Source organism: Nannobrachium achirus, assembly GCF_963921795.1.
Source record: "Nannobrachium achirus genome assembly, chromosome: 7".
Taxonomy (NCBI): domain Eukaryota; kingdom Metazoa; phylum Chordata; class Actinopteri; order Myctophiformes; family Myctophidae; genus Nannobrachium; species Nannobrachium achirus.
In genome coordinates, this window is record NC_137816.1 from 27,044,609 (window position 1) to 27,147,023 (window position 102,415).

The following is a 102,415-nucleotide window of genomic DNA, read 5'->3' on the forward strand; positions in this document are numbered from 1 at the left end:
CAGTCCAAAGTAGCCTTAGAGGTAGGCTATACGAATACCAGAGAGTCGCCGGAAAACACACTCAACCTGGGCTGATGGTTTATGCCGTTTGATTGATTGATTGAGGTATTTATTAGAAGTTTTGGATAGGACAAGGTAGAGTTTCATGACAGTACAGTTCACAATACACCTTACTAAAGGAAACTCGGGTAAGGCAAGGCTTATTTGTTGTTTTCCATTGAGATCCTTAAATTAATATCCATACCTCTGTAAACTATGCCTAAACTGTTAAACCTAACTTTATTCCTAACCTTAACCTCAGTAAAACGGTGCCAAAACCTAACCCTATTCCTATAACCTCAGAAAGATATGCTTAATCCTAAAGTCTCGTGAGTCTCGTGAGTATCTTTTCCGGCGACTCTGGTATACTGGTAGGCTGTACCCCATAAACACTGCTGTACAACATGTCTAAACTCCACAACACATTGTTTAGTTACATTGAAAAACATTTACAAAAACAATTACATTGGATACTGGAGTCTGTGTAATCTCCAATATAGCACAATAAGCAAGTGACAGTGAGTGACATTCAAGACGATGAATCAAGTGACAGATTAAAGCATCCTGTGATAGGCTATTATGCCACAGTATACTGCAGGAAAAACGTGTGATCATGAACATATTGGTTCAAAGAGAAATCGTGATGATGACATTGCAGGTGTGATCAGGAAGAACACATTTCCAAGCTGGATGCTATCCTGGCATAACCTCTGAGAGCAGAGAATCCTTCTGGCGCTTTTCACAGATTCTACAGGCTACTGCAACCTGTCCCGAACTGACCCGAGCAAATACAACATGGGTCCTCTTCAGCTTCATGACTACTGCTCGCCTACGGTTGTACTTCACTCTATTACTATCAATATATTACACATATTCTTGGTTTCTTCACCACTTAAACCCTACTAACAGAAGCACTGTGAAGAAAGAAATTTCTTTTTTCTAAGTGTTTCAAGGGAGTGGTCTTTTAGGCTAAAACGTGTTTTGAGATCATTAGCAGTTCACTTAAGTGCGAGTGGTGGAAGGGGTACACTCCACACTGTGTCCATTCAGCTGGTGTGGTGAGGAGGGCTACACACCCTTAACTAGACCACAAGACCAGATCTGTTCCCCCTCGGCGCTGTTAGGAGCTCTGACGTCATAATATACAACCTATGTAAATGCTACAGTGTATTCCATGGGAGGTACCGTTAACAACACTGCTCACATTCAAGCACAATCATTTAGTTAAGTTAAAGTTGAATGTGCAGGGAGTCTAGGCTATGGGGACCACAACTGAGCTATATATGTACAATATAATATAACAGCAAAGCCATTTAGAAATGATATCAACTTTGAAAACTAGATCTATTGTTTATTAGCAACATCAGAAGAATGTAAATACTGTACTATGAAAGAAACTGTAGATAGGCTATATAATCAAGTCTCCTAAACCTGAAAAGGTTCACCCACATGTTGCTACATCAACACCTTTTAAATGCAGAAATACTGTATAATGGTGTGACATTACTTTCAGAAAAATACTAGATATAAAGAAAACAGAATATCTTTCATGTTTGTTTTCCATTAAAAAAAAAGTTCATTGGGCTATATACCCTGCAAACTATTAGGACTACCTGTGTAGTGAAATACATAACTGGCATATAAAAACATATTTCTGCAGGACTACCTATCCATACAGGAGGTATCTCTTATTCTTGAATTGTGTTTTCTCAAAGAACATCTGTGGATAAAACCCCGGAACCAAACAATAAAATCATGACCCACCTGTTGCAGAGATATCACCACCGGGAAAATAAATAAATAAATAGAATTGTTTTAGTTTGAAGGCGATGTGCCGAAGAGGCCTGATGTTGTCCCGTGTGATGAGGTTAAATCCCAGTCAGAAGCACAGGTATAGAAGGGAGAGAGTCCTTTTTCAAGAGGGGAACAAAATAGTGTAGCTGTCAAATGTCCAGAGAGAGAGAGGGAGTGAGGGAGGGAGGGAGGGAGGAAGGGTGGAGGTTGCGACACAGTGACGGAGAGATGGAGTAAAACAGTCAGCCTACATGCCATGAGGTAATGTTCCCAATTGGTGGGAACTCTCTCAATTTATAGCTGCTCTATAGTACATTGCTAGCTTATAGATCTGTTCTTTTTGACAAGTGACACCCTTTGACACGATGATGAAGTCACACCGAAAGAAAGGTCACCGTAGGCCTTCACGTCAAGTTTATTTACCTTCTTGACATTTTGGTCTGATTCATTTATCATTTAAAATGTGTATCGTCTTTGTCAGGTGGAAACCTCATATGTCCTTATGTTACTACTAAAAAATATCAAAAGTAGGAGATCTACAAGCTGAAAACATGGTGATTCGTGACACATTTCGAGCTTGCAGATCTGCTACCTTTGATACTTTTGCGTGACGCTGTATTATGATAAAGTAGGGCGTTAATTTACGAAAAAATACAAAAAGTTAATTAGAATATGGAGATAAGAGGTTTCTGATGGCCAGAATTAATGAGAATACTGATTTTCCAGGATAAAAGGGAGGCTACAAGCATTATTGGCTACTTGACTTTCCTCTGCCCCCTTGCTCTCTGTGTAGTGTGTATAGACAATGCTGCTCTTTCAGCTTGCAGACTCTCAGGACAGGAAATAATAACATGGCAAATTACACAGGAATCACACTAAACGGTCTAAATGAAAAGACTCACTTCATTGGAAATGAAGTTCATTGGGAATCAAGTGAGTGAGACTTATTTAAAGTTGACTTTAAATCAGTTTTACAAGTTTTATTTATTTTTGTATTAATACGATAACATTCAATATCTAAAACTCCCAGGACATGACATCATTCAGTCTCCTGCAAAAAAAAAAAAAAATGAAAGAAGGAAAACATAAATACAAATGTGCCTTCAGAGACGTTTCATCTGATTTTCCATAATGTCAACATACCCTGGTGGTCCACAGGGGTTTTGCCTGTGATGTACACTGTATACACTGTGACATCAGGGCTCCCCATGATCATGACGTCTCCATGGATGCTGTGACCTTCCAGGAATGGAGAGAATGTTACATTTGAGAGGTTTGTGGTTGGGCATGTTGGTGCAGCCAGCCAGGTGTTTGATTTAAATGTGAATAGTGTAATTGAACTACATGGACTGAAGTTCAGAGGCAACACTTTGGCCATGCATGAACTTATCCACAAAGCAAACTGGTGGCAGAAAAACACTGTAAAAAAAAAAGATCCTCTCCTCTGTGGAAATTTAACTCAGAGAGAGTGTACTAATGTGTCTAGAAAGGGGCACACCACGGTGACGGCACACATATCACCACCAGGCCGGGTGGCCTACACAGGGGCTGTGTAAAGGGGGCTACATATCAGCATCCACGGTGATCAGACGGAAATTTTGTCCGTTTGGGTACACAATGAGGTCACTGGGCAGCGGCGATGAGCGGTGAGGCGGTCATCTCATCTTTTTACTCTCCACCCACCCACCGCTGTTGCCAGATTTTGTGATCTACAAGCTCACAACACGTATCGATGCAACATGTTGTGAGCTTGTAGATCTGATATTTTCAAAAGAAAATATTGAAATGAAATGAAACATTTTAACAACACAAATCTGGAATGAGGGTCCCTGGCACAACATATTTGGGGGTGGGGAGCGGTAGACAAAATGCATATTACTTTAGGGGTCCTTGACATGGAAATGTTTGACAACCACACTCGTTTAAATGACATTAGGAAACAAGCCCCAAAAACCACAACCCGCAACTACCAATAATTTACAAGCGACTTTACATAAATACAAGCCTAAAGTTGCCTACAACAAGCAGATATGGCAACACTGCCATCCACCATCCACTGGCGTGTTGGCCACAAGAGGAACATCAAAAGAGTAGGATGGTGTCTCATCAATAAGGAACTTTAAGGTGGATATTTGGGTGGATGGATTAATTAGAAGCATGTAGCTGCCTGATGCAGAATGTGTCGACTTATGGAGTGGCAGAATTAATAAAGTATTTGTTGTTGCAGCATTAGATGGCATAAATTAGAATACAATGTCTCATAACGTTCTTCTTCACAGCATGATCAATTACCAGGTGGCACGCCACAAACGTACACTGTCTGATGCAATCAAACTACTTCTCTCTCCCTCTTCGTCTCTCTCTGCGACCCATGTATGTGTCACATAACTCAACTAGAGGTGTACCTATACAATTTCTTTCTTCCCGTCCCGATACGGATAACTTGTATCTGGTGTCTATATGTAGACTTATCCCAACAAACGATGTGTCTTTCACATTTGTGGCACAACTTGGAGGCCCCTCTCGTTATGGTTCAAATTTTGGGTCCATTGGACGATGCGTTCATGATGTTTGATTTTCTTTTCTTTTTTTGTCAAACAGGCTCCTCCCACAATTGTGGGAAAACCTATAGCTCCTTATTGTTTAACAATTGTGTGTGTGATTTGGACAAATTCTATTGGAGTATAGTAGTATAAGTCATGCTGTATGAAGGGAGATACACATACTCGTTTAATTAACTCTGTGTGTACACTTTCAGAATTATAACAGTTTCTTTTGTACATGGTGGAGTTATACTGTACTACTAGGTGAACGGCACCTACTGTAACTCCACCATGTACAAAAGAAACTGCATTTCAAGCTGAAGCAATTGTTACACTCAAAGCAACCACTTGTTTCCCACTATCTTAAGTATCCGACTTGACATAGTTATTGACATCCAGCACTGATGTGTAGATGTCAGGGTTTCAGTTTGATCTCGGGGGATTAGTAGACATTTAACTGTATTCATAAGCTCTTTGCACAACAAAGACCACATTCAGTTCACATACTGGGCAGCGTTTGAACTTTGAAGTCTGTGCAATACGGTGAATCCTTCCCTTGTGCTGGCAGCTCTCCCTCTCTTTCTCTCTCGTTCTCTCTCTGTCTCTCTCTGTCTCTCTCTCTCTCTCTCTCTCTCTCTCTCTCTCTCTCTCTCTCTCTCTCTCTCTCTCTCTCTGGGGAGGGGCCCACTTTACAAAAAATATAATGAATGCAGCATCTGATCTACCCCAAATTTTAATCACACATTAGAGGGCCTCTAAACAAAACAGAGCCAAAGGCGATTTCACGTACAGTACACTCAACACTCATGGGGGTGCCACAAATGCTACAAAATGTGTATTAGGTACAAATGATCTCCTGAGTCATGTGACATTGACAGGCAAACAGAAACAGGGATTAGATATTACATATTGTTTGCCTGTTTGGTTTAATATATAGTGGGCAGGGTCTTGTGGGTGGAAGGTGGGTGGATGTTGGGTCATCGGACATCTCATATGTGACATGCACATACGTTAGGGTTATATGGAGATTTTCAGCATGCGAAGCAGCATGAAAATGTCCATGGTCGGTGTGATGTAGATATGAGGGCTGTGTAGCGAGCAAATCTCTAGATGCAACGGGTCATGTTGCAGCCCGAACCTCTAGTATCTTCCAATCCAATTCTGCCCAAATTGGAATCGCACATGGATGGGCCTCTATAGAGTGTTTAGTGCAAAAGTGCCTTCTCTTCTGCCCATAGGGAGTGCCCCCCCGTGTGCGCAGCTTCCTTCTGTCCTGCCGGCTGCAACCCATGACTGACACATCCCTGGGTAGGCCACCCAACCCGATGAAGACCTGCGCTCCGATGAGCACCCTTTTTCAGTTTCAAGTTCAGCTGGTACGGCACTTTGAGGGGTATTGTGAGGCCTGAGGAGGTGTGTTGGTTCCACATTTGCATGTGTAGTGGGGAAGCAGCTGTGTGGCCCTTTTTCTATTGTTAAGGTTAAGGTTAAAGTTTAAGTGCTTTCACAGCTCTCCTTTTCACACCACGGGGTTACTCTGAGTTAAAGGCAAGTCTATTATCCTGGTGGCTCTGATGTCCAAGTATTATAGTATCCAGTGTTAAAGGGCTAGATATGTAACTACAATCTCTATATTGTTCAGGTTTTGGATTGTGAGCTAGGCCTACCTCATAATAACTTATAGTACCTATTCCCAGCAGTGGTGCTTTGGGATTTTCTTTTCCGGGCGGACGGTCATTTATTTATGCACGCGTTTACACGCTCGTGCACCGTTCGGTGCCGTCCGTGCGTCCGTGTGGGAATTTTCCGACCACACGGCGTCCGGTCGCGTCCGGCCTCCAAAGCGCTACTGATTCCCAGGTGTAAACCCTGCGTCCCAGTGAACAGTCCTTGAGTTAGTTCCTGTGTGGATCTGTGAGTCAGGATATCCTTTCAGGTCATTTATCCAACTTCTAGTTTTGGATGTGGTGCAAATATTTAAGTTGATATAATTCTCTTTAAGTATTTGAAGAAATATCACTTTTTGCGTTTATTATAAATTACTACCCTACCGCGTCACACGAAAGCATAAAAAGTAGCAGATCTGCATGCGCGAAACGCGGTGCAAAGTGGCGCGTTTCGAGCATGTCGATCTGCTATATACTTTTGCTGTTTTTGAATTTGGGGGGTTAAGTACCCGTCCACCACTGTGGAGTGGTTCATTCGGTTTGGCGAGCATCTATACAAACACAAGGGAGTGCCAGAGGGAAGCCGGGCAGGGAGGGTAATCGTTGTTGCTGCACATACTCCTGGACTAGGGCGGAGCCTGTCAGCTGGGAATGTTGAGCGGGAGGAGTAGGACAAAGGCGCTATGTCGTCCCAGTTGGGGCTCCTCGCTGGCGGGGGAGCCAGTAGGATACGGCGGCGGCAACACAGACGTGTGGCATAATGACTAAGAAAAGAAAACTGATGAATAAATAAATAATTGCACTCCCTCACTCTTTGTCTCAAGTTGAATGTTTGCTTGGCTGTCTGAACAGCAATGTTGAACTTGTCACATAAACTCGCCTGAAAATATTATGGAATTATGCTAACAAGGAGAGTAATGGTAACATCATAACAGGAACACTGTTAAATGGCTGACACTTGTTCATTTTCTCTTTCACCTTGTGACACCATGTTCTGTTGCTGCAGTCCCAGCTTGGAATTAGTGATATATTTTCATCCATAAACCAAAGAGTTGGAAATAAAGGTGCATGTTCTGCTATAAGCTTACTTCTCGCTCTAAAAATAAATGCGTCAGAGTAGCTCCTACAACTTACCTCATATTTATTTTGGAAAAGAGAATTCCACGCAAACTTGCAGGCGTCATGGATTTAAGCGGATCAGGGCTAACAGGAAAAACAAATAGTTGCATAAAGTGACGCTTTGAGAGTGTTTAGCCTACTTTATATTCAAGCAAACAACATTATAAACTAGGCTTCTATCTTGGCCAATATTTACGAGAGCTTGCCGGAAAGGCATGTTTTGCAGGAACACAGCAAACATTACATAATAATAAAGGCATATGATTGGTTGATGAATATAGCACAAGGTCCATGCTAAATTGCGGGAAAAATAACATACAGCATATCGTCACTGTCGGGCAGAAACCTCGTATCTCCAAGTTTCAATGTGTATGTTTTTTCGTAAAGTAAAGTCCTGCTTCATTATACAAGGCCGTCGCACAAAAGTAGTGAAAACAGCAGATCTACAAGCACACAACGCCTCGCGGTGCGAGGCGTTGTGTGCTTGTAGATCGGCTGTTTTCACTAGTTTAGTTCATTTTTAAAATGATAAATACAAAATGAACGGTTTTGGACATACAAGGTTTCCACCCGACAACGACGATATGTTGTAACTGGACAGAACATAGTTAAAGTGGGTGTAAAGGGGGTCTCCAGCTCTTTAGTGATTGGAAAATGCATTTTCAGGTCAGGATCAGGATTTTCTCTTCGGAGATGAGTAAGCCTGGCTACGCGAGGCTAGGTCAGGATAGGATACCAGTTTCATCCAATCAGGAGAGAGAACCCCACAGATTATTTATCAGCTTCAGTTTTATAGTGTTCCAGGTCCAATTTTGTCTGCACATTTTGTTCAATTTCTATCTATTACACTTGTTTATTCTGTATACTGTATGAGTTCTCTCTGTCCTGATTGGATAAAATCAGAATCCTGAAATCCTATTTTTATTTACTAAAGAGCTAGAGACAGTGGGAGACCCCTGTTGCTGAACAAACATTCAATAGCAATCATTACAAAATATAGAGCTATTTAACATGACACAAGTATCACTACATCCTCTTTGAAGGTAGCATTTAGGCTGTCTATAGAGTACATACGATAATACTGCTATCCACCACATGCCCACATGTGTGGGATTGTCCATGCGTGCTACTTTTGTATGTGAACATGAACTGAATAAATGTTTATATGACTGAGCATGTTTCAGGTTGTGTTTCTGAAGGAACACTGTTTCCTTATATGTCAGAGCACAGAACAGACTTTCTTCTACTTCAGCAGAGCTGCAGCTGATAAAAGACCCACGTCTGCTAACCACCAACCAGACAACTGCCAGCCTACCTTTACTAGAGCAGTGAAATTTAGCGCTGCATGCATTTCGGGCATAACTCTAGATGGTGTGGTGTGGCATGGCACACAGACATTCACCCCTCTGAAAGAAGTCTTGTACGAATGTTTTAGCCTACGTATATTGCCTTTCTGGACCGCACTTTAGCCACTTACCATAACATGAACCGTAGGGACCGTAGCGTCCCTATTCTGGGGTGGGGGTGGGGGAAACATTTTTGCCGAAGATATTTAGTATAGTGCGAAAACAGGTGGGGGCCTATTATAGAGCTCTAGGGGACTCCAGTCAACTATGAATATAGAGTTTAAGTGGTTAAGCCCTATTTACTTCTAGCCTCGCATAGCCAGACAATATCACTGCGTGGATATTAGTTATTCTTTTCCCAAGGGGCGGTTACAAAAAGATTACAAACAGACTCACTGACTCTATTGGTTTGACCTACAACCAATCAACATAGCACAAAGGTGATACACCCGCCCTACATTTGAATACTGGGCCCTGATTGGTGTCAGTTTACTATCAGAACACCTGACACTGTGGTTCCCCTGGCACATCACTGTGACATCACAGGTGACATCACAGTGATGTCAGATACTCAGAGCAGGGATCTCCATATATGGGCATAAACAGGTGACATCACAGTGTGGCTGGTTCAGACAGGGATCTCCATGTTTGGGCATAAAATGGATTGTATGTTGTGATGTCATGTGAACCACTCTAACAGAATCCCTTTTATGCCCATATATGGAGATCCCTGATGTCATCCATGTATGGGCATAAAAGGGATACTATGTATGATGTCAGATGTGATAGACATCATAGGATTTTCACATAACGAATAACTGAGTAATGTGTAATGTTGGAGTCTCACAGCATATCTCCATATATGGGTAACTGGTCCGATATACATCTCTGGACAGACGGCCAAGACATGGCGCGACCTCGCTTGTCGCCCTGAGGCGTCTTACTAGTATATTAGGCAGAGAACAGATGGTGTGTGTGTGTGTGTGTGTGTGTGTGTGTGTGTGTGTGTGTGTGTGTGTGTGTGTGTGTGTGTGTGTGTGTGTGTGTGTGTGTGTGTGCGTGCACATTTGAATAAATAAGCCATGTAGTAACTTTTAAAACATAAAATCTGTTTATAAATGTAGCTGTAACGGTGGCTTACTGTACTGTAAGTGATTGATGGATGATAAAGCACACAGTCAAATCAGGAGTGTTAGTCTAAACATAAGGATGCAAGTGCAAGTGTTTGCATTTTGACAATGAGTTCAAGTATGCATCAGATGGGCTTTGTGGCAGCAGGATCAGTACATACACTGCTCTGTGTGTGTGTGTGTGTGTGTGTGTGTGTGTGTGTGTGTGTGTGTGTGTGTGTGTGTGTGTGTGTGTGTGTGTGTGTGTGTGTGTGTGCGCACGCGCGTGTGCGTGTGTGTCTACCTGTCCGTTTCCATCAGCTGGACAGTTTGACATTTCGGTGGGAAGTGGAACAAACTCTGGGAACTTTTCTCTCAACATCATTCAATATTTAACATTAGTAGCCACTTCCAGCCAATGGAATTCTTAGACAGCCAGTATACTGGGACAACTTCAAGACGGCGTTGCACAGGAAACACTGAACCAATCATTGCACCAGGTACCAGGGATCAGAACAGCCAATCAGGGACTATGGTTGGCAGGGGTTACGGAGATGGGGAAATCCATATTATGTATAATGAGGCTCCTTGTCCTGGCCTGACCACTGCTGTATGTTCCAGAGTGTTGTAGCACTCCTGCATGTGGCAAATGGAAGCCATATGTGAGCTGTTGAGGGTTGCTCCTCAGCACTTATAGAGGGCCTTTGTGAACTCAAGTTGTTAAGAGGTGAGAGAGAGAAGATATGAATCAGAATAACTTTGGGGTAAAATAGACTCACTCAAAGTGGCTGCTACTTCAGGCTCATTCCAGGGGGAAATAATAGCCTACTATTCTGGACCAAATACACATGTCTGTCTGACACTATGAAGCACTTAAGTTAAGTAAGTCACGTCACCTAGATTAATGTAACTTTCCTCTTCTACCCTGGATTTGAACCCGGTTCCTACGAAAGACAAGTGCTAACATTTCTACCATTGTTGAGCTAATAGAGCCAGCCTGCTTGCTCAGGGGATACATTGAATCTTGACCATCAGGTCAAAATTCGTGTCAGATCCTGTGTCTATAGGTGAGTCATGACCTTTGAGACAATCTAATTTTGTCTCAGTAGAAGAGCTGGGAGACAAAATACAACCATACCAAGTAGAGCACCAGCAGGAACAAATTAACCCCCGCGAGGGCCCTGGGGACGATAATTTTTTAGAGGAACACATTTACACATATCAAGAAATGACACTCATTGAAAGTCATACTCAAGTGTAAACTTTACATCAGGATAAACACCATTTGAATGACTCAAAGTCCACTAATTCATCAGTTTTTCCCTGGAAAAGGCAAAATACTCATAATCCAAATACGTGTACCATTTGAGGATTTTTTCACAAAAGGGATTGTTCTCAGGATTGAAAACAAAGTTGTACTCAAAAAAGCCCATATAGAGATTGGCATAATCTGGAGCAAATGGAGCCCTAGATGTGCCCTTTTTCTGTAAATAGAAATCCACAATAAATGAAAAATAATTGAGTTTAAGGACTAGAGGGGCTAATTCACAGATAAATGCACTTGGGGGGAGGTCAGTGCGATCCTTAGCATCCAGGCCTCGTTCATGGGATATATTTGTATTAGAGGTTTTCTACATCTAAGGTAACCAATATTGTATCTCCAGGTAAATCTTTAAACTCTGATATTTTATTAATTACATCAGTGGAGTCCTGGACATAAGATGAAATAATCAATAACATTTGACAGAGGTTCCAAAAGGGAATCATTACAAGCTACATGGCCTTAGGTTCAATCAGACTTTTATATGAGAGATGGAAGTCATCTTCATCTTTGGATATCCAGTTCAAAGCTAATGCTCCGTCTGTGACATCCAAAAATCTTTTGCAGTAGGATTAACCATAAGTTTCCTGTAGAATTGTTCATCATTGAGCTGGCGGTAGGCCTCTTCTTTTTAATAATCAGCCATGTTCTGTACAACAATCGCACCTCCCTTGTCGGCAGGGAAGCGCTGATGAATATTAAAACACGAAAGACTCAAGGTGCTCTTATTGGGCCCCCCATTGATTACGGAATCCTCGTTTGGTATCGTGATGCCCCAATTGCCTTAAAGTTAAAGCTCTAAACAGCCCAGAACAAATTGAGGGTCGTGCTTGGTCTTCCCATACCTCCTCGGGCCCAGGGCTGTATTAACCATTGGGCCAGTGGGGCCGTTGCCAGGGGCCCTTGGCTCTTAGGGGCCCTTGGGGGAACTGGGCCACGTGGTCATTAACAATTTACTAAAGTTAAATGTATAGGTTAATTAAAAATCAAATGTGTGGGCCCCTCCTCTGTTGTCTACAGGTGCTGGGTACATGGGCCTGGTGTACAAGATACACTACACCTTCAAGATACCCATGTACCTGACAAACTACTTCCTAAAGGTCAAGGATGTCCACAATCACAACACCAGAGGCAGCTCCAGCTGCTCCACTAATCATGTTCAACGTAGATTTAACACTAAACAAGGCTCTAATTCGTTCTCCAACTATACCACCAACATGTGGAACGCCCTACCGCAGGCCTTAAAGGAGTGCAAATCCCTAGCCTCCTTCAAAATTGGACTGAAAAGTCACCTTCAGACGGCTGCTACTCGTGACTTGTAAAATGACTAAGCCCCCGTCTGTTATTTTTATTCTTTTTCTTTTCTGCTTTTGTAATTGATGTTATCCTATGTAAAGTACTATGTTCTATCCATCTGTCTTTCAATGTTATATGAGATACCTGTGTAAATAAGCTGTAAAGCTTACTAGGATCTCCTTTTAGTTGACCTGGTACCAGTGATTTTGCTGTCATGAAACTGTACTTTTTTCTATTGCAAACTGCTAATAAATTCTTCAATCCATCAATCAATCAATCAATCAATGATGTAGTTGTCTTTAGAGAGTTCTTGTATGCATGGCTAATCTTTAATTATTGTTCATATTTGAATGAGAGAAATTAGTTTTTTGTGTATCAAGGATTATTTATTATTAAACCACTCTATACAGAGGTTTTTTTTATTTTTACAAAATAGACTTTTACAAAAATATTTATATAAATGATTTAAGCTTAGAATCAAGCATTCAAGGGTCCTGGTGAATCATGACCATACAACCTTTGATTCTGTGGGGGGGGGGGGGGGGGGGGGGGGGACCATTGGAATATTTAATTATGATATAGGCCTATAAATACCCTTTGTTTAGCGTTTTCTTTTCACAGAATGAAACTGTCATGATTCACTTGCCTGGCGTTGCCAGCCTCTTTCACACACTTCGGGTGGAGTTGAGGGCTGGAACCCAGGCTATGGCTTGATTCTAGGGTTAAAATAATTGATATCAATTTTTGTGTAAAAGTCTATGGGGAAAATGAATGGGAGATTTTTACCAGTAAACCACGCCCTTGTTGCTGTTGTTTTCTGTTATAGCAGTAGTATTGGTTGTAGTAATATAGGCCTATATAACTTAAATTATAACTGGTAAAACAATTATATTATATCATGATCAAAATCTTATCCTAATAGTAGACAAAAAGTTCCTCAGACAGTTGTTGATTATAATTTTGTTTAAAGGTGTTGTAGGCCTACTTTACAATACAAACCCCCAAATCAATCTTCCAGTTCTAGGCAACACAGAAGGGGGGGAACTTTTTTTCTATTTCCACACAACTCCTCTAAGTTATATTAACTAGACCTTACCCGTTCGAATATATGTGCTGCAAAATATGTGCAGAGTGTGGGTTATGGGGAAAGTAACTGTAACTGCATGGTGCGTGCGTGAGAATATGTGGGAGCATCATAATGTAAGGAGCAGCCCATGGAGGAGTGTATATTTATGATGGATACAAATAATTTAACAGCTAAATTAGGTGAATAGAAGTATGAGGATGTATTTGCTCCACATAAGGTTTCTATACCCGTTGGAAGATGAGACACACATCACCCGTTGCATGCGTGACCCATGCAGAGAGAGAGAGAGAGAGAGAGAGAGAGAGAGAGAGAGACTGCAAGTTTGTTTTTATCCTCTCCTTTCTTTTCTTTTTGTTGTGGAATGATTCCGCCCTCTACTGGGCTGTATTGGTCACTGCAGTATAATGCATTTTGTGACCTACTGACTGACTGACTGACTGACTGACTGACCTCTCTCTCTAATTATGTTAGATGACATAGTTCAATATTGAAAATGGGTGGTCTTCCCCTTTAAGTCCATGGTGTTGGCATGCCTGATTCTGAACGGAAGAGGGCGCCAAAGATCTTCTTTTACTTGTGGCCGCTTGTGGCGGGCTGTTCTTGTGGAGACATCTATGATCTAGACATCGTTACCTATTGGCTTAAACCGTCTGTGGTCACGCCTTCTTCAACAAGTTGGTCATTTTCAATTGGCTGGATTCCACGTTGATCTTTTCTGGGATAAAAAAAAAGAAAAAAGAAAAAGTAGGTTGGTTTCACAGCAGAGCAGAGCAAGCTGTCAAGAGGAAAGAGGGGAGAGCGAACCGATGTCAACACAACAAACCAGCCGGCTCTCGTAAGTAACTGTGATTTACATATAATTACCATTTTAGTGCGTTTGTCAGTCAGTCAGACGATACCAATGACATTCCGTCTGTCTGAGAAAACATTTGCACATCTCCATAAAGTTAGAATGAGCTTCAAATGCACATAATATAAAATGGCACTGACTGGAAGACTTGTTTACACAGTCGAGCCAGGTCGACTCAATGCTAGGCTAACTTAAGCTAATTTGGCATTTTTTTCATCCTGTGTAAACTTTTATGTAATATATACACTTACATTTTTTTTCACACGCACATAAGGCCTCTTTATATATAGGCTCGATATTATATATACCAACATTGTCTTTTTCATGGTTGGAAAATACATCTTCAAATTCATCTTTTTTTTTTCTTTCTCCTTTTTTTGTTGTTGTTTGTTAATCTAATGTTGTCTACAGTTCTGTTGTACCGTCGTTAATTAGGCCTATAGAATCTCTAATCTAGACTATCTGTCTTTAATAATCTTAACACCACCATGCATCTTTCTCACTGCACTGGAAGACAAAAAACAGGTGCAGAACTGCATGCATCCTTTGACCAAGCACTAATTCCAAGCGTTTTAAAAGTACCGAATGCTTGAACTGTCTGCAGTGACAGTCGGTTTAATGGCTCATAAACAGAAGGTCACGCTTTGCTCAGAGTGCCTTGCTAGACGTTGCTACCCATAGTAAACAGGTGTAATAGAGGAGGGTAAGCCTCTGCTGCAAAGCTGCCCAGTAATCCACTTAAGCATGGAAACAGTTTTACTTAAAATAAAGTCTGCGCCAAGATGCACATAGAGAGATACAGATGTGCCATTTAAAAACTTCACATATCATGCCATTGGCAGGACAGTAGATTTTCAGGGGATTTGCAGAACATTGAGCTTGTAGATCAGCTGTTTTTTTTTTCTTCTAATTGTATGACCATCTCTACTTATCTGTCCACTTATGAAGGTGGATTCTACTTCAATGGGAATGGAGTGGTCTCTCGCCATTTGCGAGTTTCTGCAAAAATACGCTCCATTCTCCATAAAAATGAGAAAGTAACAGGGAAAGAAACCTAGCTGTGAAAAAATGCGTTTGCAGGACATTTTAGCACATCTGTAGATGGAGAGATAGAGAGTGAGGGAGAGAGATAGAGAGAATAAGAGATTTCCCTGCAAAGATTGAATATTCCATAATGTATTGTATTACCATTTCAATGAGTGATTGATTGGCATTGTCTAACCCCATTTTGGCTACACTAGGATTGTGAGTCTGTCAGTATTTGTTTCTGTGGAAGGACTGTCGACATGAAATGCTTCTGTCGACAACTCAACATGAAATGCTTAGGATACTACAGTTGAATTTGTGCTGCATAGCTGTGGCTTGCATTACATGGTAATATACAGTGTAATAAGAATAAGACTGCTATTACCATTTCCTGAGTTGTTTGATATAGACAAAAATGTTATTGCAAAATGATAATAATCGTAGGCTTTCTTAACTTTCTTATTTTATTCTTTAGCTATTAAAAAAATAGCAGCCAGATACATGGCGTGTCACTGTCCGCACTAAGAGCTATGAGGTTCAAATGAAGAGAGTCTTCAGATAAGCAGAGCTCTATGTTTAGGAAGCTGTCTGAAACATTGTTTTCCACATTGTGACCTTTTGAAGCTGTTTGTAGTGGTGTTATATTCCCCAATACTATTGCCACTCCATGGAGTGTTTTGTTCAGCTGTTATTTGACCCGTCGCAGAGTACAACCATCTCTGTATTCATAGTGTCGCTCAATGTTTAGCTAGTTTTATTTAATTTTTTAATTAAAAGTCGCAATTGTAATGCGACTTTAATATAACCTACATTGGACCAATCGGGTGTGACATCACTCTTTAAGGTGACAGGTGACAATTAATTTCCATATTAATAATCATGAGGGTATGTACAATAATAAGGCAAAACATTATGTTTCAGCACGTTGTCGTGTCCTTGTCTGGTCTTCTCTTCCGCATGCGTTACGAACTCGTGGTCAATCTCCTCACTGTCATGTGCATGTTTGTATCGGATAGGAGGAGACGTGTGGTTGTCTACTCCACTGTAGCGGTAGCTGGGAATATGCACGCTAAATTGGGAGAAAGGGGGATAAAAAGAAGGAACAAAAATACAGTGAAGCAGAATAAACACACAGTGGCAATGGTTGACAGAATAAAACAAGACAATGAGGCTATTTATCTAGCAAGGGTCATCGAAACAAAGAACCAGTGAAAATGAAACATTATTACATAATGTTTATCTGATGTTTGTTTCTTTTTTAGGACTGCTGTCATCAGATAGTTGGAGTCATACCTCTAGCTGCTTCTGAAAGATGCTTGAGTAACCCAAGCCCGTAATATAAGATGGAACGCTGCCTGACGACGAATGAGACACCGTAGGAGCCACAGCACCCCAGAGGCCCCATTATCGACACCATCACTGCCCTCTCATCTCCTGTGAGGTTTAACATCTAACCCAATTGAATCCCCGTCAGCCTCTGTAAGCACCTTCCTCCCCTTTATCGTTTCCCCTCTGCTACTGGCCAACATCCACCTCCTCAGATTTATACCTATCCCCCACCCCTCTAACCCCGGGCGTCGCGCCCTTCCATCGGGCGTCCCGCCCCCGGCGGTGTGTTGGCGACGTGCGATGGAGCGGTGGGATCCTGAAGGCCGCTGTCGGGGACTGTGATGTCAGAGGCCGACGGGCCGGGCGAGAGCCAGCGTGGCGCTCCCAGATTCTTCGTGGGCTGCGAGGACGATGAGAGCGAGGGCCTGGAGGACAGTATGAGGACAGACATGGAGCTGTACGAGGAGGACGACACAGACTCGGTAGGAGGCCTCTGTCTGTCAAGAGAAACGCCTTTTTCTTGTTGTTGCTATATATCGCTGTTGTCGGGCAGAAACCTCTTTAGTAAGGAAATATCTTAAAAAGTCCTGGAATAAATTCCTTAAATGTCTTTCCAAAAAATGTCTTCACCAATGTGTTTGTAAAGGCGTCTAGTAACATATCCCACAAAGATTGAAATTCAGTTTCCCTAGGAGAATCCGTTACAGATGCTGAAAGTTGGGGTCCCATTAACTTAACTATACAGGATAAAACACCAAAATAAATATGCTTTAAGTAGCATGTGAGGGGTCAAACTAGGGGTTTGTCATGATTCTGAATCCATTGCAAGCATTTGTTTTGCACAAAAAACATTCCTTGGGGTAAAAGCGGCTCCCACAAAACTGTGAAAAGTGATGACTCATCACTAAACCATAGTTTTGTCAGGCCGTTTTATTTCTGAAGATATTCCCTTCCTACTTGTCTCCAACTCTCCATGAATATTCTAACTTTTTGTTAGAATTAATGCCGTACTTGTTCATACCACAGCATCACACAAAAGCAATCAAAAGTAGCAGACATAATCCTGAAAACAATAAAGGTGCGCTACATAGAGCGCACATCTCTGCCATCCATTGCCTTTAAAACATAGTTGTAAATTAACTTTGTTCTTACTGGATTCAGTACTTGAACTTGCTCTTGGAATGATCAGCATCTATAGCATGGCATTCTCTTTTAGTATACTGAGCAGCTGTAGATGTCAATTTTGCTGAGATTGCATTAGCTCTCTCTTTTTCTCTTCTCTCTCTCTCTCTCTCTCTCTAATAAGAGAGAGAGAGATAAGCGCATACTGTAGCTTGTAATAACTCTAAATGAAATATAATTGTCGATGACAACACATCACCACTCGCATACACATACTGTACACATGGACCTGTATTTGTTCAGCCGATAGAAGCTGCACAAATATAATAACAAATGTATACTATTAATCATAGTAGTCATTGACGGTTTGGGGAAATATTCTGGCTGATTGGTCTTGCACAGGGGTCTTCAACGTTTTCAGGCGAAGGACCCCTTAGTTGAGAGAGAGAGAGATGAAGCAGGGACCCCCACAACCTGTGCATAGATTCTATAGTTTCATCTTTCGACAGCACAATCATCAGTGTATTTTGGATTCATGTCAATTCGTTTTTTTTCAGATATTTAATTACTTGAGCCGTCATTACCTAATAACTTGACCTTTCACTCTATACTTAGTCTGCTCTTTTTCCCCTCTACACCAAAACTCTTTGCTGAAAATAGCTGATCTACAAGCTCACAGCGCCTCGCAGCTTGTAGATCTGCTATTTTTGGCTAAGGTTCTCCGAATATGGACGCTGGGGTTCAGGTGGTTAAAATATAAAAGGAGGAAGAAAGTCACACAAAGATTTGGAGGACCCCCTAGGGGTCCCGGACCCCCTGTTGAAGACCCCTGGTCTAGCGGTTTGCAAGAGTAGCTCTGGCCTACAAACATACTCTCACCCCACCTTCTGCTGGCAGAGATAATAATTAGGGAAGGGAATTGATAAGATTGTATTGATAAAAGTGTCATGGCGTTCATGGCGGTGTCTCTCCTCCTCCATCCCCCCCAGCCCCCAGAGCGGCAGATCGTGATGGGGATCTGCTGCATGATGAAGAAGTCCAAGTCCAAGCCGATGACCCAGATCCTGGAGAGGCTGTGCAGGTTTGAGTACATCACTGTGGTCATCTTCCCAGAGGATGTCATCCTCAACGAGCCTGTGGACAAATGGCCTCTGTGTGACTGCCTCATCTCCTTCCACTCCAAAGGTGACGCACGCACACGCTCACACACAAACACTCATTACATAATCACAACACAGACAATTTATAACTAGGCCTTTAAGGCCTGTCATGTCACAATTATTACATAATCGCCTAATCGCAATTATTTGAAATAATCTTCATAATCGTTCCCACGCATCAAAAGCAGAAATAGCTGATCTACAAGCTTACACCACCTCACAAAGTACCGGCCTGCTTTTTATTAAATACTTAAAATGGTTAAATATGCCAGAAATGTCTTTATATATGTAATTTATGTAATTTATTTGTCATGCCCTGTGCAATTTGTTTACAAAGCCTAAAAGGCGAACAGATTATTATTATTTTTTTAATTCAAAATGTTTCAATATTCAATGCCAAGAACGCAATTAAATTGACAATTAATCGTCAACTTAAGTTTTGTAACCGTGACAGCCCTACTTTGTGCTCTGATTGAGGCCAGCTGAACTGACATTGTCACAGTGTATACTAACACCAAGAATGTGTCTCGTAGATAGTATTCAATTCATAAACAATTGCCTGGTCATGCATGCATATATACACACAATGTAGTGCCTGTCTGATAACGGTCTCATTCTGTCTAACTACATAATGCCTCTCTGTTTGCTTCAGGCCTTTTTTACTTTTAGTGTATGTGCTAAAAGGATGAACTTTCTCACCCCTGCTGTCGTTGAGATCTAATTAAAAGTTGATCCCCCTCTTTTGGCTATTTGTTGAGGCTTAATGCTAAAAAAGAGAAGAAAAACAAACAGTATGAAATGGCATATTTTAGTATTTAATACGGATATCTGTCAGGATGGATTAGTTCTGACAGAAGTGTTTTTTTTACTAAAACACTTGAATTGTTCTGCTGCATTGTATTAGGATTCCCGCTGGATAAGGCTGTGAGTTATGCCAAACTCCGAAACCCTCTACTCATCAATGACCTAAATACGCAGTATTTCATACAGGACAGGTATGACATATACCATAACTATATATTTGCAATTTGGGTATTTCTTTTCTCTTGTTGTTCTTTGACCTTAATTGAACCTAGCTGTACCTAATGTATTGAACCTAATTCAACAGGAGAAACTTTGCTGTACATCAACATAGCGAAAATAGCACAGCGGGTGCGCTGAACGTTCGCACAATCGCAAGCATCACCGTGTGACTCTTATTATTTCAGGAGGGAAGTGTATCGTATCCTGCAAGAAGAGGGGATTGATCTTCCGCGCTACGCTGTGTTGAACCGTGACCCAGATAACCCAGACGGTCAGTCAATAATATGTCATTGTTTACCAGGCATGCTATTGTTTCGGCCTTTTGCACATTCTCGCTCACTCAGCCATTTTGTACGGGGCGCTCTTTGCCAACCTATGACTGGTGCTGGGTTGCTAGGAGATGGATGGATACAACCGGAAATGACGTCATCCCAAAGGTTTTCACCCCTTTCACTTCCACATTATTGGATTTATCACAGATTTCTTTGGTCAAAACAAGCTTTTTTCTACGGACCCTAATTAAGAAACGCATCATCACGGATACATGTATTTATTTTTGTATTTCTGTATTTCATTTATTTAAAAAAAAAGAAAAAACAAAGAGAGAAAAAGGAAACACTGAAAAACCGTGGCAGAGGCTAATTAATTAATTATTACTTAATTAATACATACATGCCTGGCAGTGGTATGGTATGTCAACAGTGTTTGGAAGTGGACTCAACCAGTAAGACTGTCGTGTTCTCCAGATAAACACCAAGTCTGCAGAGAAAACCAGCTTGTGCCACAGGTGTAAATGTTCGTTGACTGCCTTTTTTCATGGACAAAGACTAAATAAAAACTAAGCTATGAGACTAAAACTAAGACTAAATATGTTGACACAAACAAATAAAAAGACTGAAATAGGGAGGGAGTAGTGGAGAAGAGATCCAGTAGAGCGAAAAGTCATTTTATGTTTGGTTGTGCTTGCGTGTTCTGAAGTTAGCAGATCTACAGATCTCACTACACGTTGCAATGTTGTGAGCTTGTAGATCGTCTATTTTCAGTATGCAATGCAACCAAGCGTAAAATCTGCCAGTACGACGACATCAAGGCCTGCCAAAATAAAATGTTGGCGACAAAATCAACTGTAGATTTATTCGACTTAATTCTTATTTTATTTAGCCGACTAAAACAAGACTACAACTAAAACATTTCTGATGACTAAAATACGACAAAAACAAAATTAAAATCTATCCAAAAGACTATGACTGAAACTATTAAATAAAGATTTGCTGTCAAAATTAACACTGCCAGCCTTTGTCCATGCAACATCCTCCTCGTGTCCTGAAGCTATCATTTTAACCCATTTAGGCCTAGCGCTGCGAGCTTGTAGATCTGCTATTTTTGAAAAAGTCGTGAAAATGTGTGCAAATCTTTGAATATATGTATTTTCAAAGCGAACGTTTGTAACTAAAATTTTGCTTCTGGGTGGTCCCTTGAAATGGGGTCCGTGGCCAAATAAATATCATTTTGGGGGTCCTTCACATGAAAAGGTTTGAGCACCACTGACTTAAGCCCCTTTTTGACTGCAGCTTTAGCACCACACCACACTACACTACACCACACCACACCGCACCACATAAAAATATCTACATTTTCCATTACACAAAAGTACCCCTATCCGTAAGAAACAAATTGACCCTTTTAACTGAGATTATAATACAATATAATTACAACTATCCTAAATTATAATACACTATAATGGATTTATAACTGTGATTATAACACACTATAAAGTATTAATGTATTACTATGATAACTATATTACACTATAATAGATTATAATTGGTTATTATAACACAATAGAATCTATTATCATGTATTACAACTATATCCTGGTGGTCTAAATGAAAAGTCAGTGAGTGATCTGATCAGTCATTATGAAGTGTTTGGCCCTGTTTGGCCTAGCTCAGACCTACTCTAGATTGGATACTTTTTAGTACCACGTTTAGTACCACTTTCACACCACTATACCCAGGTCCTTGTAGTGGAAAACCTGGCACAAGTGGGCGGTGTGGTGTGGAGTGGTGTGGTGTGGTGTGGTGTTGGGCCAGTGGAAAAGGGGCTATAGTAGTCTCTCAAGAACAGACTAAAGAGCCTCACACACTAAACGCGATGTTGGGTAGGATCAGATGTCGTGCCCGGGGGTTTATCGGTGTTCATTTCAAACGACAGCGATCCTCTGTCTTGCGATCGGGCCCGGTATATCCCGCTGTGCCAAGTGAAATATCTCAGACCATTACAAATGAGACCGACGTCTCGCGATTCTAGCCACCCACGATCTCGGGGGGGGGGGGGGGGGGGGGTGGTGCCATGAGAGACGCGACTAGATGAAAATTCCGCCCCCTCAAGAGGGATAAAATCAAGAGTGTTTTTCTCTCTCTCTCTTTCTTCACTCACTTTTATTTTTTCTGGCAGTTGATTGAATAAAGAAACAAGGCTCCAGCCTCCACGGATTGAGAAAGTGGCAGCGGTTCTCAAACTATGTGTCCCGACCCAACGTGGGGTCGCGGATGGTGCCATGGGCTCGCACATTGCCGACCAATAGAATAAAAAATAAAGAATGAATAGGTCTATAACCAAGAAACGCTAAAAGTGAAGTCGTTGCGACCAGCGTGAAGCCAACGGACACGTTACCAGCCTACATATAGACCTACTGTGTAGGCTATAACGTGTATTTGCCCCTTTGCTTTTTTTTCCTTTTCTTTGTTTGCGCAGCCTCTTAAAGAGTTTTTTTTTTATATTTAATGGGCCCAACCACCCTATTCTACCACCCTATTCTATCACCTCTCAAAAAAGCCTTTCCCCACACGTGGGGATATATAATATCGTTATTATATTTATATAAGATAGGCTAATATATTTGGCTTGGTCGGAGTCACAACGGTGAGGTTTGGTCTGACATTTAATTACCTTGAGTGCTGCATCTGTGATGTGATGTAGTCCACATTTTGAAGAATTAATCCGGTTTTAGGTGATATGCAATACCCTGACAGTGTAATGGAACTAAATGAACCATACATGTCCATTTTCCTTTTTGGACAGTTGGTTGAAGGCTTGGATGAGGCGGTGGACCGACAGAGTTCAAGTTTATTAATCTCTCTCTCTTTTTTTTTTTTACTTGGCCTTTGAGCACGGAGAAAGGCTCACCTGAAAGCATTCTCACTGATTAGGCCTACTTTTACCATCACTGCTCAAATTAACTGTTAATCAGCGTGAATACTTTCAGGTGTGTATCTGATCAATAGGAAATTGCGCATTACATTCTGCATGACATCAAAGCGACATGTTGCGTGAGAGTTTGAACTTGAACATGAACGACGCGTCCTCTCCCTTTCCACACACACACACACACACACACACAGACACACACACAGACACACACACACACACACACACACACACACACACACACACACACACACACACACACACATCTAGGTCTGTAGTCAACGAGCCAACGACCCAATTAGCGCAGAAGTCCTGCAGCTGCGGTGTTCTGACTCGCTGACATGACCACTCCACTATCCATTCCTGACATTAAACCATTATAGTATTGAGCCTTCTACATTCCCCTTGCACCTCAAAATAATGGATTACTTCTTCAAAATGCGGACTGGATAAAAAGAGGCAGCAACAGGTAATGAGTTATTCTGATCCAGCAGTGGCAGAGAGCAGCAGACTCCTCTCTCTTTTTTTTGGAGTCCTTTGGCAATCTGTTCCCCGACGCACGTCTGACTGGGCTGGGCTGGGCAGCATATACATTTTTAGAAGTGTCTGTCCACAGGGCTGTGAGCTTGTAGATTTGCTGTTTTCAGCGCATGCAACATATGACCCTAGCGGTGCGTTGCACTTGCAACGTGCTGTCACAGCACTGCTGTGAGCTTGTAGATTTGCTGTTTTCAGCGCACCACTGCCATGCAACATAAATGACCAGTTAAGTTGAATAAATAGCAAATAATACCAAACAACCAAACAAATAATAGCCCGGGCTCTTATATAAAACATAATAAGGATAATATTAATTGCAAATAAGAAATAACGGCCCAGGCGCTTGAACCGTGCGCTTATTTGAAACAGGCGTTTCAAATGGTGATTAATATTATCTTTTATAAATATAAAAAATATATTATATATAGCCTATATGGGGAAAGGCTTTCGTGAGGCGATAGAATGCACTGCCTTGTCGCCAAATGACTGCGCAGAAGAAGAAAAAAGAACGCTATAGGCTATAACGTTTTTGAACAAGTGATTACAACATTTTAGGGAGAGAGTAGGCTAAAGTAAAAAGTAAGTAGGCTAATAATAATAATAAAAGTGTAGGCTGTTCTATTGTGAGGTGACCGAATAGCCTACACTCTGCGCAGCCTAAAAAGGGAGGAGCTGGCTTCATATAATCTGAAGCAATCCCGTGAGCTCATTCAGACGACAATAACTGTAAAGGATTCCTACCCGATGACCCGACAATATCAAGCTTTTTTGATATTATCGTGAGTGCTCCCGACGAGTCCCGAGGTCATAAAAAAGCTAATTAACATAATCCGATCGTGTCGGGGTACTGTTCAAGCCCAAGACCGATTCCGGGGCCGACCAAACGATTTTCCCGGGGGGTCCTCCCGAAATCTTGTCGGGGATCCTCGGCCCCGGGTTCGGCTCATTGTGAACGGGCCCTAACTGAGCTCCAGTTAAGTGAAAAGGACCTTTTCTTTGACAATGGCTGGCCAGATTGCTGACATAGAAACCTAGGTTTTTTCCAAAAATCTTAGAAGGATTCAAAAGACACTTATGGAATCGGGTCAAAATTCAAATTTTCACGATTTTTCAAAAATAGCAGATCTACAAGCTCGCAGCGCGGCACTCGGTGCTGCGCTGTGAGCTTGTATATCTGCTATTTTTTTTTATATTTAAAGCATAAAATATTGCGTCAAAATGTGTTCAGGCCAAACTGTGGTTTATTCAGGTCTCTGTATAAATATAGCGTCTTAATGTGGAGCAGTTACTGTATGAGCGCTACTCACTGAGTTGTGTGACATGATGGCTTTGGCATTCCACTACTGTTGGGCATGTTGCTTGAAGTCCTGTGAGGGACAGTTGAACCCCCCCCCCCCCCCCCCCCCCCCCCTCCTTAATGGGAATCTCTGCTCACAGCCGGTGAAGAAGTGACACATGCAGCGCTCAAGACTAAACACGAATGTTTAAAGTGTCATCATGTGTATATTCAGTGGTGGAAAGGACTGTAACTAAGTACATATACTCAATTTTTAGGTAGTTTTACGTTAAAGGGCCACTTCACCTCTGGGACAACCCTATCTTATTTAATTTTCGTTTGGGACACGATCAACACAATCCTGAGTTGAACACAAAAAATAAGTCAGGATTGTGTTGATCATGTCCCAAACAACAATAAAATAAGATAGGGTTGTCCCAGAGGTGAAGTGGCCCTTTAACATTGTTTTCAATGTTCTACTCCACTACACCTCTGAGACAAATATTGCACTTTTTACTCCACTACAATTATTTTCAAAAGATTGTTATACTGTACTTATTGAACTCGTGACAAATACTTTTAATTTTGTGCGTATATTCTAATGCCAATACTTTTGTACTTTTACACAAGTAAATGTTGAATACCGGACGTATTGCTACTTTTACTCATGTAAACAAAATGTGAGTACTTCTTCCACCAATGTGTGTTTTTATCAGAGGAAATGGAAAAGTGGGGATCGTGTGGAGGGATCTGGTTTGGCTCACTGTGTGTGTGCGTGTGTGTGTGCGTGTGCGCGTGCGCGTGTGTGTGTGTGTGTGTGTGTGTGTGTGTGTGTGTGTGTGTGTGTGTGTGTGTGCGTGTGTGTGTGTGGTCAGAGTGTAACCTGGTGGAAGGAGAAGACCAGGTGGAGGTGAATGGAGAGGTGTTCCCTAAGCCCTTTGTGGAGAAGCCTGTGTGTGCAGAAGACCACAACGTCTACATCTACTATCCCACCTCAGCTGGTGGCGGCAGCCAGCGTCTCTTCAGAAAGGTCTGTCCTGTGGCCATCATGTCTTGTTTTCCTGAGCCAGCTTAGGGTACAGGGCACTATGGACAAAAGCAAATATCACAACATTTTTTAGCTTGAGATATCGATATTGTGATGATACTTATTTTTTTAAATAGTCAAAATGGCTTTTAGGTCTGCTATTTTCACTAGTTTCTTTTTAACTCATTCTGTGCCTATCCCGAACATGTTCGGGATATGTTCAATCCAAAACAATTTTTTTTTTATTAATTGACTTACCCTGAGCTGCTTGTAGAGCCGTGGGTGGTCCTGGCTCGTCCTACGCTAGCCAGCTAGCCATTTTACATGGTCCGACGATATATTCCATTAAAAATGGTTTAAAATACATTTTTGAGACCCCCAATGTTCACCGAATGTTCAGCGCCGCTTCCGGAACGTAGTCCAGTGTGCCTATCCCGAACATGTTCGGGATTTTTAATGAAATGAATAAAATGATCCGAGGCCTTCTGAAGCCTGAGCCTAAATTTAAAATCCAGTGGTCCAAATCCTGGGGAAGCCATGCCGGCCGTGAGCCGCGAATCGCCGCCGAATCCAATGAAAAACCACATCTTTGGAGGCCCATATCTCTGGATTGTGTTTTTAGGGATGTGGCGCGAGGTTTATTTACGGCGAAATCGCCAAAAAATGATCTTTAAAATGACAAAATGGGAATAGCTATTCTGTTAGCATTATCATCCGGGACCTTTCCATGACGTGCACGAACGTGAGCACGCGCGTCACTGCAACGTGAGCCCCCGGATGCTAATGCAGTCCCCTATGGGAGAAAGTCTGGCATTCTTTGGTGCCCTCTAGGGGCTGGCACTGGAAGCGTTAAGTATGAAAGCCTCCAGATCCTGTCTGTCACTCAAAATCACTCATTAATAATCTGTCACTCTTCTCTGTCACTCTTGTGACATCACAATGACATCACAATATAGCTGACCTGTTCTGACATCACCTCATCCCATCTCAGCAGAAGGATATAATATATAGCCCCTTATATAGAGATATAGCCCCATATATGGAGATCCCTGATGTCATCAATATCAACCCAGCTCAGCAGAATGATATAGGATATAGCCCCATATATGGAGATCCCTGATGTCATCAATATCATCCCAGCTCAGCAGAAGGATATAGGATATATCCCCATTCCTCATATATGATGTCAGACGTCAGTCATATCCTTATTTGCGAAAATATGGACACATTTTGTCCAACTAAAACAACGAACTACAACCCAAGTCATACTTGCAGATGAATTCCGTCCTTGTCCCTTTTATATGAGATCCCTGATGTCATCAATATTAAGCCCATATCTGGGAATGCCCATATATGGACATATTGTGTAAATCTCATGTGGTCTAAGACATCAAACATCTATGTCAGCCGTCAGTCATCTCCATATTTGGAGTCTGCATGTGCCCATGTGCGCGACCTTGCGCGACCTATAATATACTGATCACACCAGGGATCTCCATATATGGACATAAATGGACTAGTCTGGGAACGTCTTACCTGGTTACCAGGTAACCAGGTGCAAACAGTTGCTGTTTTCGCGCTGTTTTCGCATTAACACTACATATCCCATGGTGCTTAGCGTCACGTGATCTGGTCTCCAGCACTGTTTTTCCCCTCCTCCGTCCACTCTCCATTGTACAGCAGCGTATGCTAGCCAGGCTAGAGCCAAAGGAGCTAAAAGTGGATCACTTTTTTCTTCTCCACGCTAAAGTTTACCCAGCAATCACGCTGCCAATCGCGCGCACATCAGACATGCACGCTCGCCGGTAAGTTTAATGGATTAAATATTGGTGTCCAGTGAAGTAGCGGTTAGCATTAGCGGTTAGCCGTTGGGTCTGTGGGACCACCCACCGAGTTTAGGACCAGTTACATGTTATGAACTGGAGTTAAAAGCCCGGCCAATAGGAAGACAGAGGGGGCGGGGCTTCAGCAATAACAGGTCGTCCCCATTGGCCGTCCAAGTCAAGACACCAAGTTTCGAGACGGTACCGTGCTGCGAACTGGAGTTATGGCTGATTAAAGCCCAGAATACAATAAGATACAGGGATCTCCATATATGGGCATAAAAGAGACAAAGATAGAATGACAGATAAAGAGATCTCCACATATGCTGTAATGGACACAAAAGGGACACAGACAGACGGGTGCAATGTCAACATACATGATGGTTGTCATGGTAACTCATTTATGTACATACATGGTTGTCATGGTAACCCATTTGTGTACAGTACAATAAGCTTCTTTGATTGGCTGACCATTGACTTGGTCGGTGCAGCTGTGCCTATAAAAGCATCAGCACGTGTTACAGGACAGCATACTTACACAGCACTTGTGACTTCATCCACCTTGTGAAGCATAGTGTCTGTTACAGTACATCCACCTTGTGAAGCATAGTGTCTGTTACAGTACAGTCCTAACTGTTTGGGAAGGCTTTTATCGTGGGTCATTTACTGGCTAATAAACAATGGCTAATAAAGTCTTGTCTCGGCCACTGACGTTGGACAAGCAGGATGCTGCTGCTGAATTGCTGGGTGGCATGCAGATCAAAGATTCACCACCAGAAGCAGAAAAAGCTATTCCCACAACAGTGAAGACTGGGGTAAAGGAGGACAGTACCATCACGTCTCAGGACCATCAGGGCAAAGATGACAAAGCGTCCCAGTCCTTGTTGAACAAGATGATCCGCAGTAACTTGGTCAGCAGCACTAACCAAGTGGAGGTACTTAAACGGGACCCCACTTCTCCGCTGTACTCAGTCAAGTCTTTTGAGGAGCTCCAACTCAAGCCCCAGCTGCTTCGGGGCGTGTACGCCATGGGCTTCAACCGACCCTCCAAAATCCAAGAGACCGCTCTGCCCATAATGCTGGAACAGCCTCCACAAAATCTGATTGCCCAATCGCAGTCGGGGACGGGGAAAACAGCCGCATTTGTCCTGGCAATGCTCAGCCGCGTCGACCCCGACCAGAAATGCCCTCAGTGCCTGTGTGTGTCGCCCACCTATGAGCTGGCACTTCAGACTGGCAAGGTGATCGAGCAGATGGGTAAACACTACCCAGAGGTGAAGCTGGCTTTCGCTGTCAGAGGCAACAAGCTGCCCAGGGGCACAGCCTTGCAGGAGCAGGTGGTCATCGGTACCCCTGGCACCATGCTGGACTGGTGCCAAAAGTTTAGGTTCTTCGACCCCAAGAAGATCAAGGTGTTTGTCCTGGACGAGGCTGACGTCATGATCGACACACAAGGCCATCAGGACCAGAGTTTACGCCTCCAGAGGATGCTACCCAAGGACTGCCAGATGTTGCTGTTCTCGGCCACGTTTGACGAACGTGTGTGGACTTTTGCCCAGCGCGTCGTGCCCAACCCCACCATCATCAAGCTGAAGCGAGAGGAGGAGATGCTGGACAGCGTCAAGCAGTATTATGTGCGCTGTGACAGCAAGGAGGACAAGCTGGAAGCCATCTGCAATATCTATGGAGCCATCACCATCGCCCAGGCTATGATCTTCTGCAAAACGAAGCAGACAGGATCCTGGCTGGAAGGGAAGCTGAAAAAGGAGGGCCATCAGGTGGCACTGCTCAGTGGAGAGTTACAGATAGAGAAGAGGGCCGAGGTCATCGAGCGCTTCAGGGATGGCAAGGAGAAAGTCCTGGTCACCACAAACGTCTGCGCCCGAGGTATCGACATTGAGCAGGTTTCCGTGGTGATCAATTTTGACCTGCCGGTAGACAAGTACGGTAATCCAGACTACGAGACGTACCTGCACAGGATTGGCCGCACAGGCCGGTTCGGCAAACAAGGGCTGGCTATCAACATGGTGGATGGCGATTACAGCATGGACATCCTGAAGAGGATCCAGGAGCATTTCAATCACAAGGAAATTGAAAAACTGGGCACTGATGATCTGGATGAAATAGAGAAAATTACCAGCTAATGGAGGAAATGAGCAAGAACGGTGTGATGGCTAAGCACTGTACCGTACACTGACTCAAACCTCTTGTACACTGGCAGCCATAACAAACAACCGGCCAACTGTACAATAAGAAACAAAGCTGCAAAGGAGAAGATCTCTGTCAGTTCTGAGCCATCTAGAAATATCTGCCTGCATTCTTTCTGTTTTTATTTTTTTCACTGAAATATACTGTATACTGTAACATAAATGTTATAATAAATGTAATGTAGAACCATGTCGTTGCAAATCTCCAGTTTTATTATATAAGTTAAATTAAATTTCTACATTCAGTGTCCCTATTTTCGTGTGAACATTCTAAGGATTTATAACAATAAAATGTATAAAACAATAATTTTAATCACATTTTATTTGAGTATATATAACTACTACATCTGTTCAGTTTGAAGTTGATGTTTAAGCTGTGTGAGCTAAGCTATGTGTGCTAATACACACACACACACACACACACACACACACACACACACACACACACACACACACACACACACACACACACACAAACACACAGTGCAGATGCAGGTCCTGCTGCACACGGTAGAGCCCCCTTCCTTCGTTGTCATGGTGGAGAGAGAAACGTTTTTTTTTGTTCCGGCTGTAAATAAGAAATAGTAATAATACATGAAACAATGTATTTTCTGGCCCGTGGTGAGATCACAAATTAGGCGACGCTCTGCTCCTTTGCCCAAATGAGTAAACACTGTACACATGCTACAGTGACTGACAACGGACCCTGTGGGAGTTAAACAGTTTCAAAAAAAGGCTAATAAACAGCTTGAATGTGGGTAAAGTGAAAAATTTGGTTGCTCAGTGTCTGTACATGGTAATGATCATTGCCTGTGTGGTGTGCAACGTCAGATAAATTGCTGGACGTACAGACAGAAGGACAGAGTAATGGAGAATTATAGTGTGGATATCAGTTATCTAGTTATTTGTCGCATCTGCCTTGTTGATTTTTTGTTTACGAAGCCTAAAGGCCAAATGTTCAATGCCGAAAACACATCGGCATTGAAAATTCATCGAAATTATTTGTATGACAATTAAAATGTCATGATTGATGCGTGACAGTCCTATCCTTGCTTGCGTGTGGCTTGGCCTCGCTGTCACAAGATGGACAACAGAGAAGGGATGGGTGGCTGATTGACAGCCAATCAGTCCAGTTAATCACACATGTTAACTGCTGCACCCGTAGCTCTCCAGTTGCAGCAGACGTTAAACCACACCCTACTGCCACACTACTACGTTGAGATAAGAAGACCTTTATTAGTGTCCACTCACGTGGAAATTGTGTCAAGCCTCAAAGCAGACAGTTAACCACTTCAACCCTATGGGGCTTTTAAGCTGTGACATCATTTTGTAGGCAGAGGAGAACTCTGCCCCCAGAGCATTTTCTGTCCCTCGCTATTTCAACAGATCCGAGACAAAAATAACGACTAAAGTATAATTCTAACACTTTCCTTTCAACAACAAAGAGAAGAAAAATTTGTAAATAGTAAAAATAGTAAAAAGATTCACGGAAACTGGGGGCAGAAATTCTCCTCTGCCTACAAAATGATGTCATACTTAACAGCCCCATAGGGTTGACCCGGTGTCCCTCAGGGCTCTATACTAGTGTCACTGTCTTTTCCGTTTTCTGTCGCAGCAAATAAGTGGTTAAAAACAGGCAGTCAGCCTCTACCACTAAAATCCTAAAAATGTGAGAACATGGCATAGGAACCAACAGTTTCTTTGTTGTTCTGGGTTTCCTACAGCATCCTATAGGTTTGTCCAATTCAGTTAAAAAAAATGTATGTGAGGTCAACAATTTGATCAGTTTTTCCTAGTTTGGGCACATAACATTGAGACGTTGTGGCTTGCCTATTATCTTATTGGCCGTGTTGACAAGTTACCCCATGTTCTGTTCTTACTGCCCAGAAATAGAACACATCAGCTGAATCGCTCGTTGGCCTCCCTCGTAAAACACTCATTATTGTACTGCTCTGCCAAGCGGGAGGAAGGACATGAGGTCATGCTGTCAATTCAAATAAGAGGACACAACCTTTTCGTTGTGAATGTACACAGATTACTCCTGAGCACAAACCATCACACGACACATGCTTGATATCAGATCTGGCAGATTGAGCAGAGCTTAACCGCTTGAACCCGAGCGTCCCTATTATACCTCACAACCTGCGACATGTAATCTTGTAGATCGATTATTTTCGCAGAAGATATTCTGTGTTGAGGAAAGAAATTAGGGAGCTTAGTATCCCAGAGCCCTGGGAGGAGAATATATGGGGTTTACTGTGGGTAACTTTCCATTTAAATGTAGTTTTGACAACTTCTCTAAACACAAGTGTCTGCCCCTGACACTCGTGCCAAAATGGTGTAGGGCTGCTGCAGGCACCAGAAATGGACCAGAAATATATTTATTTATTTTAACCCATTTAGAGTAGACCTGTTACACCTTCTGATATGTTGTTATACCTTTCAAGCTGGGAGCGCCTCTGTGTCATTAGTGTGGTTGCACACTATAGTGTGATTTATTTATTCTTTATAGATAAACTTTATTTTCGTTCACTACTCCCACAGTTTTGGCGGCACACACTCGCCTCAGGTCTAAATGTGTTTAAGTCAATGCATTGACACAGTGCTTGCGTCAATGTTCTTGTTGCTTTTCAAACTAGCCTCTGTGCCGGGACTTCGTGTTGGAGCGGTACTTTTGTGGATTTGTTTCAAACCCATTGAATTCTGGGAATCCCAGCTCTAACAGACCATAGACATCACCAAATGTACTCATGTACATGATGGTTACTCTGTATGACTCTATCCCGAATCCTTCCCACATGACATTTCCTTTTATTTTTTTTCTTCTTTTTTCCCCTTCTCTCGCTTGGCTAACGCTGGCTGCTTGCTCAGATTGGGAGCCGTAGCAGCGTGTACTCACCAGAGAGCAACGTGCGGAAGACAGGCTCCTACATCTATGAAGAGTTCATGCCCACAGACGGTACAGACGTCAAGGTAGAGTGAACATTACGGGGCAGAGAACATATTTGTGATAGATCAGGCACACCACTATTATTTACCACATTTTGAGCCTACAGTAGGCTCTAGGAAGCTTATTTTTCTATGCATTACTTTGCCAGGTTTATATATACAGGTATATATATATTGCAATTGTTTAAATAAATTAATAACCTTTTTAAAAATAATTGATTATATCAATTAACTGTTATACTCCTACAAAAAATAATAATGCAATAATGCACTGTGTGTGTGTGTGTGTGACCTCTAGGTGTATACTGTGGGGCCTGACTATGCTCATGCTGAGGCCAGGAAGTCTCCTGCCCTGGATGGGAAGGTGGAGCGGGACAGCGAAGGGAAGGAGATCCGTTACCCAGTTATGCTGACCGCCATGGAGAAACTGGTGGCCCGCAAGGTCTGCATGGCCTTTAAGGTAAGCTGCTGCTGCTGCACCGAAACAATTCACATGTACTAGACCAGAGGTTCCTAAACTTTTTCAACTTGAGACACAATAAGATGCATTTACATGATGTACATAATTATCTACTAACATTCATAGGCTCTATGCACAGCAGCCATATCAGAAAGACATTCCATTATATGATGTCACTGGCTCCCTACTTCCGTCACAGATCTTACCAATGATACTAATGAAGGCTCTGTTCCATTTAGTGTAGCAAATTCTCCATTCTCCAGCATTTAACTTCTAGGACCCACGTAACGCTTAAGAGTGTAGAGTTACACACCAGTGACCATTTGGACCCCCCTCAACAACCCAGTGCTCGACCCCTATTTGAGACCCACTGGTGTAGCAGAGTGTTTCCAGTGAGCCAACATGCCAAATATCAGCACCGTGACTCTGTTTGGCCTGAATGGTATCATTGGTAACACCTGTGAAGGAAGTAAGGAAGAGGCCTGTGAATAGAGCCTATTAAACACTTCAGCCCTACGTGAAAAACAAACCTCTGGGCTGGAAGGTAAGGTATAACTTTTGTTTTAATGTAGGCTGGCGGAGGTAATTCATGTGTTTCTTTTTATGTTTGGCTCTTTTTTCTCTTTTCTTTTCTCTTTTTGAACCATTTCTAATGTGTTTAATCTAAATCCTATTCCTACTGTATACTGTATGTGAATGTCTGATATACCACAAGGCATTTGTGTGACGAGAGCTTGTCCACCACAACGTCTCTGGAACGTCTCTGCCAGCCTGTGTAAAAACTGGTAGGATGACTGGCCCAGGGTAGGATGACTGCCAGAAACTGTTAGCACTGTTAATATTAAAAGTCCTCCTTACCTCACCACAGCAAACTGTGTGTGGATTTGACCTTCTTCGGGCCAACGGGCACTCCTACGTGTGTGATGTCAACGGCTTCAGTTTTGTGAAGAACTCCATGAAGTACTACGATGACTGTGCCAAGATCTTGGGGTACTTTATTTACTGTATCCTTGCTCTGTGTTATACACTGGGGGATCTAGACCCATGTCTAGGCCTGTAACATTAACAAATAATGTCCCTTAATCTGTATAAAAACGGCTTGATGAAATTAATTGAAATATTATTATTTCTATATCCCTGTCCATGCTCTTTTAACCACTTTCAACCTTTTTAGCTGAATTATTCAAAAAATATCTAAACTCTTCACAATCTTGATGCAATGCTTTGTGAGCTTGTATTATGTTTTATGTATTTTTCAACGTATAAAATTATTAAATATATGGTACATTATTTATTTTGTTTATTATTTATTTGTAATTGGTACCATTCATTGTCAGTCCTTTCTTTAGTTCAGTAATATGCTTTGTTTAAGTTATTTCTCATATCTGCTATTGTTGTATATTTGCATTGCAAAGTCTAAAAGGTAACCAGAAGTGTCAATGTTTCAACGTTCATTGCCACAAAAAAAACACAGTTAAATCATGGCAACCCTATCTGTATGTGTGATGTTTGGTCTTTCTTGCCGAACGGAATAAGGTTCTATTTATTTTACTCCATTGTTTTTCTGTGGTCTTTAGTAACATAGTGATGCGAGAGCTGGCCCCTCAGTTCCAGATCCCCTGGTCTATCCCTACTGAGGCCGAGGACATCCCCATCGTCCCCACAACCTCTGGGACAATGTGAGTACAACTAGGGCGGTCACAATTATTACATAATCGTCTAATCGCAATTATTTGACATAATCGCGATTATTTTTCATAATCGTCATAATCGTTTCCATGTTGAAAAACGTCAAACATAGTGGAAATAGCAGATCTACAGATCTTACCTCCAGTCCTGATCTATGCGATGCGACGCGTTGTTGTGACAACATTCTTATTTGAAGCATTGTCTATTGTCATGGCTCTGCAACTTTGTGTTCTGTCAGAATGAGCTTTATGGGCCAAGCATGTGAACACATGATACATCTCAATGAACTTAACACACTAATAGACATACAGCAGAATACTTACAACAAAGTCAAGTCAAATTCAGTCCAGTTGTGTGATAATTTGGACCACAAGGCACTTGTATGAGTCCACCCCTTCACTTCCTCCACCTGCTTGACAACCAGTACAGGGTGTTTGTCTGGTGGTTCACCACAAGCTCTGTGGTTTTGTTGATACTTATGTTCATGTGATGAAGCCCTCTAACAGTCCTCTCTACTCCTAAACTAAATAGTCTGTAATTGAAGGCAACGTGGTTTATTTCTGGAAATTGGTCACTGAAATTATACACAAGTATTACACATCAATAACAAATACACTTGAAGGTGGTGTACTTTAAGTGAAATTTTTGGGTTCAAATTAGTGTTAAATAGCTCTATATTCCGAATCATTGCTATAGTGTATGTTCAGTAACTGGGGTCTCCCTGTCTTTTCAGCTCTTTATTAAACAGAAAATATTTTCAGGTTGTGATACCAATAATTTGATTCAAATTAGAGAGAACTCGTACAAGACAAACAAGTTAAATTGGAAGTGATGAAACAACCAGACAGACAGGAGCAGACAAACTTGTAACTGGAACCTTATCAAATTGAAACTGATAGGGTTCTCTCTCCTGATTGGTTAAAATCCAAGCCCAACCTGAAAAAACATTAACATTAAAAACATTAAAAAGGATTACTATCAGAATAAAGTGCTTTAATCTTCACATAAAAAAACTAAACAAACTAAACTAAAACATCTCTTACCACCTAATACCTTTGCACAAGTCTTCCTCACATATTACCCTGACTCTGGACGAAATATAAACATACATTAGCGTTTATCATAGTTTTTAAACCTTTCTGATTCTTATTTGCCAATTCATTCACGAGTAATAAATGTGCACATCATGGGCTGATATTCTGAAATACGATAAAGTCCATTCATTCATCTTTCTTTTCATGAGAATAGATAATCTAATTAACAATCCCTCGTTGATTAGATTTCTTCAATTTAATTTTGCTCTGGCATACTTGTGGTCCTTCCTTTCAGGATGGAGCTGCGTTGTGTCATTGCTATAATCCGACATGGAGACAGAACACCCAAACAGAAGATGAAGATGGAAGTTCTGAACCCCATGTAGGCTCTTCCCCAGACAGTATTCCACCATTCAGTGTTTTAAACAGTGGTGGCCTTGTGTGTGATTTGAACCGTGTCTCTCTTTCAATCAGGTTCTTTGTTCTGTTTGAAAAATACGGAGGCTACAAAACGGGGAAGTTGAAGCTTAAGCAACCAAAGCAACTACAGGTACCTGCAAGGGACACAAATGTTTAAACTTTGTAATATATAGTATATAATTATATAGTATATATAACTTTGTAATATATGGTCCTATGGTCGCAATCAATAGCCAATCTACAAGCTTGCGCTGGTAGAGTTGCTATTTTTGCTGAATGTTTCCCTAATTTTGCTAGGGTTCATGTGGTTAATAAGCTGTCAAAAATCTTCAAAAATAGCAAGAATAACAAGGTCTTGACACATTATGAGCTTGTAGATCGTCTGTTTTTGCTATTTTTGAAGAAAATGTATATTATCGTCACAATATTATAATTGATTTAGATTTTTATAATTGATTTTGTCCAGCCCCAGTTGCAGCTTTTGTAAAGGCATGAGAATAGGGTAAAGTGGTACACGTTTCTAACCACGTGCTGTTTTGGCCCCTCTTTTGTTTTCACCAGGAGGTGCTGGACATCACTAGGCTGCTGTTAGCCGAACTGGGGGAGCACAACGACTGTGAGATCGAGGAGAAGAAGTCCAAACTGGAGCAGTTGAAAACTGTTCTGGAGATGTGAGTGACGGGTAAACCGGGTCAAGCTTATTAGACTTTCAGCCGGCATTTACCTCTGCCTTATTCACTTCTGACCCATTTCAATATGTCAGAGATTCAGTATAGCAGATGCATTGTGGATGAGGAAAGATAAACTACAAATGTGTCTGCAAAACAAGATATTAAATGTATTAAAGGCGCAATATTGTTAGATAACCCTCCTGGCGAGTTTCCAAAGTTTCATAGGGTTCTGGGCTCTGTTATGCATACGTTTATTTTTTCAAATGCACTTCCTGCAGTGATCCTTACTGTCAGACTGCATGATTCTGTGTTGTGTTTCCTGTACAGTCTACACTTGCAGTTTTTCTCAAACATTTTCATGTCCAGGACCCCCAAATGGATATGTGTTTGGCCGCGGACCCTCATCTAGAAATCCTTTTGTGCCGGGAACCCCTGAGAAGTGAAATAAAACATTTTCCAAACATTTTAGATATTTTTCAAACATTTTCAAAAATAGCAGATACAAGCTCATAGAGCGGCACGAAGTGACACGCTGTGAGCTTGTACATCTGCTATTTTTGAATAGCCAGCATATATAAATGGATAAAGTGGTTATAATGATTGTGACGCTATATTAACTACGGTAACCTCTGGGGGTCCCCGGACCCCACTTTGAGTACCAATGGTCTGACTACAGTATACTCAACACAGGTCATGCTCAGTCTCATGCTAACCATTGAGCTCCAACTGCATCTTGGCTTTGAAGTTATGGTGTTGCCTTTCTGTGCTACCAAACATGGAATCTATTTATTATGCATTATAATTGGAATGTCCCATAGTGTATCAAAGGAAATTCAAGTACATCAAGTCTCTCTCTCGCTCTGTCACCATTATTTTCGTCAAGGCCATTTATATAATTGTTTATAATCATAAATTTGGGAATGCAAAGTGGTTTTAATCTGTAAAAAGCCTAGCCTCGCGCAGCCACACTGCAGTATATCACACTGCTGAGGGCAATTTCTTTTTGCACCGGCGGATTTGTCTGGTTCCAGGCTATTAAAAGCCAGCTTGTGCGTGACTGCACTAATGGCTTTGTATGTCGTTTAAATATTTAAATATAGGTATGGCCACTTCTCTGGGATCAACAGGAAAGTGCAGCTCACCTACCTGCCCCATGGGCAGCCCAAAACATCAAGTGAGGAGGAAGGTAGGATGAAATGGACTTAAAATAAGGACATTAATAATGAGGTACACAGATTAAAGTTCTCAGTCGCCACGACTGATTTCAGTCATTTGGATTCCATAGAATCTTACATAAAACACTCATTTCGTATATTTCATAAAAGCAAAGGTTAAAGCCTCAATCTGTGATTTCTTCACCTGGTTGGCAGTATGTATAACAGCTGGAACAATATTACTAAAACATCATAACTTTACATATTCTGTTAATTGTTTAGGAAACTGCGTTAATGTGTGGGGCTCTTTTCACATTGTATCGCAATTTGCACATTAGGACTTGATCATACAAACATTTTCAGTTTGAGATAGTATATCTTTGATTTTTATAGATTTTTGCTGTAATCCATTTGAGATACATGAGTAATAACTTCATTAGAGAAGAGGAAGGAGGATATCTGCACACATAAAAAACAAATCTGACTGATTGTCCATGGACTGTTTGTGTGGCAGACATCCGTAAGGAGGATCCGTCGCTGCTGCTGGTGCTGAAGTGGGGTGGAGAGCTCACTCCTGCTGGGAGAGTACAGGCTGAAGAGCTGGGGAGAGCCTTCCGCTGTATGTACCCTGGAGGACAAGGTGAGGCACACATGCATGTGCACACACACACACACACACACACACACACACACACACACACACACACACACACACACACACACACACACCTTAATGATTGTTACTGTATCTACAGCTCTTTCTAAAAAAAAAAAGAATATTGTGTAAGAAAGCATTGGAAGCAGCAGATGCATCCCAAATCATCACTTAATGCGGAAATGTCACACTGGACTTCAAGCAACTCTGACTTCAGAAGGTTGACATTTCTCGAATTGTTTTGAGTGGTCTCGTGTAATATTGTAATATTTTGAGACGTGGATTTTTTATTTTCATGAGCTGTATGCCATAAAAAATAATTAACTTTTCCACAATATAATTTAATCTTTTGAGCCACAGCTGTATATCTTAACTAGAAAAATATTGTTCCTTCGAAACAATTGTGGGCTCGCTTCAAGCCGGAAAACAATGGCTATAAAAGTACAAAATGTCAAGATCGCAGGCAGTGCTCTCTTTGACGTTACTGACGTCAAAGATTGGTCCATTTTGTTCCAAAAATGTGTTGTGCAAAAGTTGACCCGCTGGTGGCGCTATAACAGGCCAATGTAAGAAGGGTGGTATCTGTTCCTTGACCTATTGGGAATGTGCTTGCAAGATTTCACGCACATTGCAGGCTGTGTTCATGATTTGAGGTGTTTTTGGCTTTGGCCACTTTATCGCTGCTTGCAGCTATATTTATTATTATTATTATAATTTTTTTTGTGTGTTCACTTCATAGGCATATTAGATAAAGGTCCTTAGATTGTGTGTAGAATGTTTCATGCAAATTTCTAAAAAAATCCTAACGGGTTTAAGCGTTTCACAAACTGCTCAAAATGATATAGCGCCCCCCTTTGGCCAATTGGAGTAAGATTGGTTTTAGTGATATTTGGACTAACACTACATCTTTGCCAAATGCCATGAACATGTTACTTTGCATGTATGATTTAGAGGCAGAAGAATAATTTGCATAAAACTGCAATATTCATTGAATTATTAAAAAAGCATGTTTCAATTTAAAAAAAAAATCAGATCTGACAGATTTTTAGATATTGGCCCAAAGTTCATGTAAAAAAAGTTTTGTGGACGTGATGCGAAAATTCCAGAATAAAAGCGGGTTTAAGCGTTTTACAAACTGCTCAAAATGGCAGAAAATCTAAGGGCGGAGCTTACTTAACAAAGACACAGATGTCTTCCGCTTGAGTCAAAGCACGCGTGTAAGCAAGTTGCATGTCTTCAAACGAAACGAGGCATGACTTATGCCCGTTTAAAGTTTGAATTTTCAAACGCTTCGTATAGCGCCCCCCTTTGGCCGATTTGAATAAAATTGGTTTCAGTGATACTTTGACTAACCCTGTTTTTCATATAATTCCAAATTTTGGGGGATCTAAAGGTCAGAGGTCAAAAGTCAGAGCGTAAAAGTTGTTCGGCATGAGGAGACACATACGTGTATACAGGTTTCATGGCTGTACTTATAACAGAGCATGAGCTCTACCTGTTCAAAGTTCGCACTTTTGAAGGCTTCCTACAGCGCCCCCCTGTGGCCGATTGGAATAAAATTGGTTTCAGTGATACTTTGACTAACCCTCTACATCTTTGCCAAATGCCATGAACGTGTAACTTTGCATGTATGATTTAGAGGCCGAAGAATAATTTGCATAAAACCGCAATATCGATTGAATTATTAAAAAATTATATTTCACTTTAAAAGAAATCCGCCGAGACTAGTTTGACCGTATTGGTCCAAAGTTCATGTGAAAAAGGTTTTGTGCGCGTTATGCAAAAATCCCAGGAGGAGATAGATTTTTACTGTTTTTCATATAATTCAAAATTCTGGGGGATCTAAAGGTCAGAGGTCAAAAGTTAGAGCGTAAAAGTTGTTCGGCATGAGGAGATGCATACGTTACTGTATACAGGTTTCATGGCTGTACCTCAAACACAGCATGAGCTCTATCTGTTCAAAGTTCGCACTTTCGAAGGCTTCCTACAGCGCCACCATTTGGCCGATTGCTGTAAAAAATAATAGCACACTTCGCCACTGTAAGCTGAACACATTGATGTTTTTATTTTCATTTTCTGTCTAAGTATGTAGGAGTAGAAAGGAACCTAAGTTTTGAGGAGAACTGTTGACTGCTCTGGTAGATAAATAATGACAATATCTAAAGTGTGCTCGCCTTATAGGCGAGCCCACAATGATGGAAGACATCTTAAGTATTTAGATTAGAAGCTTAAATCATTATTAGTTTGTGCTATCAGTACAGACGTTTCAGATCTTTGATGTCGGTCAGAAACCTCCATATCTCCATATTTTAAGTTTTTCATACTACAGCGTCACACAAAAGCATCAAAAGTAGCAGATCCGCAAGTTCGCACTGCGTCTTGAGCTTGTAGATCGGCTACTTTCTCTATTTTTGAAAAGTGGCTTCCAGCCGACAGAGACGATATGCAGTTACACACAGCAGAGCGGAGAGGAGAGGAGAGGACTCCGACCAGACCTACTGAAAGAGTTACAACACTCTTTGATCTCGCGCGATGCAACCCCATCACATTACTTATGCATTCTCATTGTACTCTCTCTCTCTCTCTCTCTCAATAGCTCTGGGGATCCGTCTATTTGCGCTAAAGAACGGCGTACCCATTCAAATTCAGGTCAATTAACTTTGCGTATACCTGATCATCTCATCAGTCATCATATTAAATCAAGCTACAATAGGCACCTGATAGATGTCAACATTGAAACAAACCAACGATGATCAGTTTTATAATTTGCTGATGACAAAAAAAGAGAGTCCTGCACGCTATTTTTTACCATTTCTTTTGATATTTTAAAACCTGTAACCGTAACCCTAAACCTAACCCCTATAAATGGCCACTCCGGAATAATTTCCTAATTGTAACCGTAGCTCTCTCTCTCTCTATGCTCTAAAAACCTTTAATCTTGTGGAGTCCCGGAAAGTGGTCATCACAAAGTTGATTTCTCAAGTTGTGCTATAATTGTGGTGACAACCTGGCCCTCATAAGTATAGTTATATACCTGAGACACACACACACACACACACACACACACACACACACACACACACACACACACACACACACACACACACACACACACACACACACACAGACACTCACCACGTGTGTTCCCAGCAATGACAATATAATTGTACTGTAATAAGGGTGTGTGATGACATTGTGGTGTATGCACATCACTGCTGTTTAGAGGTACCCATAATCACAGTACAAAAACATCCTCACGGCTATAGCTGTTATGTAATAGTTACTGTAGCAGCTGTGGGCTCCAGCTGGACTTATTTTTAGAAATATGCGTAATACTTAACTAACAAGAGAACACACAATTGCTGACTAGCTCCCAAGTTAGCAATTCAGAATTGGCATTGGAGTACATCCAGTGAAGCTTGGATAAATGTGCTTAAAAATGCAGTGTCATGAGAGTGTGTGTTTTTCTTTTCTTTTCTTTTTCTAAAGCACTGTTGGGATTAAAATGCGTGAGGATGTCTTGTCTGTGTATTATCCCATTGTAAGCTGCACGTCTGATGTATCAGGACCATGTACCTCCCATCACAGACTTAATATAGAATCGCATTGCTTTTTGAAAATGCCCAAAATTGGGACGCCAGGTTGAATGGTTACCCACTTGAACCCCCCAGCATCCCTATTCCGTGAGGAACCTTCGACAGAAATAGCAGATTGTAGATCAGTTATTTTTGGTGAATTGATTTGGTGTAGACGTCCAACTACTAACGGTTGTAACATCGTTTCGCTAAGACGAGAGGGTTTAAGTGGCTACCCAGTGCATACATTCCATTGGAAATGTGCAGTAAGAGCCCATGGTGGTGTGTTGGACTGGCATCTTGCCTGTTGCACTCTATTATGCCACCACGCTCAGTGCGGAGAGCAGCCACTCATCCATTTAGGTCAAACTCATCAGTATGTTGCTGGAGGGAGTGGAGGGAGAACGACAGGGACATGGGCCAAAAATGCCATTACAGTTGTGATCTTCTGTCATAATGCACTTCTATTTGATCCACTGAAAGAGATGTTGTCGAATTGGTTTATGAATTGGCTCATTGCAGCACACACAGTGGAGCAAAGTAAGGCTGCAGCTATTGATTCTTTTCTTAGCTATTCTTAGATTCTTAGATTTCTTAGTTATTCTCAAATAATTGAGAAGCACATTGTTTGATCTTTTCTTGTTTTGTAATCTTTTTTCAACAAAAAACATCAACAACTTGATGGTAAATAATGCATTTACTGTACTTAGTGCTTTTTTCTAAAGTGCTTTAGAATGTGCATTACATTTGTGGTACTGCTAAAAACACCCAGTACCCTTAGATTTGTAACTTCTTAAACATTAAAATACAAGTAATAAGGATTTATAAAGTGCAGGGTGCTTCAAGCAATACAAGTACAAAAAGCCGACCATGCCACCTTCTTGGGAGGTCTGGTCCTCAGTTAAAATTTAGGCAACACAGGTTCTTAGCAACTTAGGTTTAATAGGGAAAACACTTTAAACCGAGGCAAAATTGCTAAAGTGAACAGTGCCACTTAACACCGGCTCCTTGGACCCTGTGGAGGACATAGACAGTACGCCAGTAACCAGGTAACGGTACTTGATCCTGTCTAGTACACACGTCCTTTAGACCACGAGCACTGTTGTTGATTTAGGATGTACCGGCAGGGCAGAGCACGCTGTGGTGATTCTCAACAGCACTTGTGGTCGCGTCTTTCTTCTCCTGGTCCTCCTCAGAGCACGATGTGTTCCTTCTGTGTGTTCGCTGTCCTTTAGTTGTCCCTCGTCCTGGGTTCTGCTGTTCTGTACCGTGTCTGCTGGTGGTCTCTGTGTTCCTGTCTCTTTCCTGGCAATCATTGGGAAGCTGATAATGTTCCACCAGGGGGGCAGCTGGGCAGGGACCAAACCGAAAACTTTCTCATTCCCAAGTGGTCACTCTACCTCCTGAGCCACTGCCAAATAGTATAATTAACTACTAAACCACTTGAAACCCAGCATCCATATTCTGGGGCAAACCACTTGTACAACCACTATTTTTTGGGTGAAGAGGGTGGTCCAAGCACAGGTCTGTTTTACAAAAAAAGGTTTAAAGTAAAATCGATTATATTATTGAAATTGTTTATTATTTTTATAATAGTTTAAAATCAACTGGTTCGATTAACTGTTGCACCCTTAGAGCAAGAGCATCCCTCATGTGTGTCATATCAGGTTCCATTTTGTGTTTTGATCTCCAGCAGTCTTAACGCCACCTGAGAGATTTACAGTACACACACACACACACACATACACACACACACACACACACACACACACACACACACACACACACACACACACACACACACACACACCTCCCTCTGCAACACTGTTATCATCCTCGCCTCTCACACAAACGCACACCTCCCTTTGCACCGCTGTTAGAATTCTCTCACTAACGTCACTCACTTCCCACCGCAGAGCTTATTGACTCACCCAAGAACTGGCCCGATCCGAGTTGCCATAGCAACAAGACAAAAGACAAAAACACATTCCTGTGTTCAGTGGTGGAAAGTCGAGGTCAAGTTTATGAATATGTCCCAGTCTGTGGCTATTTATGCCACAGCAGATAATAAGAACTCTCTAAGCACATTAAACATACCGTACTTAAACAAGAACATACAGTAGACATGGATATGGTCACAAGATCCAGATAGTAATAATAAGCATACTATAAGTCTCCCCAGCAGCATAATCATAGACAGCAGACCACCACCATAACTACTGTAAGTACATTAACTAAGTACTGTACTTAAGTACAATTTTTAGGTACATTTCTATGTGAGAATAATGAGCCATTTTCCGTTGCTTTATACTTGTACTCCACTATATCTCAGAGGCAAATATTGTACTTCTCCCCAACAAATTACTTCTTAGATTTTGATTGTTATTACAAAACATACCTAAACCAATTAAGCACTTTTTTTATTTTGTCTAATGGCTTGTACATTCGAAAATGTTTATATTGCTCTTAGGGGTCCAACAATACATGTATCGATTTCGAACCGTTCAATACAAGGGTGTACCGTACCGAATGACCCTGTACAGAACTATACAATGCAATACCACTCCACATCCACATTCCCCTGGAACCCCCTCAAGGACCCCTAGGGGTCCGCAGAGCCCACTTAGAGAACCACTACCCTAGAGCTTGGGTACTGTATTGTTCAAAGTTAAAACTAAAAAATACGTAGTTATAAAAATACATTTATAAATCAAGGACATTTCTTTTTATTTTTTGTATCGAAAAAGTATCAAACCGTGACACCAAAATATCAAACCAAACCGAACCGTGAAGCTTGTAATCCGTTGCACCCTTAATTGGTCTTATAAGTATATTTTGATGACTTTTGTAGATGTGAAATGTTGAACAACCGCCTTTTACATGTAACAGGGTACTTCTTCCACCACTGCCCGCACTGGCTAATGTGGTTGGTGTGTGTGCGTGTGCGTATGCGTGTGCGTGTGTGTGTGTGTGTGTGTGTGTGTGTGTGTGTGTGTGTCCTGGCAGGAGACTATGCTGGCTTCCCTGGCTGTGGGCTGCTACGACTACACAGCACCTACAGACATGACCTCAAGATCTACGCCTCTGAGGAAGGCAGGGTGCAGATGACTGCAGCAGCCTTCGCCAAGGTAGACACAAGTCATCCATCAGCCAGTCATATTGCAAAACACATGGATTAAGGCAGTGGTTCTCAACCTGTGGGTCGGGACCCCCAGGGGGATCCCCAAATTATTTTGGGGGATCCCCAGATGATTAACTTAATGTGCAACATTGTTTTCTCTCCCAACAGTAAACAAACCAACATAAGGTTTAAGTGTATAGCGGGTATCTGCACATTTCTAAAGTGACAATTTAAGGACTTTTTAACTCATTCTGTGCCAGATGCCAAAATGGCTCCAAGGTAGCTGTGCCAGGATTTTGTATGTTTTTCTTTACTATGCAATGAAAAAAAATGTTTTTTTTTTATAATTTTTTTTATAATAAAAAGAATTTTGTCAATCGGACAAATGGTTCCAGAGATAGAGCTGTTTGAATGAAAAAAAGTGTCCATCCACTAGAATGGACACACATGAACACACATTTTCTCAATCAGCTAAACGAGGGAGCGAACACACAAACAGAGAAAAGCATCTCTCTGATCTCAGGTCATTTTGACATCTTTAAATAAAAAAAAAATGAAAAAAAAAAAAAAAATCTATATAAAAAAACACAAAAACCGTCATAAACCGTCATTGGCACACAGGGCTATTGGAAAAAAAACGTCAAAACCGTCATCTGGCACAGAATGAGTTAATACCTCAAATTACAAATTAAACATTGGCCAAATTGTCAAATATTAGAGGCAGAAATTGTGAAAAAAGCTGATCTACATGTTCACAACGCCTCGCAACGCTGCTATTTTCACAATAGAGCATCGCAGTGCGGTGTCGGAAGTAAACGAAAAAGTTTTTCATTATCAGCCACAAAGTCGTAGCAATTCAATGTACACTTACCACTAGGCTGGTGGTTGTAAAATGGTTCAATATGCTCCTGTAGAACCCCCGAGTATGTATGCAATCACTCTAGTTTTAGTAAAAACACGTTTTAATCAAGATCGCACGGAGAAGAACTGCATTTCCCATACTGCTAAACATGTACATCCGGTGAAATCGACGTCTGTGATTGGTCTAGCTTCTTCTTCTTTCATGTATCTTGCGGTTACCGCGGAAGTAGCTACTGCCCCCTGTCTTCCCGGCGGATTATTGCACGTCAGCAGAACTCCGTGAGCGATCATCTTTCTTTTACAAATATGATGCACTATGTTAAGGATGACGATAAGAGCGTCCACAGAGATGACAATGATGACGTGATTTAAGGGCTTTATTTCAGGAAACAACAACAACATTCGCAATGCATTCTGGGAGTGTAGTTTCCGCAATTTTAAAAATAATGATGTACACAGTCTTGTACCCTGCCCTTTTTTTCAGCTTTCTAATTAATCTTTGCTTTCAAAAAAATGTGAATATTGACATGATCCCTCTCCAGCCGAGGTGGCTTTGTCCAAGGCTTAAAAACGTTTAAACAAATACTTTATGAAATGTCTATGGAAGAAATGAATGCGGAAAACGCTTCCGACACCAGAGTGAGGACGGGGTGGGGCTTCAACTGCGATGCTCTATAGAGCATCGCAGTGCGGTGTCGGAAGTAAACAACCCATTCATTTTCACCATAGCGTTTTTTATTATCAGCCACAAAGTCGTAGCAATTCAATGTACACTTACCACTAGGCTGGTGGTTGTAAAATGGTTCTATATGCTCCTGTAGAACCCCCGAGTATGTATGCAATCACTCTAGTTTTAGTAAAAACACGTTTTAATCAAGATCGCACGGAGAAGAACTGCATTTCCCATACTGCTAAACGTAAAAACGCCGTCTGTGATTGGTCTAGCTTCTTCTTCTTTCATGTATCTTGCGGTTACCGCGGAAGTAGCTACTGCCCCCTGTCTTCCCGGCGGATTATTGCACGTCAGCAGAACAACGTGAGCGATCGTCTTTCTTTTACAAATATGATCCACTATGTTAAGGATGACGATAAGAATGTCCACAGAGATGACAATCATTACATTTCAGGCCGTATGCTGGCCTGGATAACTAAACTGAGCGTGATTTAAGGGCTTTATTTCAGGAAACAACAACAACATTCGCTATGCATTCTGGGAGTGTAGTTTCCGCAATTTTAAAAATAATGATGTACACAGTCTTGTACCCTGCCCTTTTTTTCAGCTTTCTAATTAATCTTTGCATTCAAAAGAATGTGAATATTGACACGATCCCTCTCCAGCCGAGGTGGCTTTGTCCAAGGCTTCAAAACGTTTAAATAAATACTTTATGAAATGTCTATGGAAGAAATGAATGCGGAAAACGCTTCCGACACCAGAGTGAGGACGGGGTGGGGCTTCAACTGCGATGCTCTATAGAACCGTGTTATACAAAATGTAAAGCCTCAACTCTTAGTGCTCGTCAGGGTGGGGTAGTCCCCAGCTAACATATGATTATTTTGGGGGTCGCGGCCTGAAAAGGTTGAGAACCACTGGATTAAGGTTCTCAGTCGCCACAACCGTCATTTGGATTCCATAACGTCAGCTTGACTATATGGAAGCGTGTAACTCACAGAAAATAGGCAATCTACACGCGTCTGTTTGTAGATATTTTCACTACGTTTTGACATTTTGACATTTGTTGACTCATTCACACTTCTTCAACAGGGGGTCTGGGATCCCTAGGGGGTCCTCAGAGTTACTACAGGGGGTCCTTCAAATCTTTGTGTGATAGAAACATTTTTTCTCCTTTCTTACATTAACCACTTGAACCCTAATGTCCATATTCTGAGAACTTTAGCCAAAAATAGCAGATCTACAAGCTCACAACGCCTCGCAATGCGAGGCGTTGTGAGCTTGTAGATCGGCTATTTTTGGCAGAGGTTTGGTATAGAAGGGAAAAAAGTGCACACCAAGTACAGAGTGAAAGGCCAACTTAATTGCGACCGTAGGTCGCACTTACTACAGAAAGCTGCTCGAGGTGTCCGTCCGTCCGTCCGTCCGTCCGTCACACACGTCACACGTCACACTTTTGCCCTGCTCATATCTCCGCAACCGTTGCCCCGATCCATGCCAGATTTTGCACACACACTCCTTACCTGCCAAACTACAACCTCCAAGGACCCCCGGAGCTCCAGGGACCCCCAGCTCCCTCGGGGACCCCCAAGTGTAAAAAATGAGCACATGTGCAAAAATTACCAAATGACCACCCCAACGGGGCTGCTCACGGGGCATTCCCGGGGACCACCCACTCCTGGTGTTCCAGAACGGATGCAAAAGTGGTGGCGCCCCCAGTGGAGGACCCCCTGCCACTGCAGCTCACATAAAATGCCGTAACTCGGGCTAGGAGCGACCGGGAGAGCCGGGGCCGGTACCTATTCGTCCGCCTTGGCGGCGCGGAGACCCCACCCCTCATTTCTCACATGGCCCTCTAGCGCCACCATGAGGCCGATTCAGATTTTGCCCTAAAATCACGAAAATCACTACACAGTATGTCTACACTCATGTCATCAACATGGATCAGGAAGATTTTGGAAAAACACATTTTTGCTCTATTTGTGGAGATAAGTGACCTACGGTCGCTTATCTCCCGATTAGGGAGTCTTACTGGTTAAGTATTGATGGTTCAAGTGGTTACATATCTGATAACACAAATTGACATGAATCCAAAATTCACTGATGATTGTGCTGTCAAACGATGAAACTATATGGAATCTGGGGGTCCCTGCTTCATCTCTCTCTCAGCTAAGGGGTCCTTGGCCTGAAAATGTTGAAGACCCCTGCTGTAGTATGATCAAGTAGGGCATTCATTTAAAAAAAATAAGTTGGAGATGAGAGTTTCTTTTCCCGACAGCAACTATTTACCCTGTGTGTGATCCAGGGTCTGCTGGCTCTGGAGGGTGAGCTGACTCCCATCCTGGTCCAGATGGTGAAGAGTGCCAACATGAACGGCCTGCTGGACAACGACAGCGACTCTCTGAGCAGCTGCCAGCACCGCGTCAAGGCCCAGCTCCATGAGATCATGCAGAAAGACCGCCCGTTCACCGAGGAGGACTATGACAGGGTGACTAGTCTCCACGGTCTCTTACCTGTGTCTAGTCTCCTAGTACAGTGGTTCTCAACCTTTGGGTCGGGGGGGTCCCCAAATTATTTTGGGGGGACCCCAGATGATTGACCTAATGTGCAACATTGTTTTCTCACTCAATAGTAAACAAACCAACATAATGTTTAAGTGTATAGAAGGTATATGCACATTTCTAAAGTGACAATTTAAGGACTTTTTGATACCCCTAAAATGACAGATTAAACATTGGTCAAATTGTCAAATATTAAGAGGCAGACATTGTGAAAATAGACGATCTACAAGCTCACAACGCCAACGCGAGGCGTTGTGAGCATGTAGATCTGCTATTTTCACAATAGATTTCCCAGGCTATACAAAATGTAATGCCTCAACTCTTTTTCATTTTTTTGTAATGTATTCACGTTATTCCTGGCCCTCTCTATGGAGGCTGCCATTTTCTTTTACAGCTTCAAAAAACATCTTTTCACTTCCTCCCAAAAAGGAAGTGACAGGGAATTGTCTGTTGCCAGATTTTGCCAAAGAAATAAGCCCAACAGAAGCAACTATAGGCTATAATACTTTACATTTACATTTGAAAATAGCTGATCGGCAAGCTCACAATGTGACACATTGTGAGCTTGCATGTTTGCTATTTAAAAAATATTGACCACATATTTTCAGATGGGGCTCTGCGACTGTAGACAAATATGTTGAAGGACAACTTTGTTTTTTTACAACAAAGGTTCATATTTTAGATTGTCATTAGAGAAAAGTAAAAAGTGAATGTTAAAATGTTTTCATTTGCTTTATTCTATTGTTTTATTGTGTTTACCATGCTAAAATGTGGGGCATGCGTACGCATGGGGGCATGTGTACAAGTGGCTTAATATGTATTTTTAGACACAATAAGCCAGCAGTTTCTTTAATGCTATTTACAGTAACACTTCTAGCCCCCATAAGTCACATCCAACCATGAAAGGTTGTGTTGTATCTTGGGAATGGGCTTATTTAGCCACTTGTACCCATGCCCCCAAACACTGAAATAAGAATCTCTAAAACAATAGAAAGAAGTAAATGAAATAATTTTGACACTCATCTAATTACAATCTAAAATATGAACCCTTGTTGTAAAAATCTTAATTAATCTGGGGTCCTTGATATGAAAAGATTTGGGAACCACTGGTTTAAGAAATATTAGAAAGTAAGCCCAATAAGCAACTATACTGTTTTTTAAAAGACACACATTGCTTATTATAAGCAGACATGGCAACCCAGGTACATTCAGAGCCCAGAGCCCAGAACGCCACCTACTGACACTTTAATGCAAGGACAACAGGAAACCAAATGATGTTTTTTAGGCCAGTTTTTTCAGCCTCCGCCTCTTTCAGGATATGAACAGGAAGCCGGGGGCGGGGCCAGGAATATCGTGAATACCAGCTGCTCATATTACCTGGTTTTTATATTTGCTTAAAGTGATATTTATGTAATAATGATGATGTTTCAGGGTTACTAGCTGACACATTAGAAATTAAGCTGGCTTGTTGGGGCGCCCACTGGCCTAGTGGTCCAGGTGCATACCACATGGGCTCTAATGCCTGACAGCGTGTCGCGGGTTTGAGTCCTGATCCTGATCCGAGTCCTGTAGCTTTGTATCTTTATAACTGAGTCCTGTAGCTTTGTATCTTTATAGCTGAGTCCTGTAGCTTTGTATCTTTATAGCTGAGTCCTGTAGCTTTGTATCTTTATAGCTGAGTCCTGTAGCTTTGTATCTTTATAGCTGAAGTTGAAACAAAAGTTTCATTTAAAAAAAAAATGGTACCTTTGTACTGTAGCTGCCAGTGTGAACGACACATAACACAGCCAAGATAGTAGAAGAGGTATGCTGATTTTTCACAAATACAGTAGAAACATTGTTCAAAATCGTACATTGGAGAAATGAATGACTAATCCTTGTACTTTCCCCCAACAAATACCATTAACTGTTCTGCTGCCCTTGACGATCCTCACCGTCATTAAAACCGGTTACTACACGACGCCATTGACAGCGCTCACCGTCAATCTTACTGTATTTACAGTAAATGTATTAATACTTACAGTATGTAGCTCCGGTCGCGGCCGCATCGGTAATGTCCGCGATTTGTTTAAAACGCACGTTGGGCGTGCACGCGAAGTGAAGCTCCTCCATGTTAAGTCAATGGAGAGGCCCATAAAGAGACTTCATTTACTCCAAATAAGACTTTTAAACCCAAAGCACAGCTCCAAACAACAATAGCAAGGCAAGCCTGGCGGCCGCCATGACACACTGTCACATGACACATGTCATGTGACTAGATGACGTAATCGTTGATGTCATTCAACAGTCCGTGTGTGTACACACATTCCAGGCAGGCCTTTCACAATAAGAGCGTGTGCTAATGGGCAGATCTGCGTGGCGTCAAAGAAAAGTTAACCCTTCATACCCTGCAGCACTAATTGTGTTAACTCATACAGTGCCATCCGGCCACAAGGGGTGCTAGAGTGCCAGAAATTTCTCCATAGACCTTCTTTATAGCTTTCGTCGACCCTCTCCCAACTGCCTTGTGTTTTCACTCCAGTCAATGCTATGGGTGTCGAGAGGAGGAAGCTAGCTGACACGTAGCCAAAATGCTAACCCCTTTAGAAGCCCGATCTAAAGCTATTTCAGCCGCAAAAAACTTTCTCTTTGGGTCTGGGGACACAATCCGGAGAAAATCCTGTCTAAAGATGTGATTTATTATTGGAGTGGGCGGCGCGATTTGGCCGTTAGCGCGAATACGGCCCGTGGATGGCCGAGTCTAAGTCCCGGCCAAGGATGGACGTCTAGACCGGGGCTTCATTGAGGCCTCCGATAAAATAATTAATTTTATTAAATATCCCGGACATGTTCGGGATAGGCACCCTGGAATACGTCGCGCCGCCTACAATGAACATTGGGTGAACATTGGGGGGGGTCTAAACTTTATTTTAAACCATTTTCAATGGAATAAATCGTCGGAGCATCTAGCGTCTCTCGTTGGTGAGCGCTGGGCGAGCCGGGACCACCCACGTTGCTCCAAGCAGCTCGGGGTAAGTAAAATAGCAAATAAAAAATTGTTTTTGATCCCGAATATCCCGAACATGTTCGGGATAGGCACTTAAAGGGTTAAGATGCACTTAGTGGGTGTAAGTGATATGTTTTTTTGTTTTTTTCACAATAAGTGTTAAATAGCTCTACAGTGTATTCCAGTATCCTGTACGAGTTGTCTCTCTGATATGAAGACAAATTGATGCCCGGACCTGAAATTGTATTTTCTGTTTACTAAAGAGCTGGAGAGACAGGGATGCCCTGTTACTGAACAAACACTCTATAGCAATGATTACTATTGGATTTGGAATAGCTTTAACTTCATAGTTTTAACACTTAGCTTTAAGTAAGGCATGTGGCTCATAACTGCCACAGTGGAGCTGTGTGTGTGCGGCTGTGCGCGCACCGTTGGTGTTTGTACAGAAGGCTCTTTGAGGTTGTTGGTGTAAATAAGGATGTGTCCTCAGTCAACATGAGATTGAGTGTTGTCCAGAAAGTGACAGGTCGATTGAGGAGACGTCTGGGTAATAATATTATGCTCTATAACAATATGCCCTTTGATCATGCAGAGGGCTAGTATTTGATCTCCATAAAATCACTGGGCAGGTCATTATAGGCGAATCTTCTGAGCATCTACAAGCTCACGGGTTATTGCGTCTTCACAATGCAACTTTCTTTGTGATCTTGTAGATCTGTTATTTTCAGCCTTTTGTGTACAACAAAGTATAAAACAGTGCTGAAGTGTTGAGGCTAATTGTTTACAGGGGTATAATAACCTCTGTTCTTTTAAAAGTAATACAAATGGAAAAGCAGCTTATTGTTTAGCAGCCAGTGAGATCTCCGGATTAGTGACCCCAGAGCTTTTGATCCTTCCTGTGTCATGTAAAGAATACCGGTATTCAGGTTTGTGCATTTCTTTAAAATTGTAAATTTTTAATGTTCAGTTCATTATGATGAGTTGTCTTGTTTCTTCCCTCCCAGCTGGCGCCAACCTGTGCTGCGTCTCTGGTGAACTCCATGAAGATAGTCCAGAACCCAGTGGCTACGTGTGACCAGGTCTACACCCTCATTCAGAGTCTCACCTCACAGATCCGCAAGAGAATGGAGGACCCCAAATCTGCTGGTGGGTAGAATTCCTCTCTCACACTCTTCTAGACGGGATTAATAAGTGATAGAGTAATCTCTCGAGACAGCCTCAGTGTCAGACCGAGTGGGCGTCGCCCTTTCTTTGATGATGGGTTCCCAGATTGTTGATAGAGTGATGCATTACTTTACCTGGGTTAATTTTCTGTACATCTTCTGATAGTTGTACTTGAATGTTGATATGAAATAATAACCCTTTTAGTGTTTCATTAGCTCAATTGTGAGTGACAAAACACAGTTTGTAGTGGCTAGGAGAAAGGAGAAAGATACCAAGGATTCAACAGTGATGTCACCGTTATGCCACACTGAAGTAACACGGATGTATGGCATTATACTACTCGTAGCTCGTTATAAACATACCAAGGATTGGTCAGGGCCGGGTGATCTCACTGTTATGAGACACAGAAGTATCCAGTCTGCTTGCTGCACTGTGTAAAGTCTGGGTGGTGGTAGCCCCTCTCGGGACCCCAAAATCACCTCTTTTTGTATTTTGACGTCGGTGATTATGGGGTCCCTTGATCCTTAGTTCACTCTCTCTGATACGCAACGCTACCACTGTCTGGTCTCGGACGAATACAGCGTCGCTCAGATGTTGTTGAGATTCTTTAAAGATACCCAGAACTGCACTAGGAGAGCGCGGAAACGTGTGCGAAGCGCCGCAAATCGGCGATGCCGTTAAGTATCATTAATTTATCTGTGAAAATTTAGTAGCTTTTTTCCAAACTGTATCTTGCTTCCATGTCCCGCCTCCCCGCGGTGTGGTTGGCTACGTTCCTGCCTCTGATCTATCTGAGACAGGCTGACACTACCAGCTAGCCAAAAGACGCCGTGGGGAGGCGGGACATGTGACGTAATAAGGAAGCGATAGACAGTTTGGAAAAAGCTACTACATTTTCACAGATAAATTAATGATACTTAACAGCATCGCCGATTTGCGGCGCTTCGCACACTTTTCCGCGCTCTCCTAGTGCAGTTCTGGGTATCTTTAAAGAATCTCAACAACATCTGAGCGACGCTGTATTCGTCCGAGACCAGACAGTGGTAGCGTTGCGTATCAGAGAGACCCAACGGACAAGCAAGTGACTGTATTTACCGTCATCAAAATATAAAAAATCACACCCGTGTGAACTGAGCGGTGGTCGCGGAGGCTGCGCAACAGCAAAACATATATATATTATATATACAGTATACAGTATATGTGTGTGTGTGTCTGGCCTGGCCTGAACAACAGCGCCCCTCCCTTAACATGTGTGGTCACAAAAGGTACTGTAGGCTACATACAGACACGCACACACACACACACGGACGCATACACACACGGCCACGTATAGGAGACGGTGTAACCACCGCTCAAAAAAGGTAAATTCAGAAACGTAAGGGGCTAGGGTGATGGCAGCTTATAGACTCACGTTGCCTGCGCATATTTCTACAATCCATAAACATGGAATTCCCGGCTGCGTACCGGTGCTGGTCTGCGTAACGGTGGTTGGGAACCTCTGATCTATGATGTCAGTCATCAATGACAGATTGATTACTCCAAATTTTGGCAAGTTTCAGCCCGGGTCTGCGTCCAAATACATACACTATCATTTTTAACTGAGGTTCCTCCTTGACATGAAAAGGTCTGAGAAGCACTGCTTTAAGGTGTCTCCACATCAAACAGCCAACAAGAAACTCTTTCCAACTCCTGGCAGTTGGTGACATTTTAGTGTAAACTTGGCATTTAAAAATTGGGCGACGGAAGATTGCATTCAGATGAGACGCACATGAGCCTGCACTGGGGTGTTGCCAGGTTTGCTCATTATAAGCGATTTTGGTCTAATTTTCCTGTAAAGTCTCTAGTTGCGGTTTGCTTTTGTTTGGGCTTGTTTCTGAAGTGTAGTTGCTTATTTGGCCTTGCTTTCAACATTCTTCTAGAAAATAGCGAATGTAATGGAGCTCAAGTGGTGAAACTGTTGGGCTTGTTTTCATAGACCTGGTCACTTGTTTCACTCACAGAGTTTGGCAACCGCAGCCGCAGCTCCTCTCGTCAAAACAGCACAGCAGCACTATTACTATTTTCCTTTGGACTCGATTGGTATAGGAGTTGAGAGTTGAGATTGAGAATATGGTATCTCTATTTAGTTCAAATGTGCCACGAGAAAATGTCTCTGGCTTAATTAGGCTTTGTTTCTGCAGCTGCAACAAACTAATGTCCACTATACAGGAGTATCAAGTCGCCTCAAATCCTACCGACTAAAAGACTGAGCAGGTTCGGTTTTCGATCGATGGGTTCCGACAGCCCTATCGACAGCAATCGCCTCTTGCCGACAAGTTGCCGATGGCTCCCGGTCAGCAGCAGACGCTTTCCGGCGCGGTTAAAACCTTGCTTTACTTGTGTGGTGCTGTGTGCAGACATCCAGCTGTACCACAGCGAGACCCTGGAGCTGATGCTGCAGCGCTGGTCCAAGCTGGAGAGGGACTTCCGCATGAAGAGCGGCCGCTACGACATCAGCAAGGTCCCCGACATCTACGACTGTGTGAAGTACGACGTCATCCACAACTCCACCCTGGGCCTGGAGGACACGGTGGAGCTGTTCAGACTGTCCCACGCTCTGGCTGACATCGTCATCCCACAGGTACTGTAGATGAAGGCTGTGTGGTTGTTGGTGGTCTCTCTCTTTCTCCCTCTCGGTATGTCTCTTTGTATCCCTCTCTTATGTCTTAATCCATTTAGGCCTAGATTTATTGAATGCTTTAACTATTGAAAAATAGCAGATATACAAGCTCACAGCGTGGCTATACAAGCTCACAGCGCGGCACCGAGTGCCGCACTGCGAGCTTGTAGATCTGCTATTTTTGAAAAAGTTGTGAAATGTGTGCAAATCTTTGAATATATGTATTTCTAAAGCGAACGTTTGTAACTCAAATTTGGGTGGTCCCTGGAACAAAATATTTTGAGATGGGGGTCCATGGCCAAATACATATTATTTTGGTGGTCCTTCACATGAAAAAGTTTGAGAACCACTGACCCCAAAAAACCTTAGAAGGATTCAAAAGACACAGGTCAAAATTAAAATTGTCATGATTTTTCATAAATATCAGATATACAAGCTACGAGCTTGTAGATCTCTCTCTCTCTCTCTCTCTCTCTCTCTCTCTCTCTCTCTCTCTCTCTCTGTGCCTCGCTATATGTCTCTCTGTATCTCTAAGTCTGTCTGTCTCTCTGGTATTATGAAATAACAGGTGAAACAGAGCAGTTGAAAAAGAATTACATCAGTAAAATGTGCCACCACTATTCAAGGATTTAATCCAAGCTATGATGTTTTGACCCTGATTTCAATGAGATGTTTGCAGAGTGCTGAGCTAAAAATCATCGTTCTAATCTAGACAGCGCTAAACATCAATCACGTGAGAGCAGTGATTATACTTTGAAATGATAGAGACTGCAAAATAAAAATTACCTTTTCATTGTGTCTCACAACCTTTTTAATTTCTTCCAGGAATATGGCATTAACACAGTGGAGAAGCTGGACATAGCGTATGCCTACTGCCTCCCGCTGGTGAGGAAGATCCAACTGGATCTCCAGAGGACCCATGAGGATGAGTCTGTCAACAAACTGCACCCTCTGTGAGTAGAGTTGTTCCAATAGCCATATCAGTATCAGATACTGCGTAAAATGCAACACTCTTGAAGAACACTCTTCTTTTAAGTTAACCTGACATTATAGATAGTACAATATAGAGCATCGCAGTTGAAGCCCCACCCCGTCCTCACTCCGGTGTCGGAAGCGTTTTCCCCATTCATTTCTTCCATAGACATTTCATAAAATATTTATTCAAACGTTTTTAAACCTCGGACAAAGCCACCTCGGCTGGTGAGGAATCATGACAATTTTACTTTTTTTTTATTGCAACAATTAATTAGAAAGCTGAAAAAAGGGCAGGGTACAAGACTGTGTACATCATTATTAAAAAAATTGCGGAAACTACACTCCCAGAATGCATTGCGAATGGAATGACACTTGTTTCCTGAAATATATCCCTTAAATCATGCTCAGTTTAGTTATCCAGGCCAGCATATGGCCTGACATGTAGTGATTTTCATCTCTGTGGACGCTCTTATCGTCATCTTTAACATAGTGCATCATATTTGTAAAAGAAAGACACTCGCTCACGGATTTCTGCTGAAGTGCAATAATCCGCCGGGAAGACAGGGGGCAGTAAGCTACTTCCGCGGTAACCGCAAGATACATGAAAGAAGAAGAAGCTAGACCAATCACAGACATCGATTTCACCGGATGTACATTTTTTGCAGTATGGGTAATGCAGTTCTTCTCCGTGCAATCTTGATTAAAACGTGTTTTTACTAAAACTAGAGTGATTGCATACATACTCGGGGGTTCTACAGGAGCATATAGAACCATTTTACAACCACCAGCCTAGTGGTAAGTGTACATTGAATTGCTACGACTTTGTGGCTGATAATAAAAAACCCTATGGTGAAAATGAATAGGACGTTTACTTCCGACACCTCACTGCGATGCTCTATAGATTTTCAGGGGGCCTCATAGCTGAATGGTTAGATGGCCCGCCTGGGGAGCAGGAGTCCACAGTTGTCCTGGGTTCCATTCCAGTCCTGGCCAGCAATCCAATATGACAAAGTGTCCTTGAGCAAGACACATTATTATCTAATTGCTCTGCACCCCTCTGTGGGCAGCTATTTCCCCCACAAGTCGGTCAATATTATTATTATTATTAATTTATCGTTTCTCTGTAGCCTGCTTTATATGATAACAGGGAAGCTGACAGAACCCTCGCTAAACCCCAGGTCAACGATACACTCATCCTAGACTCTTCGCCCTCCTGGCCCCCAAACTGTGGAATAAACTCCCAGTTGCACTTAGAACGGCAGACTCACGCCCTAGCTTCCGCCGTGGTCTGAAGACTCACCTCTTCAGACTCCACCTTAGCCCATAGCACTTACTGTAGCACTTGCCTACACTCAATGACCATACATGCATTCATATACATTTTTATATGTTTTTATTGAATTCTTTTGAATTTTTTATTATAAAGTTTTTGTGAATGGTGCTTGATCTACCTACGTTTTGTCTTAGATTACTATGTCTATGCATTTGTTGATGTATTAATGTGTTACAGTACCTCTGATACCTATGATAGGGCATTGATTTACCAAAAAAACTAAAGGTTAGAATTTGGAGATTCTGCCCTACAACAACGACATGTTTTTGTTTTGTTTCTCTCTGTGGTCAGATATTCTCGTGGAGTGATGTCCCCAGGACGCCACGTCAGGACACGCCTCTATTTCACCAGCGAGAGCCACGTCCACTCACTGCTCAGCATCTTCCGCTATGGAGGCCTGCTGGATGTAAGGACTCACCCCACACAGTCCCACACAGCATAGATCAGTGGTTCTCAACCTTTTCAGGCCGCGACCCCCAAATTAATCATATTTGAACTGGGGACCCCCCACCCTGATGAGCACTAAGAGTTGAGGCATTACATTTTGTATAACTCGGTTCTATTGTGAAAATAGGCGATCTACATGCTCACAACGCCTCGCCTTGCGAGGCGTTGTGAGCATGTAGATCGCCTATTTTCACAGTTTCTGACTCTGATATATGACAATTTGGCCAATGTTTAATTTGTCATTTTAGAGGTATTAAAAAGTCCTTAGATTGTCACTTTAGAAATGTGCAGATACCCTCTATACACTTAAACTTTATGTTGGTTTGTTTACTGTTGAGAGAGAAAACAATGTTGCAGATTAAGTTAATCATCTGGGGACCCACCAAAATAATTTGGGACCCCCCAGGGGGTCCCAACCCACAGGTTGAGAACCACTGGCATAGATAGATACTGTAGATAGATATATGGATATTGCACTATAGATGGATACCTTTCAGGCACCAGAGACAGCACAGCAGTACACGTCACAGAAGGACAAAGAAGTACAATAGGTACAGAAGAATAACGTCACAATAAATACACCTTCAAACAAACGGGGATAAAGCATACAGATGTATTCACCCAGGCCTATACAATCATCCTGCCTGGTGGAGAACAATTTACAGTATCTAACTCTTTTACTGCTAAACGAGCACTCGTTCTTTGTTTCACGTGTCCGCTGCGCCATAACGAGCGTTCGTTCTTTTACCTGTCTGAGCACTGTAAGCAGATGCACGGGTGTGTACAGTAGCAGCAGCTCCCGTAACGTTAGTCTCAAATCTGGAGCGCACATGAACAATAATGGCGGCGGGATCACTTCTTTGGTGGTTTTCTCAGCCTGGATCTACTATCTCTATTTCTATGTCTGGAAACTGATGCAAACAGAGGGGGGGGAGGAGCCTCTCGCTCCGTAATGGCGGCCCCCATACTGTTGTGCTTTCACTGCTCCGTGAGTGATGCGGCTTTGTTTTACACAAGACCGCAATAGGAAATAATGGATGGCTATTTTTCTATAAATTTGCAAAGGTAAGCTACTTTGATGGCCGTGAGCAGACTGTAAACAACCTAAATGGCGGCAAAAGAGCTAAAAGTTTAAAGACGTAGAGACACTCTATCCAATCCTCCTGCCAGATACTGTTGCCCTTTGTATGCCTGGAGTCCATCACACACCAGGTACAACAATCTGAAGTAAGTGCGTGTGTGTGTGCGCGTGTGTGTGTGGGTGTGTGCGTGCGTGCGTGCATGTGTGTGTGTCAGGAGGAGAAGGACCAGCAGTGGAAGCGTGCCATGGATTACCTCAGTGCTGTGTCCGAACTCAACTACATGACTCAGATAGTAATCATGCTGTATGAGGACAACAATAAGGTAATCTTTTTGTGTCGATTCATTGATATGTTTTTTTTTTCCCTTTAATATAATAAAACAAAAACATGTTGTCTCCGTGGGGTTTAAACCTCACTACAGGATGTCCAAAACTGTTACTTTTCAGTATTCAAATTGAAAAACAGCCAAAGTTAATTGCCCCGGCCCTGCATTGTCCCCTCAGGAAGTGTCCTCGGAGGAGCGTTTCCACGTAGAGCTGCACTTCAGCCCTGGTGTTAAAGGTGTGGAAGACGAGGACAACGCTCCCACTGGCTTTGGATTCAGGCCTGCCTCTTCTGAGGTAACACTTAAAGTACAATCACATAGAAATGCATTCATACATTTCCATTCATTAGGACAGTGCTTCTCCCTGTGGGGGCTCAACCTGTGGGTCGGGACCCCCCCTGGTGGTCCCCATATGTTTAAACAAATTACCCCGGCGATTTTACTCACATGGATATGAAGCATCAATTGGCGGAATAAAGATCTTTGCACACTGCTGCGTTTTTTTTTTTTTTGGCCAAATATCGCAGGGTATTTCGGAGAACGTAATTTTTTTTTATCTACCTCACGTTATGTCAATCACGTTTGCACACTGCCGCCCGTTATTTCGTGCATACTTTTTTTTTTTTTTTTTTTCTCTTCAGACCAGGGTAATTTTTTTTTTAGCAGTGTTCTGTCCTTCTAATCTAGAGAGTTGCAAACGGCTTGCGCAGAATGTGCACCTTATGCAATGTGAGAGCTCAGCAGTGGTGGAAAAAGTACTCTAATTATTTTCTTAAAGGAGGACATCACCACTTTTCAACCTATCTTCATATAATAGGTCCTCACTAATGTCCATGATAAAATATCCCAATTTTTTTCTACTCAGTTTGGGTCTCATAGGAGAGCTGTGGGTGGGTCAAATCCTTCCACCGGTGACATCATCAATGGGAAATGCAAGCTAATAGAAACTGCAGGCTTTCTATTCCTGAAAAGTTGCAATGTTAAAGTGGAAGCCATTGTTCTCGTGATAATAAAAATCTAAATATTCTTTTTTTTTTTTTTTTTTATATTGTTTAAAAAAAATCTGTCAAACGATGATGTCACCGGTGGAAGGATTTGACAGCTCTCCTATGAGACCCAGACTGAGAAGAAAAAAAATGTGCTATTTTATAATGAACATTAGTGAGGACCTAGTCCTCGCGCCAATGTGCAGCCACCTTAAGAGTAAGAAAATAAACAAAGTGTTCTCCAAACACAGACGCTATCAGTAACCCAATATCATAAATAAACGTCTGCCTCCGGGGTGATTTGTTTATTTTTGGAACACAGTTATTATATAACGTGATCTAAGATTTCTCCAAGGGGAATTTATATGGGGAAAATATTTAGGTGACCCAGGGGCAAGAGGGAGTGACGTCAGGACTTGGGTACTCTGTACACAGAAGTACAGCAGCTTATGACCTATCTGTGCCGTGCTATGGTTTATCCATAAACAGTTATTGCCATAGCCTTGTACTTTGTGTTTGCTGTTGTTGTCGTGGGTACATTTTTAGAACGGGCAGAAGCGCACCGATCGCGGCAGCCTGGAGAACCTATCATGTGACGAAACAGACAGGGCCGTTCCGCTGTCTGAACCAATCAGCATACAAAGGCGGTCCCCGCTCATTCGCAATCGCAAGACCGGTTCTATGGAGGTAAGACCAAATGGCACCGCCATTGAAAGTAATAAACGCCATAATTCACACTCTTCTATGAATGATATCATTCAGAAACCCTGCTTTTTTGAACGTTAGTTACTTTATGATGTCATTTGACGGTACAGTGTGCTGTCATGGACGTCAATTGAAATCTCTGCAAGGAAATCTGTACCTGTGATGATGTGACAGATTATGTCGTCTTGACCTTGAAATTGATCTTGACCTTGATCATCTCTTCAGAGCAGCCTCCTGACCCACACATGTTCATAAACATCTGTCCGTTCATTCAACATATTTTTGTTCAGAGATGCGACCACAATGCCATGCCTGGGTTTGACCTCTGATCTTGTCCAAGGTCATATTTCATCCTCAAGGTTAACAGTCTGTGGTGGGGATCAATGTGTGATGTCAGACACTCCACATGAACCTTTTCCACTGTCTGAAGGTTGTGTGTTTGAATTTGGACTGGGCAATATTTTCACTATGTTTGACAATACTGCTCTACAAAGGCAGAGTGCAGTAACTACGTTTTCGGACACACCAACTTATTTGTGTCGCCCAAAGGTCAAATTAGCCTTCACGATATTGGGGGATGAGCAAGTAGCTCAAGAACAGATATACAATCAGTGTAATATCACTTAGCTGTAACACTTTTAAACCCATTTTTTGGTGAAATTCAGGAACGTAGTTACTGCACTCTGCCTTTGTAAGGCAGAATACATGTGACACCTTGTGAGCTTGTACATTTGGGGGTTTCTTTTAACACATTCCCCGTCTTTTGAAAATACCTTCGAACTCCCATTTGCCATTCGTCTCCATAGACTTCCATGTAATTCATAGTTGCACGGATCATGCACACCCATGCCTAGATCATGCACCACGTGTGTCCACATTGCTCACAGCTTTCAAACAAACAAATCCGAATGGAAATCCGTTCAGGCATTCATGAACTAGCAGCCATTATGTTTTCCTAAATTGTAAACAAAGATGGCTGCCATGTTTGAAAGATGGGGTTGCTATGGGGGTTAAACATGCAATTTCGCGATTGCTATCATGCCTACTACATTTTTTTAGGTCCAAATTATTATTATTTTTTTTTAAACTGGAAATTCTCGGGACTATCGGGCCTGGCGGGGAGGGACATTAGCATATTCTCGGGACTATCGGGCCTAGCAGGGAATGAGTTAAGGAAGTTATTGTCAAAATATGATATTTTTGTCATAATATTGACTTTGAGGTATTTGGTCAAACATATTGTCATATGAACATAACCCAGCCTTAGTTTGAATGTATTTGCATTAGTCTCTTTGTGCCTGCATGTGTGTGTGTGTGTGTGTGCGCGCGTGCGTGTGTGCGCACGTGTGTGTGTGTGTGTTTGACATGTAAAATGCCTCAGGTCCTGTCGGAGACGGCGTCCTCCAAGACAGCCAGTTACCGTCTCTTCCCATCCTGCTCACGTCAGTCCCCTGAGATGAAGCAGAGTGGTCTAGGTAGGTGTCTCATACACTCTGTCATATGGTGGTGTCATGCACTGAAAATAGACGCTACAAAAGCTCATAGTTTGTAGCACCCGATCTTTGATGTACCAGATGGGCCTGGACCGAAACTGTAACACAGGCTCAAGTGCTAAAGTGCATATTAGACACAACATTGTAGACTAGAAGTGTCATACAGTGAAATTTAAGTAAGTTGTGAAAAATGTTGATAGATACCATACCATACAAGGGCCTTATTCTGATCTGATCTGATCTGATCTGATCTATATTCCCATTATATAACATATAAGCCTTTCAGGCTGACTTAGAGTTGGCTTTTTAATCCCAGAGTTCATCCTCTCAGAGAACAGGCCCTGAGATGGAGGGTGACATTGGTATGGTTCACGTGGTCTTTCTTGGGGGGCACCCGCAATCCTTCTCTCGCTGGTCCCTCTCGGGCCGTAGAACTGAGACAGAGCACAGTGTTGCCAGATTTTGTGAGAGAAATAAGCAACCAGGTCTAGGAAAATAAGCCCAAAAGAAGTGTCTAAATCTATATATACATGCGACGGGTTGTGAGCTTGTAGATCTGCTATCTGCAACAACACAAATCTGGTATGGGGCTCCCTGGGCACAGGGGGTTAGGGACAAATACACACATTAATGTGGGTGTCCATAACATGAAAATATTTGAGGACCACTGGTTTAAATAAAAAAAAGAAATATTTGAAGCAAGCCCAAATTAGCAACTACACTACACAAAGGGGGAAAAAAGCAACCCGCAACTGACAATATTTACAAACAACTTAACAGAAAAATAAGCCCAAAGCCGCTTCTAATAAGCAGACATGGCAACAGTGCCAGAGCATTGTTTGGATGAGTGCATGCTGTGTACAGCAGGGGTGGGGAACTTTGATGATGGCGAGGGCCACTATATTTCCACCTTCACTCCAGAGGGCCACATTGCATATTGCTACTTCCTACTTTGTCATTCTAGTATCTCATACAAAAGAAGCAAAAATAGCAGATCTACAAGCTCAAAACGCATCGCGCTGCGATGCGTTTTGAGCTTGTAGATCGGCTATTTTTGCTTCTTTTGAATCGGAATCCTGAATTATTTCTGTTATTTTTTAATTGGAATCCTGAAATGTAACATTTCGATTTAATTTCAAACACATTTAGTTATATATTCATGTTGACTCTATGAACACATGAATACTGTACATTTTAATACTACTACACTAGTCATTAAGCTACTAATATAGCCTGACAGAATTAAAGCAGGTCATGTTTGGAATTGTAACAGCTGAAATCAATAATATATCAGTATTCCGGTATTAACCAGCGGGCCGCATTAAGTGAAGGTGAGGGCCGCATGTGGCCCCCGGGCCGCCAGTTGCCCATGTATGGTGTACAGGGACTAACCCTAACCCTTCCCTTAACCTCCTACAGGCTCCCAGTGTGCCGGCCTCTTCAGTACCACTGTCCTCGGAGGGTCCTCCAGCGCCCCCAACCTGCAGGACTACGCACGTACACATCGCAAAAAGTTCTCTTCTGGCAGTCTGTCCTATAGAGACGGTATGTTGTTTTGACATCCTGTGCCATCGTTTAGCCCATAGACACACAAGACATTTACTCTCCACCCACTTAACAGAAGTGTTGCTTTTTGGCAGCTATTTTTATTTGAATCATTTTGTCTCTTTTACTTAGCTTTTCAGGCGGCAGAAGTGTTTATCTCAGTATAATGTGCTGTCGCAAACCATTTCAGCTGAGTGAATGCTCCATTCCTCTGTGGTAGTGTCAGTTGCTGGCTGCAACAGGCCTGCTGAAATGTTACAGGCGTTTGATTAATCCCTGTGTGCCCGAGAGGATCATGTGCTCCTACTGTTGGTCTGACAGGACCACATTGGAGTGAAGAGGGGATAATGTTCATAGCTGGAAGATATTCAATTATGCTGACTTCTTTAATTTTTTTTTCTTTTAACCCATTTGTAGCCGATCCCGAGAATACTCGTGAAAAATACTCGAGTACTCGGAGTGCCGATCCCGAGTATACTCGCGCTATATACTGTATACAGTAAAGCTGGCAATCTTACCATACGGTCCGTTGGAAAGTGCCGGCACGATTGGACTCGCCGATTCATCATCATCGCGGATCCACGTGCACAAAATAGTAAGCCGCGGACGGAGCAGGCGAAAGGCGCGCTGGACATTTAACCCGTTCATGTCTGGAGCACTAAATGGGTTAACAATGCAGTCTAAAGTTATATTGTGGCCGTTGGGTGGAAAGTTGTATGTTAAAATGAACCTAACAACAAAAACAACAACATTAACAACTGTTGTTACTGTCATAATGTCCATTTAAAATGTTTAAAATTAATGAAACAATACTGTATATCGATAGTTGTTTTCTTAGATGTGAACGAAGTTGACTTTACCTTGCAGTGCTCATCACTGCTTCTAACATTAGAGAGTCCTGTACCACATTCGATCATGTAAATATGCATGGTTGGAAGAATTCACATCAGTCACATCTGATGCCCATTATTATTGTTAAATGATTTCCCAGACGGATTGTAATAAATCAGGGCCATGATGTTTTCTACCAAGAAGGTTTCGCTGATAAAGCGCACAGTTAAAAACTCTTCTGTTAGATACCTGATCCTCTCCATTGTTACGTTCCCATGTTTGTTGCATCACCCAATGTTGTGCCAATTTCTGTTAAGAATGTGTTCGCCATCAGACTATCCCATACACACCCCCAATACTTTGTGTGAGTTAAGCAGGGCAATACATTGTAATAATAATAATAATAAAATAAAAGGCAGGTACAAAAGCAAGGGCATTGCAAAGAAACACAAGGCATCTTTGTACCACAATTTAAAAATACAACTTTGGGAAATGAGTGGAAATGAGTTGTTGCCAGCGGCTAGCTGAGCTATTCCCTCCCACAGTTAACGGTTAACACTACAGTCTTCTCATGCCAGTTAGTAACTAGGATAACCATTTGCTATAGGCTCCAGAATAATACTGCTTAGGAGTCATAGTACGTTTTTTTCTGCGTCTGTACATTTGGCTCTTTTTTTCTCCTTTAGATACGGTCCATAAGACATCACAGAAATGTTCAATTCGGTGTTACATGTCAAAGTTTAACATTTGTCTGTTGTCATATTGTCCACTAGGTGTCAGTGTGGTATCGTGCAGACATTTTGGGCCACCTGTTGGTAGTCATCATCCATCTTGTTGTACCATCTAGGAATCCAGAGAATCATTTCAAAATGTGTACCTCTGGTACCATAGTCGCTGTAGTGAAATTTGTATGATGATATGTTTGGCGTTGGTGTTTGAATGCGTGCTGGTCTGTGAATGTATATTGTTTGGGCATTTTGTTTGTCTGCCTAGAAGCTCTAGCTTGATGGCAGTTCCAGTTTACTGGTGGAAATTAGTGACCGAATAGTCTATGGTATACTTTTGTGCAATTCGTTAGTGGTTAAGATTAAGATCCATGTGGGGAACAGAAGCAGACATGGTAATCACGCTCGTTTTTTCTTCTTTATTTTTGTATGTCTCACCTTCACCTATTTCGTTTTCATCTTCAAAATCATCGAGAAAACCTCAGTATCATTTCGTCTCATTTTGTCAAGGAGTCAGATTTCATCTAATCTCATCTGGAAGGGTACCAGAATGGCGGTCAGCCTCTCTCCTCTAAAGCCCCACGTGTTGTGTGCCTGTGTCGCACGTCAGAAATAGCAGATCTACACGTTCACAATGTGTTGTGTGCTCTGACGAAATTGCGAACTTATAGATGGTCTATTTTCGGTGCGCGACTCCTCACGCTCCACTGAGTATAAGTCTGGCTTTAACTCACTTTGTTTAGAAGCACCTTGAATGTACCTTTCTGATCTTAGCACTGTTGTGCTTTTCATAAGACAGGAATAGCAGGCAGAAGAGACAGTTTTACCACCAGCCACTGTGACACATGGTAACACGAGTGAACTTTTTTTATTTCCTCAGAGTTGTTGTCTATGCCGGCAGTAAAACGATTTTCTGTGTCGTTTGCAAAGCATCCGACTAATGGTACGTCTGCTTCTTTCAAGTATATTTACTCCTCTTCACCTCCCTTTGTCTTGCATGTCTTAACACTTTGTATTTTATTTCTCGTGGTTACTACCATGGCCCCTCAAGCATTCCTGGTTTTCAGTCTTTTTATTTTTGTCTTTATTTTCCCCCATAAACTTGGACTCTTAAGGCTAATTCATATTTCATTGCACGACATTTTGTGCCGCTCAACAAAAATGGGATATTTTAAACTGATTTGTAGGTCATCGTTGGCCTCTTTTTTTTTTTGTCGAGCCACTCGATCGAAAGTGTTGTGTGACGAAATACACATTAGCCTTCACTTGTCTAACACTACCTCACATGTTGTTTGTAACCAGGGTTCCCACTGGTCATGGAATATGATGGAATTTAGAGACACGTCATCCAGACAGAGGCTTTAACAAAGGGTTCACTCATGAGGAATCTGCTTGGAATGTTTTTTGTTCCATTTTGTTTTACACATTGCATTACTTATTCGCTGTTGGCTACTTCTTTCTCATAACAAGGCGATTCAAGTTAACTGGGGTCAAATCAAAATTCTGAACTGAAAATGTTTTCTTTTTGTTGTTTTCAAAGTACTGCATAATGTATGAGCTAGTATATATATATCTGTGTATATCAAGCAGGGGGAAATAAATTGTACCATTTTTGCTTTGGCATAAACTGAGTTATCCCTGGCTGGGATACAAGTTTGGACTTTGGACGTAAGAAATAGATTTCCTAAAACTATTTGGGTCTTTTAAAAAATGGATGGGATCGAATTATATCGGTATGAAATTGTATTATTGGGCCACGGGTGGGAACCCTGTGTAACATGCTGGCATAAATGTAAATTTGTCTCCATCACCCCATTAATGGAGTATTTTTGGGTGGATAGATATGTATACAGTACATAATATCATCTCAGATGTATACATATCACCATCTTTATTGAAGATGTGAATTAAATCCATCAGTGAAAACACCACCACAGCAGCACACCATTTAAACCCTTACCCTGTTTATTTTCAAGTCAATCTTAATCTATTGGAACAACAACAGCAGTGCTGACCAACGACTCTCGCCACTCTCACCATGTTTGACCATTTTAACCACTTAAAGGGGAAGACCACCCATTGACATTTTCAATATGTCATTAATATACCTTAGAGGAGTTGTTTGAAAAAAAGGGGGAAAAAATCCCCCTCTTCTGTGTTGCCTAGAACTGGAGGATTGATTTTGGGGTTTGTATTGTAAAGTACAACTTGATGACATCACACCGTTGTACTTTACAATACGAACCCCAATACAAACCCCAAAATCAATCCTCTCCTTTCCACACAACTCCTCTAAGTTATATTAATGACATAGTTCAATATTGAAAATGGGTGGTCTTCCCCTTTAAGCCCTATTAGGCCTATGCTTTGCCGTATGAGGAATAGCAAAAATAGCTGTTTTACAAGCTCACAACGCGACGCATCGGAGCACATTGTGAGCTTGTAGATCAAAAAAAAAAAAAGATTTGGCTATAATGGCATGCCCAAAATAGGGACACCAGGTCGAAAGTGGCTGACAACAGAATAAACGCTTTCTGTCATACTTTAGTCTTGAAAACAGGGAAAGGGTTAAAGCATTGTTTGTCCCTATCTGTCTGTCATGAACTGGAATGAAATGAACAATGTTTCCTTTTTTGTGAAAGGCATATGCTTTAATGCTTTTCAACATTTTCAGTTCAAACAAGGGCAATTGTTGAAGTTAATAATAGTAGGTTAAATTAATGGACATTTCTGTTCTTATACTGTTTTGAAGCTAGGGCTGTCACGATATGACATTTTACATGACGATTAATTGTCACTCAAATAATTGCGATTAACGATTTAATTGTGTTTTTGTTGTTGACAATTACATTTCTGTTTGGCTTTTAGGCTTTGAAGTTACACATGGTAGATATGATAGATAACCTAAGTATACAAAGAAATTACTGACATATTTGACAACTTTATACTTAAAACATTGATAGTGGAAATAGCCGATCTACAAGCTCACAACGCGTCGCGATGCGACGCGTTGTGAGCTTGTAGATCTGCTATTTCCACTATTTTTTACTTTTTTTTTTAAATATATGAACATTTTTCAATATGTAAACGATTATGAAAAATAATCACGATTATTTCAAAAAATCACGATTAGACGATTATGTAATAATTGTGACAGCCCTATTTGAAGCTACAGTATGTCTGCCAATGAGTAACCTCAACACAGAACATTTCTAATAGCGATGCATCAATGCTCATATTGATTCCTGCTCACCATACAAGGGTTTTTATATCGTGGCTATATCGTGTTAGTGTTAGTTTTTTCAGCAAATTCTGACTTAGTATTAGTCTTAGTCTTTTGAAGAACACACATTTAGTTTTAGTCTTAGTCTTATAGTCTTATAACCTTTAGTCTTAGTCTTAATGCAGTGTTCATTTTGACAGAAAGGATTTAGTCTTAGTCTTTTGAATAACACACATTTAGTCTTAGTCTTAGCCGTTTTTAGCCTTATACATTTTTAGTCTTAGTTTTAGTCTTAGGACTAAATAGCAAAATCTTAGTCTTAGTCAACAAAATGAACACTGGGCTGTATGGTGAACTGCAGGCAAATTTATACTTGTCGTATGGCAATATTGCACGCTGAAAAAGATTTAGTTTCTCAGGACAATCCATTCTTTTCAGCGAGCACCCCTGTCGTACCGCAAAAAGTTTAAATTAGGCTTGAGGCAACACCTGTTCCATTTGTTTCCGTCTTCTTTCAAGTTCTTCTGGAAGGTTTGCCTCCTCTGACACCTTCTTTAACCGTAACCGTACTATTGAATGGTTCAAAGGCATGCATGGGCAATGGCTGATCCATCATGGTGCATATGGATTGAATGAGACATGGGCAGTTCTTTTGCAGATATCGAAAAGCCCGTTGCCCCTTCTTGCTGTGTTGGGATTCTTGTGTTGTTGTTGTTGTTTTTTTTGCTGTTTTCTCCCAGCGTTCTTCTAGCAGGCCTGTTGAATGCAGCTGTGAGAGCTGTCATAATTAGCAGAGTCAGGAACTCTGTATGATAGCTGCAGACTCTTTTCCAGCTGTCAGGAAATACACATACAATGGCTCCTGATGGTTTAAGCGTTTGACCAAAGTACTGTATTAACTGTATCTTGTTATACGTTTTTCCCATTAATATTAGGAAATGGAATAGTACCACAAAGTCATGTGGTCTTAATCGATATGACGCACACCACCCTCGTTCTGATTCATATCATTCATTCTAGGAACACAAGATGATGTATTTCAAGCTGGGTGGTGGACTTTGACAGGTACGCCAGCTAAATAAAGGTCTAAAGCCCCCTAACGCCGCCTGAAATGTTTGACTTGAAATGGATATTTATGACGCGGCAACAAGCATCCTGTGAACGACTAAAGCATTTTGCCGTTATTGTTTTGGGGGTTTGAGAGTAAGGGCCAGAGAGACTCTGTTCATGTTCTGGGTTACAGTAGTTCTGGGTTACAGTACATACTGTACTGAACTGCACTGCACTGTATGTGCTGTGTGTGTGTGTGTGTGTGTGTGTGTGTGTGTGTGTGTGTGTGTGTGTGTGTGTGTGTGTGTGTGTGTGTGTGTGTGTGTGTGTGTGTGTGTGTGTGTGTGTGTGTGTGTGTGTGTGTGTGTGTGTGTGTGTGTGTGTGTGTGTGTGTGTGTGTGTGTGTGTGGTCGGCACGTGTACTAGCCTCACAAGTCACAACCTGGTGACACCACGTTTAGAGAATGTGTTCACATATCTCACACTCGCTCCTCTGTGGATTCTCTGCATCACATTGTATTAAGTTTTGTTTTGCCAATTTTGAGGCTTTCGATAGATACTGCAGAGGCTACGGAGGAGCGTTGTGTCATTCTCCGTACCTTTGGCTCTGGCTTTGCTTGTGGCAGAGAATGTGTTGCAGAGGGTGCTGGTTGTTGGGGGAATTCTAGTGAAGAGTGTTTCTTTGAATGTGTCTTTAGGATTCAGCGTCTCGTGGTTTGGCCTGAACGTATTGGAACATGCTGTTTGATAGCTGGGATGGGGATAGATGTGGGCTGCTTTTCTTGACTCCCCTCCTGCCTCTCTCTCTCTCTCTCACACACACACACACACACACACACACACACACACACACACACAGACACACACACTCAACACACTCAACACACACACACACACACACACACACACACACACACACACACACACCAGTCCCCTGCTCTGTCCAAATGATAGGACCTCTCCTGCTACCCCACCCCACACCTCTTCCCCTCCTCACTATCATACTTCTCTTAAGTTCCGTCCCACCTTGCCATCAGCTTATAATAATCTATTGCAGTGGTTCTCAAAGTATGGACAAAATATGGACAAATATGGACCAGAGAGAGTCCACTTTTCTGGTCCATATTTGGTTCAATTTGTACACTCTCAGTTACAGACCTCTAAGAATCCATTTATAGAACACCCTGAGGGTCCCTGGACCCCCACTTTGAGAACCACTGATCCCATTGAATCTCGCTGGCCCTCACATCAACAACATCATCATCATCCTATTGCTCCACCCAGCGTATGTCTTCTATCTCTTCATCTCTTTGCACCTCCTCCATCATCCTCCACTGCTCTGTCCTTCCTGGCTGTCCCTCTTCTCCCCTAGAGCCCCTGGAGGAGCACCATGTGGCCCAGCTGTTGAGGCGTTTCTCCACAGACCTCAGCCTGGGCAGGCATCTGTCGCTGGACGGGGCGCTGGCCCACCACCTCAACCAGTGCTCCTACCACCTCCGCCTCTTCCGAAACTGGCTCATCTCCGGCCAGGACCCTCTAGAGTACCCCTACGGTCAGCCCCCTTGGCCCTCCCGCTCCCTCCATAACCGTCTTGCCTTCAAGCCCTTTCAGAAAAAAAAACACTGCTCATGGTTTTTAGTTTGGACTGTGCTTCTGCTGCGGTTGATTCCTATCTGCTTTGCATTTGATATTTCTGCATGCTTGCCTGATACTTTGGTTACACAGGTTGTAGTTTGGAGTTTTTAGGTTTTCGGGCCAGTTGCAGCTCTAGTGTTTAAGGCTTGTTCGCCCACTCACTCCACGGTGTCTGCCCCCCCCCCCCCCCCCCCATAGACCTACTACTAATATATGGTTGCTGTCGGGCAGAAACCCCTTATCTCCATATTCTAACTTTTTGTGTATTTCCCTAAATTAACACCCTACTTGATCACACTACAGCGTCACACAAAAGCATCTAAAGTAGTAGATCTGCAAGCTCAAAACGCGGTGACTTGTTGTAGATCTGCTACTTTCGCTATTTCTGAATTTGAATCCCGAAAAGGCATATGAGATTTCCACCCGACAGACGATTTAAACCTTCGTTGACGTGGCAGTTAGTTATTAGTTTCACTCAGGGGAGATTGAAACTAACTTTCCTAGAAAAGCACAGCATTTTAATTTTTACATTTTTACTTTTGTGAGTCATCCATCCACCTGGGGCTGTGATCTGCCCACATGCACTGTTTCTCCTCTTTCTTTCTTTCAGAAACACTCATTACTCACAGGCATATTACATGTACCCCAAGCTCCATGACGATGCCATAGCTGCTACATTTTGCTTTTCCCCTGTAAGCTCTTTTCTCATGGGTTTATGCTGCGGGGGGAAATACATACAGTATACTGAATAAGGTATATATTGGTGTGAGTTTGCCCACACTGAAAACCACTAGTCTTGATGATGCACGTCTTTTTGATCGTGGATATAAACTGACATCAGTATGGGGTCATTCAAATGGCTTTTTCTCCGCCATGTTCTCATTCTTTAATCTTTAATAGCAGATCTGCAAGGTCATCCGTGGCACGTTTTGAGCTGTTAGATTAGGCATTTTCAGTGCACAACACCGTCGTACAACAAAGTATATGTCAGTCTTAAAACGGTCTCATCCACAAATCTTTAGTCTGAACTAGGCTTTAGCCAGGGAAGATGGAAATGTCTCTACAGTAGTATACAGTATAACAGTAAATAGGAGTGCTCCTAATAGTTTGAATGCTGTTTGCTCCCTTAACATAACCCTAACTGGCATGTGATTTTTGCTTGTGTTTTTGTAACCTACTACTCACATCTTGAGTGGCTTTGCAAAGTATATCCGCTTCTAAAATATTTGAGATAATTTAGTGCAGAGATAGGGCTGCACAATTATGGCTAAATTATAATAAAGATTTACAATTATTAATAACATTTATTTTTGGTGGAGGCGCATAACATTTTCTGTAGCACAATGTCTTTGTAGTTCATTGTGCTTGTAAATGTCATATCTTTGGTTAAATATGTAATGACCACTGTGATTTAATCGTAACTCGGAGTCTAGTGGATGGGGAGATGGGTTAGTTTTTCTGGTTATTAACTTCTTAAAGGAGTAGTTCACCCCCAAAAATGTTCTATTGATTACTCATGCCATGGAGACTTGAGTTCAATAATATTTTTTGGTATTTGTCACATTCCTAAGACAAACATTTGATTACTATGAATTTACCCCCATTGATTGCGGATGGGGACCCTAATGCATTTGGGGGTAAATTTACTATAATCAAATCTTTGTCTTAGGAATGCGACAAATACCAAAAAATATTATTGAACTCAAGTCTCCATGGCGTGAGTAATCAATAGAAAAAAAGTCATTTTGGGGGTGAACTACTCCTTTAAGCCCTTAATACTTGATGAAACAGACCTGAGTTGGCTCTGTTCTTGGATCTTCTATGACAAATCTCTTAACCGGAAATAACATATATAAGCTCATGTGAGCTTGTAGATTGGCTATTTCAGGAAAATGTTCAATCAAGTGGTTCGCACCCTTGGTTACCGGCGGTGAGGACACAAGTGCAAGGTGCAACAGCAGCCAAATAATGTGTTTGAAATTAAGTTTCATGATTACATAATTGTGAAACGTGAAAAAATACATCTCGATTTTCAAATCTTTTTCATGAATTGTGCAGCCCTACACCAAGGCATGGTTTCATGTTTTGTGGCCGTAAACAGCTCTTGGTGGCAAATGTGACATTTGCATGTACAGTAATTTAAACTAACAGGAGGAAAAACTGCCTTTCAGTAAATCTATTGGACCTTTGCTGTGGTAAAGACGAGCTTTGACTGCATTATGGTGCTGTTACAGTCCGGCGTGTGTGATGGCATTTGGTTTGACTAGAAAGGCCTGCTTGATGAAAGACAAACGGTATGTTTGGGAGATCTGCTTGCCTTTGTAAAAGCGAGGCTTGACATGTACGAGGCTTACTGGAGTGAGGTGTGCACTGTGCAGACCCTTTGATAATAGGGTTTTAGAATTTAGAGGGACATCTTGTGTGCTTTTGTGACGTGTGCCTGTTTGGAGTTGAAACCATAGCAGGGGCTGGCAGGGATCCACAAATGCAGTAGCAATTTTGTGCAAGTCTTGTCTTGTTTTTTTCAGCACTTTCAAAGTGGTTCTCTAAGGTGAGATTCTAGATGGGGAATAAAAAGGTCCTTCTGTACAGGATCAGCACTGCACTGATGGGTGGCATTGGGGCATAGGATTCTTCCTGTTTCTCCTGCTGTATAAAGACCAGTCTAACTGAGGGCTGGTGGGCCTGTGGCTTTCTCCTCTGCTGCAGGCTTTGAGGGCTGTTCCATGGTGCCCTCCATCTATCCCCTGGAGACCCTACACAACTCTCTTTCGCTCAAAAAGGTCACTGACTTCCTCACAGACGTGTGCTTGAACGCAGGCGACGCGCACTCCAGGACGACACGAGGTAGGGAAGCTGGCACAAATAAAGGGAACCTTGGAGCGCCGACCAAGCAATGCCAGTCCTAGACCACCCTATACCAATGTTTTTGACTTATCTAAAAGCTCGTTATAGTAGCCAATTTAAAAGCTTACAGCACGTCACAATGTGACGTGCTGTAAACTTTTAGATTGTCTAATATCGATCTACAAGCTGATTTATAATGACATGTTCAAAAAGGTGCCAGGTTTAAAGTAGCCTCGGGAACCCAGGCGTTTAGGTTTAAAGTGGCTAAAAGCGGGACACATCGGATGCATAATAGCTATTACTGATGTCTCTAGCATACCCCGATTACAGCACTCATTGAGCTTGGGATTTTAACGAGTGCTGCCTGGTCTTCCCTACAGCTCTCTCTGCCATGTTTGACAGCCAGAACCAGCCGTCCGTGGACACCTACATCCCCCAGAGAGTCCTCTCTTCCTCCTGCTCCCTCCGATCTCGCACTGATAGACCACCTTGGTGTAAGTCTCATCATCAGACAGGCATTTCCAGACTGACCTCAGTAGTATTTAACTATATACTTTAAATTGCCTCATGCCTAGTGTAATCTGTTCTAATCTGTCACTGAGGTGTCGTCACGTCTCCTTATCTACCTCAGTGGTTCTCAACCTGTGGGTCGGGACCCCCAGGGGGTTCCCAAAATTATTTTGGGGGGTCCCCAGATGATTTACTTAATGTGCAACATTGTTTTCTCCCTACCCTAACAGTAAACAAACCAACATAAAGTTTAAGTGTATGGAGGGTATATGCACATTTCTAAAGTGACAATTTAGAGGCAATAGCAGATCGACATGCTCACAACGCCTCGCAACTGCTGTAGTTCTGCTATTTTCACAATAGAACCGTGATATAAAAAATCGGATGCCTCAACTCTTAGTGCTCATCAGGGTGGCGGGTCCCCAGTTAAATTATGATTATTTTGGGGGTCGCGGCCTGAAAAGGAGAACCACTGATATACCTCTCTTAAAATTCTAATGAACTGTGGTACTTCAGTAGCCTGGTAAACCTATCTCGTGAATTCACATTATCGTGTGTCTTCTGCAGACCAGTCTGTCAATCAAAGGGCCCTGAGCGCAGACGCTGATTGGCTCTTCCATTATTATTTTTTCTACAAAACACCCAATATAGTACGTATACTATACTATATGTATAGTTTCTATACATTCTCTGTGATCTTTTCTGTCCCTGCAGACAGCAGTGGTCCCTCCAGCACAGTGTCCAGTGCAGGGCCATCTTCTCCCACCACCGCCGACACTTCCCCACGCTTCAGCTTCAGTGACAACAAGGTCACTCTCACTCCCCAGAGCAGCGAGGAAACCCACGGCTCCTCCTCTCAGCCGGTGCCTCCTGCTTGTTCGCACGCCCCCGATCCGTCATGCTGCCCTGACCTCTCTGCTCCAACTAGCCCCTTAGAAGACACACTGGTTCCCCGCGACCCACCGGAAAGTGAGGGCGAGGACCCCGCCGCCACTGCCCCCCGAGTCCGATGGCCCTCCAACGAGAGACGCGGGCAGGAGGAGCCTGATGAGCACGTGATGATGGAGGCCAGCCTGCGGATACCCTGCTCGACCCTGGCCGAGCTGACCCTGGGCCGCATGGAGGGCTACTGCGGCCTGCCCGGCTCTCTCCCCGTGCTGCTGGAGCTCAGGGAGAGCAGCAGCGAGGCGGGCTCCAGTTCTCAGACCCCGCAGTCACCCGAGGGGCCCGACGAGTTGTTCTTTGACACTCAGGAGTTTGTAGAGCTGTGCGGGGAGGACAGCCCGGACGGCCCGCCGCCCAACTCCGGGACACAACTGGAGATGGGAGCCAATCACACGGCAGAGCCCTAGGTCCTAGGACGTGCACTTCCCCGGAAACCTTGGAGAACTACAGAGAAGGCAAGCACTTTCAAGAAGTCTACAAGTCAAGGCATAAAGTCCTCCGGTTATTAGTTCCTTGTGGTTTTTCTGTACTGAATTGTGAGCCGCGAGGAAGTAGACAGGATCTTTTGGAACTGGCTGAACGGTGCTGAATCCCGGTCCGGTACCTGAAGCTCTACCGTACAGCTCTTTATAAGTTAGGTCCGGTGTAGAAACGTGTTCTTCTATGTGATGCCATACATACACCACTAGAGCCAGTCCAGCAGTCCTGTCCAGTTTTGTTACGTAGAGAGAGCCACTTGTTATAAAGTGATGCTTTACTGTTATATTTACATTTAGATTATTGTATGTTGCTAATGCTCCTATGCTATTATTGCACCGTTTTCCTTGACATCAAGTGCAGTTGGACAGTAACCTCCTGTGTCTTTCTAGGCTAATGCCCTTTCGTGTACTTCTAACCCTGAAAAAGCTACATGCAGTGTAGATGGGAGTTATTAACTTGATGCTTAACCCTCATCGGTTTCTTTTCAGACCCAACAATATTAGTGGTGTGTGGTAGTAATGATTTATCTGCACAACACAAGGGCAGGCTATCTTGCTTTATAGTGGGAGGCAATGACTTGTAAACTTTTATGCTGCTTTTATGAGATTAGGAAGTGACTTGCAGTCAAGTGAGAAGTGAAAGAGTCACCATTGCTGACTGAAATGTACTCTACTGATTGGCCTTTTTTTCTTTTTCTTTTTTTTTTGCAGTTGCAAGCATGTCATTTAGAGCAGTGGTTCTCAACCTTTTCAGGGCGCAACCCCCAAAATAATCATATTTTAACTGGGGACCCCCCCATCCTGACAAGCACTAAAGAGTTAAGGCATTACATTTTGAATAACACGGTTCTATTGTGAAAATAGCAGATCTACATGCTGAAATTGTGAAAATAGCTGATCTACATGCTCACAACGCCTCGTGTTGCTAGGCGTTGTGAGCATGTAGATCAGCTATTTTCACAATTTCAGCCTCTAATATATGACAATTTGGCCAATGTTTAATTTGTATTAAAAAATTGTATTACTTTTTTTTTTTTATAAATTAGGTTACTATATGTATAGCAAATTCTAATGTGACACAGAGAGCGTCCCGGCTTTAAAGATAAAATAATGTCTAGGTAGCACCAGGTCTAAATGGGTTAAGCTGGGGGTCCCGACCCGCAGGTTGAGAACCACTGATTTAGAGTGCTTCTGTGGTACTGCATGTTTACAATCTGCCATGGCAATTCTTTTAATTTGGTAAGAGTAAGAACTGTTGAATCACAACAGGTCAAGCCCTAGTACTGCCAGTAAAGAAAAATACATAAATTATATATATATATATATATATATATATATATATATATATATATATATATATATATAGTATTCTTAATTCCAGGTTTACCATTATGTGCACTGCTTACTGCCAAAGTCCTTAAGTCTCATCTATACTTTAACAGAAAGAATCATTAGGAAGATATAGGTATATTTAATGTGAAATTGCCTCTGGGAAATGGTTGGTCATATTTTTTCTTTTGATGCTGGCAATCACGTAGGTCTGACATTGTATCATAGCTACTGTATATTTTTCTAAATGGTCAGGTGATTGAGTATAGGAGAAGATGATCAACACTTTTATGACTAAACAAGACGACTGGGGCATTTTAGATCATTTTATGGAGTTTTCATTGTGGTGAACACAATAGCTAATACTGCAGTTGTGTAGCAAGGCCATGTGAGTGGGCGGTCAGGCTGAAAAATCTTCAGTGCTTACTTAACCGAGAGAGTGTAAAAACGGTCCCTATAAAGGTAGGGCTGGGCAATATATCGATATTATTTTGATATGGTGATATGAGATTAGATATTGTGAGAATTTGCACATCGTGATATTATTTTTCCTGGTTTTAATCACTTAAGCCCTATTTTATACTTAAAAAATGTTCAAACATTTCCAAAAATAGCATAAATAGACAATCTATAAGATCAGCTATTTTAGCTGTTTTAGAGAGAGAATGTTTATTTTATTTTTTTGTCACAATATTGATAGGGTTTTGGTCAAAGATATTGTGATATTAGATTTTGTCCATGTCACACAGCCCTACTATAAGGGACCAAGAGTTACATTAAAGTCATACTATGTAACTTATTTCAATTAAACAACTTATTTTTGAAATGATCTTTCAGTGGTATTTCTTTCTCCACAATAATCATTCCTCATAATGTGTTCTTGACAACTTCTCTTAACGCTATTTTGAGTAACGAGTGTCTGACCTCGATACTCGCAACAAATGACGGAGACACTAGGAATGCATTTACTTATTTATGTTAACTTGAATAAATACAGTTTCTGACGCAGTTGTTTTCTGAAATACCCTCGACGCAAAGACCCTGCAGCATTTGGTTTTCGAGTGGTACTAATAACACGGTTTTGTTTCGAACTGAATTGTGGGAATCGCCGTTGAAACAGACCGTAGACATACCAGAGGTGTTGCCAAAAATACCTTTAAACTGATTGGTAGGCCTACTCAGTATGACTTTAACGTTTTACGCTTTTTCTGTGCACATGCACCGTGATGCAAGAGTGAGCTGAAATGACATTCTTTATTTAATCATCCGGACTTGACACTTTCTTGTGTCCGTCTGTGAAAATCCACAGTAATGAAGTTAACCGTTGATATTGCTGTTATTGATGACAACTCTGAAACCCTGTCACCCTGTCAGTGAAATTGTAACTGTGTCAAATGTCTTGATTCCATGTCTACTGTGACTCGTGGGTTTGCTGTATTGGTGGGTGACACTGTGCATTGTGTGCAACAATATACTCAAAACAAAGCTGCATCTTAATTTGTGAGACCCACCCTCGTGTAAAGAAAAGGATGCTCCTTAGTGGTATTCTAATAGATAACCTCCCTACTGGTCTGCTCTGCTGCAGTAGCAAATGAAAGCTTTGTGAATTGAAATGCACTTGGGAGTATGTTTGGAAATGTCCATTTGATGTCAGCCCCACCGAAAACGGAGATTGAATTAGCATAAAACACGCCCTTGCTTTACTGTATGCGTGTTAAACCACTCTATGCAGTTCTCTTCATAACTTGACGTTGATAATTAATAAAAATGTCCTCTGGAATGATCTGATTGTATGTTGTTTTATTCTAGGGTCCTTAAAGTACACTGAATCATCAGAATGACAACAGATATATGTAAGTGCTTTCCATAGGCAATCTCAACCATAGATGTATATCTATGATCTCAACGACAGGTTCTAATAACATGGCTTCCATGAGGAATGGATCTTTGACATGTCTTATGACATCACTGTTCTATGATGTCAGTAGTCTCTATATTTGGGCAAAGCTAGACCAATTTCCTGTGTAGTTTGGGGTCCTAGAGATCAATAGGCCTATAGCATATCAAACAGGGGTCCATGGTCTAATCCTTATCAAACTGGGGGTCCTTGAAATGGATAAGGTTAATGATCATCGGACTTGCTGTATCCATCCCTTCTTTTTCTTCAACAAATCTCTAGTATAGTGTCTGTTTGTCTCTTTGGCTTTACAGATTAGTATATCCCCAAAGGTGGTGTCAGGCTGCAAATTTGGGAGAATGAGATCCCAAAACCCAAGTCGGTGCATCATTGATGACTGAGATCATAGGTTATCAGTCATCGACATTAATCTACTGTAGGCCTATGATAAAGAATGTAAGTTCTAAAAACGAATAAACCAAAACGGAATATCAGATCATGTAGATTCCCAAAGCTGATTACTTTGTCAAGTGCATTAGTCTTGCTTTATATGTGTCATGGCTGCACCCTAGTGGAGGAAACATGATTTCTTTGTCAATTGTTAAAGACCCAGTTAAATGGAAAAATACATTTTTCACACTTTTAGAGCTTATCCGTGGTAATTCCTAACACTAGATGCCAAAAAATAGACAATAAACACTTTTTGTGTATTTTTATATCAAAGGCTTCTAGATAGGCCATTCTTAATTATTTCCTGTACGTGCTGCGTGATTATTTATAAAATGTGGGACTTGGATTTTAAAAAAAATCAACAAAATAAGTAATAAATAAAAACTATTATGTCATTAGTCCCAAATTAAGTTTTTGGAAACAATTAAGAAGTACAGTATCATAATAGTACAACCAATTAAAAGAAAATACAGAGAGGAAATAAAACCATTTGCCAATTAAAGACAATAAGATGACAATCATTCACATACTGTATCAATAAATAAAACATTATACATTAGGTCGCACCTCCGCATAGTTCTTCACCAGCTGGGAAATACGAACCACCTTGATGTTAGCTGGTATCTGGTCATAGTCTGACCACAGGTACTCTGGAGACAGCACCTTGGTGGGCTTATTGTACAAGAAGTACCTGAATGAAAGGACAGACAGACAGACAGACAGACAGACAGACAGACAGACAGACAGACAGACAATTCATATGTTGAACTTTACATGTTTTAAATCTTATTTTAGATATATATTGTTCGTCTCTGTTGGGTGGAAACCTCATACTGTATGTCCAAAACTATTGCTTTGTTTTCAGGATTCATTCATTTAAAAGCAGCAAAAGTAGCAGAACTACAAGCTAAAAACGCATCATTTGTTGATGCTTTTGATTGATGCTGTAGACAGTTAGTAGTATGATCAAGTGGGTGGTATTTATTTACGAAAGGACATGAAAAGTTATAATATGGAGGTGTGTGTGTGTGTGTGTGTGTGTGCGTGCGTGCGTGCGTGCGTGCGTGCATGCGTGCGTGCGTGCGTGAGTGAGAGACAGCTTTACTTGTTCAGGTGGCTCTCTTCCTGCCACGCAGCCTCTATGTGGTTCTTGGTGTCCATCTCTGACTTTTCATGGCAGTACCTGAGGGTCCAAACAGGGGTCACTGTTGTTATGAGCATGTGTCTACTGTGCTCCTGTGTGTGCATAAATAGTCACATCCATTTTTAATTGTACTTGGTTTGAGCAGAATACACACTATTTGTATTTGGGAGGTTGAGGGAGACCAGCCTCACTTTGATATTTGAAAGACTTTTGTAGTCTATTGTGTCAATCTCCTTTAGTCTTAGCTCTTCTAGAGAACTTCTCTTTTTGGGGGGGAGAGGTTTTCTTTAAGAGGGGGGGTGTTACGGCCAGCCGTATTATTGTTATTATTGTTATTATTATTATTATTATTATTGTAAATGTTATTTTTTTTTGTATTAGTTATGGTGGGTTGGAATATATATACTGTACATGATTTGAGGCTCGTATTATAATGTACTCTTTCTATCCATTATAAAGGTGGTGAATGGGAGACTGAATGTGGAGTGAATGCAGAGAGTGGAGAGTTGGGTGTGGTGCTGGTGTGATTGAGGTGTTGATTGACTGAGTACTGCAGATTGCCAGGTCCTGCCTTCAGACCTGCCCATGCCATCTGATTTGACGTACCTGTCCACGCCCTGGCCAGGATTGGCCGTGCATCTGAACCTGTTCTAAAAAGGTGACAGCAGTGGACCACAGATGGTTTTGTGTGCAGCAGAGGCTCAATTCCGCCCTCCTTCTACCCATGTAGCCTTTATTTTGCCTTAGTTTGTTCGCCTTGGTCTTTGGTTCACCTCTGTAAGTTTTAGTACATTAATTTGCCTACCTTTGTCATTTATTTTTGTTAGTTCGACGTCAGTTTTGACCTCAGTATTCCCTTAGTTACTTTACCAACCATCCCAACCTCAGTTATTTACCTTTATAGGGACAATTTTCTTTTTAGTGCAGAAGTTATCACCTCTGTAAACCAACACCTTGAAGTCTTTATCGTGACACTTGAAAAAAGGGTATGAGGTATCTGATCAGACCAATAATGCATAATAATTCATCATAATATCAATTATTATAATTTAAGCAAGTTGAGCTATCAATACACTTCAGGTAAAAATAGAGATCTTTGTCTCTGCTAAGAAATCCTTTTTCGGAAAGTCGTCCTTCTCATTTATGTTGCGCTCCTCCGCCCTAGAGGGGGAGTCGTAACATAAATTGGAATTAATATGGAATTTATGTATTTATTTATTTATATACTAGGGAGTATAAATATCAGATTATGAAGGAGACCCATGTTTGGGAGAATATGATGAAAACCTGTACCTGACCAGTTTGTACATGTCTTCAATGTAGCCTCCCCATACTGCAGCAGTGTAGTAGTAATCACCTTCACCAGCTGGGATGTAGGCCTGAGATTCTTTACGACGCTCATATGGAAAACCATCTCTGTCTGTGCTCTGATAATATATATATAGAACAGAAAATATCATGAAGAATGCATACATACATACATAACAGTACATACATCAAATATGCCTAAAATGCCTACTGCCAAACTCTACACAGTACATTTGTGTTTATAGGAAGTAATTAACATTGGCCTTTTAGGAGATCTATATAAAAGTACACACAGGAGTGACATGCAACTAAGGGCTTCCAGGTTTTGGGAATCAAACAGGTATCAAAACATGTGGTATGTGCCTTAACCACTTGGCTATCGGCACCCCCGGCAGAGTTTTTCCAGCACTTACTGTACCTTCGGGAACGTGTTTTGTCAGTTTTTTCCACATATCCTCTCAGTATAACAATATTCAGGTTAAAATGTTGAAACGTTGCCCTATAACATGCCTATCAAACATTGATGTGAATCATAAGAATGTAAGAAAGAAGTAAACCATGTAGTAGCCACGGTGGAGAGTAGCTGTCAGACGGCCCAGAGACTCTGCTCCAAACCGAGCGTAGAAGACACTGTCGACATCCATCATGAACAGGTAGTCTGTCTCATTGCGGATCTGAGAGAAAAGAGAAAATAACTGGAGCTGACATTCAGACAGTTCTCACAGCTAATTCTTAGATAGCAGCAAAAAAATATGTTTTTTTCATAAAATGTACGGTAACCGGAAAGCTCGCCCCCATTTTTTTGCAGGCCACTCACTCCCAGCGATTCATGTATTTGTTTTCCTGAGGCTTAGGTTAGGAATAGGTTTAGGGAAATGGAGTTTGCACGTTCTCCCCGTGTCTCCTAGGGTAGGTACCCTCACAAAAACATGCAGTAATCCTGGTCTCTATACTGCCTCCCCCTGGCCAGCCTGATGGTGCGGAAAGGTACTGGTTGGAATAACGTGTTCCTTCCACACGCTATGTCCAACCGAGGAAACTCCCCCCTGTCAGGTGAAAAGAAGCAACTGGGACTCCTCATGCATTGAAGGAAGCATGAGGTCAGTCCATTGTCTCCCCAGGTTGGCAGAGTGAGTGTAGCGCGCAGGAATACATTATTATTAGATAATTGACACCGGGTGAAAAATGTGGTTACAAAATCGTGGGATAAAAAATGTAATAAATACATATAATAATCAAATTGCATTGTAAGATTCAAATGCAGACTATGTTGTGGAGTTCCAAAGTAACTAACCAGGCCTAACTCTAATCACAGCAACTGTGCTAAAGTAAAACTACGCTATATAACATGAGCTTATTTGTTTATTGTGGGCCAGCACAGTTTAAAAAAAAAAGTGCAACATGTTGGAAAACTTGTCAGGTGGAAATGGGCATGGCTTATTTGAGGTTTGCTTAATAATCGTGAATAAGGAATTCATGGAGGCTGATTTGAAAAACGTATAGTGTACTTGCATTTCTTCTTTGGCCTAGGGGGAATTATAGGCCTCATTCGCCAACCGTTCTTAAGAGGAAATTTCTTCTTAGACCCACTTTTTCATGAAGACAAAAATTTTGGAAGACATTGTCACATGACTCTTGAGACCAATCGACTAATCACACCTCTCTACCAAGTGTGGTATCCCATAAGGTTTCTGAGAGAAAATATCTGATTCATTGTGAGCTTATAGATCTGCTACTTTCTATCAGCGACACCATCGCACAAGGCACAATGGAGCATAAGCTAGGCATAAAACTATGAGGTGAAAGATACTAATGTCATCCCCACATTGTCCACGCCAGTGGTTCTCAACTATTTGCATGTCAAGGCCCCCCAGAATGGCCGTGGACTGAAAATACTTTATGCCAGGGACCCCCGTACAAGATCTGGGTTGTTAAAATGTTTGTGAAATATTCCAATGTATACAAGATTAAAATGGTTAAACTGATTGTGATGCTATTTTAACCCCTCCCCCAACAAGAACCCCTGGGGGTCCCGAGACCCCACTTTGAGAAACACTGCTCCACATTATCCTTCTGCGAAGCCCCACTAGCCTAGTAAACGACCAACTTCCGTAATCCAGGAGGAACAAATGAAATTGTTTCTGGAAGAGGGTGGTTTACGAGGCTAAAGCCCCACAGTAGGCCTACCTGTCGATCAATGTAGACGGTGGCCCACTTCATTTTGGACAGGACCACATCCTGCCAACGGTTTGCACCCGGGATCTTGATGGTTGTAATCTTCCTGCGAGCTGCTAGCTCTATCTAACAGGTGGAGGAAATTGAAATTAATTGCGACCGTTAGGGAGCAGTTTACTATGAAAACCTCCACCGGCCGTCCGTCCGTCCGTCCGTCCGTCACACGTCACACGTCACACCTTTGTTTGTGTACGGTGTGATGTCAAATTTACACCACATGTGTACACAAACCTTTGTGTACGTTGCTGTGGCAACAGTCTGTTGTTGCTGGTCTGTTAGTGTACGTTAGCAACCACCTTAGCAACCATGGTTTTACCCTAGCAACCAACTGTTTACCCTAGCAACCAACTGTTTACCATAGCAACCATGTTTTTTTACCCTAGCAACCAACTGGGCATAAAGGGGATTCTGTTAGGGATCTCCATATATGGGCATAAAAGGGATTCTGTTAGGGATCTCCATATATGGGCATAAAAGGGATTCTGTTAGGGATCTCCATATATGGGCATAAAAGGGATTCTGTTAGCTGTTAGTGATCTCCATATATGGGCATAAAAGGGATGCTGTTAGGGATCTCCATATATGGGCATAAAAGGGATTCTGTTAGGGATCTCCATATATGGGCATGAAAGGGATTATGTTAGGGATCTCCATATATGGGCATAAAAGGGATTGTATCCCAGATGATGCCCTGTTAGGAGATGATTTGCACGCAAACGAGTGGGCGCGCTTCCAGAGGATCAACAACAACAAAAAGCAGCAAGAACACAAAGCCATTGACAAGGCCCTGCAGAAAATGCATGACACGCTGCTGCGCCACACTCAGCACCCCTAAAAACCAGTACTTGGGATTTGTTGATGTAAATGTTCACATAGAGTGTAATAATTGGTAAAACAAACTTTTGGCCTATTAGGGAGTCTTACTGGTTAATATATAATCAACTCATCTGCATTGACATCTGAAACGGTAGCCGTCCTTAATGGAAGCGAATGCATTATCTGAACATTACAATGCTGGTGGCCTTTTTTATTTTACACATTTATTTTATTTTGCCATTTACCCCCATTTATTTTCTCCTTTATCTTTCTCCTCATTTAGATTTTTGGTCTTGCAACAGTATGTTACTAGATACAAAAATACATTTTCAACGTACAGTATGTGCATCCTTATTTTAGGATTGTAAAATGGCAGCATGTCAAGCATCATATATAATAATCAAATAAATGCCCACGTTTGGAACCTCGTCCTCGTGGTCTGTGAACACATAGTAGGTGACATGAAAGCCGACAAAGAAGTACTTCTCTGCTGTCTCCAGGAAACGCTTCAGGAAACGTGTGTACCTGGGAGGGTGCAATGAATAAATAAATACATTAGACTCCATCAGACCCAGGACCCTAGGATTAACATTTGTAAAGTAATTAGCGTGGACATGATATGCTCATATTTATAGTAGGCTACTCAATTTCTCATGGAATGTGAAACACGTGGCTTGTCTCTCTACTATTGCTACAGTAGGCCTATGCTATCAACTGTAAATACAGCCGGAACTTCTTAAAAAAAAATAAGGATAATTATGAAATGATGAATTGTATTATATGTCGATGTAATTTTGTCTTGAAGCTGACCTAGGGAAATCAACACATTCTATTGAATGTAGCCAAGTGTAAACGAAACAAACTGAACTCTGTAGGATACTCTGACTGACTGCATCTGTATACTCACTATACTGTATGCCTCTGGTGCAGAAGATGCTCAACACAGAACACACTCTTCTGAGGGTGGTTCAAACAGCACAGATCACCAGAAGTGAGCTGTGCCATGCAAGACCTCTACACCCAGAGGTTCCCAAACCCATTTTTCATGGTAAATGAACTGCATTTATATAATGCTTTTTCTCCAAAGTGCTTTACATTACAATGTAGGCTACTTCACATTCACCTATTCATACACCGATGGCGGAGGAAACCATAAGGCACCATCCTGCTCATCGTGAGCAGTTAGGGGTTCAGTGTCTTGCTCAAGGACACTTCAGCGCTTGGAAGGTGGAGGATCTTCAAGGATCCTATACACCCCAGCAGTAGGCTATTTACTCTGCTACCATCTGGCAAACAGTACTGGAGCATCAGGTCCAGGGACAATTTATATCCCTAGGCTATAAGAAGTCAAAAAGTAAACTCTAACAGGACTACAGTTAACACATACTTTACTAGACAACTATTTGTTACGCGCTTTTCTCCCCAATTTAGTCATTATGCCAATCCCTCCCCACACACATTTCTGTGTAGCTCATCTGCCAGTGAGGAGCCCCCTCCGGGAGGAGTCAGACACAGTGCCTCCATCTCACTCCTCCCGCCCAACACTGCCTGCACCGGCCCAACCGGTAGGAGTACATGCATCACACTCCCCACCAGGCTTCCTTCCCTAGAACATGGACCAATTGTGTTCTGACAAAGCTGGGTGCACCATGGTGGATTTGAAACTCTATAGACTCCACAATGGTGGGCAGGTACTTTACCAGTGTGCCACCCGAGCTTCATTAGCGTGCGTGCGTGCGTCTGTGTGTCTGTGTGCTTGTGTGTATACCCACTTTCCAACTGCAAGCACAAGAATTGCAACTCTGGGGTCCATTGGTGTGTAGATGGCATCTATAACCAGGGGATCAAACGTTCCTTCCCAAACCAGAGGAGCATTCCAGGGTGTGACTGTGCTCACATCTGTTCTCCTATTCAGAATCAGAAGAATTTTGAAGAAAGTGAGATTGGTGCATCTAAATATTTAGAACATACGCACTAATATAAAGAACTGGGTTTAAATCCAATCACATTGGTGTGAGTGGATTTGAGTTGTTGTTCAACAAGTGCAATATCGTCACCTTATTAAACAAATGGCCCAAGTAATTTTTTGAGGAAGATTATATTCCACCCATTGCAACCTCCACTGTAGTCCTACACAGTAGGGTGACAATATTCTGTTTTCTGTCTCGCTTAAGGTGGGGGGTGTCTGTCCACCTAGGGTGTCAATCGTGTCATGCAAGCTAGATCCAGCCCTGCTGATTACCCAGGGGGAGGTGTGCAAAGAATGTAGGTCTACATCTATTAGTTTTTACATGTATGAAGAGTCATCACACTCACAATGATACTTATACCCTGCAGTGAGACCATCATCAGAGTTGTCTCTGAGACTGAGCACACATATTAGACTCACTGTGTCCCTCTTCAGCGAGTCAGTGAAAAATGAAGTTAACCACTGTCACCCTGGCATGCCTAAAATATGGACGCCATGACATTCATTCAACAGAATGATTCATCAGCAGATTGCATTTTTATTTCATCATAGCTGACACCCATGGCCTTTGTATACTGTCAGTAAGAAACAAACGGCGTTCCCTTTTCTTTGACGATGGCTTGCCAGATTGGTAAGAAGCTAATACACCCACACACAAACACTCACAGAGAGAGACAGGGGTGGACTGCAAGGGCATCTGGTATACCGGACATAATTATGCCCTGTGGACTGACTATTCTACCGGTACTTTTTTTTGCTCCCCGTTTTGGGTATATATATATATTTTTTTTTTTCTTTTATGGTATTTTTGGGGCTGGGCGGCCACCAAGCGCATGAGATCAAGGGCCAATCCTTCAGTAGCACTGGCCCACAGCGCAGAGACATCACATGATTGGCCCATTGGCTTGTCTAATGTCTATCATCTGAACTGGACTATTTTCCATTCTATAACATTGAAGCTGTGACTCTGTCTTGTTGAAAAGTGAAGAGTTAATGACTCTCACCCTGGTGTCCCTATTTTAGGAAAGCCATGTGAACTTTCCAACTTTCTGAAATTCAAAAAAATCATAATTTTCAAATCTACTTCAATTGAATCTATTGAATATGTTAACATCTTCACTCAAAAACATTGAAACAAACCGGTTCCTCCAAGCTGTGTATCTTTAACTTACCCTATTAATGCTCTCGGCTGTGGGTATTTAAGTCTGAAAGAAAATAAGAACCATATTTAGGCTTACAGTACAGACACGTAAAGACAACACAGAATGCATTTAGGAACTCAACAAAGGTGAGAGTTGAATGGCGTCTCACCCCTCAGGCATCAGGAGGTCACCAACATGCCATGGTTCCTTAGGGGGTGTCTGGGGGGTTTCCTTGGGGGGTGTCTTGGAGGTTTCCTTGGGGAGTTTCTTGGGCTGGTTTGTTACTTTCTCTACTGTCTGGCTGTGTTCTTTGCAAAAGCTTGAGTGAGGAGACAGGTTATAAATCATCTTCTGCCATTTCTAAATGGCGGTATGATTATTCATATCCTGAATGTGAAAGAAACCAGAAACCAGATCTCACCTTGTTATGGCCTGCGGGCCATAAACAGTAGACCACACATAGATGAACCTAAACACACAGAACATTGTGTTACGCACACTGCATGACAAAGGTGTTTTGTGTTCTTATTTAACAGAAGCAATAAGTGAATAAAAAACGTTTATACTAAATATATATACTGTATATTAAGGACATAGTTTTTGTGCTGTTGGCCTAACAAAGAACAGGATTAAACATACTATTTCAAGTAGATATTATTGCTTGGTGCCTCCCAATATCTACACGCAAACCACTGACACGTTGCATTGACATGCAACATGTCAGTGGTTTGCAGAAACATAGAATGGCAATGATTCTTCTCTTGCAAATGGATTACCCCTCAATAACTAAGATTGCATTTGGATTGTACCGGGAAGGTAATTACATTATGGTGAAATCATCACCGAATAAAATAGTTGATGAAAAAGAATATCTTACCTTGTCAAGACAGCAGCAGCAACTAAGGCAACGAAGATGTAACCATGACTCTTCCAAGTCTTCAATAGCATAGTGTCACTTCACAAGCACATCAGCCACTTAGGGCGTGAGCATAGAGAGATGTAGATCACAAAGGTAGTTGTTGACTGAAATAAATAGTGCAAAAATCGAAACTAAGTTAAAGTGTTGTTAAATTGAAACTCTGTGCTAACCGCAGTAACAGATTGCTATCTGAAATAATAAACTCAGGCAGTCAGCAGCCGCCTCCAGAAGGCAACGAGAAGCATGTCAAGACAGAGAGATGGGAGGGGGTGGGTCATACATACACATTATAAACTACAGTTGGAGCCGGTTCAACTGGTCCTGGCCACCAGTGGTTGTATTTGGAACCACCAGGAGGGTGTTCAGGACCCCCAGACCCACCCTACTATAGCTACCAGCTGTGCAAATCATCACCCTCAGACATTAAACTCCATTCTTATTATGTCCATATTCTTAAGGTTAGGTATGTTTATCATTTACTGCAACAGGTGTTTAACCTAATTAGGAGAACAATTTCTCACCTGACTAATGCAAAAGAATAGTTTCTCATCAAAATGTTTCTTACAGGATTTCCATTATCAAATTAGGTTGGATCATTTGGGTATTTCAGAATACTGTTTTAATTCTTGTTCCTGAGTTTTGGGATTGATTTGCAGCATTACCGTAAGTTCATCCAACTAAGGGTGTGTATGGATCTAAGGTGGGAATGATGAGGGGAAAGAAACACATCGTTGGTTGTAATATAATGTTTATATTTTAAGAAATTATCAAATCTAAGGAACAATACGGTACTTTCTGAATAGCCAATAAAATATAATTATGTAATTGGGTAATATACGCAGTCTCAAAACCGGTCTTGAAAAAATTTGCTGCATGCACTACAAAAGCTGGTCTGGTCAGACAGGTTGATAAAATATTCCACATATCCGACAAGTATTCCCATGCAGACAAGCAGAATTGTCTTCCAACATGGGAATATAAGGTCCATTAATGATGATGGGTAATTCATTTAAACCAGTTATCCGTGAAGATTTCACTTTGACCTCTAAAGCTAAAATGTAAGTCTTTCCATAATAAATATATTATAGATTAAATCAATCCACTTTGCCTTGGTGCTCCTTCTCAACAGATCCCATACAGTACCATGTTGTTGCTCTTTTCCACTGTGGTCACATGTGACTCCCATACCGTACGACATAATGTGGTGCACTGCACATACAATACCACAAATCTCCTGCAACATATTAATGTGCATGTCATCCCTACACACTGTGAGTCACCAACATTATTCAAACATATTTTTTAATTTTAGATATATGCACAAATAAAGAAATTATAATTTTCCCATACAGAAACAGTGGTTCCACTCAAAAAAGGCCATTAGTTTTTCAAAAAGAAATCAATACATCAATTATTTTAACCCTAGAATCAAGCCATCCCGGCTACTGGTGAATCATGACCTTAAAACCTTTGATTCTGGGAAAAACTAATTTTGAATATAATATAATATTATCATATAATGAAATATTAATATATATGTTTTTCCCCGCTCACAGAATCAAATGTTTTGCAGTCATGTGCAAGGTAAGGCTTCATACTGTGGCCACATTGTGTGTTCCAGCTCATATATGATAAAGCAGTGTTATGCATCTATAGAAAAAATATATTTAATAATAATAATAACATTAACAGTTTTGTTTATTCAAGATTCTGAGCATACGTTAAATAATGACATACTTACATTTTATGTAAAACACCCACATAGGCAAAATGTGAGAATGCATTATATAATGTGTCATATAAATGCTATACTATCATTGTAACTACAGGGCAATAACAACATACAAAAAGTATCAAAGAATTTGTTTAAAACTACTCCAGCAAAAGAATCATAGGCCTACCCTGACAGGCCTGACTCAAGTTATTCAAACAAACAAAACAAAGGCAAGTAGAAAAAAATAAATGAATACTAATAATAATGATACACAAAACAAACACACATGAAATAAAACAAAACGTGGCTGGATCACCCCACAAAGCGATAAATATAATGAACAAAACAGTACACCCACACATAGTTCCCCATAGACATAGAAGAGACTAGAACAACCCAGCTGCACCGGAGATCATGTCTTAATATACTCAAAATCCTTATTTATAGAAAATATTTAGGCGAGAATTAAAAACCTTCTATTGCAGTAAGTTCAAACTTGTATTCTCAACGTCAGTTCCACATAGAGTTGAAAGAACAACAAGCTATTTACTTTGGGCATGCTGCGTATTTGTAGGCGTATATGGTTGGTTTCACGGTGCTGTCCAAGCCATGTTCCAATTTCAAGTATGAGGTTCATACAAGGAATCTGACAGGTCACATGAGACCACAGATGAGGTCCATACAATACATAGTATATAAGACAATACTCAGGCAACATATTAGGCAGCATCAGATCACTACAGAATCAAACCTATCACCAGTTGGGTCGTATCTCAGCATAGTTCTTCACCAGCTGGGAAATACGTTTGATTTTGATGTCTGGTCCACTCTGGTCATAGTCTGACCACAGGTACTCTGAAGATAGAACCTTGGTGGGCTTATTGTACAAGAAGTACCTGAATGTAAACAAAAACAGACAGACAGACATATTTTTAAGATCTCTTTAAAGGAGGCATCCAGACCAAAACACATAATAGGGTTAAATCTGCCCTGAGATCCCTTCATACATGCTGCAGTACACAGGGGATGGGGCCCAACATACTGTAATAGCCTGCACTGCATGGGACCCAACATAACTACACCACTGAGTGAAGCTACCCACAAACTACAGGGATATATAATAATCCAGTAGTAGCACATGAACAGCTGTTCAATACCTGTTCAGATGACTCTCTTCCTGCCACTCTGCCTCAATGTTGTTCTTGCGGTCGATCTCTGACTGTTCATAACAGTACCTGAGGAGAGATTTATATTAAAATAACATATTGTAAGTTACAACATTTAATTTAAACCGGGCAAAAATGGTGGAAGATTCTCCAACTGGTCCACACAAGGCATAACAAGACATAATACTTTATCATTTCCACAGATTCCGCCAGCTTCAGATATTGGCCATATTCTACCAGTTACTCAACTTTCAAAAGATGGAGATCTTTTTTTTTTTTTTTTCAAAATAAAACTTTTACCAAAGACATACAAAATGAACAGACAATTATATTACCAGAAACACATAAAGAGATAGCCCTGAATGACCCTAACAGGTCTGTAACTCTTATGGGGGTCCTTGCAAATAAAACATTTGAGAACCACTAGTGCCAGTGTTATACATTAGATCAGTGTTATACATTAGAAAACCTAATTGGGTCTTGTGATCAAAATAAGGACATTATTGTGTAAAACAGGAAATCTAAAAATGTGCCAAGGACAAGACGGACACCTTTGTCTGTACGGACACATTGATGACCACTGACCTGACCAGTTTGTACATGTCCTCCAGCTGGCCTCCCCATACTGCAGCACAGTAGTAGTAATCACCTTCACCATATGGGATGTAGGCCTGAGATTCTTTGCGACGCTCATATGGAAACGAGTCTCTCTCTGCGCCCTGATAATAATGATGATGAACATTACATATTACTATTAATCACATTTAAGGCCATTTGAGGCACTGACACACATTTCAGATCCACTCTTCCTTACAGATCATGAATCAAAGCACTGTTGTCCTTTTCAAAGACACAAAAGTAGACCAGACATTTTCCATTACAGGGTTCAAAACTCTCCTGGAAAACCTGTATACATCCCATGCAGGCCTGGATAAGTTACAGTATGTAATATAATAAAGGGAAGAAAACATTTTGGAAGAGGTGTGGCATTTTACAGTAGTTCGTGGCCTGATCATCTGTCTTTTACAGTATACCAAAATGATAAAGAACACTAAATTATGACAGAAAAGGAGTAAACCTGGTAAAAATTACGGTGGAGAACAGCTGACAGACGGCTCAGAGACTCTGCTCCAAAGCGACCATAGAAGATACTGTCAATATCCATCATGAACACGTAGTCTGCCTCATTACGGATCTGAGAGAACAGAGAGAGAAAAGGAAGGATTTGTATATTGTATATTCCATTCCTGTTAACAGGCCTTTGAATCCAGTCACCTTCTTAAAGCATGTTTACTGACTGAATCATGTTTACTGACATCTCCCTTCTTGGTCAGGTATCAAGGTGAACAATGATTTACTTGAGGATGAATAACTTCTAACAGTTATTTTTTTGCACGTGTGAATAAATAAAACGATAAAACAAATAGTTAAAGTAAAACAAGTAAAGTGGACAGACAGACAGACATACATAAAATAAATACCTGTTCATCAATGAATATCATTGACCATTTCATTCTTCCTAACACCACATCCTGCCAGCGAGTGGCACTGGGGACGTTGAGGGCAGTGATGTTCCTTCTTGCTGCTAACTCAATCTAATTAATTAAAACATGTGACATTAAATGATTAGATATTTTACACATTACACACAGTCTTTATTGTTATTAGACTTCCAACACTAAAAACTAAAGGACGCTAAATCAAATGCCCACCTTGGGAATCTCTTCCTGGTGGTCTGTGCACACATAGTAAGTGACACGAAAGTCAACGAAGAAGTACTTCTCTGCTGACTCCAGGAAACCCTTCAGGAAGCGTGTGTACCTGGGAGCAGTGGTGGAACTATAAGTACATTTACTCAAGCACTGTACTTGAGTACAATTTTGACGTATTTGTCCTTTACAAATATTGTACTTTTACTCCACTACAATTATTTTACGCATTGTGAGCTAGGATCAGCTATTAAAAAAAAGAAAAGTTATACAGTACATTTGAAGACTTGAAATGGGACATTTTGCCAAATGAGTACTTTTACTTTTGGTACTTTGAGTACATTTTGATGCCAATACCTTTGTACTTTTATATTGCAGTATTGATACTTTTACTTAAGTAAATCATTCAAGATTCAATCAAGAATCTGTCTCCACCATCAACTCAAATCAAATAGCCTCTGTAAGAAATGTTAAAGACGGACGTCTTGAGTTTTTTTTGGTTTGTTTCTTTGTTTTTAATGTCTTTGAAACTGTTTTCTCTAAAGCATCTTGTGTATTTTTACAGAGAGTGCCCTCTCTGTGAAAACAGGTGTGGTCACATGACACATGACTCAGGTATCTGTCGCATCATCATCATCAGGGACAGCCAATGACATATCGATCTGGCTATAAAGCCTCTTATCGGACTACAGACACAAGCATATAACAAGAAGAAAAGCTACTACTAGGAAGTAAACAAGCATGTCAAAGAATGTAGTTGGCAGAATGTAGTTGCCCTGGTTTGGTAACTAGATTCTGCCAAGCCATCTAGTATAAAAATGTGATGCAAAGTGACCACCGTCGATCATTATGACTCAGACATGACATGACCATAGTTGAGTTCCCACTGCAGCTACACACAGACATGGTGTGTGTCATGCTAACTGATAAGGATCCATATCTATGCTATGCCCATGCCCAATATGATGCGAATTATATGGGCAATTTGGGCATATACTGATGACATCAGGCAGGGATTTCCATATATGGGTATAAAAGGTACAATTAAGGGATGACAGATACAGATATCTCACAAAATGGACACAAACGGGTATAATGGGTACTCTGACAAAGCCCTCGTCACAATGACACAGACATGTCGGTCGGATTGGCGGTGTGTCGTAGATGTGAGGGCCGCAGTATATTAGCCTACTTTGCAACTGTCTGCTAATTAATTGTTTTTTTTCCTCAAGTACTTTGCAGACAGACTTACCAGGTTGTTTGATTCTTATTAAACTCAAACTGCCTTTTATTTTGTTTTATCTCACACACAAATGTATTTCTGAAATGTGTGCTCTACCCAGTACCTTTAAGGTTTAAAGTATGTTTTTATTATTATTATTATTATTATCATTTATTTGTTTGGTCCCCTTGTTGACTGAAGCTAAAATCACCTATGCTTATATACCCACTTTCCAACTGCAAACACAACAATTGCAACTCTGGGGTCCATTCTCTTCCAGATGGCATCTATGACCACAGGATCAAACGTTCCTTCCCAAACCAGAGGAGCATTCCATGGTGTAACTGAGCTCACATCTGTTCTCCTGTTGAGACACAAACATAGTTTTATCCTTATTACACCATGTTTTTAAATATAATACCAAAACACTGGACATAATAGCAGTGAAGACTGAAAACTGAAACATGACTTCAAACAACAGAGGTTTAAGCAATAGTATGCGAGATGCTGTGGTACTATTGTGATGAAGATGAACTACAGGTCAAGACCTTGAGTGTTGTTGCCAGTGATTGGCAGCAATATTCACCCACAGTTGAACCATAAACATAGACATCTCTGCTAACGTAACAGGAAACCAGCTAACTCCAAAATGTAACATTTTCAGGAAATGAAAAAACATCCAGGAAATTAAAAAACATCCAGCTCAAGTGGATTTAGGAAGCTTTGGCCAAAGTGCTTTTTAATACTTTTCATTGGCTCAATACATTTTTAACCAGCCCACAGACGTAAAGGGAGTTCAATAGCACTGAGCGGTACAGAGGAATTTCATGTTTAAATTTATGTGTAGACTCAATGATTCAAAGAATGAATTAATTATGGCCTTGACGGATATCACACAGAGTGAAATAAGATATACATCCTGCTTCTGGAAACACTGGAGGCAATGTTTATATGTTTTAAAAAAAATGAATGTAAACAGTCTGGAACTGCACGTTCCAGACTGTACACGTATTGTTTGTCTGTTTTTTTGTATATATGTTTTTTATGGACCATGTGTCTGAAATAAAGTTTATCATCATCATTTATGAAAATAAGGAAAAAAGAAAAGAAAAATGCAGTTACAGTAGCTGATTTGTGGCAGACAGCAACGAGCACAATGTTACTGTAGTTCAAGCAGGACACAGAAGGCGTTCTATGACAAGAGTGTTGCTGATTGAACAAAGTGTTTCAAAGAGGTGTTCTAATTTGACCTTGTTGTAAAGATATTTATCATTGAACTTGGGCTGTAACATTATACAATGTGCAGTGCAATGCCTTGAATGCAAAATAACCTCAGGTAAAGGTAAAGAAAACTGGCTTACCCAATCATGGCTCTTGCCTGAGGGTACGTAAGTCTGTAAAGAAAATCAAAAACATAGTTGATTAAAGGCATATTTTGTAACTTTGCGTTGTAAATTTGTTTACATAGCAAAACAATAAATAGCCTACGTATACATATTTTACCAAACATTTCCTTCTATACCAGCAGTTACCAGCCACTGGAGTAGTGTGGTGGTGTTTTCCCCCTCGCTGTATTTTAAACATGACACAAAACAGGTTCAGGCCAGGGGTCTGACCTGAAATACTTGATTAGCAGTTTTTACATTTGCATTACTAATTAATGTGAGACTGTTCACATTCCACGCAGAACTACATTGAGAGTGTACATACATACGTGTGTACAGTACAGTATACAGTACCGTGCATAAAGTATAATATACTTTATGCACGGTATATTATACGTAAATAGGCCTAAAACATGATATCCAGGACCATAGTGTCTATATGTGTTTTGTAGTTTTGTGCGTTCATCACTTTCAAACATGAACTTTCAAACACTCACCCTTCTGGTATAACCATATCTCTGTCTGACCAGCTTTTATTGGATTGTACATTTCTCAACACTGGCTCAGGTCTGGATCCCAAAGCGTTGCAAAGGCTTCAGTGAAAACACAGTAGAGATATAACATACAAAAAGATAATAACAAGTGTACAAGAAACGCCAAGTTACACAAAGGAAAATTCTAGAAAGAATATAAATAAATTAACTAACTTGACAATAGCCTATAGCTTTCACAAAATATTTAAAAGTTCAAAGCAGAGCAAAATCACATCTCACCTTAATGACACATCAACATACCCGGTATAGTAGATATAAATGCTCCTATGCAACAGAGAAAGTCAAAAGGCTGATTATCACACAATCATGAATAAACAAACACTATATTGATTGATTGATTGATTGATTGATTGATTGATTGATTGATTGATTGATTGATTGATTGATTGATTGAATACTTTATTAACAGTTTGCAGAGACAGGTATGGGGAAGTACAGTACAATACACAGTCTGCGAAATGGATTCTTCCAATAAAGCATATGGCTTGTTCCCATTGGGCTCCTGTGTACTCAATTCATGGAATAGACAAATATACAATACAATGCTAAAACATCATATAAACACAAGTTTTTTTTTACAGGGGCAAGTTCCGATTTGCAGCCACCTGTAAGTGCAGTCTTAAAGGAGAATTGGGATTCACACTTCTTTCTGACTGTTGGTAAGGCATTCCACATTTTAGTTGCATAGCAGTTATAGGCAAAGCTTAAAGCCTGAGGGATAAATACACTTAGACAATACATTTTTATTTTCACATTTGGTTCCAACATCATCAACATCATTGTCAAAAACATGGTCATACAAAATTAAAGAAACTATAGATATACACACATCAATAACATCAAAGCCAGATGACTTTTCAGGGCGTGACCCATAGCTGTGTGCAAGGCACACCTTACAGGGATAGTTCACTCCCCAAATGACTTTTCTTCTATGGATTACTCCATATGGAGACTTGAATCCATATGTCTCCATAGGGAACAAAGCAGGCTCTTTGTGTCTCCATAGGGAACCACTGCTGGTCATCAAATTATTGTCTTAGGAATGTGTCAAAACAAAGAATATCCACAAATTCAAATCTCCATCGGACAAGTAATCGATAGAAAGAAAGTAATGTTTTGGATGAACTATCCCTTTACGCCGATGATGCAACAGTGATAGGCCTGATCACTGCCAATGATAAGATGACCTACAGGAGAGAGGTCAACACCTGTGGTACCAGGAGAACAGGAGAAAGGCTGCACCCCATCGCCATCAACTGACAACCGGTCTGCTGTAGAGAATCAGCAGATACAGGTTCCTAAGTGTTCCACAATCACATCACTGACCTCTCCTGGATGAGGAGCACACCGGTCACGTGGAGAAAAAGCCTCTTTCACCTCAGGCAGGTGACGTTCCACATGGGGCCCAAGATCTCACAGGCCTTCCAAAAAGGCACCATTGAGAACGTTCTAACAGGATACATTACATTACCAGGCATGGGATAGCTCTGGTCTGCGCTGCTCGTCTGTAGCAAAAATAAAAAAATGCGCTACTCACCAAAACAAAGATGGTTCTAAGATGTTGAAACCTCACATCTAAAATACACTTTTTAGACAGAAAAGAAAAAGTAGGCAAAATCTGGTAAATTTTCTATTGACAAGCTGTAGAGGGTGCTGTGGAGTACTACTTCAGGTGAAATATTTTCGTTTCTGGCCAAAAAGTGTAGGCTATTTTAGACGTGAGGTGAGTGTTCCCATAGGCTTTCAACATCTTAGACCTGTCTTTGTTTTGGTGAGTGGCGAAAGTGTATTTTTCATTTTTACTACAGACGAGAGTCAACAGAATAATTTGATAACATGCAGTTGAATGCAAGTTGCAAATTGCATTATGCAATCCACCTGTGGCCCACAGGCCCCTTCACAGTCTTTCCTTATTAAGTTGTGTCTGTGTCCATACTGGCTCAATTAAATTGGCCTGATGAGCACAGCCTGCCCTGAACGCCCAGACAAGCAGGCTCCAGGACAGCTTTTTATCGCATGCAATTTGTCTGTTTTGCATGCACGAAAGCACACTCGCGCACACATACACCTGTGCACACGCACAGGCAGCTCTGCATATACACGCATGCACTTAGCCTCTAACAAAGGCACCTCCCACAGTGCAATTGTTATTTTATTATATTTTACTAATTTATATTTACCATTATTAGGTCTACTATTTTATGCTATTTCTTTGCAATCGTGTCTTGTTGCTGCAATGTCGATGCTGGGATGTAACAATAGAATCTTGAATATTGAATATTTTATAACTTCACACTACATGGGGTGATACTGGTCTGACAGACAATTTACTTTACTAAACTTTATTAAAATGGTAAACAGTGCATTTATATCAACTTTATCCAAGGCGCTTTACAGAGGTGCATTACATTCACCCATTGGTGGTGGAGGAAACCATGCAAGGCACCAAGTCTTACCCTGTAAAGACGACAATAAAAGTCAAGAGAGCGAGAAGATGTTTCTGAGACAACAGGCCTGACATCACTGTAGCCTGGATGAAGATATGATGTAACAGAATATAACACATTATTAATAAAACTAGACAATTTATTCTCCCATTTTCTCCTTGTATAGGTTGTCCTATTTAACATCACCACTTGAAAGAGAACAGAAATATGTACAATAATGTAATTAATTAGTCTACGTTTTTGTCTACATGTTTTCATTATTGGGGCACAAACGGGACAGTCTGTTTCATGTCCCAAGTTCAAGCTCAGCATGGAGAGCTATACGGTATGTTGCATGTGGTCTCGCCTATTCCCTGTCTCTCTATCAGTACACTCCATGTCAGAAATATAGCCCAAAGCAACAAAAAAACTAAAAAATAACAACACTATTCTAAAAAAGGAAAGTTTAAATTGTTGAACTACCTTTAACCAGTGGCAGTGACAGCTCTGTTCAGCGCTTTAGATGACTGATTCACAGGTATGTTGGCTGCAGAAGCTCAAGGGGCTGTTCTGATTTGGCCAATCGATGTGAGAGTTTTTCATAGCTCATACATAAAGCAATAATACCGGTTGGTCCTGTTAAGTGAATACATACAATGTGAGCGTAATATGAAATGCATCCAGAATATTTAGCTAGTCCTAGTGTAATTGTTGTGCCACATGTTCCCAGTCCCTCCTCGGGACATCCAACCTGTTGTTTCAGTGTAATGTGAAGCTGGAGTCTATTCAAGCTGCAGTTGAGAACTCTGCCCCAGCCTGAGGGGGGGTGGGGAGACGCACAGAGAGAGAGAGACCCTTGAAGTGTTTGTGTGCAGTTCAAAATTTAGACTGTTGAGACTCTGTGTGAGTCATTTGGAATTAACTCCAACCCTAGAACCACAGAACAGGTTCTCAAACATTGTAATGTCAAGGAGGACCCCCACTTTGATATGTATTGGCTTGGCTGCATAACAATTCTCAATGCCATCCAGTATTTTCCTTGAACACATGTGCAGAAAATAACTAAAAAATAAATAAGTAGTCTTGGGAAACAATGGTTCCTGAGCCATGTGGCCTATAGGCGGAGCCATGCAGGAATATGTGTCAATAGGTCTGGAGCTATGCAGAAACTACAGGGTTCTTTTCTAGAGTCAGTCCATCTCCCATCTCCAACTAGACAGGACATTAGCAGGACATACATTTATAAGCCAGTGGGAACATGTACTGTAGATGTTGAACAGAAGAGGCCCAGAATGGATCCTTGCGGAACTCTGTGTGTAATTTTTGTCTTTTCAGATTAGCTATAGACCCA

General features: G+C 41.5%; 3 protein-coding genes across 9 annotated transcripts; 2 read left to right on the forward strand and 1 right to left on the reverse strand.

The window, feature by feature from the left end:
* Window positions 1-14,080: 14,080 nt before the first annotated feature.
* LOC308288984 (inositol hexakisphosphate and diphosphoinositol-pentakisphosphate kinase 2-like) lies at window positions 14,081-78,962 on the forward strand. Of its 7 annotated transcripts, none has more exons than XM_080730466.1 (32): window positions 14,081-14,156; window positions 16,460-17,008; window positions 18,638-18,833; window positions 19,713-19,803; window positions 20,017-20,102; window positions 25,733-25,887; window positions 32,786-32,887; window positions 33,162-33,323; window positions 34,192-34,313; window positions 34,901-35,002; window positions 36,342-36,428; window positions 36,521-36,596; window positions 37,028-37,137; window positions 38,238-38,323; window positions 38,806-38,931; window positions 45,528-45,649; window positions 49,479-49,661; window positions 53,725-53,866; window positions 56,281-56,504; window positions 57,369-57,496; window positions 59,143-59,257; window positions 60,595-60,702; window positions 60,884-61,000; window positions 62,238-62,378; window positions 63,778-63,871; window positions 65,309-65,434; window positions 67,871-67,933; window positions 71,234-71,278; window positions 72,636-72,815; window positions 75,608-75,745; window positions 76,126-76,239; window positions 76,970-78,962. In XM_080730466.1, exons 2-32 carry the CDS (start codon window positions 16,868-16,870, stop codon window positions 77,605-77,607), a joined length of 4,320 nt encoding a protein of 1,439 aa, XP_080586592.1. In that variant the 5' UTR covers window positions 14,081-14,156; window positions 16,460-16,867; the 3' UTR covers window positions 77,608-78,962. The 7 variants fall into 7 exon arrangements, with proteins under 7 accessions (XP_080586592.1, XP_080586593.1, XP_080586596.1 ...); XM_080730467.1 differs by having other exon boundaries at window positions 16,475-17,008; XM_080730470.1 differs by lacking the exon at window positions 72,636-72,815.
* LOC308288199 (ATP-dependent RNA helicase DDX19A-like) lies at window positions 28,571-29,851 on the forward strand (the record flags this gene model as incomplete). The annotated part of the gene is made up of 1 exon (XM_080729570.1): window positions 28,571-29,851. Exon 1 carries the CDS (start codon window positions 28,601-28,603, stop codon window positions 29,849-29,851), a length of 1,251 nt encoding a protein of 416 aa, XP_080585696.1. The 5' UTR covers window positions 28,571-28,600.
* A 2,942-nt stretch (window positions 78,963-81,904) lies between the features above and the next one.
* On the reverse strand, window positions 81,905-98,068 carry LOC308288675 (globoside alpha-1,3-N-acetylgalactosaminyltransferase 1-like; the record flags this gene model as incomplete). The annotated part of the gene is made up of 8 exons (XM_080730146.1): window positions 81,905-82,046; window positions 82,461-82,538; window positions 83,793-83,926; window positions 84,365-84,481; window positions 95,250-95,363; window positions 95,481-95,589; window positions 96,929-97,063; window positions 98,061-98,068. The coding sequence occupies 8 exons, from the start codon at window positions 98,066-98,068 to the stop codon at window positions 81,905-81,907; spliced, it is 837 nt and encodes a 278-aa protein (XP_080586272.1).
* Window positions 98,069-102,415: the final 4,347 nt, after the last annotated feature.

Coding starts and splice junctions, on each gene's coding strand:
- LOC308288984 (XM_080730466.1), top strand. CDS start 16,868: ATGTCAGAGGCCGACGGGCCGGGCGAGAGCCAGCGTGGCGCTCCCAGA. Junction 34,314..34,900: donor GACTGTGCCAAGATCTTGGG/GTACTTTATTTA, acceptor TGTGGTCTTTAG/TAACATAGTGATGCGAGAGC. Junction 38,324..38,805: donor AACATCAAGTGAGGAGGAAG/GTAGGATGAAAT, acceptor TTTGTGTGGCAG/ACATCCGTAAGGAGGATCCG.